This window comes from Carassius gibelio, chromosome B16 (assembly GCF_023724105.1).
Source record: "Carassius gibelio isolate Cgi1373 ecotype wild population from Czech Republic chromosome B16, carGib1.2-hapl.c, whole genome shotgun sequence".
Lineage (NCBI taxonomy): Eukaryota > Metazoa > Chordata > Actinopteri > Cypriniformes > Cyprinidae > Carassius > Carassius gibelio.
In genome coordinates this window covers 24,038,388-24,181,973 of record NC_068411.1, presented here as the reverse complement: position 1 = coordinate 24,181,973, position 143,586 = coordinate 24,038,388, and the positions used below count along the sequence as shown (strand labels likewise).

At 36.2% G+C, this 143,586-nt stretch overlaps 1 protein-coding gene across 9 annotated transcripts; it reads left to right on the top strand.

Moving 5' to 3' along the window:
* The first annotated feature begins 22,715 nt into the window (after window positions 1-22,715).
* adgrb1a (adhesion G protein-coupled receptor B1a) lies at window positions 22,716-108,233 on the top strand. 9 transcript variants are annotated; one of them, XM_052579299.1, is made up of 32 exons: window positions 22,716-23,265; window positions 45,614-46,552; window positions 57,715-57,873; window positions 58,130-58,204; window positions 58,669-58,773; window positions 60,066-60,233; window positions 63,895-64,074; window positions 64,422-64,751; window positions 66,996-67,097; window positions 67,308-67,414; window positions 67,494-67,688; window positions 67,790-67,858; window positions 68,321-68,429; window positions 72,087-72,230; window positions 75,655-75,730; window positions 76,515-76,617; window positions 77,404-77,447; window positions 84,343-84,469; window positions 88,717-88,820; window positions 90,847-90,949; window positions 91,099-91,249; window positions 91,471-91,540; window positions 92,055-92,121; window positions 92,894-92,979; window positions 94,829-94,909; window positions 99,835-100,006; window positions 100,093-100,188; window positions 100,276-100,315; window positions 101,247-101,899; window positions 104,792-104,827; window positions 104,926-105,084; window positions 106,621-108,233. In XM_052579299.1, the coding sequence occupies exons 2-32, from the start codon at window positions 45,835-45,837 to the stop codon at window positions 106,813-106,815; spliced, it is 4,824 nt and encodes a 1,607-aa protein (XP_052435259.1). In that variant the 5' UTR covers window positions 22,716-23,265; window positions 45,614-45,834; the 3' UTR covers window positions 106,816-108,233. The 9 variants fall into 9 exon arrangements, with proteins under 9 accessions (XP_052435259.1, XP_052435258.1, XP_052435257.1 ...); XM_052579298.1 differs by lacking the exon at window positions 94,829-94,909 and adding an exon at window positions 97,041-97,139 and having other exon boundaries at window positions 22,717-23,265; window positions 63,910-64,074; XM_052579297.1 differs by lacking the exon at window positions 94,829-94,909 and adding an exon at window positions 97,041-97,139 and having other exon boundaries at window positions 22,717-23,265.
* The last annotated feature ends 35,353 nt before the right edge of the window (window positions 108,234-143,586 follow it).

Sequence of the window (143,586 nt, the reverse complement as noted above, 5' to 3'; positions counted from 1 at the left end):
GATGTTATGGGTTCATGAATGAAGGTTGAATCATATTTACAACATGAACAAAGTATAAAACCAGCATTTATTTAGTTATTTATTTTTTATTTTTATTTATTTTTTTTTTTTTTTTGTTTAATGAAAACATTATTACATCAAAGCAAATCAAGATTAAAAAAATCTCTTGGATTCGCTAAAACTCAAATTGTGTTTCCTGGTAAAACTGACCAAGCAGGTCATTCACACATATAAAGTTACATACAAAAAACCCACTTGTTTTATTGTTATTGAGTCAAAAAAAATTTTAACGGAAATAGCAGCAAACATATCACACAAGTGACATCTGGTTCACAAATTAAGTAACACTTTTTTTTTATGAATTGGATGAGTCAGTTCTCCAAATCGAACTGAACCATCTGAAACCATCTGAGTCAGCACAGATCTACAAGATACTTAATCAAAATTTATTTTCAGAAGTGTCTGATAGTCACTTCTATAAATAAGCCAATGATCCTATGATTCTGGGGTTTGCCACTTCGTTTTAAACTGCACTCCAGTTGCTCCAACAGTGCACTGAATTGAGAAATGTATATCCTTTGGACATGTCCAACATGTGAAATGCCTACAATCTGCTGACATGAGAACGGTAAACATCCCATATTACTTAAAAATATAAGCTTACAATCAACTATGAATACCCCCTAAACTATTTCATATACCAACGCTATCTTACGACCAATTCGTACGTATTTTACGAGGTGGCTTATTTGTACGAATTTGTACAACTTCACTCGTACGATTTTATACGACCCCAGTGAAGGTTAGGTTTAGGGGCGGGGTTAGGTGTAGGTCATTCGTACAAAATCATACGAATTGTGCAACTCGTAAAATTACGTACGATTTGGCAACAATCGTATGAATTTGTACGAGTGTGGTCGTACGAATTCGTACGAATAAGCCACCTTGTGAAAAATGTACGAATTGCCGTGAGATCGGGTTACATATACTTTTAAAGTTTTAGCAAGGATTTAGCTCAAACACACTCTTATTTGACACCCACCTCAAAGCATTCTTTAGATAAAACTCAGAAAAGCAGAAATCATTGTAGGCAACATCTGCACAGATAAAAACAAAGATAAAGACTAATCTTAATGAGTCCTAGCCATGAGACTCGAGGTGCTTTTGTTACAGTGGCATAACATCTTAAACATAGTTAGGAGAGTTTTAAAGAGGCTTTTACAGTCCAATCACCTCTGGCGACACGTAACGTTCATTTTAACTGCACCCTATGGACAATGGGTTTAAAGTTTCAATAAGCAGCCAGGTCAGACGCTCCCACTGGCTGCTATTACAAACTGTGATTTCCTTCAAAGAATGCTGACACAATTAAGAAGTGGGGGAAGGAATTAGATGACATTAATTAAAAGGACTGAAATGGAATCAGCACCAGTCTATTCTGTGAGCTGCCAACAGTGGTGCGGTGATTTACATGAATTGTGGACTTAAGCGGTTCTGTAAAGAGCTGGCTGAAAGGTTAATGCAGAGGTCCCCGTCTTCCACTCACATCCTGGGGAGAGAAGCATGTCTGCCGCTCGGCAGTCTGGGATATTGTTTCTGAGGGTGAAAGATAATGGATTAGGTCCAGCGAAGGGCCAAGAGGAAATTTTACGGAGAGATGAATGAGGTGACATGAAGCATTTCAGGGTGGCGGTAAAAATATTTTCTGACTCTGCATGAGGTGGAGGAGTTGCTCGCAGATTGTTTTTCTATTTGACTCCACTTTCAAACGACAGGCTTTGTCATGGTTAAGATTTAATAATATTGTTCTTAGTCTCCAACTTCCGTTAGGGGAATGAAAATGAAAACTTAATGAATGCAGCGTGCTTTTTGAGAGCTTTGTCTGAGCTTTTATTCCCTTTGATGCCACACTGAAATTGCTAAACTCACATGCCACACATCGCATGATCATTTCTCACCAAGACATAGATGCATAGAAAACCTCTTACGGGGCACATTTTCTCAAACCTCTTCAGCAGATACGCAGTCAAAACTATAAGAAGATGCTCAGCACATTACTAAAACGCTTTTTACAAAGAAGGCCATCTTTTCCCACTTACGCTATAACAAAATTTGCATTCGAGTCAGCACTCTGGGCACTTTTGCATCGAGTCTTACACGGTTGCGTCTTTAAATTAGGGGTGCTTATATCACTTAAGCACCCCCAGAATATATTTTCGTGCTCCACATACACACTCGCGCTCATCTGGCTACAAACATGTTCATATCAAAACAAGGGCATGGAGAAAGTGGAGACAGATTTGAGTTGGAATTGCAAATGTGAACAGCAGGAGACTGGTGCAATCCAAAAGACTTTATTCATTGGGAACGCCGGCTGGGTATTGGCACTCACACACTCTGTTTGTAATTTGAAGCTTTTCAGCATCAACTACATCCATTCCTCACTCAGTGTGAATGCTCAAAGCGACAATGAAAAGCTAATTTCCTCTGGATGAATTTAAAGTTTGAAATAATGGCCCAGGAGTACTGCATGCTCGGATGTCCACCCTGGATGAGATGGATGTCCCGCTGTCCATCTTCAGTCTCTCTTGTGTACACACTTATCATAAAGTGCTTCACGTTTCACACATCACACGTGACACATCCATCCACACTCCAAGCATTCAAGACACAGATGCAATGCAATGTACTGTACAATTAAACTGAAAGATTGCAGTGGTTGATTTTTGTTCAAACTATAAGATTGAATTATTTTTCTTTTATGTGAAAATAACTGTAAAACTACTATCATGTCTGCATCATTAACTACTTTTCGAATGACCTTTTTTGATAGATTTGATTGTTTTATTCTTGTCCTAGACCAAGAAAATCCATCATATGAAATATTAACTATGATAAACAAAGAGTGAAATAAACACAGGGCATTTCCATTTTTATTGTGTGAAAGTGATTTACGGTATATACATTTTTCAAGCTGTCCCGTAGTTGTGGTGTCATTTCAACATCAACCAAGATTTTTTTTTTTTTCAAAAGTTAATGTTTTTGTTTACCATCAGCAGAATTCCTGAAGAGCAGCTTGAGATGAAATATGAGATGCAAAGTTGGATGAAAATCAAGGTAAATATAAGTTATTGTGCATCAGTTCATATATCAAACTGAGATTTGCTCAAACTTTGTATGCAAAAAAAAAAAACATTGTGTGTATTTATAATACATAAAATGGTAGTTATTTATATAATAGGATTTAAAGATTTTAACCAAATAGGTTTTTTTGTGTTGTTGGTTTTTTTTTTTTTTTTTTGCACTACAACAGTGCATCATCAGTGCTTCAGTATGATACTGTGGGAATTGTCATTACTTTCAGAGAAAAAAAAGATGAAGGAAATGATAGAATCCTTCTCTGGTATATAGCCTGCAATGTTGCACATTGTTAGTGGACAAAGTAAATATACTATTAAGAGTGTGAAAGCTGTGTTTTAGGAAAGTTAACTTTTTTTTTAAAACAACAAGGCCAAAAGTGCTTATATTGAAGAAACAACTAGAAACCTTATTTTCTCCTTTACCAATATCAAAGTGGAAAACAGGGTAGCACACTATTAGCATTCTATGCTAGAGGGCTAATGAGCAAGGGAAAGCATCAATACAACTTTTATCAGCAGAACCGGTATTGAAGTCAAGGGTCCTGCTCTAATGAAACCCAACATTTTTCCCAGAGAGGAGAATAAATCCACTCCAAATGCCACTGGATTCCACATCACTTCAAACATGTTAAAAAACTATGAGTAAAGTCATCGGTCTCATTAGCTTATATGTCTTTGAGCTTTTTCAAGTTTTATCGAGGAAGTTTCTAGGACCCATTTCTCACACTAGATCCTCTCAAGGTTAAGGCTAATTTGTTATAAGGCAGTTGGCGTAGTGATTTAGTTACAACCTTGTAGTCCCATCAGTGCAGGTTCAATTATCAAGCTTATTTATTACTTTCAATAAAACCTTGACACTTGACATTAAGCACAGTTCTACAATTACTCTCTTTAGTTAGAAATCAACAAGCCAGGGCATGTGTTGGTGCTTAAGCTTGTGTAATGAATGTGATCATAATGGACATGCGGCACTTTGGCGGAGAGGTTCTTTACTGCCCGAGTGACCTCTCCCTTAAAGTCCCCCTCTGTTTTAAATGCCACTTGCAAATGCTTTCCAGGCCAACTTAAAAATCCATTTCCCACTTCACTTCCCCATTCAAAGCCCATTTGTCTTGCTGGTATTCCTGTGTTTTGCGTATCGATTTGCTGCTTTGATCTCATGTGGCGAGCTACAGGCTGAAGGGGACCTTCAGAGGAGTGGGCCCTATTCGAAATCTCTCTACCCTGTCATGCATTTTGTAAACTGCCACCATCAAACAGGAAGTAGCCACAACACACATTCATTTTTTAAAGGAACATGTTGAACAATATGCATAGCAAAGTGAATAAAAATGTGTCTATATATTAGTTTTTCATATAAATATTATAAATACATGAATGATACATTGATGTTGTATGATATTACATATGTAAACTTAGTTGTATTACTATATATTATAACACTAGACCACTGTATATGCACTTATAAGATACTACATTACAAACTGAATAAATAGTTTTTGTATAGTGTTTTTATATTGCAGTAGTTATTAGTAGTATTGCTGAAACTGAGCATAGGATTTCCATTTCCCAGCATACTTTGGGATACTGGATTGGCAGAATAAATGAAGAAATAAAGTGTTTTTTAATGCTTTTTACTGTAAGAGAGGAAATGGAGAATCTGGTAATCCCATACAGCCTATATATATAATAACCTATATAATAACTAGTCAAAAGGTATTAATATATATATATATATATATAATAAAAAATAAAAAATAAAATACATCATCCTTATTTATATAGTTATATCACTATTAATTTAGTTAGTTAGTCTTGATCTCTTGTCTATTCCATCCATATTTCTATTTAGCTTAAATGTTGAGTACTGTAAGATTACATTTCTATTATTATTATTAAGAAGTATTATTATTATTATTATTATTATTAATTTATTTAATTATTTATTTTTGCCATATTTGTTAGAGATTTTTAACATTTAAATAACATTTACAGAGTTTCATAAAGAGTTATGTTGGTGGTTCTTCTGAATAACTGAATACGTTTTTTGGGTGCTGAATACTTTCTACTACACAAAGAATTCAAAGACTATAGAGTTATTACTGTTAACTGATAAGTAGCTTGGCAGATTTTAAAGAGCTGATTATGAAACTACTAGCATCCTGACATGCTGACCAATGTATCACACCTCATACTGCGAAGACATACTTTTACAGACGTCTATCATATTCGTACAGAAAATGCTGATGCCTTGACACACGCATCAGGCTCTGTATTCTTGAATCTTTCAGCATATGATCAGATGAGAGAGCTGACAACATCTATATCAGTGCCTCAGCAGGGGCTGGGGAAGGACCGTACAGTGAACACACAGTGAATAAGAGTGTCTGGGCAAAGGGTGACACGTCAACCACGTGAAGAAAGAAAGCACTCTGACAGGTGCCAGGAGCCCAAAGGATCGATATATCTATGCTCAGCTAACAAGCGGTTATATTTAGCCTCCAGACAAGTGTCAAAGCATGGCTGCGTGGGCTCCCACCTGCGGAGAAACTTCAATTTCTGCTTCTCTGTCATCTCCTTCTCACCTAGCAGGAGTGGGGATAGACCTGTCGGGGTGTGGAGTGTTCGGTGCTGAGAAAATCCAGGGAATGACACTTGCGCTTAGTGAAACAGTCACACTCGATTTCATGGTGATTCGATTACAGTGCAAAGACACTGAATATAATAACATTCTTGTTGTTTATGGCGCCTATAAAATTAAACACTATTAAAAATAAACATTCTAAGATGGGGGATTTGCAATATAAGTTTTTTTTTTTTTTTTCAGACCCACTGTCCTGCTAAGTCTATAGTTCCAACTTGCTCCAACACACCTGCCTGCTATTTTAGAGTCATCCTGAAGACCTTCACTGTGGAATAAAATAAAATAAATAAAAATAAATACTTCCCTACCATATTGTATAAGCTTCACAGTATGCCAAAAGAGTAATATCTCATGAAACCATAGTATATGAAAAACTTTTTCAGTGATTGCAGTGAATCTACTCAGTCTGCGATTTCAGATGTTTCATTATAAAGAACCTTTTGTGGAATGGATTGGTTCCATGGATGTTAATGGTTATTTATTCAACCATACACGCAAATACAGATATTCATTTTTATGAGTGATGCAACATTTACCAAATTTCCAGGTTTTCCATTTTTAAACGAAATTTCTCTTAGAAATTCCAGATCCATTATCACAGAGTCAGGTTATTTATTTATTTATTTTATTTATTTTTTTAATGCCTGAAATAAAGTCTGTGATTAGCACATGCTCAATAGCTTGTTAGCCACTTGCTAAAAAGAGGCTGTCAAAGACATTATATATCATCCTCCTGACTAAGGGTGTGTTTCCCAAAAGTTATGTTGTTAACTAACAACTTGTCTAGTTTATTTTTACAGCCTTGTGTTATACATGTGCTCTTTCAACTATTCTTATTCTAACTTGTAGATTAAAAAAAAAAAAAAAAAAACTTTCAGAAATTTAGTGATAGTGATGTTGAAGACTTCATGCGACTGAGGTGTAGTTTATTTACAGACTAATTTCAGCTTTTAACTTCAGGCAATATAGTCTCCAAAATTCATAAGAGTTGAGTTTATTTGTAAAGAATATCATGATGAACAAAACATGTAAGTGTAAGTGTAACTATTTTAGTGTACATGTAATGGCCAATTCACACTGCACAGACAAATGCCAGCAAACACATTTGTCACTCCTGTTGGTGCATGTTGGCATTCGTCGGAGTTAGTTTTCTACCGACTGGACTTAACACGTTCATGTGCTGCTATCTTTTGAGGGCAGTTTGAACATGACAGTTATTTTTCATAAAATCCAATGTCCCACTTGTTTCTTGGTGTTTTTTTTTTTTTGGCATTTTTCTCTGTGATGTGAATTGGTCTTAAGAACATTTGTTGGTGACGAAGCTTATTTCCTGCAGTAATCCAAAAGCAAGTGGAAAAAATCCTATTGGCTTGTTGTCAGGGGAACCAGTGTCTACAAAATTACATCATCCCTGCAGCAATCTATTTGATCCATTATCACTGAAATGTTTTAAAACTATGCAAGGTTGGACACAATATGCACTGGTAACAGTTGCAAGAAGTCAAAAGAGTAGTTGAAAAAAATCAAAGAACAAGGAACCAAATCAAAAACAGGAATAAACACTGCAACAGCATGGCATAATACAAACTAAATGTTCATGGGAAAAACTTAAAAAAAAAATAGTCCTTGGAAATGTTACATTATATAAAGTCATGTGAGATCATGTTTGCGCAATTTCTGTACAGTTGTGAAGCAAAGGGATGGCATATTACACACTTTAGATATTATATTATGTATAAAAAGAGAAACAATGTCATTTTTGGTCAGCTCACGACATGTCACCTCTATTTGTCATTAACAGTCACTAAAAAGTAGTATTTCAAAAAAAAAATGTAATCTTTCCAAATACGGTACGGTATATATATATATCATAACTGACTTACAGTATGATATTGCATTTATACAGTTGTTACATCAAATAACCTGCCTTTCATAGCAATTTTCCCAGAGGTTTTATATTTTTATTTTATTTATTTTTTCACTTTGCTCAACCCTATTATTCTTCTGTTTACACTGTGTGTTTTTTTTTTTGCTGACGTTTCTTACATGAGTACTTTTTCTGAGAGACATAGACTAATTAACTTCTGCTCTGACTATCCAATAATAATAATAATAATAATACTATTTTAAAATTGCCTCACCCCACAGAATCACACACAAACCAAGAAGGCCAAATCTTGCTCCAGCCCCAATCTGCCCATCTCACATACAATGGTGTGTGCATCTGTGCAGGTGTGTGCATTTGCAGAGAACCTTTTGTGTATTGTGCTCATGTATATATCTGTACTGCAGGTTCAGGTGCATTAGCCTGATCGGTACGGTAATCATCCCATTTGCACAAAGAGAAGTGAATAATTACGCCGATATCTCTTATTCTCTCATCAGTGGGGCTGATGCTCAGCCTGCCAGTTCTTTCAAACCATTCTTCTTTATTAGAGAGGGAAAATTCAGCATAATTATCCTGTATTAAGTAGTGAAAGATTTCAGGCTACAAGCAAAGAGGCTTCACTGACACAGTACATTAATTAGGCTGTGTGGATTTTTTTCCTGCTTCTGTTCTGGCAAACCAGGTGCAATGGGTAACAAGAGGCCCGTGCACATAAAACATGGTCAGCAAGTGAGACTATTGTGTGCACAACACAAAATCCATTTATGATAAATCCATATAATTGATACATCCCTCCCTCAGCTGTATTACATGTTAATGATAATGCTGCATCGTATTCAATGCGACAGTCTCCCTGTCTACGGGTGTATGTGAGAGAGGGACAATGTGTGTGTGTGTGTGTGTTTGTATGAAAATAAGCGTATATAATCATTTGGTACTGCTCCAGCTCCTGTGTGCCAGAGGCAGTGCTGGCGTGGTGGTGTGTGACTAACTGGGAGGGGGTTTGGCAAAGGGACGGGGGAAAGTATATGTCATCTGGGCTGTTTTCTGTTTCCTGCTCGGCATGGAATCCGTCCGACCGGAGGTACAGTCTTGAGTTAAAGAAGATGACTTCATGATTCAGCCTAGGCAGTATGTGTTACTATTACTAAGATAATTTAACATTTAAGACATTTTAACATATATACTAAGATCATTTAACATGACCTTAACTTTAAATAGTCTGGTCCCACTATATAGGTTGCCTTAACAAAGATGTACTTGCATTTTAATTAATCATTTGATACAGTGCACTTATTGTTTACGTACATGTTTTTACATTGTAATTATACTGTATGTTTTTTAAATACCTGAATGTAATTACATCTGTAATTAATTTCTGTAATTACATTTATAGTTACACTGTTTGACCCATCCCTTTACACCTGTCCCTAACTTTACCTGTATCCCATCTCAATAGCAGCAGAAGTGTTTTGCGATATTATATGAACACAATAAGTGCATTGTATTTATTTTTGATGCCAGTACCTAGTTGTTAAGGCCACCTAATATAAAGTGGGACCAATAATCTTAACATTGAAATAGAGTATAAACTGTTTTTAGTTTGTTTAACATGGCTATTACCTGTTTAAAGGTGCCTCATTATGTCTCAGCTTCAAAGTTAAATTCATTAATATCCAATAGGCTATCATTATTTATAATCATGCTTCTAAAATGATTGATATAATTTATTTATATTATTTATAATAACCGTGTTAGTCATTTTGTCTGATTTGTCTAATTTAAGGTTGGAGACCTTAACATTTTTTTTTTTTTTTCATTATTTAGTCATCCTCATGTCATCCCAAACCCAGGCTTTGGTTAATCTTTAAACACAAATTAAGATTTTTTTTAATGAAACCCGAGAGGTTTGTGTCCCTTCATTGAGGTCCAACTAACAAAAATTTAGAAGATCCAAAAGGATCATAAAGGGATCGTAAAATAAGTATTGAATAGAATAGATTAAAATTAGGCTTTTATTCACATATAAACACAAATAAACACTCAAAAGACATGAGGGTGAGTAAATGATGACAAAATTGTAATTTCTGGTTGAACATTATATTTGCTTCTTGATTAAATAGCTTTACACAGGCAAATTTAACCATAATATAATTGGCCAATATCACCACAGGGGCTGCAGAAGTGTGTCCTGTGCCAGTGAGATACACAAGATTTTGAGTTCTTCCTTGTAACTGAATCAGTTTAATATGCATCCTTGACCAGATTGTGTGTGTGCATGATTGTCTAGAAACAGCTTATATTTTTTGTCTTTCTTCTGTGAGGAGACTATATGTGAGTTTCTGTGTACACATACAGTATGAGCGCACTAGTGTGAAGGTGTCACCGTGTTGCTGTGCTTCACTGAGAAACAATTGGATTGCCCCGTGAACCTGGCTGTCAGGGTATGGACCACCTCAGCTCTTCCACGGCCTTGATGATAAATAAAAAAGGAGCTTTTTTCACCGAATCAGCATGGCTGTAATTGCATGCGACAGAAATCGATTTCCTGTCACTCCTTGGCTTTATGAAGAGGCTCTGGGAATCCTGTCCAGGTTGGTTGTTTTTTTGTTTTTTTTACATCACAGCTTGTGCCCATAGACCACCATTCGTCCCTATGGGTGGCCTGCTCAGATGCTCTATGCACCTGATCAATCTGGATGGGCCTTTGTAATTATTATCACTAAACAAAGCACAAAACACCTTAAAAAAAGATCTAATCAGTCCCAAGTCACACTCCCACACACACTCACTCATACACACACTTGCAAAGCAAAGTGAACTCAAAGACTGAAATTACACATTGGCAGCCTTAGACATAATGTGTCCAATAAAAACTTGAACAATAGTTATTCAATAATAATTCTGTTAGTTTTTGTTTTCAGAACGCACCATGTCTGCCAATAATTTGTATCCTTTGGACAGATTATAATGTAATAAGTTGCTCAATTAATGCACGCCGTACCTCTCTTGGATCAGAGTGTTGATGAGCACAGCAATTATTAAGACACATTAAAACATTAGTGAATCGACCAAGCAAGGCACTGAGAACAAGTGAACATATCAATATGAAACAAATTTAATTTCGAAACCATATAGCTAGAAGTCAAGAGAAAATCACAGTGTTGTTAGGGTGGTTGGTTAGTCGTTTAGGGTAAGTACTGACCAATAGACTGGTGGATCTCAAATGATGCTCATGGGATAATTTTGATAAATACATTTGTGTGTATACAAAGTCAATTTTTTTTAAAGTTGCAAAACAAAAATTGGCTTTAAATTATAAATATATATATATATATATATATATATATATATATATATATATATATATATATATATATATATAAATATTATTATTATTATTATTATTATTATTATTATTATTATTATTATTATTATTATTATTATTATCATCATCATCATTATTATTATTTAATAAGTAGTAACATTTTAAGGGATAGTTCACCCCAAAATGTAAATTCTGTCATTAATTACTCAACCTCATGTTGATCCAAACTCGTAAATCCTTTTTAAAACCATTCATCTTCGGAACAAAAATAATGAAATTTTTTAATGAAATTTGAGAGCTTTCTGACCCTGCATAGACAGCAACGCAACTACCATGTTAAAGGCCCAGAAAGGTAGTAAGGACATCATTAAAATTTTCCACGTAACATCAGTGGTTCAACCATAATTTCATGAAGCTATGAGAATCATTTTTGTGTGCAAAGAAAACAAAACACCAACATTATTCACCAATTCTTCTATATGGCTACGAATTTATCCTCATTACCCCCTCCCCTTCTTCTTTGTTTATACCACCACATCAATGCTCCTGTCAGTTCTATTTTCCTGTGCCAACCTCTCATGCTGTAACACTATGAAGAAATCATCCTTTTCAATTATATTTTTGGAACATTCTTCTTGGAAGTGTTTGCTGAATCATATAATTAGAGTGCCTGTGATGCAGCAAAAATGGCTTGCTGTGGAATTGCACAGGTAGATGATTTCATTAGTTTGAGGATCATTAGTGGGGGGCTCTGATTGGCATGTCCAAAAAGGGGAGGGGGTTGAGCTGTAGGCGAGGCGTGTCTGATTGGTAGCTTATAAACATGGTCTGCTGAGCTGCCTGATTGGTTTGGTGATGTTCAGGGCCACAAAGCCGAACCTTATGCATATGAATGGGACTCACTGCAGAGGTTTCGATTGGCTATTAGGATTATATGCTGTCTATTTCTCATAACACATCCCTTTGATTCTAGCAGCAAGGGTGCTACTAAAATGATATTGATGCGTTTGTTTTACTTTGTTTTCCGTGTTTTTTTTTTTGTTGTTGTTGTTTTTTTTTAATTCTGCTTCTCCAACTAGCATTACCATGTAAGGAAAAAACATAACTTCTCAATTGCTTCTTCTGCTTTAGTCATACTTCTCAGATCACTGTCTTAATTATTTCTTATCAAATTCCCTATGTGAACTATGTTATGCTTATTTCATAATGCTATACTTAATGTAATGTATGATCACAATTGTATAATTCGTTTTTAACATATTTTGGAAGAAATATCTCATAGGCATCGACAGAACAACCTTTAAGTGCTAAAATGGTCTTCTGAGTCTGTTCATACTAGGTTATCTGTGTTCCAAATCTAAGTCTACACTTTTCTTTTGACGTCACTCCTTTTTGTTTGCCTCCACAAAGACTCTATAAGCATTAATCTTTTATCAGTTTAGAGCATCTTGTGGTGAATTATGCAATGTGCAGTCCAATTCTCCCCAGGCGGCTTCACCTTGCCTGAATGGATGACATCTCAGACTGGCCCTACTTGTCATCTACTGAGAAGCAGAAAGTAGTGTGTGCGTGTGTGTAAGATATTTATCTAGGATCACGGACCACTTCAGTGACATTGAGAAAGCAGCAGTTCTAATCATGCCAAATTCATTTATAAGTATTAACGCTATTTCAGTTCACCTTGATAATATGTGGTCTGTGTTAATTCCACATAAAGCAAATTGTATTACTTATTTTTAAATAAAATGTTACAAATGTACAAAATTAATATCCAAATATTATTTTGCTGAAAATTTGCTAACTTCTTGCACTGTAAAAAATCTAATTAACAAAATATTGGGAGGGCAAATTTTTATTTAAGTTGAATATTTTATTGCTTGGACTTAGTTGAGTTAACATATTATATTAAGTCTACACAAATATATTTGAAAAACTTTGAATTAATTGTTATTTTCAAATCCAGTCAACAATTAGCTATGCTAAATAGATATGCTATGAATTGAATTTATACTTAGACTGTATTTATCAATACTTGTATATTTAAAAAAGGTGTACCCATATTATTTAAAACATATGTATTTATACACAAATGTACAACATTTATAAAAACATTGAATATGTATGAATATGAGGGAATTAAATTACCTCATTAACTGAAGGGAACTTGGTCTTTCTTCTCGTTTAATCCATAAAACACTTAATGTCAAAAGCTGTGTTACTATAATGAATTTTAGGTTTAATTCTGGCATGTTGTATGATATTTTTGTGTTTCCGTAACGTTAAAAGATATGAAGAAATTGCTTGGTCTCTTTCTTTTATAAGCAAATGCTTACTATGACGAAATGTGTAATGTAAACAACAGCAATACGCTTATTTGAAGTTAACATGGGTGTGTTGAATGGGTTTTTGCATCTGCTATTTTTTTGTAACTGTCCCTTTAAGTTAAAAGTCAACATTGAATGTGACTAACATCCAGGCTCTTTTCAATCGGGGTGGATTACACAGCATTTCTAGTCTCGTTAAGGCACTTCGGAGAGGATTTCATCATTCCGAACAAGAATAAAAAACTGAAAAGGCTGTTATCAAATCAGACTGCATCTCAGTCAACTAATGAACACTCGATATCAATGCTCCCTGTGTTGTGCGATGGATAGATATTTTTTTGTGTGCCAAAAATAAAAATGGTTGCAACTTCTGTTTCATCACAGATTTAATTAACTGGTATTACATTTTAAATTATTTAAAAGGCATATTTCATTCCTTGAGATAAATTTTACTTTATTTCTTCATCAGGGTGTGGCCAAAGGTTTCATTGTTAATTTCTCATCATTGCAAGTTTTCAGATGCTAACCAGTCACTTCTTCCAAGGCTCCAAACACTTCCATGTGACCAGACTGCTCCACTGCAACTGCATAGTGTGTGTCTACTTTCAACACGAAGACTTAAGCTAATATGTGTAAAAGTTTAAGAGCGTTTACTACGATTAAAATGTGCTTTACTGTTCTCAGTGGCATTTACGCTAATATTAGACTGTCTCATTCTTATTCTGAGGTCACCGTAGCCACCAGATACAGTATGTTTCCAGATCAGATGGTGAATCAGCACCTAGAGACACCCTCGACAGCCCTGAATGTCAGCGGAGACCATGACAACTAGATTAGCCCCAGAGACAAATCCCGTCCAAAGACTTCGTCACCTTGACAGCCATCAGGACAAGACCACAGGAACCAGACCAGTCCTCTGCACAATCTGACCTGTGTTGCAGCCTGCAATTAAACTGCTGGATTCATCTGGCCAGAGAAGAGCGATGGAGTTTTGGTTCCTTCGACACATGATTTTTCTTTTTAATACTGTAAAGCTGCTTTGACACAATCTGTAGTGTAAAGAGCACATTGGAAATACAGCGACTGTACTTTACTTGACTCAGTTCAGTTGAACTGTAACACCCGCCTGTATGCCCCGCCTTCTGAAACAAATAGATTTTTAGAAGGATCATCGGTCTAAAAAGCGGGGTGTACTCTGATTGGCCAGCTATCCAGTGCGTTGTGATTGGCCGAATACCTCAAGCATGACGTGTGACGGAACTGTTACGCCCCTTATCATATTGTGATGCCCTGTCCAGCCAGAGCGACAAGACATAAACATAAAACCCATTATAAACGTGATATAAATATGATTTCTAGTCATGTTCTCTTTTGGAAGTCCAAACATAGTAGTTTTGCTTTCTCAACGAAACAGCGTCACACACTGCAGTCTTGAGTGAGCGGAGGCCTGCTTGAGTGAGCAGAGGCGGGCAGGCTTGAGAATGGCTTGGCCGGCAGATTTTAAGAAGGAGCGTCCATTGGGCTTGTGGAAACCACATTTGACGACCCCGGCCTGGACTCTGTTTCGTCCACGGTGAAAGCCGATCCAGCGTTCCACAGTGCAAAGTTGATGTATTTCTTCAGCGACCAGCACGGATCTGCAATAGGCATGATGAAGTGGATATCGTCCTCTTTTGGAAGGCCAAACAAAGTATCTCTTTGGATTTGAGACTTTAGTCTTTGCAACTTCACAGATCTTCTTTATGCACCCAGAGCTTGTAACACTCCAAAGATTAAGATTATTGTGATGTTTAATCAGCTGTTTGAACTCTCATGCTGACGGCACCCATTCACTGCAGAGGATACATTGACGTGCAAGTGATGCAATGCAAATTTTAGATTTTCCAAATCTGTTCCAATGAGGGAACAAATTGATCTACATCTTGAATGGCCTGAGGGTGAGTCAATGTTAAGCTAATTTGCATTTTTTGGGTTGAATATGTTTTATTTGAAACAATTATTAAGTATTCATTTATATGTAAAATTAATCATTTTTTAAACAGCGGATATCTTTTGGAGACCTGTTTAAAGTTATTGCTTTGTGTTGTAATCCCATAGATACCTGAACCAACTCATACTGCTCTCTCATTGGACTCACTGGAGAGAGTGGCACAGATACGTCTGTACCTTTAACAGCTGATTTACCCTACCACAGTGTTGTAAGAAACCCTCCTGGAGATGTTTCCACCTGCTGTTATCAGACAACATTGCTTCCTTGTCTTCTTCCTCATCCTGCTGTGCACAACTGCTTGTAACCTCTGACTGTTGTCCTCATCAGGAGTGACTTGAATGCATTTGTTTTCCTCACTCATGAACCCAGTTAACCTGAATCAACAAAAACACAAAGTTTGGGTTTAATATGATTTTTTTTTTTTTTTAATTTTATGAAATAATTATCTTATTTTCAGCAATTAGGTATACTGTAGCATGTATTTGATAACATTGTGACACGTGTGACAACATTGTGAAATATTATTACAATTTCAAACTTTTCTATTTTAATATTTTAAAATGCAATACATTTCTGTAATGGCTGATACTAATAACTCTGTTACTTTACTGATATATTGTTCAAAAGGGCAGCATTTATTTGAAATATAAATATTTTACATGATAAATTGTAATACAAATTATTATAAATATTTACTGTTAACCTTTGATCATTTTAATTTAATAATAATAATAATAATAATAATAATAATAATAATAATAATAATAATAATAATATAGACAGATAAAAGAGTTTTTTCAGATGCCTTCATGGCAACTACTTAATGATCCTTTTTTGGAACTTCACAACATAAACATACATTTTTATTGTACAGTAGCATGAACATTCTTCAAAACATATTTTGTGTTACACAATTTTTATTTTATTTTATTTATATATATATATGAACTATATCTTTATATATATTGATCCATTGATCTTTATTTCACTTTCACTTCATTTCTGTGCTTCTAGACAACAGTCTTCTTAATTTCCCTTGGACTGCTGCATTAAAGCAGGATGAACCTTATACCATCATCACACAATTTCACTCAACTATATCTCAACCCAAATTCACTCAATGAACAGACCAATTTCCATTAAGAGCTTTGAGAACTGAAGACTAGCTTCTCATTAGATAGAACCTCTATAGTCATAAACTAAAAGCACAGGTCACAGTCAAATAACCTTACACAGAGACACACACAAAAAAAAAAATCAAATTTAGAAAAGCATGAAAGGTTCTCTTTTTTTACTGTGTTTTTGTAAGATTGAAGTGGATGTGAAATGTGAGAGGTGCTAAAGCTTGTGTTTTGAAGCTTAAGGATTTGCACAGCAGCAAAATGGCAGTGTCCTGTGAATTAGCTCTGGCTGACTGATCCTGTTTAAGATTTGTTGTTAATTAAAGGTGTGGAAGGGTTCCGTACCAGCCTCTCACTGCATCCATCACTCACCCAACTCCAAGAATAGGAAAGAACAGGGCGAGAAAATCCCTCCTGAAGAGCTAGAGAGACAGAACAGATTTTTTAAAAGAGTCTCCTTGTTCTCACATTTATAGAGTTGTTTTATAGTCAAATGAAACAGCACTACTTTTCTACATAAAAAAGTGAAATCAGTAATTAAATATTTTTAATGTTTCATCTAAATGGCAGTGAGATAAATGGAGACTTATTTAAAGAAATAGTTAAGGCAAAAATAAAAACTGTGTCATTGTTTATGCATGCAATTCTAAACTTGTGTCAAATAGAACACAATAACAGAAGCATATATATATATATATATATATATATATATATATATATATATATATATATATATATATATATATATATATATATATATATATATATATATATATATATATATATATATGCTGCATTCATTTATGCCATATAATTAAAGTGAACTTAGACCGGTGCTGTTGAAAATGACAAAGCTCCCAAAATGACAAAAAGTTTTAATATAAAAAGTCTTAATGACTCATGACTTAATGACAATGACTTCATTAAACCTCATTACGTTTTATTATTTTAATTTTGCAAGTATGCATTAAATTGATCAAGTGTCAGTAAAGACTTTTCCTTTGTTACAAAAAAAAGAAAAAAATCTATTTCAAATAAATGTTGTTCTTTTGAATTCTATATTTATCAAAGAATCCTGAAAAACACAAATATTTTTCCACAAAAAATGTTAACCCACACAAGTGTTTTCAACACTGATAAAAACAAGAAAAGATACATGATTGGAAGTATATTAGAATGATTTCTGAAGGATCATGTGATCATGTGACTGAATATTGGCGTAATGGTTGCTGAAAATTAATCTTTGCCACAGGGATGAATTGCATTTTAAAATATATTAAAAATAGAAAAGTAATTTTAAGCTGTACTAACTTTTTACAATATTACCACCTTCTGAATTTAGTGCCACCATACGGTTGCCGTTTCAAGTCTGCGTGTTCATCTCATCTGGATTATTCTCATATTCAAAGCTATCAGATTGTTTCATGTGGAACTGATTCGTTGAGTCTGTTGAAACTGCAGGATGTCTTTCATGTGAAATATGCTAGCTTTTGAAGTTTTCTTGTGTGTTGGGAATAGTAGATCAGCAAGATTAATAATATCCATCCATAAAAAGGAAGTCCGGTGGGTTTAACCCTGAGAACCATCCATATGCATGGTGTGAAAGTGTTTGTTATTTTCAGCTGTGACAGCATATGGCCCGGCTGTTTGTTTATATCTGTGTGTATATATAAAGGTTTTCCCTGAGAGAGCGAGGATTGTAATGACCTCCAGGCTTTCACAATCACACATGAAATGCTTACTCTGTTTCCACAGCCATGACCTTTCTAGCCTGAGGTCAAACTGTCTGACACTCATCCGAACAAGGAGATTCTCTTCTCTCGCTCTCTTTGGAGGGAAAACAGTCAGAAAGGGATGCTGAAGCAAATAGAGCAGAGCGAGCATTCAGCTGAATGACTAGCACAGCACATTTCAGCACAGGAACAGAGCTACACCCTGCCAAGTTGCATCTGACCCTTCCACAACGTGCTGAACTCAGAAAGAAGATTTTTTCCTCTTTGGAGATTATTTTTCTTTTTTTGTTGCATCAGATCAGGGCTGCAGTTATCATTTCTTGGCCCCGGACAAAACCGTCATCACGGCCCCCACTTAAATCATGCCCTCTAGGTTGAACGAATCAGTTTGTTCAGTCAAATTGCTCAATCACTTTCTGAACCATATAATCCGGTTCAGTGAATCAAGAGACTTGAATCCGTTCTACTGAATTGTTCAGTCCAATTTGTGAACTAAACCAATGATTCAGTGAGTCAGTGATATGATTCTTGAACAAATCAGATCATTCAGTTGAGCTGTTCTATCCCTGTTCATTGAATCAGTAAACCATTTTAACAAATCCGTTCATTCATTTAAACAGTTTAATTATTTTTTAACCAAATCATTAATTCATTGAGTCAGTGGACTAAAATTTTATTACTGAAATAATATTGAACTAATTAGCAAACCAAATCAACTGATTCCTTGAGCAAATGAGCTCAATTCTGATTCTTGAACAGATGTGTCAGTTCAGTTGAGCTGTTCAATCCAATTTACAAACCAAATCAACCAATTCATTAGACAGTGAACTGAACTCTAAATCTACAACAAATCAGTCAGTTAAATGAATTGAATCATTGAATCCCATTTGCGAACCAAGTCAGTAAGCTGAATTCTGATTCTTGAACAAATTCATTTGAACAGTACAATGCAGTCTGTCAACCAAATTGAGTGAGCTGAAATCTAAATCCTGAATTAATCAATCCATTCAAATGGACTTTTCAATCTAATTTGGAAACCAAATATTGGGTCAGTGAGCGGAACTGTGATTTCTGAACAAATCATCACATGCAACTGAATAGTTTAATCCAATTCTTTAATCAAATCAAATGGTTTACTGAATCAGTGAACTGAACTCTGGTTCTTGAACAAATCAGTTAGTTCAATCCAATTTGTGAACTGGATCAGCTGGTTTATTTCAAGTAATGATTCACAAGGATGATTCATAAAAAACTGATTCAATAATCTGACTGTGTTTATAAGTTCAAATACTATTTTAATTAAGCTATTACATGGCTTCAAGACTTTGGTGTACTTAGCACTTTTTTGTGGAACTACATTTTTTTAACTATACTTGTAACTACTTTTCTAACAAGGTGTTTATATGTGTGTTTGTGCATCTGACGGTCCATATACGAGATGTGCATGCAAACACTCACAGGCAGAGGCAGATGGTTGCATTACTCATCTGAGACTCTAAAACTGACACATATTTTCATCCCCCTCTCCTTCTTCCTTTCTCAGCAGAAATGCAGCCCACAGTGCTGTGCGTTCACACGTCCAAACCTCCCCCGTATTCCAGCAAGACGAGATGCTTAGATAAAACAGCGACTGCTGTCCTAAAGCCTCACCATCTTTGCAACAGCAACACCAGTGGAAAAAAACAAACACTTTGGGTATGAGACAAACAAACATGTCAGCAATCCAACAAAGCGACTTTCTTCATAAATAAGGCATGATTAAAACATGTTTTTGATAAATACCAAGCCATGCTGTACATGAAGGTTGTGGCATGAACATTATATACCGATGGCAACAGATAACAGACAGCATTTTGTGTTGCAGTTATTTTGTATTTGTTTATCCCCACGTCTCACTGGAGTTTTTATGCATCCTAATCCGAATCCAAATGATTGAAAAACCTCAGGGTATGGCTGAGGGATTTTTATGCCAACAGATGTGCCTTTAATATCTATAATATGATTTCTAACAGGATGTGAAAATGACAAGTTAGATGGTAATAACACAGATAAGACATATTTCACAACTGATGCCCTTTTTACATTCCTGACTCATGCTGGCCATAGTTATCTCTCTACTAGATAATTGCAACTCGCTCATTTCTTGTTGGTCTGCATCTGTCATTTTGCCCCCTTGAGCACAACTGAAACACTGCCTGCTGCCCGACTTGTATTCAATCTGCAGACATTTTCACACGCTATGCCTTTGTGGCAGGAATAGGACTCAAGACAGCTTTTCTGGCCTCCAGTGCTGCAGCCTCTTGTTGCCTGTGAGCTGTGATTCACTGAACGTTGCTTTTCAATGTGAAAATGACCTCCCAAAAACTATCAACTACCAACTCACTGGCAAAAGGTCTGGGCTATCCTTTCAAAGCATACTGTTGAAAATAACAGCTAAAACTGAATGAATCTCTGCTGAAGCAGCACATGTTGGGCTTTTTGGAAGCTGGGATGCCACCAACAGGATTGTACATCATTCAGAATTGAATTGAGAAAGTTAGATTTCATTTGAATTGAGGATGAAGAATTACATCTTGTATAATTCATATAACATGCAGAATTTCAGTTTGAATTTTAAAAATTGAATTAATTTCTAGATAATTCTAGATAATTTCTAGATGATTATTATAGATAGATAGATAGATAGATAGATAGATAGATAGATAGATAGATAGATAGATAGATAGATAGATAGATAGATAGATAGATAGATAGATAGATACGTGTCATCCAACATTAGATCTATTTACAGGCACAAGAAACCTTGCCAAAAGTGTTTGTTTTTCACAGTACACTTCCATTTTTAGCTCAGACTAAATAAGGAGCCACACAATAACTATCTGAAAGTGTTGACATGATGCAAGGATAGAGGTTTATCACGGAAGCATGACATCAGCAGCACCTTTTACTTTAAGCTATTTGAGGCATCACTCATTCACATGGACATTATTTTTTGGGATTGAAGTTGACATTATAAATGTATGCATTTCAGTATATCTCAGTATATCTCTCTATTACATGAAAAGATCTAGAAACCTTTACTCATGCTCCAGCTCACGGAAACACATTTTTCTTCTCCAGTCTCACATCAGAGGGTTTACCCAGCTGTGATGTCCAGGCCAAGGGCGAAACTGAAATAAATAATAAGAGTTATTTGAACATAAAGGCGACACATTTGTACCTGACATCTGAACACAAGGTGGAAAAGAAGATAGCACACATGGATCTATATCTGAAGGGTAAAGCAGATCAATGAATCCCAAAGGGATATTTGTGGGTGATCCCAAAGGGATTTGGGATTTGTATAGAATTATCCAGTCAAAAATGAAAATTATATCAATATTTAATCATCCTTATGTTATTCCAAAACACTGTGACCTTTCTTTTGTGAAACACAAAAAGAAGATTGCTCTAAACTGATACAACTCTCAGTGTTTTATTGTAGCTATACCACATGAGAAAATATATAGGAAACTTTGTTTCTGCAAGCCATTCTTTTAACATCTTTTCACATCAGAGGGCTTTCCCAGCTGAGATGCTTTAACCCAGGGCAAAACTCAAATAAATAAGAGTTGTTGGAATATGAAGACATGACACGTTAATGTGTTTCTTATGAAAATGTCATGGTTTAGAAATGCACATAATTCATCATTTCTATATTGCATAATTATAGTATTATACATTTTATTTTGAAAAGAGTTCACTCTTTACACTTTCCCATGTTTACATTGCACGGGTTGCCCTGAATGCCAGCTGATCATTTGCATCTTTTGCGCAACAGGAAAGCGGCGTCTGGTGCCATGACGACATGTTTTTGCTTGATATTACTCTTCCCGCTTCTGTCAGATTCCAGTCGGTTCCATGAGGAGCAGCTTTAGCATCAGAAGCCTCCCACTCCCCGCCTTCGAGGTGGAGAACCCAGAGTCCGCAGCTCGAGCGCGCGCGGTGAGCAGGTGGCCGCCCACGAGCCAAAAGCTGGAGAAACCGCGTTTTCCAAGCGCACCTCCGGTGGTTTGGCGCCAAAATATCTCTTGCGAACAAAATTTGCATTGAATTGACGTCGCATGTTGCTCACTATAATTTCATAAATATTCATGAAAGTGCATTTTTGTAATTCTTAAGTGAGGTAGAACCCATTTTCTTTAACACATGTCTCGCATACTCACTCACTAAAACATAATTAAATAAATAAATGTAAAATAAAAAAATACTATATATACATACATACACAAATGCATTCACTTTTTATCCATCTATCTATCTATATATAGATAGATAGATAGATAGATAGATAGATAGATAGATAGATAGATAGATAGATAGATAGATAGATAGATAGATAGATAGATAGATAGATAGATACATATAAATTATAGTAATTATTTTTTAATCGGTTCTGAATGGGTTAAACAACTGCCTCCGTGCGCTCTCTCTGCCTCTCTCCGTCTTTCTCTCCGTGCGCTTGATTTTCACTTTCTCATCGTGTCTCCTTCATTCTGGTGTGACCCACGAAATGCTGTTGCTCCACAAGGGGGGGCTGCTGGATATATGCTTTAGTGCCCAACTGCCTGCCTTCAAACACTGAATCCAGTTAGTGTGGACAGAGCGGGCGAGGAGAGGAAGATTCCCACTGCCTCGACACGCACCGAGAGACCACCCGACCCGAGCCTGGGCTACGCTCACCGCACACCTCACCTCCCTGGAGCCTTCACACACCACTTCTGGACTTTTTATCCGGAAAACAGGACGACCATTACGACTTGCGGACTGGATTAAATAATAAACATTTGGGAAACAGAGTTACATTATCAGAAGTGACAGAACAGAAACACACATTAACAGGATCCGCTGTGAATTTATGGATGCTTGTTGCTTTTTTTCGGTCCTGTGAGCACCTCTCTTCCACTGGAGCACACAGACCTTCTTTTGTGTCATTGTTCAAGCAGATATTGCCTGTTGAAAGAATGAATACACCGAACTTTTTCTGAACAAGTTGGAGGAATAGTCGAAGGCTTTTTATGTGCAAACAAACAGATGGAACATGCCAACATTTTCGAGGTAAACCCTCATTATGATCTATCTAGAATGTGATTAGAGACCCTATGTTTGCCCCATTTCAGCCCCACTTTACATGGTAATTAAATGAAATGCTTTTGCTTACACGTAATAATATATTCAGTAATTTAATCACAGCCTCATATCAATTATACCTTGTCTACAATAATTGAGTGATATCTGCTTTTACTCACGCATTGATTTAGATTAGGGTCATTCTCATTAACTCTTTTAGATCTTTTGTACTCTTTATAAGTGTTACATCAGAGAATGACACGACAAATCTGTGTAGGCTAATTCAGTATGTAGAGGTTTTCTGAACTCGTATTTGCATTTATCTGTGCCTGTCGTTCTCGTCAGACAGCGTTCGCTCTCCAAGGTACCAAACTGCGGTGTTACCCAGCCTAGTGTCCAGTGGACAAAACAGTTTTGGCATAAGAACATGATCTCAGAACAAACATATTTGACAATTTTAGCTTCGCTGGATGCATATAAGCATGTAGTGTCTTTTTTTATATTGGCTATATATTGTGCGCAATAGTTGCTGCTCTGATCTCCCTTGTGGAATGGGAATATACCTTCCCGTCTCGTGTCTCCTATACTTCCCCGGCACAACATCAAAACCTAATATTTGCAAAACTGGTTAAAACATTAACCTGGAACAAAGTTTTTATAGTTTGTATTTTTCTCATAACTTTTTTCTCTTTTTTATTATTCGTGTTTGTCACTTGACAGTGAGATGGGACTCTTGTATTTGGATATATTGATGCGTTTGGAGCATTTCTATAGTATATGACACATATTCCACTTTAAATATTATTACAGAACCTGTCACTTGATATTAAGAGCAAACCACTTGTGATGTAGAGCTAGTGCAGCGTTCAGCAAAAGGTTGAGAGCTCGTGTTTTGTCCGGTTCAGTGACGATGTCTCTCTTTAACAATGTGAATAAAAGGCAAACTCCCACTTCCCTCTTTTTCTCTTTCAACTGCAAAATACTTGATGTGCACGTTCTTATATGCAAAATCACCATCAAATAAATACAAAGAATGGAAGTTAAAGTAAAAAATACACAGATTTTTTTTTAATAAATGATAAAAAGATGCCAGTATAATACTACTAAAATAGCACTTGTCTTGCAGTAAATGCAACATAAAATCATGAACAATGACTCCATTGCTGACTCTCTTTTCGACTCTCTCTCTTTCTTTCTGTGAAACTGTCTTACCATATGCTGCTTGTAAAGTCTAAAGCTAGCTAAATGCGCCATTACACACAGACAGTATGGAAACTTCTCGTTTGGTAATAATAGATGTGGTTTGCTGGTGTTTGGCTGAGAGTTACTGATGGTGAGTGAGTAGAAGTTCCGTGTTTGTACAGTAGGGGGGACTGTGCCAGCGCTCAATTCCCTCCGTGGGAATAGGGAAATGAACGGCGATCACCGAGCAGGAGATGCCTCACTGCGCACTTTCAGACTCGCCCGAGCCTCTGACTGCATCACACGCAACCCCAGCCCGTCTGAAGAGCACAGCCAAGCTCCTCAACAACAGGTTATGATGCTACTCGACCTGGGTGCTCTACTCAAAACCATATAAATACCTGAAAAATATGTATAATATATATTCTATCAGCATCACCACAGCATTAATAATAGGAATGATCAGCTGCATAATAAAAATCAAACAGGTATTATAATAAAGGGTGAAATAATATTCGCTGCCAAAATGTTATCAAATGCCTTTATATGGTAGGCCTATATCCAAGGTCCACGGTTCATTGGCCCAAGTCAAAAGAAGTCACCTCAATGTGCCTGTGATATTCTGGTGCGAAGATATGGATGGTGCACATTGCAATATGGTTGCTAGGGTGTTCTGGTTGGTTGCTAGGGTGTGGTTAGGAAGTTGATAATGTATTATGGAATGGCCTTAGTTAAAAGACCCACCTCTAAGTCTTTATGACACTATGATCTGAAGATATCCCCTCTGATCTCCATTTTTGAATGTAAGTCTGGGATTTTTAGCCTTTTTTTCTGATTCCTGATCACTTTCTTCAATAAGCCATATGATTTGTACAAAAATTATACGATTTCAATAAAAAACATAATCAACGACAACAATAATTAAATAAGCCATATGAGTTGAGCTCTTGATAACATTAATAATTTTTATAATAAAAAAAAAAACCAATAAAATAAGCCTTATGAATTAAGCACTCAATATTGAAGTTTATTAACAAAAGCAATATTTTGGTCCAATGATTTGCCTACAATTTTTTCACGTGTGCTGTGTTTGTGTTGATTTAATAATAAAAAAGATATGATTTGAGCACTCAATAATATTAATAACAGTAAATAATAATATAAGCCATAAGATTTGAGCTCTGAATAGTTGTAATAATAAAACACAACAAGCCATATGATTTGAGTTCTCGATCATTTTAATAACAGAAACAAAAAAAACATGATCTCAATGATATCAATAACTGAAAAAATAAAAAATAAAATATGCCATTTGATTTGAGCTCTCAATAGTATTAATATTTTTTTATTTAAAAAAGTATAAAACCAGCCATGGTTTGAGCATTCAATAATATGAATCATTAAAAAATTGTGAAAAATTACAAAATAAACCATATAATTTGAGATCTCAATAACAGTAATAATAATAAAAAGTAAAGAAAATATTATTTCTAAAATTGAATATTTGTATATTATATATATATATATATATATATATATATATATATATATATATATATATATATATATATATATATATATATATATATATAAATTATATGTATATATAATTAATTAAATTAAAATACATGTTAAATATATTATTATTTTTTTGTATAATCATCACAGAAAACAGGTCATGATTCTGACTGAATCCAGTGAAATATGCATGTAACAATCTTTGTGTTAAATCTAAATGGCACAGTCATATCAGTTCCGCCCGACTGCCTCTTTTAGATACACGCCTGCCGTGAGTCTCCGGGGAGTTTTGAGCTTAAGAGGCAAACGTAGAATGCCGCGCTTGCCCTGTGGTCACAGATATTTGGACGGCTGTGTTTTCTTCATCCGAGGAAAGGAGTAGGGATGATACATTGAGAATAAAAATAGATCACGCAGGAGCAGCCTGACAGCATAGTTCTTAATCATGAGCTTGGGTGAAATTGGGCAAGCTGGCACTATTGGCTTTTTGGAGGGCAGCCATCCATGCCTTTTAACCTAGATGTCCCCCTTTTGTCTTTCTCCTGTACATCCTTATTCTGTCGTTCACTTCCTCTCCTCTTATAGAGTATGCCTTTCTCAACTACCATTCCTCATCAAGCCAACATGCATCAGAAGCCACAGAGCACATTTCATTAAGCACAATCACAGCATGTTTGTGCATGCATAAGTCTGTTTGTGACAGGTTTCTGTTCCCAACATACACAGAAACATTTCACACGCTCTCTGCTTTGGTTTACACAACACCTGATGTACTGAAAATACTGTTTACGTTTTTTTTTTTTTTTTTTTTTTTTTTTTTATGGAGAAACTTGGAAGGGAATTCAATACACAGTTTGACGACAGTCAGTCAACAATGAAACAATGCAATCATTACTGTCTTCTGATCTCTCACTTATTAAGCTTCAATAAATCTTTTTTGGTCACACTTTATTTTAAAATTAACAAAACATTTACTAATACTTTTGTCTTAGAAAACTTCTAATTTGCTGCTTATTAATAGTTAGTAAGGTAGTTGATAAGATAAGGTATTGGGTAGGATTAGAGATGTAGAAAATGGTTGTGCAGAATGTGTGCTTATTTGTACAAATAAACAGCCAAAATGCTAATAATGCGTAGTAAGGTTTTTTTAAGAAGAAGAAGAAACAGCCCTAACTTGAACCAGCTCCGCCCACATGAGCACCACATATGTGCATCCTATGCTATGAGTCTGATCAAAGCTAGATCCCTTAAAATATGTTGCTGAATATTTGGAGCTCCTGTGATGGAGTTGGTTCAGAGAGGGGGACAGGTGTTGAGGGAATGAGGTCGGTATGTTTGCAAGGTGCTAACCAATTAGTGGTGTGATTGTACACAGGAGCCTGTGGCCCCTGGCCATCCTCGTTGAGCACAATGATCAGGGTTGGAACATCACGCATTTACCAATCGCTCTCTAATTAGGGTCTACATCAGAGCCTGTGCTCCTGCCTAATGAATCTTAGACAGAGAGCTGAGAGACAGTGGGACCAGGCTTGGAATGAGGTGAGGTGGACACAGTTCCCAGCATCCCATCGAGGTCCTTGCCATGAAAATGTATTAATGGCTAGCTTTTCAAACGCTGCACAGATGGCTTTGTGACTGTGTGTGTGTTTGTTTCAGTTTGGGTGTGTCGCATGATGCAACTTTTGTCGCTTAAGAGTAAAAGAGTAAATGTGTGTGTACTATGAAAGCACAGTAATTTAGTGTTTATTGCCATTTTGTATTATTATGACAAAATGATCTTTATGAGATTCAGATATGAGCTAGGCTTAAATTGGAAGTGTGTCAAAAAAAAAAAAAACATTTAAAACAGAAATAAATCAACCTCATGGGTCAAAAAATTTGCATGCAGCATGCTAGACATTTATAATGTTACAAAAGATTTCTATTCAAATAAAGGCTGTTCATTGCACTTTCTACTCATAAAACAAACAATCAAATAAATAAAAAAGCATCACAATTTTACTTTTTTATTTAGTCAAGTGTTATTTTTTTTTACTTTTCACAATATTAATAAATTACATTTTTACTGTATTTTAATCAAATAAACAAAGCCCAGTTTTAAATGTCACTTTAAAATACATGTTGCATACTAGAAAAGCAAGCAAGACAGAAACATGTTATTTTGTATCTTATACTGAATATTCTAAACATTAACAGATATTTTAAAAACAAACAAACAAAAAATACACATGATATTGTATGTTGTATGTATGTGGTATGTATATTGTATATTGTATAGTCCAATGTCATTCATGGCAAATTCAAGACATGCACATGCACACACACAAGGACAATAAAACAGTCATTTGATTTTGACTTGAGATCACAATGTGCACATTTCCAATTACTGACGTCACACTCACTCTTGCTTTGTAGAGATAGATATGTGCATTAAAATCACTTTATCATTGTTCTAGTATTTTCACCCTATTTTTTATTGAAATTATATTGTTTTTAAATTAGTATTATTTGTAGTAAGTAAAAAGTTAAGAATAAATATTTGTAATTATTAAAATGTATTTAAATGTATTAAATGTTTAAGGTCATTTTTGTCTTTCTGAATAGAGCATATTGTAGATGGCAGACCTTGTATAATTAAGAAAAAATGGATAGATACAACAAAATCACTCATCCCATCTTCCCAGATCCAACACAATATCCTCTTCTGTGATTTTAGAGAATCTCATCTATCTAGGATGAACAACTCTTGCTACGAAAATCAACCTGCTCATTGACTTGTTCACTGGCCGTCGGCTCACATAAAGGGGCAGAATATGGAACACTGGTGAGACCTTTGTGCCTTGACTGAGTGCAGAGTCAGGGAGGCTGGATGGTGTTTCTCCGTGAAGCAGCGATCTTACAGATCTGAGCCCAAAATAAATCTGTGATTGCTTTAGGGAAGGAAACACCTTGTTTGAGAACACTTTTCTCACACACATACACACATCTCTCCGTGCGTTGTGTATTTTTATTTTTTTTCCCCCTAAATTATGCAGTGAAACTCCAGCAGTGGAAGGATGGCAGATGACACAATGTGTGAGGACACCGGAGCTGTATGGCACCTTTGTCAGCTAATTATAGATGGCAGAGTACGACTAGAGCTTAATGACAGAAAGCTTTTTCTTGGCTATGCACGCATTCATATTTTTAAATGTCAAGTGCACAGAGGCGTTTCATTGTTTCTGTGGCATCCATATGGATGTCACAATCAAACCACCCCTACACACTGTAAATCTTATTTGTCTCCTCTCCTCTCAGCAAAGCATCAAATAAGGCCACTGTTCTTCTAATGTGAAGAAAATGTAGCATGTGTCCTTTCAACACATGCTTAGCAAATAAGCTGTGATAGCTTTCTCACTATTTATGAAGTGAAAATTAGCCTGGCAGACATTTGCAGGACTGCACTCTGAGATTTTTGTTGTCGTTGTTGTTGATCTAATACATAATTGAATTGGATCATCTTCCAATGCCATGTTGTTAAGCATGAGATTGTGAAGTTCCATTCAAATCTTCAGTGGGTTTAAAAGTAAATAGTTCTATAAAAAATATCAAACCAAGTGGTTTTCTCAGGACTTGCTTCTCTTTTCCAAGGTATTTATGCAATTACTTTTAACCAACAGGTTCTAAGGTGATTTGTGGATATATGAAGTCAGTTTTTGAGTTCACATAGTATTCATAATCAGATTTATGTATACAGAATGTATACATAACACTGCAGATATTTTACTCTATAATTTTTTATACTTTATTTTATTTTATTGGACAAAATCAAGTCCCATCCTATTTTTCTTGTTTAGGAAGCTGTTTCACTTGCATATACATAATTATATCACAATAGACGAGAAGACAATTGCAATTTCCATTTCGTGCCAACTTTAAAAAGATAAAATGAGTCAGTTAAACAAAGGTTACAAGAGAGAAAAATACACTACAGAGACAGGGAGAAACCTATGAAACATATCACAGATGGCGAGCGCTCTGCTCCTTTGTGATTTCATTTCAAATATTCGTTTGACCCTTCATATACAGCAACCAAGAACATCTAAAAAAAAATACAATAGAAGGCAAAGCGACTTGCTTTTATCTCTGGCTCACTTTTTATCATTCTTTTTTCCTTTACTCTTCAGTCATTTGTTTTCTGAAAAGACAGAGTGTAATTCATGCTAAAACTGTTTACACAAAGGGAGTCCCTGTCTACAGCAATGTGTGCAAAACTAAATAGCTCAAAATCGTTACATCCTGGAGTGCCTACGCAATTTCGAACAAGAAATCTCTTTTAAAGACTTTTCAGGGCTTTGTGCCACATCAGTTTAAGGCCATTTTGTGTACAAACTTCAATCAAAGGGGTCTGTAATAGCGAATGAATGAACGTAGTCGCTCTTTTTTCCGCCTGTCTATGTTCACTTGTGAGAACAAAGCTCTCTTTGATGTGAAGTGCATGCATAATCCTCAGTATCTGACATTGCATCTCTGTCGCGGTGTAAAGCCCCCTCAAATCTCAGAAGGCCTGCGTCTCCGGAGCAGTGTCGTTAACTCCCCCACTGCGCCGGTGTGTCACTCTCTTCACCGCCGTAGCGCTTGAATAGCTGTCAGCGCTGTGTATTTGCTTATTGTGATATACCCGACTCCATCACTGTAACTGTTTGTTACCTGAAGACATGTTTGTGACTTTGAGTCACTGTGTGTCAGTGTTCTTGAGGGCGCAGTATTTGCATTTTTTTATATATTTTTTTTCTGTTCCGTCGTCGTTCATTTTTCTATTCCGAGTTCATAGTGGCCTTTCAACATATTGCGGCAGACGTCCTTTCTTTCGTTGCTTTTTATGTCTGTGTAGACATAAAAAGCAACAACAACAGATGAACCACAGTGTTCCTCATCTGTGATTCTTTTTACTGGCTACATGCTGTAACTGAATCAGTCTTTTGAACAAAATACATCTGCAAGTAATTAGGCTTGCTTTTTTCTTTGTGTTTATCGTAGAAGTATTTTGTATATTTCCCCTTCGATAAACAAGTGGAGGGATAAGAAAAGCAGAAGAAAGTGAAAACATCTGCTCTCGGAAGCGCAGACTGTCCAATCTGGCCATGTCAGCCTTTCTGTAGACTCTGGTGAAGTAGAGCGTTTATCTGTGGCAGTGAAAACTCTTTCATTCCATCCCATTAATTTCCAAATTCTGCACAAATGTGGTTTTCCTCAGGCGAACAGCAGCTGCATTACTGTTTACTTCGCATTTGATACAGTGTTTGTGAATGTACACGCTCAAATTTAAGGGGCCACGTGTCTTTTCAGAAGTCGACCTTAAATTCATTTAACAAATTTAACACGTTCAAATTCAACGGTGACAACTGCGGACTTTCTGAGAAATTGTAGAAAAGTTGTGAATGTGAGCTTGATCAATCTGATGCAACTAAAAGATTGTGTACTGCAAAATAATGGACATATTTCTATGACCAAAATTACTCTTAAGAATCAATTCTTTTAAGCCAAAATGAACATGATAACAGAAATGTACCCAAATGAATCAGATTAATTTGAGATCAGCATACAATTTAATCGATAGATTGAGAATCTCAATAAATCAATGACAACTTCAGGTTGTGGAATGTGCCGTTTTATAACGTAATATGACTGAACGCTGCCTCCACACAAGAAGATCAACACCTGTTTTTACATCACTGCCTGTTTAGCCCTGCCCACTGATTCACAAATGTAGTGTAAATAACGAGAGAGACAAACGCAGGTCTACGCAGAGATATGACTCTGAAGAAAACAAGACACTGTTCAGTGCCAAGTTGTGGAAAAATTCAAGTCTTTGCATTGCCTTCCTTCTGATCCCAATATAAGGAAAGAGTGGAAGAACTATATTTTTAATAAAGTTTAAGACAGCATCAGTAAGAACTTGGTCTTTTGCTCACTTCATTTTACCAAGGATTCGTTTACAGACAAGATACAATTCGATGCAGGGAGTTCATAAAGATTTCAACTAAAAGATGATGCTATAAATTAGATCAGATGTCGCACCACACAAGTGTGATTAATTATTTATATTACGTGATCACTATTGCTTTTTTTATTCATTTTTAACCTAAATCACATAATCTGTGTATCTGTGAAGGATGTAGACAACTAGTTAGCCAATCATAGAAGCGGGTGTTTACTTCCAAGACTACTACCCAAAATTATGAAGGTTTTTTTTTATTTATTTATTTTTATGTAAAAGTCTTGATAACATTAGAAGTGGACCTCAAAAAACAGCACAGAATAATAGAAAGAGGCAGTTCATGACCCCTTCAACACAAAAACTTGTTCTAGCCAAAGTAAATTATACTTTCCTTTGCAATCATACACCACCCATGATAAAATGCATTTCTTTAATGAAACTGAAAATGTCACATTATGTTATATATACATATTGTGTATCGGTTTGTGATTGCACCATTCTTGAAGAACTCAGATTAATCAGGTTGGCTAAAACGCACCTTTTTTACAGACACTTTTTTTTTTGTGTGGCTTGCTTCTAAAGGGCTTATTCCCCACTTCACTCTGTCTTGCAAATGTCAGTCTGTCCACATTGTCCATACAGATTGTTATAATAGGACTATATATCTTTTCTAATGAGAGAGAACGAGGGAGATTAAACAGGCTGTAATCTCTCTTCGTCTTTCTCTCGCTCTCAGGTCGGGACAGTTTGATGGATGGAGCAGGTCATCTCTCAGGCGCTGACAGTGATAGCCTGTGTCAGCCCTCAAATAGTGACATGGCTCGATTGCTCTCATTCCCTCCCCTTGTCATTCTCCTGCTCTTTTAGTATTATCATTACTGTACTGAGGACAGATTGAGTGGAGTTACCTTAGAAAGAGGTTTGGATTGCTCTGTATGTCTTTGCTGGCATGAAATAGTGTCCCACCGGTACTGTCAATGCGTGTAATCATCCATATCCCCCGGTGGAGTCTGCGTGACTTGGCTTCTCACTCACAACCCTGCTGGGAAAACCAGGTCATACAGCATAAGGTGGTCAAGCTGGTTTTTGGAACATGGCAAATAGTTTTCTTGCTGGTTCAAGATGGTCTACCAGCCTAGCCAGGTCTTCACCAGCTGGTAGTGCAGCTGGTCAACCACCTAAACCAGCTTGAACCATAAACTGACCAGCTAGTAACTAACTGCTCTCTTCCAAACCACTGAAACTACACAAAGCTGGTTGTTCGTTACAAAAAGCAGTAACAGTACAATGATGCTTAAAATTAATAAAACAAAAAGCTAGGTTTTGTTGAACTTGTTTTTACCTAAATGCTGCGTTTTCGTGTGAAATGATGTAAAAGACACAAGACACAAGCAGTCAAACTCATCTTGCCACTGGGGAAGTCGTGGCCTAATGGTTAGAGGGTTGGACTCCCAATCGAAGGGTTGTGGGTTCTAGTCTCGGGCCGGACAGAATTGTGGGTGGGGGTAGTGCATGTACAGTTCTCTCTCCACCTTCAATACCATGGCTTAGGTGCCCTTGAGCAAGGCATCGAACCCCCAACTGCTCCCCGGGCGCCGCAGCATAAATGGCTGCCCACTGCTCCGGGTGTGTGCTCACAGTGTGTGTGTGTGTGTGTGTGTGTGTGTACACTGCTCTGTGTGTGTGCATTTCGGATGGGTTAAATGCAGAGCACAAATTCTGAGTATGGGTCACCATACTTGGCTGAATTTCACTTCACATCACATTGAAAAAGCAGTGCAGCGGAATACAAAATGTCTTCAGTATGAACGGCACTGCAAACTTTTTTTCTTATGTTATTTTGAATGACTTTCTAACATATCTTTGTTTATTTGATCAAATTTCAAATGGCTTTTATGTGTAGATTTTATTGTTTTACCCATATCAAGATTTTGAATCTTTAATCAACAAAATAAAATAAACATTTTAAACTATAATTGTCTTTAAAAAATTTATTTAAAAAGAATAATAATAATAAAAATCATTTCCACAGTCATTTTTATTGCAGTTTTGGTCCTATTAAAGTTTTTAGCGTACTTGGTTAATATGAAATCTCAGTGAAGAGAATCGAAAAAAAGAAAAAAAAAATTATTATAGTTATTATTATATTTTTTATTATTTTGCAAAAATTGACAATTTTATTAAATTGTATGTATTTGGCATAAAACATAAAATGTTAACTTTAACAAGTCAAAGGTCTTGGCCATTTTATTTCTAAATAAAAAATTCCAATTATGGATGCACGATATGGGATTTTGGCCGATATTCGATATGCCGATATTTTCAAAATCATTTTGGCCGATGGTTGCTGCCGATACCGATATATATGAACATTTTCGCCTGATATATTTAAACTTTAATTTTACTGAAGAGAAATCCAAGTATCTCTTCTGTACTGATTCTACCATAAATGTATTATTTTACAAATGTAGACAGACATTCACACCTGAAAAACAGGTCAATTATTTCACTTGGAGAATATCGGTTTGGCTCATCGGCAGAAATATTCATATCGGCCGATACCGATGATGGTCATTTTAAGCTTTTATCGTTTTATCGTGCATCCCTAATTCCAATACATAATTTCATATAAATAGAATTGTCATTTGATGCATGTACAATACATACAATGTTGAACAATGTTCACTGACAGATTAAAGGAGAAAAGATTTAGTTTGGAAATAAACTCTCTTAAAAATGCACAAAGTTGAAGAATCACCAATATATCATGGCACTCAATGATCGTATTAATAAAAAATAAAAAAACATGGCATTGGCTCAGTATTTTTTTTAAGTGAGGTTGAGAATACAAGATCCTTTGTGCTCCATATGGACGAGTGCATGCCTTCAGAGACCTCTCTGTGAAGTGTCTGCACGGAGAGCTAATTGTTAACATTGGGTAATTGTGCCCTGAAGGTCTGTCGTGTTTTATTTAGTTTCGTGATGAGGAACCATGGCAGGCCCCTCAGGCTGCACAGGGCAGAATGGAGACAAATAGCAAAAGAGAGACGGAGAAAGACAACCCAGGGATAATTCCTTAAACTTTTATTGCTTCGATGGCATCGCGATCAACTCAGCAAGCATTTAATGTAATTATCCAGTGAGCTTAATGTTAACACGCTCAACATCTTTTTGTTTGTTTGTAAGACATCTGCGTGCCAGCACCATTGACCCCATGACAGAGCTCACTCCCTGCCTAAGTATCCGCCATTCGCTTCTCGACATCCCTGTTTATGTATTCATTTATTCATGCCTGAGTAGTAAGATGTTAGCTGCCGTTGGCCTGTAGGTAAAGCTTGTAAATTTCCTGCCATTGATTTGTAGTAGATATGGATTTCCTCTCTCTCTCTCAAGTGGTGAGGTGAAATAAGCTTTGTTTGGTGGGCCGGCCTTGAGTAAATCTGCCTGTGACATTTTGATAGCTGAGATGTACTGGAAAAGAAGCAAATATCATTAGAGAGGGGGCTGGATTAAAAGCTGTCACTCAAACGCTCCATTTTCAAACCAAATGAGAGCATCAGGCTCAGAATGGATGCACGGAGAGAAGCTCAGTTATCTGCACAGATAACTTGAAGACAAAGAGAAACAGCGAGGGACGGACTCGTGGGCTAGTCAGTCCGAGAGTCTTTCAGTAAACAGCGAGTCGTAAATATTTCAGCCGTCACGGCAAAGTGTCGACAGCTGTTCCCATCTGCATGTTAATGAAGGCAGAGGCGAGGGTCCCCGGCTCAATGGGTCCCTTCAGCTCCCACACTCTGTCTCACGCACACACACTCCCACAACCAAACTATCTCTCTCTCTCTCTCTCTCTCTCTCTCTCTCTCTCTCTCTCTCTCGAGGTCTGCCACAGCTCGCTATCACTGGATGGGCATTGTACCCCCAGAGCACCCTCAGTCCCACGTATCTACAAACACACTCGTGCGCTTGTTTCCCTAGAGCAGCCGTGAGGTCAGTAGGCTATAGAGACAGAGAGAAAGAGAGAGACAAAGAATGGAATGGATCACAGGTGTGGTTGAGTATGAGGTCAAGTCAAGGTGAGTTAAAGACGCAATATTCCTTATTACACTCAAAAATCTACATTTTTTTTAATTTATTTGAAATGCATTTACAATTTGGATTACACATTCTAACATAAATGTGATGCATATTTGTCAGTCATACTTAAATTAAACAGGTACGATTTCTGTATTAAAAAAAACTGAAAGTGTTTAAAAAAAGGTTTATTTATCATCAATACATTTTATATATATATATATATATATATATATAATATATATACCTCATATATATATATATTAACTAATTAAACATAGCTTTGTCCACAGCTAGCCATTACTGAACTTTGTTTGTAGGCTACATTAACTGTAAAAATGTAATAGTTTTAATCCATTTAACCAATTTACTGAACAGATCTATGCTACATCTAAGCATTTAAATGAATGCATCTTGAAAATATGAGCATCTAAATCAAATTAAATACATAACAAATAGGCTATAATTTCAGAAATCTTACATGTTTCCTAGATGGAATAGGAAATGGAAATTTTGACTTTATTCTAGTTACTGAAATGTGGAAAAATAAATAAATATTTTAATCTCAATACAGTGATTCACTGAACCTCCACTTTTAATGTTCCTCCTTGACCGTAGATGGCAGTAAATTCAATCTTAAAACATGCATTCCTATTTGTTCTCATTTGTTGAATTTTTTTTTTGAAGGAAATCATAATATAATATAATATAATATAATACAGTCATACAATAATACAGTCAATATAATACAGTAATATAAAACAGTCATCCATCTAAGACACAAAAACTGTTCACATATCTTTTTAGTGTGTGTCATAGAACCATGATGCAACACTCCTATGGTTATGGTTGTCCTTAGGAAACTGACACCCCCTTTTGTCTCCCGCCGCAGATGTCCCCTATAGTCATTGGATGAGAACTGTCTCAAGCTAACAGAGTGGGATTGTTAGTTCTGTTATGGAGCTGATGAGAGCCATACTATGCCTGTGTGTGTATAAGAAAAAGCATGCAATGTTTGGCCTCAATGTCACCCGGAGGATAATATGAGGTCATTTAGTTTCTCAGCTGCTGAGGTCAAGACCTCAGTCTTGCGTATCTTATATGCTATCGGAGCTATGTACAATGATACTGACCGAGTGGATGCTTTTAATTTTTAATTAGCTAGAGCACATCTTTTGGGGCTCTTTCCCAAATGACAACCTCAGCCCTTGCGGTCCTCCTCTGAGTCTAAACATTGTCGCATGAGCTATTGAGTAATAGTCTGCTGTAGAGGAAGGAAGGAAAAAATTAGGAATGGAAGGAGATATGTCAAGCAGAAGTAATTATATACAATGAAAAAAAAAGAAAATGAAAGAAAGGAAGGAAATTAATTTAAAAAAGAAAAGAAAACCAAGACAATTTAAAGAAACCAAAAAGGAAGGAAGGAAGGAAGGAAGGATGGATGGATGGATGGACCTTTAGACAGAGATCAATGTATGGATGAAGGATAAATAGATGGATGGATGGATGGATGGATGGATAGAATGACAGACAGAAACATACAGATGGATAGATAAAGAAACGTGAAAGAAGATGATGAAATCTTACCGTTGTGAAATTTGGCTCCTGCAAAAGTGAGTTCAGTCTGACAGCATAAGGCCTCCGGGTACGAATCCTTTATCCCTGCTCTTAAAGCCCAAATATGCTGTCTGGCTCATTTGCAGTGGACGTGATATGGCTTGATTGGATTTGATACTCACTACAATTCCCTTTCATATGTATCTGATTATGTTCAGGCACAAAGCACTCATTATCTGTGGGATTGATTCTGATTGAGGGAAAAGAGGACAGTCTCGACGCCATCTGCAACAGCCCCACTGTGAGATGTGTGAATTATGAGCGATTAGCCATTTCATCTCCTGAACTCTCCCAAACACTCTCTGCACACTGAAATGCACTCACTCACACACACACACACACACACACACACACACACACACACACACACACACACACACACACACACACACACAGAGGCCAGTGTTTGTCCCAGCCACGCTTGATTCATTTTGTCACACTGCTTCTGGAAATAAAGGACCCCTTTTAAGCTAACTGAGCCCCTGATCGTAAATATTTGTGATGAACTACCGCCACAATGAATGTGTTTATCATTAACAGCCCATAAATGTGTTTGTAAAGCCACTTTTGTAAATTTCTTTGTTTGGCACAACTATAATCCGAGTTACAGATGTTGTAAATTCTGCCTCCATAAAACCCAATTAGGGTAGTATTCACTGGCATATCCTTTCCAAGCCCCTGCTTGGGTGTTGTGTACGGGAGGAGATAATTGCTTTCTTTCATGTGCCACTGGGTATCTTCTGGACGGATGGACAAAATGCACCCAGATGTGGAAGCTGGATAAGAGGAGAAATTATTTCTTTAATGAACTGTTGGTTCACATATATAATCAATCGGGGAAGGTAATGAAGGGGCTGAGGCATCAAATCTGTGCATGTTAGCCAGAAATGAAGAAAGCTTAAAATAGATTCATTAGAGACACTAGGTTTCATTCACTGCAACATTTGCACACAAAAATTATTCTAATGCAAAAACACACTAGATTTACAACACACAGTTCAGTTTGTTCTTATCCTCATTTTTGTTTTGATGAATCTGGATTATTCTATATAAGGAAGTCAACAGTTATAGCAATTAGCATAATATAAGCCCAGAACATCTTCATAATATAGTCAAGTCAAGTCTGTTTTTTTTTTTTGTCAATTCTTCTACATGTACTGCACATACATACAGAGAATTGAAAGCGCATTACTCTAAGACCCTTGGTGCATACAGATAAAGTTAACAGTCGAGCATAAAAATAAAAATGTATGTATATCCTTTGGTCTAAATTGTACAGAGCCCCGCACATGGCATGCAGGAAAAGAGTAGGCTAAATCGCGCGCACGATTTACTATTTCATTCCCTCGATTTATAAATTGTCCACACGATTTACTAATTTGTCCCCTCGATTTGCTAAATCGTTTACATGATTTATAAACAAGAGAACGAATTAGTAAATTGTGCAGACGATTTAGCAAATAAAGGGAACAAAATAGTGATCGTGTGCATGTTTTAGTACATCGAGGGAACAAATTAGTAAATCGTGCGCACGATTTATTTATTTTTTCTTGCATGTCATAAGCGGCGCTCCGTAAAATCATACTTTACACAATTGAAGAAATGCAAATGACTAATACTGCACTATAGGCAATAGACTTACTTTTGAACGTAAATAATACAAAATAAAAATAAAAAAAATGATACATTTTGGTTTAACACATTCCATGTTTTTAATGGAAGTTAATCAGGAGGTCTGTTGGCATGATGTGTGGTTTGAGTTGGTTCAGAAGTTTTTATTTATACCTTAAAATCATCCCAAGATATATTGTACTGTCTGAAAAAAAAAAAAAAAAAAAACTGATGTCAGCCTTTGCTTTTATACAAGAACCCACGGGGTTCATATCATACAATTTGAATGGCAACAATTATGAAGGACATTTAAAATAGCACATTGTGTACTTGGTTTAAGAGAAATCCTAAATATTTGATGTCAGCTTCCCAGACTTGGACATGTCCATTTGTTTAGATTTTATCTGTCTCCTTCAGTCTGTTGCACTGTTGTCTCTGATGTGGCTCTTCAGCTTTATTCATTTCTTTAGACAGTTAGACGCCTAATTGAAATTAGCGTCAGGTAAGAGCTAGTCTGTGGCAGAGATGACAGAGAAAACAAACAGTGCCGGAGCAGGAATGCCAGGGGAAAGAGAGCATGCAGACGCAACCTGTTAGATCATCACACAAACAGATGTTCAGTTTTCTCTCTTCCCCCTCAACATTTGTCCTTCTAACACTCTCTCCATCCCCTACCAGTTTGTCCATCTCCTCCTCTTTGTATCTTTAAACCATGATTTCAACCTCTGATCAAACTCTGAGAGATTTATGTCAATCTGAGGAAACAATAGGTTTGGTTTAGGTCAATTAGGTTCATAAACACCTGGAGAAGTGGTCTTTTAGCATTCTCGATCATCTCAGTGGTTCATCTGGCACAGGACCTCTTAGAAGTACAACATTTGAAATCACTAGAAAAATCTTGAAACCACAGAAGCTTTTGAGCCAAACATATGAGCCATAAATGCCATGACTAATCACTCCGGAGCCACAGGAAATGATGTCATGACAACAATGACTGGCTGTTGGCAGTGATACAAACTGTGACAAAGGCAAGAATCTGGGAATATTAAATGCTTTGAATAATATTTTAGCCATTAAGAGCCATTATTAAATAAAATAATCAAAAGAAGGAAGCTAAAAAAGCTATTAATAACTTTTATATACTAGTATGCATTCATAAAGTAGTATTTTGCATCCTTTAGGATATATTAGCAGATACTGTCTCAGAGAAAAATTTTGTCCAAACAATAATGTTATCCAGCCCGATCTTGACCCATTGGTTTAGATTATGAATTAGACATACCTTCCATAAAAATCTGAGATAAATGGATTTTGTGTATGAGATCAATAATTGTGATCTCATACACAACTTACATGTGAAAAGTACAATAAATTTAAATACAATACTGCCACGCAAGAGCTGTAAAATGCTATATTAATGACAATAGCATGCAAAACATTTCCCAGAAAAAATAATAGTGTATCTTTAAGGGTGTGAAGATCTCTTTCAATATCCACTCTCCTAATTTTAGATTTAAAGACCATTTTAGCTTCATTCAGTAAATCTCCCTGGCAAGCTCTGATCCTATAGCTCACAGAAAGCCCGAGACAGCAGAGATAAGTCTGCTCCCACCTCTTTTAACAGCAGGAATACTGCTACCTCCGATCTGTTTACCTAGCTTAAGGTTAACCCAGGAAGCACTGAACGCTGAAATTAAAGCGATAGTTCACACAAAAGTCTATTCCAACGTATGATTCTTTTTTCTTGCATAGAACAAAAAAGGGACATTTTGCAGAATAAGCGGCTCTTTTCCACACAACGAAGACATGATTTACAAAGCCAAGCTTCAAGAATAGTCCATACAACTTAAAATGTGCTTCTAAAGTTGGTGAAGAACAGCACATGTTTTAATGAAAATACAAATTTGTTTGATTTTAGATGTCTGTTTTATTATTATAGAATTATGTTATAATTTATTCACCCTCAAAGCGTATTCCAAATCTGTATGACTGTGTGCGTGTGTGTGTGTGTGTGTGTGTGTGTGCTCTTGTTTTTGTGACATATCAGGACACAACTCTGTATAATGACATGGGTATGACACAGGTATTACAAGGAGAGGGTGACTTATGAGGACATAACCCATGTCCGAATTTTTCAAAACGCTTATAAATCATACAGAATGAGTTTTTTGTGACAGTAAAAATGCACAAAGTTTCCTGTGAGGGTTAGGGTTAGGTGTAGGGTTGGTGAAGGGCGATAAAATATACAGTTTGTACAGTACAAAAACCATTACGCCTATGGGATGTCCCCACTTTTCACAAAAAACAAACGTGTGTGTGTGTGAAACATTTTATTTTATTTTATTTTATTTTACACAGTGAAAGTCGATGGGGTCCAATATTGCTAGAACTACAACGTTCTTCAAAATATCTTCTTTAATGTTTTGCAGAAGAGAGAAAGTCATACAGGTTTGGAACGACATGAGGAGGGTAAATAATAATTTTTGGGTGAACTATCACTGTAGGAGGAGTCAAAAAGCACCTCCATCTGACATTAACTGGTTTCTGATGCAAGATCCCTCCGCATCCTGTACTTTGTCTGATAGGAAAAGCAACGGTTTATAAGTTGATGAAAGAAGGCCTGGCATTTAGCACGGTAAACACATTCATCAACAGAGACAGATAATTATCTCTTTAATTCCACGACCGCGTGAGGCCTAGCGCTTGTTGTCAAAGACACTGGAGCGCAAACAGAGGAGAATGAGGTTGGTCTTGAAAGAGGCAGCAGTGCTTGCCTTCTGTTTGCTCAAATAACCTTGTTCGCTGGGGTGTCATTGTAGCTCTTTAATTTGAGAGGAAGACAAAATAAATAAGGGGCGGAGCGTGGAAAGAGACGCAGATGAACGAGAGCACGCATGAGAAATGACAGCCTGTCTTCTCTCCCTTCTCCTTCTCTCTATCTTTCTCTTCATCCGTCGCTCTCTTTCACATCCTCTTGTCCTCTAAGTCCTGTGTCTTTTTCTCCCCAACCAATGATTTTATACAAACTACCAGGAATACTTTAGGCACCATTTCCAGGGTAATACTATGATTGCATGCTGTCCCTGACAGACAGTGAAGAAGAAAAAAAAGATAATGAAACGACAAGTAGCAAGGTAAAAGCTTAATTGAACAAAGGTGGTCTTCATCTTCCAAGAGGTTTGTGATATCATGATTACGCTCAATGGCTTCTTTTCTGTCTAATGAATGTGAAAAGCAGGCCCCATCATGGCCCCTGTAATCATGATATAATCCTGCTATGAGAAAATACTTGTCTCTCTTTTCCTTCTCTGTTTTTCTTCTCTAAGAAGCCAGTGTATGTGAGCCCTATCTGCTTGAACAATTTTTCCAGCATATTCAGAGTCCGAGGCTGCAAACAGTATGAAGAAACAGTCAGTGTTTCCATAATGCCTTGACATCACGGAACTGATCGAGACACACTTGACACGCACATGTGAGAGTGACAGAATATATATATATATATTTATTTATTTATTTATTTATTTTAGATGATATTTAGAAGAGAAATTCTGTTGTTAATTCATTGAAAGTCAATGGCATCCAGTGTTGTTTTGGAAATCGTTGACTTTAATTATATTATATTAAACTATCCCTTTAAATCTGAAGTAGTCACATTTATCTGTTTAAATGTTACCTGTTACCTGTCGCTAGCCTAGAGCATTATTTTTCATCCAAAATGTATTTCATCAATTTGTTACCTATTCTTTTCTTCCAGAGTGACATAGTGCATAAAAGCAAGGGCTTAATTAACCGAATAGCTGTTTTCAGTGTCACTGATGCTGATCAATACACTAGACATGTCTGTAATGAGCTGACCACTGTGAAACACTCAAAAACCCCATCCAGTGCATGCTGGGATAGCTAAATTTCTTGGGGCAGAATAGAATGGATGAGCAGTCATCCCTGCATCAGTCGAGGTGTTTCTTGAGGTTCAGCCTTGAGAATGTCCCGGTTAACTTCAAGGCTAAGTTAAGACATGGATTAGATGATTACATCCTCAAGCTTCATTCTGGATACCACTGGCATGAAAAGCACTGTTTATTCTGTTTGAAAAACACCAACCTTTTCACTTAAAGACTTATCCTCTGAGCATCCTGAACAGAGTTATCTGGGACCAAGCAGATATGTGCCATCGTGTGTGTGTGTGTGTGTGTGTGTGTGTATGCATGTGTGCAAGGCAAAGTTTGAGGTCATGCTGAGATCAGTTGGAGCTTTTTTTTATATTATCTGAAAGTAAAAAAAAAGAATGAAAAAAAGAAGAGAAAAACGAAACCACCTGTGCAGTCAGCCGAATCCATGTATTCTGGTCTGCTTTTCTCCCCAGGCTGTGCCAATAGGACTCCAGGATTGAGTCTGTAGAGAGAGAGGTTAAGATTTGGGTCAGTTTTGTTGCTTTAGTTAATCTTATTTTTGAACTTATATAAGAAATTACTTGCAATGTAAAGTAATGTGAAGGAAAAAATATCTTTGTGTTGAGTTCTCATGTAGTCTAATATATATATATATATATATATATATATATATATATATATATATATATATATATATATATATATATATATATATATGAAACACTGTTTTATAGATTGACCAGCTTGAATCAGTCTGACAAATGTTTTATTGAATAACATTACATAGGTTTTGTTGTTACCAACAGAGTTCAATGGAACTTACGACCATAGTTAGCTAACAATGTTTTTTGAAAATACACCCCAGGATGACTACTGAATCTGACTCACTTAATGAACAGGAAATTAACATCACTTAAGTGATGTAAAATGTTTATGAAACAGGTTTGAGAGATTTGAACGAATATTAATAATTACTGGGTTTTTATAAGTTTATAAGTATGTTTTAACAACATAAAAGCATTGTTCTATAGGAAACATTGATTCAAGACAGGAACAATGCATGAAGGAAGTTTTACGAGAAGAAAAATATTAAGAATTAATTCAAATAATCCAGTCATAGTTGTGCTCGTCCTGCTTGAGCTGCGAGAACTGAACACAGCTAAATGAACTGATTTGCTAACGGGTATTTTAGCTCACTCAAAATTATTTCAGTTGACTGAAATGATATGCCATTTCAGTTAATGTAAAATGGACAAAAAATAATTAATAAAGCATAACAAAAATTTACTTTAATGACATTGTCATCTAAAGACAAAGTATGACACTGACTCACAAAATCATACTTGCACATTCACAAAACTGCATTCAGTAATGTGGTTGAAATACACACACTCACACACACCTATTGGTTTCATTATTTTTCTAAAGAATGCACTCTCTCATAGACACACACATCGATCTCACCCACACACATTCATAACAGCATTATCCAGCATCTTTGTGGAAACTCCTAATCTCTAACAATACCCTGCTGTACGCCAATAGCGACTGCTGTATTTACTAACAATACCGGGAGAAAGGAGTTGCTGAACAGATTCATTACACATATTAAAGTTGTAATGATTATTATAAATATCACATCACTTCATGTGAATGAAGTGGCCAATTTTTCTTCATCCAACAGTATTTAGAATCTATATGACTCAGTGCACTTTTTTACCCCTGTCTGGGTTTGTCTCATTTCTTAGCACGCCGAATATGAGGAACAAAGCTAATGCCTTTAGATAAGGATGATTAACCTAGAATAAAATCTGCATGGTATGTTCTTGTATGGTTTCTGGCTCTCAGGGTGAGCCTGGTGCCGGGGTGCTCACTTTGTAAAATGACTAATGGCACATGGAAATTTTGCGATTACATCAGAATAGTCTCCAAGATGTCTGTCTACTGCTCTTGCATGTGACCTCACATATTTCTTATCTTTAAGTGCTGTAAAACTGCATGAGTGACTGAATTGTCAGGGAAAAGAATGACAATCAGGCCCGTCTGAGAGATGATCCAGCCGCTTTTAGCCTAATGATTCGCAGAGGACTGGGGCTATTGATCATTTTGGCATGAGGCAAATGCACTGGAAATAATGTATGACAGCAGGTGTTCATATTTTTGTAATTGATTGCCCCATAATTGGACAAATTATTGAGCTCACTGATGAAATACAAGATAGAGGGTGACGTTTTAGCAGAAAGTGACTGTCTGGTTCACAAGAGTTCTTTTTGAATGTGAAGCACAGGTGCGACACTTCTGGATCGATATAGCCCAGAGTGGTAATTTCTAAGTACCAAAGTCAGTCATGTCGGTGTCTAGACACTTTTGAAGTTATCATGTTCACTCTTATCTGGTCAATGGTAAATTGCTGTTGTTTTTCCATCTGGCTTATGCTTTCTTTTTTCTGTCTTCTCTAATCCTACAGATCTCTCTGAGGGCGTCTGGCATCATGGACTGCAAACTCGATCAATGAGCCAGAGTTCCCTCTCATCCTGAGCTGTCAGTTCAGAGGGTTCTGCAAACATCTGAGAATATCATCTTGTCAACAAAACGAGGCTGTTGATCCTACATTAAGAAGAAGAGGTTCCCAGTAAGAGAAACCTTCAGCCTCGCACTTTTCTGCACACCGTTCTGTCATTTACAGCCATGATATCAAAATTCGTACGGAATTGCTCATCGTTGGTCCTGCTTTTCCCTCTTCTTCAATTGCTGAGGCTGGACATGCTCAACGCTGCCCCCTCTGGTCCGGAGTCTGACACCTGCTCCACACTGGTCCAGAGCCGCTTCTTTGGATTCTTCTTCTCGTCCTCGGTATTTCCCAGTATGCCCTGCTCCTGGACCCTGCAGAACCCGGACCCAAGACGCTACACTATCTTCATCAAGGTGACAAAACCAACCAGAGATTGCATTCCTCGACAGCACCGGACCTTTCAGTTTGACTCCTTCTTGGAGACGACACGAACCTTTCTCGGGATGGAGAGCTTTGACGAGGTGGTGAAGCTTTGTGATGCCTCTACCCATGTTGCTTTCCTGGAAGCAGGAAAACAATTCCTGCAGATCCGGAAAGGGCTGCCCAGAGCAGTTGCTGGATCCAGGAATGGCGATGGGGAATTTAAGGTGGAGTTTCTTGTGGTTGGGAAGCGTAACCCCAGCATGGCAGCCTGTCAAATGCTGTGCCAATGGTTGGAGGACTGCCTGACCTACAGTACCTCCAACCGGCCCTGTGGCATCATGCAGACACCATGCCAGTGTTGGGACCAGCCCCCACTCGACAAAGAAACCAGTGGATGCTACCGGGACGGAGTCTACTTGGATAACTGCATCCCGGTTGTGAAAGAAGGAACAGTTGACACGGACACTAGCGGTAAGCTAACACTTTTTGTCTAGTTAACTCAGCATGGTACAATGGTTATAGAATTAAAAATTGTTGTTCACTGTTCCCACTGTGGGTTTGGTAGCTTGTCTTATTTAGTAGCAAATCAACAGAACAATGGAGGCTGAAGAAAAAAAGAGTTCAGAGAGAACTGATGGAGGTAAAAAAAAAAAAAGCTACAAGGTTTTAGGTTTCAGCTGATGTGTCCTAGCTGGGTGACCTTGACATCTTGGCGCCATGTGCGATCCTGTGAGAGTTCAGATAGGGATATTGGATCGGCCCATGGGAGAGTTAATGCGGGCAGACATGCTCTGGGAGTGGCACGGGATAGCGGTGGTGATGCACTTGGAGATTGATTATTAGGAAGGGAATGGGGCCGGTTACTGAGCTCAGAGCTATGATGTGAAACTCAACCCCTAGGAGAGGCTACAGCCATTGGACTGTAAGATCACTCACCCCATTGCAACGTGTGACCTTTCTGTGGACTTTCTATTCCTTCTTTTTTTTTTATGCATTACTTTTTTCTGCTTGTTAAAAAACACAAAGGGGTGATGGATCTCCACAACACACAGTGTCCAAAGCTATCTGTTAAAATAATATGTTAGTTTGTTTTACAGTTGAACCAAGTGATAAGGGGCAGAATATGTTCTTGCCTCCAAAAAGAGCTAAAATTGATGTTATTTTACATTTACATTTAATCATTTAGCAGATACTTTTATCCAAAGCAACTTACAAAAAAAGAACAATAGAAGCAATCAGACCAACGAGAGAACAACAACAATATACAAGTGGGTTTTTTTTTTTACATTTTCACATTTCAACATTTTCACTGGCCTCCCAACAGATTTCTAAAGAATCATGTGACACTGAAGCCTGAAGTAATGGCTAAGGAAAATTCAGTTTTGCCATCACACAAATAAATGGCATTTTAAAATACATTTTATTAGAAAAGACTTATATTTAAACTGTAACAATATTTAACAATATTACTATTTTTTTTACTGTGTTCTTCATGAAGGGAATGCAGCCTAGATGAGCATAAGAAAATTAAATAAATAAATAAATGAAAGAAAAAATACATTTTCTTAATGTAAAGAATTTTTTTTTTAAATAAACCTTATGGGCCCAAAGCTTTTGAATATTAGTGCATGTATTTTCTAGAAATACTTTTTATATTTATCATTAAATTAGGTTTTCAAATTATGCAGTTATAATGTAACTCCATACTTTCATAAATCATACTTTTGAAAAGTATGGCATCCAATGGAAAGCATTACTGATTGGTTTCTAGTTTTCAACAAAACGTTGTAAATTATTCTTCCAAGATCAAAAATTATGTTTGCAAATTCAACAATACATCCTCTATGTTAACCAGCTACTGCATATGATATGTTGCTGATAAAATAAGCACTGTTTACATTTTAGACAGTGTAGAATACAGAAATGAAAACTAACCGTTTAAGTTTGCAAGGCATAAAAACTGAACACAGTCAATTAATATAAAATGTTCAGCAGCCAGTGACCCATCCTTAATGCCAATGCATCACAAAAGTCAAACACACACATAATAAGGTATGCATATACAGAAAAAACGTATATGTGTATGGCCCCTAAGACAAGCAAGGCAGCTAGAATAGATGTACGGAGGGCGTGATAAAGAGAAAACATCTCATGAATTGATCGTAAGCTTGGGAGGCGAGCCAGGAATGTCCATGGCCCATTGGATGGAGTCAGAGCAGAAAGGCAAATGAAAGATGACTTTTGAAAGACAGGCTGTGCATCATTACAATGCTTCTCTACAAGACCTATCGCTCAGTGGATATCCCTAGCTCAGTCGTAATTGCACGCTGTCCATTTTATGTGCAGCCAATTTAGAGATGTGCCTACTCCCACATCCCCCGTAGGTGGAAATAGCCAACCCCCCTCTGATTCCTAAAAGAGAAACTTTAGAGTTAAATAGAGGGACACATGAGGGAGAGAGTGTGCATTCCATCTTAAAATGCTAAAGGCGTATCTATTGTGTGAATGTGACCCATTGCTCAGAGGCTAGGCATCATGGGAGATGATTCGATTCATCTCTCGCAGCTCAGAGCAGTGACAGATTACGGGCTGGATTTGAGAGACAGAATAGAAGGGGAGTTGAGTGAGAAAAAGCAGGGGACAGAATTTCAGGTGTGAGGTGATGACAGTGGAAAATATTGTCCTTATGACTTGCACTTTTTCGTTATTCGGAACAATGTGTCTCAGAGAGCTTTGGTTAAACTAGATGAAAGCACATACTTTTTATTTCTCAGCGAGGTGCTATGAATTGAGAGAAGAGCTGATAATAGCTTGGCTGTGATGTTGCTAAACAAAGGAATTTAAATTGACTGCCCCTATAGTCCTCAGTTCTTCGTCTTTATGCGCAATAACAAGATTTAACTTATCACTGTTTTGTTGTAGTCGTGTCTCTTTTCTGTTTCTCACACACATACAGTCCCTCACGCCAGTGAGCCGATTCATTGTGGATGGCTGAAAATGACTGTGCGGGCGGCACTCTTTCACTCTGTGTGTGGGTGGGTGTGTTATGAGTATGTTTGGCCACCAGAGGCACACACGTTTTTTAGTGTACGGCTTATAAAATTGCTCCCACTGCTCTGGGAAAGATGAGCACAGCGCTTATCTCTGCTGGACGGATGGTCTGTGTCTGTATCTTTTTCTCTCTCTAGCTCTCCTTCTCCTACTGCTGCCAGTGCTAGCTGATGGCCTCTCCATGGCTCTCCAGAGCTCATAAAATATTAATGTTTTAATTAAGCAGTTTTACTGCCTCTATACTTGATAATAAAAAATGCCCCGGGTTGGGTGTGCATTAGGGTTTGTATATGTGTTTTAAGAACATTTGTTAGCCGTGAGACTGTACAAGTCCATTCTAAACATACACAGGGGATGGGGGGGGGGCTACATTTTACAGACATTTGTCTTGCTTTAGGGGTTCATCGCTATTTCATGCACACTTTCAATGAGGGATTTTGAGGGTGTTTGTAGCAAGAGGGTGTACATTGTTGTACAATAGAATATCAGTTTTTCATTGTTTACTTAGCTGTTTCAGTTTTATCATCTCGATTTGTAACTTAACCCGCCAGCGAGGTGTTATGTGGCAATAAAAATGCTGTATACAATAATGAGAATCAGCATTAAGAATAATGGAAATGTAAAAAGTAAAATGTCCAAGCACATTGTTGTAATAGAAATTTGGAGAAAATTTGTAATTATCAAAGAAAACAATAATGACATTTTTTTTAATGAAAAAAAAAATTTGGAAAATGAATGAATCACACAACTACACTGAATAGGGACGAGGTTTTCAAACATTAACAATTATGGAGAAGTATCATGACATTTAAATGACGTTTAAATTGAAATGAAGTTTAAATGACTCGCGTGCAAAATTTAAACTATTAGACAGCCTGAAACCTTTGGCGTGCTTATGAGATAAGATTTCCAATTTGTGAATGAGTCGTTCTTTTAAGTATAATCTTTTAATTGATTTACTTGTTCCGGATTGATTAATTTTTTGAGTTCCATCCAACACAGACTTCAGAAATTATACATTTCTGTTCGATGAAACAATGAAAGCAAAGGGTCTGGAATATTTTGAGGATGAGTAAATTACCCCTTTTTCTTTATACAAAATGTAGTATTTATTAAACCTTATATTATACATATATATGTGTGTGTGTATATATATATATATATATATATATATATATATATATATATATATATATATATATATATACACACACACACACACACACACTGAACAAAATTCTAAACTAAACGTGATTTTTGCCCTAGTTTTCAAGAGCTGCACACAAAAAGCCTGTTTCTCTCAAATATTGTTCACAAATCTGTCTAAATCTGTGTTAGTGAGCATTTCTCCTCTGCCGAGATAATCCATCCACCTCACAGGTGTGGCATTTCAAGATGCTGATTAGACAGCAGGATTATTGCACAGGTGTGCCTTAGGCTGGCTACAACAAAAGGCCACTCTAAAATGGGCAGTTTTATCACACAGCACAATGCCACAGATGTCGCAGAAGTTTTGAAGGAGCGTGCAATTGGCATGCTGACTGCAGGAATGTCCACCAGAGCTGTTGCCTGTGATTTAAATGTTAATTTCTCTACCATAAGCTGTCTCTAAAGACGTTTTAGAGAATTTGTCAGTACATCAAACCGGCCTCACAACCGCAGACCACGTGTAACCACACCAGCCCAGGACCTCGACATCCAGCATCTTCACCTCCAAGATCGTCTGAGACCAGCCACCCAGACAGCTGCTGCAACAATCGGTTTGCATAACCAAATACTTTCTGTACAATCTGTCAGAAACCGTCTCATGGAATCTCATCTGCATGCTCGTCATCGTGGGCTCGAGCTGACTGCAGTTCGTCGTCGTAACCGACTTGAGTGCGAACACATTCGATGGCGTCTGGCACTTTGGAGAGGTGTTCTCTTCACTGATGAATGCCGGTTTTCACTGTACTGGGCAGATGGCAGACAGTGTGTATGGAGTTGTGTGGGTTACCAGTTTGCTGATGTCAACGTTGTGGATCGAGTGGCCAGTGGTGGGGGTGGGGTTATGGTATGGGCAGGCATATGTTAAGGGCAATGAACACAGGTGCATTTTATTGATGGAAATTTTGAATGCACAGAGGTACCATGAGGAGATCCTGAGGCCCATTATTGTGCCATTCATCCACAACCATCATCACTGGTTTTCAGATGGACTGTCTTTTAGTCTTAAGCAAACAATGATTTGTGTCTGGCCCTGGATGAGCTTTAAAAAGTCCTAGGGAGCTGCTTATTAGTGAACACATTCTCCTGCCGATAGACCTGTTGTCTTTGTGCGTGGGTGTATGTGTGTGTCTGTAATGGAGAGTGAAAGACAACAGTGCTGTAAAGAGCTCCCCAACCTATCCGTATGATTACCCCCTCTCACATCTCTGGAGGCACATCTAACCCACAGTCCATACTAAATAGAATCTATAAAAGATAGAAAATCTCTTCTAACATGCTGAGATCGACCCAGTGAAAGCGAGCAGGAGATATTGAGAGAGCAGCGATGAAAGGTTTGATTAGGGGGATTAGGGGTTATTTGTACAATAAAGCCTCATACTTTTGAGAGTAACCACAGATGGGCATGTAGGAATGTCTAATGCACCTAAGGCTCTGCGACATACATGTGCCACCGAAGAGGTTTCCATAGGAACACTGAGACAGTATGAACACTGTCAATTCCCAATCCGAAGGCTGTTTTAATCAAGTTTACTAACCATATAATGCATATGCTAATGCATATTCTCTCTTTCAGTCTTACTCTCTCACTCTCTCGCGTTCTTCCTCAACCTGATATTAAAGTATAACCGCTGTTGCAGTAAAAAAAAAAGGAAAAATGGCTAGTTTAGACTAGTTCAGCACCTGTTATTAAACATGTGGAGCATCCAAAAGTAATTCTGATGTTCGTTTTTATTTATATTCTTTTACTTATGTAAATTAATTGGTATAAAATGACTTTTATGGGCTGTTTATAATAATTATAATAATAAAACACTATTTGCATTTATAAATGCACAGAGAACTAAAAGATGATTTCAGTTTGTACGGCCACAGACCGGTAATGAGCTAGATTTAGTGTAATGGTCAAAAGTTCAATATATAAAAAAATTAATTCATGGCAAGCCATTTATGATGTTTATAAAATTGTTTTAATTTAGTCCTCATGTCAAAAATAGAAAAGCGGCATTCATCAACCAAAGGCACATTGCAATGGGCAATTACAAAGTAGACATCTCTGATTTAGTTTTGTCATTCAGTGTAGTGGTATTCATAATAATTTTGTCAAAAGCCTTTTATGATTTTAGATTGCCACCTTAAATGCCATATACCATAATGGCCTATATTTATTTTATTTGAGATTAAATAATAAACTTTGCATCTCACATACCATAACATCTGGCTATGAATAGTATCATAGTTAAAAGTCTGCCTGTGTTTTTAATAATGGACAGCTGCCAGTTTGGAGAATTAAATTAAACTAGCATGCTGCAATAATAGGGCTTGTTTACTAGATGTACCCACTGAAATTCACAGTGAATCCCTCATAACATTTTTAAGTAAAACAATTTCTCACAATTGACTGCTGTAATGATTATGCTGTTATTCATTATAAGTATTTAATCACCCTCAATACATTGTAAATGTATGTCCTCTCACTAACAAAATTACAATTGCATATGCAGCTTATTTAGTACTAGACAGGGTGCTTTCTTGCTTCTTAGCATTTAAAATTAGATGAACTTAGTTCTTTGTGAAGGTCTTAGAGTTTTGGAGAGTTTGATGCTGTTCTGGTTAGTTTGGCCACAATGTTTGAGAAGAATGATTTTTGGCATTCACTGATCGGGGAGCTGAAAGTGCATGGAAGTCAGGGCAATATGGCGTGTTCTTTTGTATGTTTTTGTGTGTGTGTTCACATGTGCCCCCACGTCCTTTTGGTCTTATGAGCAGATGAAGATTTCTCTGCTGAAGATTGATGTGCAAGAGGAAAATAAAAAAGCCTGTTATTTTTCCACTCATCTGTGGGCCTGTGAAAAGTGGGAGGCCCATCTGATCCTTTTAGTGAAGGTGTTTTTGATTCGAGCTAGATTTTTCCCCTTTTGTTCCTGCTGAGGAGAGGCATCCATCTTCAGAATTGAAACGTCGACTTCTCTGACCCACACCTGCAACCAAAGAACATTCAACCAAACCCTTATTCATATCTCTGTCGTATTTTTGATCTGTTTGTCTACTTGCTCATCGGTAAACAGTGCAGACTCTGAGCTCCCCATATGACACAGGCCGTAATCTTGTAGCGTATGAACTAATAAGAAGTAACTGGTTTTGTCATTGTGTGACCATTGAAAGACAGAACAGAAGTAGTGATCAACAGAACAAAATGTCTAATTGTGTTAGGAACTGACACAAAACAAGTCTTAATCTGCCAACAACCCTTGGTGATAGACAGTTGACAGCTGTTTTTGTGAATATTATACAATTATACTATTAGAAAATAAAATCATTCATAATTGTGTAGACATATAATGACATATGACTCTGAATTATTAGTGTCGTCAACTTCCGCCTGCCTTTTTTGTTAGTGAACAGTTTTGAGAATGAGTGTATGGGGAAACATACAGATTTTTTTGTAACAATTTCCGTCACTGAAATTTATGAAACGTAAATAGACATTGTAAAATGAATGAAAAGACCTCTCTTTGTTTATTTTAACCGTTTCTTCCTAATTTTATTGGTGTTTGTTGCTTTATTGTTTATTTATTTGCACTTATAGCTATTTTACTAGCTTTAACCACTACTATTCATTTGAAGTCAATCATTAATAAATTAATAAAAAGTCAATTATTAATTATTCCTTATCATTTTTTTATTATTGTCTCTGATACCATGAGTAACACTCTCATTACCTCACTGATTTAAAAAAAAGAAAAAAAAAAGCATTTAATAAATAGTAGCAGGATACACTTATGTATCCTATCATAAAAACGTATGCAATGTATAATGTTAAAAATATTGTTCATTCATTTTTAATTAATTATCGAAAACCACTTATCTTGCGGGGATGCTGGAGCTTATAATATTTTAATATAAATAACATTTATTTTATTAGTAAATAACAAGTGTTTATGTCTTGATGTCAATCTCAATTGCTGCCTTTATTTTATTTTATGGTCATACTGTATCTGCATTAAATACCATCTCTAGATACAGTTAATTAAATACACATCAAAACGCTTAATTAAGAGGCAAATACTGAACACCACCTGCTGCCTGAATGTGTCCGATAAAACTGTCAAAATATGATAGAATAACATTATTCCATAGTTTTAAGTCAACTAAAATCTCAAAGGAAAATTGTGCAATTATTAGGAGCTTTTGGTCAATATAATCCCCCACATATTGACAGAAACCATGTTAAAATTCATGGGTTGGAAATGTGTGGTCATTTAATTGAGAGTTGGTTTGCGTGGGCCATTTTGAGCACTGCGGCGCAAGACGGGAAAGATTATGAGAAGCGGCAAGGGTGCAAGCCGAGGTTGTTTCCTGCCCCTGGAGTGAGGTTAATCAATGAGATGTGTAAGCACAGCTGTTCAAATATTTATTCTAGGCGGGATACTGACAGCAGAAACGCACACACACAGAAGAGTGGATTAGACCTGTGAGCTGCAGCCAGCAGAGGGACAGATAGAGACGGACAGAGAGAAAAAGGTGCGAGATGATGGATGGCTCATTTCTTTTTGTTCAAACTCTTCCAGAAATCAATTTCATTCCTACATTAATAAAAACTTTAACTTTTTTAAAAAGAGATCAGACCTAAAAGCCCTAAAAGAGATCAAAAAAATAATAATAACAATATTGTTTTTTATTTTATTTTTTATTGTCTTTTGTTGCCGAAATGGATGCCAATGACCTGTAACATCCTCTGGGTGTCAGCACTTCCCATGTTTCACTTTCCATCACTGACCCACGGTCTGTGTTTTAATGCACGTTAAGCAACCAGAAAAACAATGCATAAAGTCGAATGTAGGGTGTAATTTAGACGAACTGACTGACCTTGGTTTCGTAGGAGATACGCAATGGGCTGTGGCAGGTGATATCATGGTGAGATCATGTATTGATGAATTCAGATCACTGTCACTTGAGCCGTTATTAGACCTTCTGCTCACCACTGAGGGAGAAGTGAAGGTCACTTTGAGGTTTTTCGTAAGCCAAGATGATATTTGCTAATGGGCAGAATGATGTATATCCACACACTCATCCTTTGAAAAGCAGGTGCGTGCTGCAGCTGCAATCTGAAAAACGGGCGAAAAGACAGAATGATAGAGGAAGGGCTGATGAATAGAAAGAAACATCCGAGCAGAGGACGAATATGAGAGTTTAAAGATGATATAGCGTCTGCTGCAAAGAGTCTGGATGTAAGGGAGCAACCACTGTACAAGAGAAGCACACTAAATTATTGAAAGCATAATAAAATGTCCTTGGGGACAGAGAAAGAAAACACTATATTATTCTGCCCCCCCCCCCCCCCTTTCTCCTTCAGCCCGTGATTATTGAGCCAAAAAAAAGGTCATTCTCTACCATCGTTTTTCACAGAGAGAGAAAGTCTTATCTCCAAATGGAGTATTATTTTTTTTCCTGTCAGGACTTTTTTATTATTCTCATTCGCTTTTCTAAAGATAGTTTGCTTTACGAATATTCTCACCCTACTCATCTCACTGTTCATCACTTGCATTTGTTTTAAATAAGGTCGAAGTTATTCAACACAGAAGCTGAGAAGCTTATTTAAGACTGATTTTTACCACTTATGGTCCCCCGTGGAGCAGGGATTGGCTTTGCGTGCTGTTTATGCCACGTGCGATTGGTTGATTGAGCCATCTGACTTGAAGCGTGATTGGTGGATGGGATTAATCAGGGCAGCGCGCTGAGAGCCGTCCCGGTTCATTTTGCATGCGATTGTCTCTTGCTGTGCAAGGAGGACATTTGATTGTATATTCAAAGCCGAGGCATTGAAGACTAGAATCCGTTATGTTTTATCAGGTGAACGTGTCTCGCGCAACATGCGGCAAAGCCAATCTCAGCACTCCAAGTAAACAATTTGCCATTAATCGCTCATCCTGCTCAAACAAATAGATATTGATTTTGCTTTTCAGCACTTGCTTGCCAACAGATTTGTATCAGTGCTGCAGAAAAGGCATAAATTGTTTTTTATATCTGGCCTTTATGTGGCGTAACTATTAACTAGGGCTTTGCATTAGGAACGCTTTGAATGTAAGGGTTCAGTTAAAATTAGGGTCAATGGCATGACACTTATGTTATTTTTTTTCTGGGTTTATTGAAGTATTCAGAAATACGTTAAATATATAATTCATACATATTATTATTACACTTTCAATTTCTGAATTAAAATTGTTTGGTGTTTAAATTAAATTGTGTGTGTGTGTCATCTACTTTTGTATAAAAGTACATGTATACTAAGTTATACACTGTAAGAGAGTTTTTCATAGTAAATAAAATAAACATTTTATGGAGTACAATTTACTTGAAAATGTCATGTTCAATTCAATGTGTTACTTGTAATTTTTTTTATATAAATATTTGTGAAATTTGCTAGCAATTACTAGACACCTTCTAAAAAACTGATACAGTTCAAGGAAATATTTTATTTTTGGTGATACATAGACCACTTAACATTTTTATAGTTAGAAATTAATAATAATAATAATAATAATAATAATAATAATAATAATAATAATAATAATAAATAATAATAAATAATGAGGCAACTGATGTTGGTTTGATCCATTTTTGGAAATGCATTTAAAAAAAATATATGAACCAACACTTGATGCTTCTTTTAACTAGATTTTTCTAGCACTTTATTTTTGTAACTAGATTTTTTTTTTTTTACAGTTTTTTTTAACTTGATTCCCCTTTTTGAAATTTGTTTTAACTATTTTAAGTATTTCATAAAAAAATAAAGTCTATCTTTTTTTCTATTTTAAGTGGTTTGTTGAAATTTCTTATTTTATTATAAATAATATTAGCTACATTAATCGGATCTTTACATTGTCTGCATACACCATCTTCATGTAAAATATTTTGATGCACATTTTAAATATAGGCCGTCTCTGATTCTTTCTCACTTTCATTTCAGTTCTCATTTTCCGTGTAGAGCGGCACTGAGTGTAGAATTACATACCCTCCCCTGTACAATTGATTTGTGAGTAATTAAAAATGTCTGCAGCTGGACATGGTCCAGCTTCATGTTCTATTCATGCAGATTAATACATATTTGTCGGGGCCTCCGGGATCAGACAGGCAGCAATGTCTGCTATTAAACATTCATGAGGGAGCAGAACACAGGGACTCATATCCTACTGGTATTTATGGGTCCATTTCTACATCTTAGTGCCATCATAATGGATTACGAAATCAGAACATTATTGCTTAGCAGGGATGGAAATTTAATTTGTGTCACAAAAAATTATTAATAAATGGCTTTTTCTTGGGAATTATGCTCACATGGACTGTGCTTGTGTCTGTGTATGGGTTTAATACAGGTGGCTGGAGTGGATGGGGCAACTGGGCGGAGTGCAGCAGTGAATGTGGAGGTGGAGTCCAAACGCGCACACGCACCTGTCAATCACCACCTGAGGAGGCATACCTGTGTGAGGGTGTTCTAGAAGAAGGTCGTCCCTGCAACTCTCAGCCGTGCATTGGTAAGTAGCGTTCTAGGCTCATGCACGTTGCACGTGATCGTTCACACATCCACTTCTTCTCTAGCTTTCTCTCTCTGTCAGTATCTGACGTCTCATTTTTTAATTTCTTCACATTTCACTGTAAAAAAATATGTTCTTCCTGTGTGACACAATGATAGAGGAATAATGATAATAAAATGCTAGAGCAATAACGATAATAAAATGCCAGACTGATGATAGAATGAGCGTTTTTGTGTGCTTTTCATTGGACCCATAGGCTACAGGCAGTATTCCTCTAAAGGCAAGGGTTTAAGTCCAGTGAAATACAAAGGAATGCAAGAGGCCATGCTTGGTAAGGGCGTCACTGACCGAGTCAGTTTGAATGTGACTGTAGTGAGTAGAACTTCACTCAGTTTGGATGGAGGCCATGAGTAAATAACCCACTCCATGGTCAAGGCCATCGGCTGCAGATGTTTTCACCTCGACTGTCTGTGTCTCCGTTCCGCATGGTCTGCTTATTTTTCATCCGCCATCCACTGCTCGCTCCATCGTGTCCTCTTTCTGCATACTTTTTTTGGTGTTCAAAGCACACGTTACGAGGTCAGGCAAGCCTAGAAGTGTCCAAATTCTCACAGAGTCTCGCATTCGCATGGAGAGTAGTATCAAACCAAACACAGGTTCACTTCTTCTCAGCTATGTAACCTTAAACTTCACACAAAATCCCAAGCATGGCTGATGCTGGTCTAGATGTTCAGGTCGCACAGCACTGGCCAATCAGAACTCGACTGTAGTTTCTAACCCCACCCCATCCTGCAGGCAGAGGCCGACTTGGCACTCGTAGCCAATCCCTGCGCTCGGTGGACAGCCGTAAACGAGAGGACTCTGATAAGACCCGCAGCGGACAGCAGTCTTCCCAAACAGGTAAGAAGACAGGTGGCATCAGCCTCCTCTGCAGCTTGGGGTCACACACATACACATACTTGCAACCGTTTCACTCACTAGTCCACATACAGGGGAGTAGACTGGATGCGTATGTGGCTATGGCCTTGTTTTTTTATGCTCCTGTCAGTGTGATGTATGTTTTGTTTGTCTTTGTCATGTGTGTTATGGCATGGTTCATGGAGGAACATCAAGATACCCATGAATCATGGACACCATTGCTTACAAGGAAGTTAAAAGCATTTTGAAAGGGTCGTAACCTCTTATTATGAAACAAAGACAAGGCACACCTTGCTTGGGGGTGGTGATGTATGATTTGCATGCTTCAGTATAAAATATTGGAGTAATATGATGTGATCCCTAGTATTTTGTCTTTTCTCTGTGAGCACTGCATGAATTTGTCTTTCATTTTTACAGTTACACCGATATGAGCCTGTCACTTCAAAATAAATACAAAATTTCCACTATTTCATTACAATGTGTTATAAATCAAAAATCACAGTGAATCCATAAATAGACGTCGGGGCTTTATATTTAACTTCTACATGAAAATGAAAAAAAAAAAAAACAGTTTTTCTATGTTACTTCGGAAGCAGCATTAATATGTACACAATTTTATGCAAATTGCTTAACTAAATGGTACAAAAAACAATATGCGTACTAATGGTTTCAGAGATTAAATAAAACACTAATGTATATGCATATTATTAAATATGCTTATGCAAGGTTTTAGTATGAAACCTAAAACATTTATTGCCCCTAATGTTGTCAGAATGAGGTGAAATCCTTCCCTCCTTATCACTTTTCATTTTGACATTAAATATCATTTTATTGGACATTCTTGATTCTTCATTTCGTTCCACTTGATGGTAAAGATAGCCTAACTCTTTCTATTGGACAGCCATGTCAGCCCACATTATCTATTGGACTGTCAAGACAACCACGTGCTTCCTATTGGACATTTAATTTATTTCAATTCCTTCGAGATTAAAGATTCCTTGGCTTCCCAGTTGTTCAGATAGTACCTGTAAAGTCTGATCTACTGGGTAGCCTTGTGAAATCCTCATAGAGATGGCTGACTTACATATCCCAAAAATAAAAACATGAACTTCTATTATAGGTAAATGCTGAGGCTATGGAGTCAGCAACAAAACGGTCTTCCCCTGTTAAATAAAGTTAATCCTGCATGCTAATTAGTTTTGGCGCTTTTCCTACCCTTTCCTCTGCTCCCTACCCTACCCCATCCCATCCCCACTTCCCCCCGTCCCTCTCAGTGGACCCTCCGTCGGGTGGGGAGTGGTCTGCGTGGAGCGTGTGTTCGACCACGTGTGGTGAAGGCTGGCAGAGTCGCACACGCTTATGCGTCTCGGTGCCATACAGCACGCAGTGCAGCGGGCCGCTGCGAGAACAAAGACCCTGCAATAACACTGTTGTGTGTCCAGGTAAGCACAGCCCACCTCAGGCCTCTCCTCACCCCCACTATCTTCCTTATCCACTTCCCATCACCCGTTCCACCTCCATTCAGGTCCATTAGCTTTGCCCACTCACCCTCCAGCTGTGGCCCACCTGAGGCTAACTCTTCCTGACCTTCCATGTACGGCTGCTCCCCTCTCAACCCTGGATTCTGGAGAGCCGTGGTAAGATGTTAATGGGTTTAAGTGAAGCAATGGCAGCAAACTCCCTATAGATCCCACTGCATGTAGGATGGTCTCTCTTTTTCAATCTCTTTTCATTCTACCATATCAGCATCTCAGGGGGCTAGACAAAAGTGTTACCTATATATAAACTCTTGCCAAGCACAATGTTGTATTAATTGCTAATCACGTTATGCATAAAACAGAATGATTTGCTCTTTAACATTCAGAAATTTTACTTTTTGCACACTGAAAGTTCCGTGTAAATTGTAGATTTCTGTTCACACTGACAGCTGTTTTTGGTGTATTGTTGGTAGCTAGTACCAAAGCCTGTTGGAACAAAATTCAGTTCACATGGTGGCTATATTTGTAATGTATATCCTGGCATGCAAGATCTTATCGAATGGGGAAAATCTGAAATCTCAAAAACTGGTTGACTGGTTGATCAAAACATTTCTGGTTGATCAATGCCAATGCATATGCGCAGTCCTAAGCACGACTCTCAGGTCTGGTTTCTGTGGGAAGCGGAGTGTCTAACAATAGCTGCAGTGCAAAATGACTAACAACTCTTATTTCGATGCCGTCACTCCTATTACTAGACCTGCCATATTCCGTGTTGCAGTTTTTCCAATTTATAGCAATAAGAGTGAATCGCCTTGAGTATCATTCAGTCTTTCCAAGAAGGCATTCCTGTCGTAACATTATTTGTAAGCTAGGTAAATGACTCTAGGTTCTGAACATCTGATCACCTATATAAGGTGTTGCAGGTAAAAATAAGATGTTCTTCTGTTTGGACAGGGTATCAGTTTTCTTGCTGCTAATAAAAGAATTGAGAGAAAAATGCTCGTAAAATTGCTGCACTACATCATATCATGAACAAGATTAACATTGATCAATGCATACTACGCAATGTGATCCAATACTTTCAGTCCTATTTGTAGTCTTCCCATTACGTCGCCTCTAATTATACTTTTCTCAACTTTATATCCTATGGAAGCATATGGGTAGCATTATTCAATTTGGGATGTAATATGCAAAATGACAATGCAATATGTAAAATGGCAAAGCATTTCTGTATTTACATTTACATTTTCCAATACATTTGTGCAACGTTTGGTGCAAAATGAAAATGAAAATTAAATTACATAATTTTCATTTGCCATTTACTACACCAGTTTTAAAATGTAAAATGAATATTAATTTTAACGCTTTATAAGTTGCAAAATGAAAATGAAAATGTATTACAGAAATGATTAGATATGTCTAACATGTTAAAGCAAAAACTGTGGCAAAATGATCATTTAAATGCTATTTTTCTTAATTGCATTAACACTCACAGTCAAGACACTTACGATTGCATTTTCATTCGGTGTCCCGCAATGAATGTAGCAAAACTCAATGTGCACATTGAAAATGCATTCCGAGCCGATGACGTGTCCCCGCCCTCGCGCCACGTCAATCATTGTGTGAACAAGGCGGGGCTTACAGAAGGTCAGAGACTCAAGTCTCAAGAAGAGGATTCAATCAAGTGAGACAACATGGACAAGACAGTTGGTCCGTGTATGTTTTGATCATTTCGGTTTATGGCTTCAATATTTCATTCGGACTTGTGGGCGGAGCTGAAACGCTGCTTTCATCTGATTGGTCGAATCGGATCGGTTTTCATCTGACAGCCTTCAGCTGAAATGTCTGAAACTACGCTCACTGTTAATTAGCATAATATTTGAATCAGATATAGCTGGGCACATAATTCGTGCTGCTGAGACCTGCAAATTATTTCTAGGTTGTAGTATTGTATGAATATTGTCCCACTGATAAAAACAGTGCAAATAGTTCTGTCCCTTTGGATAACAGTAAAGTGGAAATAAATATAGTTAAATTTATGAAATAAAATTAAATAGGATTTTTTGGGAAGGTAAGTCTGGCCAGTTATACAAGCAACACGAGTCGGACGAGTCTAAAGATATGAGCTGAATTGGGTGAAACATTAAAGTTCTAGTCTGTGTCAATTACTCTCATAATAAATAATAATAATAATGTTAACTGTATTTTTCGGTATAAGTTGCATCAGTCCAAAAATACGTCATGACGAGGAAAAAAACATATATAAGTCGCACTGGACTATATGTCACATTTATTCAAGACCAAGAGAAAACATTACCGTCTACAGCCGCGAGAGGGCGCTCTGGGGTAGGCTACAGGAGCACTGAGCAGCATAGAGCTAATTTTACTATTTTTATTTAGAAATGTAACTATATTCATTTTTACAATTATTTATTAATGTCACACACACACACATACCTAGTGCCTTATGACTTAAAAGATGAGAGTGGTAAATGTTACAGACATGGAACTGTTCAGTCTATTATTGATTTTAATTTCCACTTCACTGTTATCCAAAGGGACAGAACTATTTGCACTGTATTTATCAGTGGGACAATATTCATACAATACTTCAACCTAGAACTAATTTGCAGGTCTCAGCAGCACGAATTATGTGCCCAGCTACATCTGATTCAAATATTATGCTAATAACAGTGAGCGTAGTTTCAGACATTTCAGTGCTTCACTCGCACTGACTCTTATTTTGCCTGAAAGAATGACAAGACCGAGCTGAAGGCTGTCAGATGAAAACCGATCCGATTCGACCAATCAGATGAAAGCAGCGTTTCAGCTCCGCCCACAAGTCCGAATGAAATATTGAAGCCATAAACCGAAATGATCAAAACATACACGGACCAACTGTCTTGTCCATGTTGTCTCACTTGATTGAATCCTCTTCTTGAGACTTGAGTCTCTGACCTTCTGTAAGCCCCGCCTTGTTCACACAATGATTGACGTGGCGCGAGGGCGGGGACACGTCATCGGCTCGGAATGCATTTTCAATGTGCACATTGAGTTTTGCTACATTCATTGCGGGACACCGAATGAAAATGCAATCGTAAGTGTCTTGACTGTGAGTGTTAATGCAATTAAGAAAAATAGCATTTAAATGATCATTTTGCCACAGTTTTTGCTTTAACATGTTAGACATATCTAATCATTTCTGTAATACATTTTCATTTTCATTTTGCAACTTATAAAGCGTTAAAATTAATATTCATTTTACATTTTAAAACTGGTGTAGTAAATGGCAAATGAAAATTATGTAATTTAATTTTCATTTTCATTTTGCACCAAACGTTGCACAAATGTATTGGAAAATGTAAATGTAAATACAGAAATGCATTGCCATTTTACATATTGCATTGTCATTTTGCATATTACATCCCAAATTGAATAATGCTACCCATATGCTTCCATATATATCATCCCAAAAAGTTGCTTATGCCATCAGGAAATCGCCAACTCCCGTTAAAAATAAATAAATTCAGATCGTTGTCAGTGTGAAGCCCTTTTTAGTTTTACCCTAGTGCGTGTGTGTTTGTGTTGTCGATGTGCGTTTTTCTCTCTATAAATCATACCCTAGCCGCTCTGATTACAGTGCACGGGTCATGGGATGAGTGGACTCCATGGAGCTTGTGTTCTTCAACGTGCGGCCGTGGGTACAGGGACCGCACTCGCTCCTGCAAGCAGCCGCAGTTTGGAGGAAACCCCTGCGATGGTCCAGAGAAACAGACCAAATTCTGCAACATTGCTGTATGCCCAGGTGATCTTTAGGTCTTTAAATACAAACTGTCTCATACAGATTTAATGACTTTCATCTAGCAGCACAGTTAAAGCCTAATTTGAGGCACTGTAGAGAAAGAGATTGAAAAGAACCATTGTGAAGTTCGCAGAAAATGATGGTGATTAAGTGAGGCTTTAATTCACTGTGGATTTGACTAGAGTTTGGCAACCCAAAGCTCCTCTCTTTTTTTCCTGTAATATATCTTTCAATAGTGTCGCCTTGTCTTGCTCCACTTTAAGTTCCTCTCTTTTGTTAACCTAATTTTTCTTTGTATACTCTATCCTCACATTTAAAAATTCTCAGAAACTTTGTCTTTTACCTTGAAGTGGATGGTGTGTGGAATGAGTGGTCCAGCTGGAGTTACTGTTCCTCGTCCTGTTCTAATGGAACAATGCAGCGCACTCGGGAGTGTAACGGGCCCTCGTATGGGGGTATGGAGTGTCAGGGCGAGTGGCGTCAGACAAGAGACTGCTTTCTCCAAGAGTGTCCTGTTGATGGCCAGTGGCAGCTCTGGAGTTCTTGGGCTGGTTGTACCAAGACATGTGGTGGAGGAAGCCAGCAAAGACACAGGGTGTGTTACGGTCCCTTTTTTGGAGGGGAGTCATGCCCAGGGGACAGAGAGGAAGTTAGACGTTGCAATGAGAAGAGATGTCCAGGTGAGACAATCACATATATTGTAACCAAAACTCATTATTTGCTAGGGGTGGCTGATATAACGGTTGCACTTTATTTTACAGTACGTGTACTTAGATGTACTTATAGTGTACTCACAGTGTATTTATCTAAGAACGTTCTGGTAATACAAGGTAACTACATGGGGTAAGGTTAGGTTAAGGGGTAGGTTCAGGGTTAGTCCCTAGTTATTACATAGTTATTGTAATTACTATAATATGTACATAGTATGTACTGTACATGGGGAACAGGACTGTAAAATAAAGTGTTACCGATATAACAGCAGACACAGTAAACTGGTTGAAATTTGAAAACTGGTATACAATTTTGATTACCATCTCTATCACGGCAGTGGTGCATATTTTTATCCTTTTCTTTCATTTTTACATTTTGACACTTTAAATTTTGGAGAAATTTTAAACCAGTATAGCACAGTGATATGTGAAAGAGGTCTCAGTTCTGTACTTGCACTGTTCTGACAGATGGTTTTATTTCTGAGAGACAGTTTAATTAAAACCGTCTGTCAGAACAATGCGCATGTATTTAATTGAGACTTCTTTCACAACTTATTGTGCTGCCTGTCACACAGCATGAGTACGGAGGTATTTTTGCAGTTTATTTCACTCAAACAGTCAAATATACACAAAGTTATGTCAAAATGCCTGTCTTAAGTTAAAACATTAAACCCATGTATTAGGTCTTAAAGTGACAGCAGCCTAATATACCTGCTTCATGTCTTCAGTAGGCATAAGAACCTTTTACTTGTATTAGGGTTGGGTCGATAGATGATTCCATCATCCATTGTCTATGGCTGACAAACATCACGATGTTGATTTGGTAGACATCACCCAACGCTAACTTGTATTAATTAAGCTAGTATTGGTTTTGTTATGGCATTGACATAATAAAAAATATATATACATTTTAATGGCATCTAAAATGTTGGCAGTGTAACAACCTAATTTGCAGCAAAAATAACTATATATTATGATATATACCAGTGGTTCCCAACTTATTTCAACTCGCGGCCCACACAACCAAACATATATGTTTGCGCGGCCCACTGCAAAAAAATTAACTGACCCCTCTATTGTTGGGTTAATAACTTAGTACTCAGAAGATAGATTGATAACTGTATTTATTGAATGAACTAGGGCCATGCGATATGGACAACAACAACAACAACAAAAAAAAATATATATATATATATATTGTGATTTCTTTGATCAGTTTTGCTATTTCGATTTTAATCACAATTTTGACACACACAGATATGCTTTACAGTCATAAATGCATTCAGGATGAATTTGAAACAAATTTACAAAAGAAAACCAATAAGAGCTTTCGCAAAAAGTTGTAACGTCTCTAGATCAGACATACGTAAAAATAATCACTAAAGTAAAGGTGTAACAAAATGTATAGACGCATGCCAAAAAATACATAAATCAATAAATCAATCCCATGTCCAGGGACTTTTTTTTTTGCCATGCATTGTTCATAGAGCTCTTTAATTGTAGCGGTGCCTCGGGTGTTGAAATAGATTTGTTATACATTATACAGCTTCACATGTACTCCGATTGCAGTGTGTATACAGTATGTGTATGCGGTGCAGAAGCAGCAGCAAGAGCGCATTAATGTAGCGTGAAAGCACATCAAAATAATGCACGAGCGCAAATCTCTCTGTTCGCACATAGATTTCCTTTGCTCTGTCACAAAACCAGACGTGCTCTGATCCATTAACACGGGCTCGGAAAGAAGGCGCATCACAGACAGTGTGTGTAGGCATATGCCCTGTCTGTTCTCGCGCTAGGCGTGTTGCATTCTGATTGGATCTGAAATTTACTGCGGGAGACCAGGGCCGCGGAAAATCGTGCTATAAAACGATTTAGAAACCGCACACGCTCAAATCGTGATTTTATGACGATTTCTATTCATCGCACAGCCCTTAAAGGAACTGGCAATGAACAGAAAATAATTTGACGGGAAAACCAGATCCAGGCATAGCTCGGCAGCAGGTAGACAGTCAGCAGAACAAGCAAAACAAAGGTTGAAAACCACTGATATATACCATTATCATAGAATACATTTACTCTTTTGGTTATATCACCTACCCTATTTATAGACTTAACAAGAATAATTATTCTGGACCTTACTTGTTTCTTTGTTCACATTTTGTGGCATTGGTCAGGTTTCTGCATTTTTTTCTTTACTTCTTCGGTTTTATGCAGAGCCGCATGAGATCTGTGATGAGGAGAATTTCTCTAATGTAGTTTGGAAGAAAACTCCTGCAGGGGACACTGCAGCTGTCCGCTGCCCTCCGAATGCTGTAGGTAAGACATGACTCATGCAAACAGGAACACGCCGCAATAACTTCCTAAACAGTCATCGCCCTCTAAGCTATACTGAGACATTTTCAGGACCATGGACAGCACAACAAACTTGGTTTAAATAAGAAAACCAACAAGACAACATGCAGTATACAGTTTTTTAACCAGTCCATGTTCTAAATCTGGTAATGACAACCCATTTCTGTGACGCAGGACTTATTCTTCGTCGATGTTCGTTGGATGATGTAGGCATTGCATACTGGGAGAACCCAACATACATTAAATGCGTCTCTAATGATTACAGAAGTATCCAGACATTGGTAGGTGATGTCCAAACTAAGCTCTAGCTAGGTTAAAAGTGTCTGCAAAGCTAAGGTTGTTATTTTTTACCTACTCCAGACCAGAGATCATCTGTCCAAGGCTCAACGAGGGCTTGTGGGAGATGGGGTGTCTGAAGTCATGACCAAGCTGAGGGTGACATCCAGTGATGGAACAAGCTACAGTGGAGACCTTCTGGCTATCATAGACATACTGAAAAACATGACAGAGATATTTAGGAGGTCCTACTACAGCCCCAGTAATGCAGACATGAGGGTTAGTGAAGCATTATTTGCTTAGTTCTAAATATAAAATAAAATAAAATATTTTGACCCAAAATGCACCTGAATGTTTCTGTCGTGTGGTTTTGTTCACAGAATTTTGTGCAATCAGTGAGTAACTTACTGATGGAGGAAAACAGAGAGAGGTGGGAGGAAGCACAGCTGGTGAGCCTCTCTCTCTCTCTCTCTCTCTCTCTCTCTCTCCATGTCTGTGTGTTTATTCATTCACTCATTCATTCTTCCACTCACTCGTTCATCATTCTCTCATTCCTTCTTTTATTGTTGGCATCATCTAACTCTCTTACATTTAGTAATTATGCAAGTTTCAGCTGGTTTTAAAGGTGATTAATTGACTAATTATCTTCTCTTCGCTGCACATCTTTCTTTCAGCTGTTTGTCTCCTGCTGTTTAGTTAGATCATTAGTTAGTTTACAATTTATGTCTTAACGCAAGCTACAGTTTACAATCTGAAGAAAGGATATCATTAAGCTTGAGCAGCAGCAGCAGTTATTTTTAGAAAAATCTAATATTTATTACAATAACATTTAAATTCCACTTACAGAATTGCATATTGAAAAAAGAACTAACCAAATTTTTAACGTGAAGCTATGTTTTTCTTTCTGGCAGCTTGGGCCCAATGTTAAGGAACTTTTTCGTCTAGTGGAGGACTTTGTGGACGTCATCAGTCTCCGCATGAAGGACTTCCAGGATACTTATGAGGTCACCGACAATCTGGGTCAGTTTTCACTGACATTTAGTTCGGTTTGCACTTCTGCAATAATGTCAGAGGGTGATGGTCATGTACTTAAGTGGTTGAATGTTTGGACAGGCAGCCTAGAGGGTTGAAGATACAAATCTAAAAAAACAACTGGAGAGCATGAAGCAAATTGTACTGAAATGTAATCAACCATCTAATTAATGATGTCCAATAATGTCTGTGAAAAGGTCTTTAAAAGGTACTGATTCAAAATGTGGTGATGTATATGAATCTTCATGGGTGATTACCTATGACCCTTTCCTTTTCCTTTCTTTATCTTTTTCATCTTTTTTGTGTTGTCCTTTTAATTACAACGCCACAAAATCACCTATATGTACTTACATTTACATACACACACACACACACACACACACACATATATATATATATACACATACAAAAAAGATGATAAAGAAAAAGAAAGGAAAAAGAAAGGGTCATAGGTAATCACCCATTGAGATTCATATACATCACCACATTTTGAATGATTAACAATGCCTTTTAAAGAAAAATTTTCACAGACATTATTGGACATCATTAATTAGATGGTTAATTACATTACATAAATATATTACACAAATATATTGTGAAATATTATTTCAATTTTTAATATCGGTTTTCTGTTTCAACATACTTCAAAATACAATTTATTTTCATCAGCCATTACTCCAGTCTTCAGGGTCACATGATCCTTCAGAAATCTTGATATGCTTATATATTATCATTGTTGAACACAGTTGTCCTGCTTAATATATATTTTTTAAACCTGTGATACTTTTTCAGGATTCTTTGATGAATAAAAAGTTAAAAAGAACAGCATTTATTTAAAATAGAAATAACTTCTAACAATATAAATCTGTACTATCACTTTTTATATCAATTTGACACATCCTTGCTGAATAAAAGTATTCACAAAAGAAAGAAAAAAAATTGATTTCTATTTTGAATAAATGCTGATTTTATTTTTATTTTTTTTAACCTTGATAATAAATCAGCATTTTACACTGATTTCTGAAGTATCATGTGACACTGAAGACTGGAGTAATGGATGATTAAAATGAATTTGCTTTCATATACATTAATTAGTATAATAAAACAGAAACTTATTTTAATAATATTTTAATATTATATTTAATATCATAATATTTGCAATACTGTTTCACAAAAATTCAAATATATATATATACAGCCTTGATGAGTATAAGAAAGTTTGCTTAAAAACATCTTACTGATCCAAAACTTTTGAACATTTGAGAGTATATAACATTTTCCTATTCATAAGAAAGCAGTTACAGACAATATCCCTTTGGAAATAATGAGCAATCCCTGAGCTATATGAATCAGATATGCTGCTCATACTGATTTCCAAATATGTATAGATCTAGGCATTTTTACAGCTTTGGATTCACACTCTAAACCACTCACATCTCTCATACACAAAGAATGGACTATGGTTTACTCAGCACCCAGGTTTGCAAAAACAGTGGAAAGATGAACCTTTATGGTCATACGTTGTGGGCCACAGCTGGCAGAGTTTAAAAGGGGGTGTGAGAGGTTCTGTTTACCTCTGAATCACTAAGCTGCCCATGATCTCAGATTCTCCCTCTGTGACAACACCTGTCCTACAGCAATGACCTATTAGTCCCACACAAAGCTTTGAGACGCAGCTGTATATGTAACACCACACTTTCATCAATAGATGGAAAATAATGCACAAGAACTTGAACTTAAGAACATGAATAGTTCTGAATGGAGCTAGTACACCATCTGAAAGCTGAATAATTAAGCTTTTTCCTATTTACATGCACATCAGTAACCTGACAAGGCAAGTAAACTGAGTTTATATGATTTCATTAACACATCAGATTATTTCCCTGTAGTGACATCAACATATAATCATTTGCATATCTGACTCAGAGTATTCGATACATTTGTCAGTTGTGATGTTAAATTAAGCTTGCAACATGCTGAGACACTTACAACTCATATTATTCTCTCATGCAGTTAAAAACGAAGCATTGTAACTGAACCACTTATACTTCTGCTCTATTTGATCATTTTCTGAGTCATGAAAAAGTCTGCTTTTGTGATATCGTTCCTTCTTTCTATAGTGCAAGAGGTTTGCTCGGTCTAGATGTACTTAAATCTGCAGTAAAGATGCGTCCGTGTCACTTATCACACGTGCACTTCAATAAGCAGACAGAAAGTGGCTTATTGCGTTTACATGCCGTGCGAAATCGGAAAGGTCTTTGCACACCGAGTCCGAAATTTTCGCATTGTGTTTTTCTGTTTTTTCATATTCACCATCCTTGCCTATCAAAATGCATGCTACAGATGTGAAAACGCAGAAATTTAACCTGATACAATTTTTTTTTATGATGGACGAAAGTTTCGGAGGTCATATTAAATAATTGTGAGCTCATATTTACTTTTCAACGTGCACAAATTTCAGACAAAAATTTCAGACTCAATGTGCAAAGACCTTAAGAGGCAAAAAACTACCTGTTGTGTCCAGTTTATGCTTACGCCTTTTCTGACCTTACTCCAATAAATGAAAACGGGTTAATGCATTTAGAAGGCAAGTGTGTTTTCGGTTTATAAAGCATAAACAGCTTAAGAATGTGCATGTTGTTGGCTATACCTGTGCTACTAATGAGTGGTTTTGTGGTTCAGGGTCACAAATGTGATGTCAGGGCCATGGCCTAGTGCTTAAAAAAATAATTTTGTGAAATATTACAATTTAAAAGAACTGATTTCTAATTAAATGCATTTTAAAATTCCTGTGATGGCAAAGCTGAATTTCAGCACATGATCCTTCAGAAAAAAATATAAAATACTGTTTTGTTGCTCATTAAGCATTTCTGGTTATTATCAGTGTTAAAAATATATATTTTTGCGGATAATGTGTTAACATTTTCAGTATTTTTTTAATGAATAGAAAGATAAATATATATATATATATATATATATATATATATATATATATATATATATATATATATATATATATATATATATATATATATATATATATATATATATTTATTTATTTTTATTTATTTATTTATTTATTTTTAAATATATTTACTCTGTACTGTCTGTCAAAAAAGTGACACTAGTCAGTTAGTTACTGTATTTAGTTAGTAGAAACATGACGTCTAACATTATGTAGGCTAGGCCCTGTATTTTGAAAACACAAGTTCTGAAGCTGAGATGAATTAGTTGGTTACTTAGTTTGAAAGTCTTGAATCACAGGCTGTGCAAATTTCTGTATAAATCATAAGTCAAACCTTTGGTATGTAAATTGTTTCATTTACAGTGATATGAAAAGTACAAATGGCTTTATAAAAGATTTGCACAGATTTCTTTTTCGAGTTTCATAAATAAAAATGGTTCTTTTGGAAGTTTTGGGAATTCATTCAGTGATTAAAATGCTGTCGTCGTGAAGTGAGAATATGGCTGGCAGCAAAAGGCTGGGATCATAAGAGAATGAAAGCGTTTGAGCTGAGAGAGTTTGTATGGGGGAGTCATCTAACAGCATGACAGTTTCTCTAGTTGAGATGTGATCACTGTGCAGTGAGTCAGGATACTGGTGTTGCCATGGATCTTACAGTTCCCTCTGGATTCTCTCTCCAGTGTTGAGTATTCACAAGCGGCCTGTCGCAGGAAATGCAGATATCACTTTCCCCATGAAGGGGTGGAGGGGGATGGTGGACTGGGCTCGCAACTCAGAGGACAAAGTCAGAGTGGCTAAAAACATCCTGGTCACTGGAAAACCAGGTAAGAGAAAAAAAAGTCTCACACAAATGCATAAATATATGTGGTAGCCATGCTCCAGACACATTGAGCCTTGGTGATCATATGGGAAGTACAGGTTTGAATATGGCATGCATTGTGCACTCACTCATCTAGGACACAATGAAATCTGTTTAAACTTTTTCCACAATTCAAAAAATGTAACAATTTAATAGGTACATTCCATTTTTATGCATGGATTATACTCATCTTTCTCTTCTGTGCCATTTACTCTAGTAAAACAGTGGAAAACTGTATTTGTAACAAATCTCTGTTTGTTTAACAGATTTTATCTCCTTTGCTAGAGAGCAGATTGCTGTAGGCTGCTTAATTCTTGCCATGTCCGACATTACAGGTATTTTAAGACGCCTCTTCCCCCACGACTATGCTAATAGAGGAGCTGCTACTTAATCAGGAGTCTGCAGGAGCCAATCAGGCGCAATTAGGTTTAATTCCCTTTCCCACTGGGAGATCTGTTGCCATGCCACCAGTACTGGATTGACAGGTCGTCAAGCTTTGGACATGCTGAGATGAGCTTTTATATTAAAGATTATTTAGAATGAAGCAAGTGCGAGAGGAATTTAATAGACTGAGTCCAATGAAACACACTGTAACAGAACAAAACACTTCCATTCTTACAAAGGATCTGCTCTTGAAAAGAACACTTTATGATTCTTTCGCCTGCATGATTAGTTCCCAAACAAAACACAACTATTAAAGTTGGCATGAAACTAAAACCCTACTAAAACCTGATTTATTTTCTAAATGCATGGTACAGATCTTATTGTTACATTCAAGAATTCATATGTGAATATGTTTTATCAATAACTTAATCTAAATGCGTAACTGTCATGTTTAAAATAAAAATGATTACAAGCAAAAATTATAAATGATGGTAAAATTATATATACATTTAATTAAATAAATTACATTTCTTACAAGGTCTTTAAATATTAAGCAATAAAAACATGAAATTAACATACTGTAAAAAAATAAAATAAAAAAAGTAAATCATGCACCATTGTTTTCAAGTTCAATGTAAAAAAGAATTCTTGAGAAAATTTACAATTTCAATGCAGCTTGATATATTCAAAATGTAGGTTCTTTAATCGCTCTCTTAACTGTTTTAGACTAGTCAGAACAGCATTTTGGGGACTTATGTTGTTCTAAAATTGATTTTTTTTTTTATGTAGATTCAAATAATTCACATTTCTTTGTGGCTCAAAGTTCCCGTAAACTGGAAAATATTTAGTGTGGACTTCAAAGTCTCAAACTTTATATTTTTTAAGTTAAAAACTCTTGTTTTTAAGCAGTGTACATTCCTATAGTACCTTGTGTTGTCCAGAAATATTGGGTCTCATCTGTTCGCATTATCATGGCTGTGGCATATTAATAGGAGAGGAAAAAGGGTGGGCAAGCAGAAACCCAATTACCCTGAGGGAGCTCAAAACTGTCATGCCCCCAGCCCCCTGTCCCCCTTCATCGGTCTGTGTTCTTGCCCATGGGACCTCAGCTGCAGCCCTGGAGCTGTGGCCTGTGCCCGCCGCCTGGCACCCCCCTACAGACTCTCACTCTTTCTCTCCCTTACAGCGCATGCCAGTCTGCCACAGGTTTTGGCATTATTTAGAGCAGTGTAGCTTGAAGACCAGATGGACTTTGTGTGTGTGTGTGTGTGTGCATTGTTTCAGGTGGTTCTGCTGACAGAAATGCAGTGTGAGTGTGACAGTGGCTGGACCGCTGCCCTTTCCCCTCACTCATGCTTTTTAAACTGTGTTGCTTTCTTCATTAGCACAATAAATATCACCTAGTCATTTCAAACCAATCATGTGTATCTGTTTATACTTGTGTGAGTTATATCTGCAAGTTTAGCTGCATCATATATGCATTACCGTTCAAACGTTTGGGTCAGTAAGATGTTTTTGAAAGAAGTCTTTTGTATGCTCACCAAATCTGCATTTGTTTGATCAAAAATACAGTAAAACAATAATTTTGGTAAATATTATTGCAATTTGCTGTTTTCTACTTGAATATATTTAAAAAATGTAATTTATTCCTGTGATGGCAAAACTAAAATTTCAGAAGCCATTACTCTAGAGTCATATGATCCTTGAGAAATCATTCTAATAAGCTGATTTTCTTGTTTTTATTTATCAATATTGAAAACAGTTGTACTGCTTATTATCTTTGTGGAAACCATAAAAAATGTCTTTACTGTAACTTTGAAACAATTTAATGCATTCTTGTTGAATAAAGGACTTATTTTTATATTTTTGTGTAAACCATGATGCATTTATTTTCTCTAGGATTCTTTAATGAATAGAAAGTACAAAAGAACAGCTTTTTTAATATATATATATATATATATATATATATATATATATATATATATATATATATATATATATATATATATATATATATATATATATATATATATATATATATATATATAATTCTGTAATGTATTCCCTACATTATTAGCACTAAATGCCCCTTCAAGGATAGTAGTACATTTTGATTTTGTGGGGACATTTCTGGTCCCCATGAGGAAACAAGCTGGACCCACATTATATTAAGTGGCCTTAACATTTTAATTAATAATTTAGTACAATGTACTTATTGTGTACATACATGTTTTTACATTGTTCTTATATTTTAAAAAAAAACTACCTGTAATTACATCTGTATTTAATTTCTGTAATTACATTTATAATTACACTGTTGACCCATACTTTACACCTTAACCCACCCTTAAACTTACCCATACCTCCAACCCTCTCCCTAACCTTACCCCTATCCCACCTCAATAGCAGCAAAAGTGTTTTACAACACAATATGAACACAATATTTTTTGATGTAAGTACATAGTAGTTAAGGCCACTTAATATAAAGTGGGACCAACAAGCTTATATTTGAAAATCTAAAATAGCAGAATGTTTTGTGTGAGGGGTAGGTTAAGGGGGTTTGGTAAGGGGGAAGATAATACAGTTTGTGCAATATAAACCCAATACCCCTATGAAATGTCCCCATAAAACATGGAAACCTGTTCATTAAAAAAAGGATAACTCTTGGAACACGCTGTGTATTTGTGTGTGTAATGAAGGTCTGTGCAAGCATATGTTAAGTTATTAGTCATGGTGCCCAACTCATAGGTGAGAAGATGCAGGGTAAAATAGCATCAAACAGGAAGAGAGAAAGCAACCTGCAATCTCACCTCCAGTTATACATGTACTGTATTACAGGGCTCTAAATTAAGGGTTTGATTACACACCAATCAAGTCTGTATCTCAATGACCTCTTATAGCAATTATTTTCCTCATCGCTTTGCTTTATGCTTTTTTATTTAAAAGGAACTGAGGTGATGCTGTATATCTGTTATACAGTATGTGTTTGTGTGTTTGTGTTATAGATGAAGATGACGCCTCAGCATTTGTGACTGGTATCGTACTGTACAGAAACTTGGGCAGTATTCTCTCTCTACAGAGGTGAGACATTGCTTCCATTTTATGTTGACAATTGGTATCCCTCTCCGTTGCTGTTTTCTTGGTTTTAAAGAAAAAAACAACCTTCTATGCTTTTTCGAGCTTAAGTATTATTCAAGCTAAAGAAGTGATAGATTTCATACCATTATTGTCAGATTTTATATTTTATTTATCTCGGCAAACATTTTCAGAGCTATATGTGTATGCCTAACCAAACAGTTAGCACTGAATGATGAACAGAAAAAAAAGTATTTTATGCTCATAAAAGAAAGAAAGTCATAAAGTTTTGAAATGACATGACAGTTAGTAAGTTACATTTACATTTTTGGGTGAACTGGGACTTTTAAAAAGGACACTCTGCAATATCAGAAAGAATTACATAAAAACAAAGACATAAAAAATAGTATCTTTGCTTTGCAATAGTTTTATAGCCTTTCTGAAGTTTCTATAGTTGAAAAATGTCTAAATGAATTGAAATGGCTTTATGGTTCAACAGGTTGGTAATTTTTGTTCTGTCTGTTTTCTGACTTTCTCATTTTTCAATTTTTCTTGGAATATGGCGATTTTGAAACATATCTGGTGACACAAAAATTTCAAAAAAGAATATAATCTATGAGTAAATGACATGGGCATTTATCACAGCACAAAGTGAAGTGTCTCATACTACATTTGTCACATGGGAGCGTGGCAGCTTCTTTGAAGGTCGTGACCTCCTTTCTTCTAACCCCCTTCTGTTTTTTTGCAGACCTCCTCATGTTTTCTTTCATCTCTTTCTGTATTTTCACAGAAACAGCACAGTGTTGAACTCCAAGGTGATCTCTGTGACAATCAAACCCACTCCCAGCTCCCTCTCAACTCCACTAGAGATTGAGTTCTCACACCTTTACAATGTAAGTCAGCCTGCCCTTTAAACCCATACAGTATGTTGCATCAAACGCAATATGTGTACAGTCTTGTTCCAATATTATTCAGACTATGGCTATGTCACTCTGACACATGAATTCACTTTTAATTGTATTCTATTAGAAGAATTCTGCAAGCATGATACTTTTTCTCTGACATACTGTAGGATGACTTTTAATTGTAATTTAATTTTAATTAGTTACTTTTAATTGTATTTTAATAATTAGGGATTTTTATTATTATTATTATTATTATTTTCATTTTTGTTTGCTATTCTTTTTTATTTATTTTTAAATTAATGAATTATTATTATTATTATTCCATTAATTATTTTCAATTAAGTTTGTGTTTATATGTACATCTATTTTGTGTGTGTGTGTGTCTTCAATATAGTGTTGTTTAGTTAGTGTCCTCAATATTGCTGTTATTCCTGTCCTGCTTAATTTTTTTCCCCAACTTAATTGACTATTAGCAAATCCAAGACTTCAACTTTTTTTGGCAAAAAAAAAGAAAAAAGAATAAAGTAAAAAAAATTAAGATTAACATCAGTTATCATTACTACCACACGCAGCATCAAAACCACTTGAAAAAAGTCCGCTTAAAGCCGATGGCTATGATCTTACTTTATTCCAGAACATGAAAATAACAACTTTAAATAAAATAATGTTTTGAAGAAGTCTTTGAAGAATCAACAAAACACATTTGCAAGGCAAAATCACAAGGTGACATCCTTCTCTCCCTCTCTCCCTCTCGCCCTCTTACTCTCTCCACAGGGTACCACAAACCAAACCTGCATTTCCTGGGATGAGAATGACAGGTGAGAAGCCGTTTATTAAATTAAACCTGTTTTTGCTATCTGCTGAGTTTTGCAGGAAATCTTCGGTCACACAGTAGGGTGTACTTTCCAAGGCTTAAGGAGAGCTGTGTTGATAAAGGGTTAGAGACAACATGCTTTAGTATGTTAAATGTATGTTACATAGATGCAAAGTCGGTGACAGGAAATGTTGAATCCTGCTGATAGCTGCCTTGATCTTCACTTGACCCAGCACTGACTCCACTTTGACATGGATGATTTGTACATGCCACATTCCTTCTGTACTGTACACACATCAGAGATTATGGTAAAACCACACTTCCAATTAAAGCAGAGATGATACACACAAAGTAGGCTACAAGAGAAAACAGTTAGAAAGAGCAGAGATAGGGAAAGAGACAAGAAGTTTCTAGCTGCCGACACTCACTCTCTGTAGAAGAACTGAAATATGGTGCAAGGATACTGTTGTATAAGTGTTTTAGCATGTTAAGACAAGGTACTTTGGTGGCTGTAGGCATTTTATTTTTTATATATATTTATGCTTGTTTGTTTGTTTTTTTTATAGACAATTAGTATCAGTTAAAGCCAAATGTGCATTATGAATATTTACGCTGATTGCTGTGATACCAGCTTTGCAAACTGAGATGCAAATAGACCAACTGCTTTCGAGGGGCACCAGTACCGTTGGCACATTTTTAACTAGTTTGGCTGCAGTTTGTCCAAAAATATTGTTAGAAAAGATGATGGTAAATGAATAATACTGTAATTTGAAAACTTTCTTTATTATTTTTGTATTGTCGTCTCGGAAGAACTTTCCAAAAAAGCTAGATTTGATAATCGAATGTATCATGAACCTATTGTGAAACACTTTTTTATTTTTTTGCAGTATTAGTCTAGGGTAGTGATGATTTATAAATATTGTATTGTTAGCCATCACTGGAACCTTTAAAATATATTTATTATGTGTGTATATATATATATATATATATATATATATATATATATATATATATATATATATATTTGTACTGTAATAATATGTTTGTTTTCGCAATTATTGTTTTTATACTGTATTTCTGAACAAACAAATTGATCAACCAATCAATCAATAAAGGAAATTAACAAATGAGAACTTAAAAATCTTAACTGAACCCAAATATTGAACACTGGTGAACGGCAATTTATAGAACTTTTACATTTAAAAGTGTATTAGAATATGTAGATATAAACATGAATTTATATTTAACCTTATTGCAAATTTTTTTTTAGTATTTTATTATTATTATTTTAGTATTCTAAATACATCATTATTGTTAGTATGCATTTCGTATGTGTTTTTGAGCATGTTAGAGAAATACCAGTTACACAGATGTAGAATTAAGCAGATGTTTCGTTATATGTTTCCATTCCTCATAAAAAAAAATAAAAAATAAAAAAAACACAGGCCTCCAATGAGCTGCATTCAGATCTTGGGACGTTTTATTCACTATAAAGTATGAAGGTTCAAATCTATGAGTAAAGTATTAGCACCTGACATTCAAATGGAAATCCATCCTGTCATCTCAATAATCATATCAATCATCTAAATGAATGAATGCTTGGCACAGGCATGATTGATACACTAGTGCATGAAACATAACAGGTAAATCCTGACAGCGTCACTCTAAGTGCTTCAGCTGCGGAATTTAGATCTGTATTATTATGGTCACATTCAAAATATACACCGAAGAGCTGAAATAGGAGGATCATTATGTATTAACATGAGAATAAGCTCAGTCTCATTAGCAAACATGAACAGAAACTTATTTCTTCTTTTTCCTCTGCAAAGAGAGCAAGCAAATTGAGACTGCGTCTCTGAAGCCAGATTATATTGAAAGAGGCAGACAGATGATCAGACAGACTAGCACCAGCATTATGTTGTACTTTAACAAAGAACCGTGGGCCTCCTGGTCATGCTTGTACTTTCACTCCCTACACATCCATCTGTTTGTGCTCTCTTTTGTCTTTTAAAATGGCAAAAGAGTAGTTTGAGCCCATAGCGCTTAATGCAGTGTGGGTGGAACATTTGCATTTAGATGGATACATATAGATACAGTATGTTAAAGATTTAAAGTTTTCTGCCGTTGCCTCAAGGGAGAACCGACTGAGAACAATAGAATGTAAAAATCTTGTTAAAAAATATGAAAAACTCAAGTGCAAAACTCAATGGCGTTGTTACTGGTTATCAGGGCATTGCTTTGCCAGTGCTATAGTGATTCACGTGGTTTTTAGTGCATTGCTGTAGCGTCGTGTGTTTTCTTACTGGTGAAAAGTCACTTTTCTTACAATAAATAAATACTTTTATTTAGCAAGGATCTATTAAACTTATCAAAAGTGACAATAAAGGCTTCAATTGTTTTTATCAATCTTTTTTGAATAAATAATGTTATTATTTTGGCATGTATATTTGTCAAAGAATCCTGGGGGAGGGGGAGGGGGGGGTGATAACAAAAATATGAGTCAGATATCAAATAAAAAGCAACCATTTTTAACATAATTAGAGAAGACAAGAATAATAAGGTTTATTGAACACCAAATCAGCATATTACAATGATTTCTGAAGGACCATGTGACAATGAAGCCTATAGAGTAAATCAGCTTTGCATCACAGGAATAATTTTATTGTTTAACTGTATTTTTGACACTAAAAATGTGTATATTATTTTAGTCCCTATAAGTAGTATATACAGTAAATAAAAAATTATACATACGATTTCTTAGAAAAGTAATAGAACACCAAGCACCACTTATAACGCAGAGAAATGAGAAGAAAGGAAAAGACAAGGAGAATGGTGACAGAGAGGAAGGAGTGAGATAAAGGGAGCGAAAGAGAGAGGCTGAGAGATGGGAAGAGGACAGTGAAATGTAATCTGCCCGCATTGAGCGAAGGGGAGCCGGGACTGCTGTGTGTTCGGTGCGAAATTAAAATCCATCTTGGACAGCTGCTATGATTAATGAGTTCATATTTGGGAGAGAAATTGGAACGTGAGGAGGTGTCCTTGTCACTGACTGTCTTTTAGTTAACAGCTTTAAAGAGTGTGGGCTTTCTGTTGACTCGCACTTCAATCACACCGTAGTGATTCAAGGCTTTTTCTTTTTTTTTTTTTTTTTTTTGCCGGTTTTTACATGATCTTTCACATTTAATGATTTAAAGGTTTATTATTGGCAATTAAAACTAAATCTGTCAATATATATATATTTTTATATATATATATATATATATATATATATATATATATATATATATATATATTTTTTTTTTTTTTTTTTTTTTTTTTTTTTTTTTTTTGAAGGGGGCATAAAACACACAGTTTCACCCAATGTCATCTTTCAGGTCGATTTTTGAAGTGTTAATCCATGTACACTCTAATGGTTAATATTACCCACAATCCATTGCGCTTTGACAAATGATTTGGCTGTGAACTACAAACATGAATAAAAAGCATAAAAAAACTACAAACATGGTGAATGCGCATAACCATGGTTAAGTAGAGATGTTTAGATAAAGGGATTTGAGTTACTAATAACCATCATTTAACCTGCTAAATATTTATTTATTTATTTATTTATTTATTTATTTATTTATTTATTTATTTATTTATTTATTTATGTCATCTGTGTTATAATTTCTGCAACACCAACGAATAAAAATTACAAAAGCACATAACAAAATTTCAACAAATCTAACAAAAAAATTAATTAATCCTGAAAGTATGGTATAAAAATAAAAGATAATAAAAAATGTGGACAGAAGTAGAATAGCATATAAATAATACTAAAATATGATAAAATATTAATTTTTGCCTTTGCCTTTAGCCTTTTACCCTTAAAACTACTATACTATATATATATATATATATATATATATATATATATATATATATATATATATATATATATATATATATAAATACACTTTTTTAATTTATTTTTTACAATCTTGCTTTTACTCATGCATCTGCACTTGGCATGTTCTCTGCAAACATGCACACTACAGCCGGACTGGAATCCCATGATCAAATTACACAGCCGTGCTGCGCTGTCTTTATATTTGTGTGGTCGACACAAAGTCTTAATCGTATCACGCGCAGTGTCTGTGCAGTGGGTGATAATATATTGGGTTACAGGTTTATGTGCTAATGTTAACACAGAGCCCTCCCCTGGGGCTGCAACACACTGTGCTTCCAGTTATACTGTTTGGCCATCAACGCTCTGCAAGCCCCAGTGCATTATGGGTATCCCAGACTGCAGAGCTCTACCGCACAGTGGGTTTGGAATGGTGCCGGTAACCTCTGGTTTGTGTGTGTATGTGTGTGTGTGTGTGAGTATATTGACTTCACATTGCAGCTGCATCAAGAGGATGCTACATGATTGATGGCTCGCTATAAGGATCAGTTGTGCATGGAGTGGGTATGTTTTGATATGACTTTCATATCACTTTCATCGATGTCATTATGAGGTCTTTGTTACAATTATTTGTGTGTTAGATCAGACACAGCCAAATCATGCTGTCAAGAGGGTTTCTCATCAAGATTATGAGTTTCAAATTTGTGTAGGTGGTGGAATGGACTAATTATTGAGTGGCTTTGGGCACCTGCATTAACCGCAACCTCAAGGTTTACTTGTATGTATGATATTCATGCTTTTATTGTCATCTGCTTTGGTGCATGCAAGTTTCATGGGAAACATAAAACAGAATACATTTCTTGCAAAGAATATAAAGATGTGGATTAATGTTCCTTTGGGTCTCGTGAAAAGTCAGCTTTTGACATTATTTTTAGAGTGTGGCTTAGTGTGTGTAATCTATCCATATATTATAATATTCTGTGATATTTTAATATAATTCACAGTTTTCTTTCACAGTCAAATCAATACTGATTCAGAAACTCAGAACATTTTCTATTCATTGAGTAAATGTTAAGACTTTACAATAGGGTCCAATGAGTTAATTATTAAAACTAGCATTAACTAACTGTGAGCAATACAGTATTTATTAACCTTTGTTATAACTGTTCATTGTTAGTTTGTGTTGCTGTAGCTCATGTGCATTAAATAATATTAACACCGCATTTGATTTTAGTAATGTGTATTAGTAAATGTTGAGATTAACTAAGATTGATAAGTTATAAATGAAGATTAGTTAACTAACTATAACAAATGAAACATTTTTGTCATGTATTATATATGTATCTGAATATGTGAGACATCAAATTCATATCTGATATTCACAAGATGGTAAATAGAAAACCTAATACACTTTGCTCTCTTCTGAATGTTTTTTCTTTTTCTTTTTCTTTTTCTTCTCCATGTTGTGCTCCAGGTCTCAATGTCCCAGTGTAATATCCATCCTCTGCTCCATTGCACTTTTCCTCCACATTTTTAAACTTACAAAGTTTTGACAGGTAAAAGAGACTGTTCTTTACTCCACTTGGAAGGCTTGCTGCAGGCTAAACACAGTGTGAAAAGGCTACCCCAAATCGTCATTTGGGAGCTTTCATTTCAAAGTGATTCAGTGTAGTTTGGTGCTATTGTGTGTTTTGGAATGCAAGAAACTAGTAATACTGCTGCAACAACTGCAATAATAATAATAATACATTATTCAACGTTATTAAATTATCCAACATTATTATAATAAAATAAAGCAACGAATGTCATGTCAACAATGGACCCTTTTCACAAGTCTGTGATGACGCGTTTCAACTGTCATCAGCATTTTAAGTCCTCAAGGTTTTTTGTTGTTGTTGTTGTTGTTGTTGTTTCATATTTCGAATTTTTTTTTTTTTTTGCAATTATAACACTATACTTTGTATCATATCAACTTTGCATTAAATAATAATAATTAAAAAAACTACTTAATGCTGCAGCGTATATGCAGAGACCGCAAATTTGACATAGTTCTCTCTTCTGACAGCTGTTATCAGTCTTTCTCAGTGTTTTTCTTTTGATTGAAAGTTGTCAAAAAACTATCATGGGGGTTTTTCTTTTGATATTTGAGCAAATGGAAATGCAACTACGAGTTCTGCTGAGAAACCCGGATATGTGAAAAAACTCGAGATGCTAAGTTTGTGTTGTTGACCAATTAAAAACTTGAGTCATCGCTTCCCTCATTTATTATTCATGCTTTTTGGCGGGGGGTTTTTTTCAGCGTTGAACGTTGAAAATGGTGTTGAGCTGTAATGATAATGTATAGGCCTAATCTGCAGTTAATAATGTCATTTTGTTTGTTCTTTTTCTAAGCTTCAGTAGACTTAAAACACCCACCGAATTTATTTGCCAACATCTTTAACTTGCGAGTGCTAGTCGCATCCTGTCAATGAATGTTTTTAGTTTCATAACTATGCTGGGTTTAAATTAAGGATCTACAAATGTAGCCTACAATGTGAAAATCGAAACCTGGCTAACTTACCCAGGATTGATTACTAACAGGATAACATGTGACCAGTGTGAAACAGGAACGATAACCCAGGGTTATATTTACCCAGGGTTAGAATTTGCAGACATGCATTCTTCTGTGTATGTGTGGCTGGCTGCATATCAATTTATTTAAAAACAACAATTGAATAAATAAAGTATTAAAAAAAATACATGCATTATAAACAAGTTTGAACTTAAATAGTTATACCTTATTTTATTTCAGGACATGATTAGTTTTTACATTTTTGTAAGTGTTTTTACATCAGCTAACCTGGCCATGCAGAAAGCAGAGGTGTGCGCTGCATCACATCGTCCATGCATCTGTCTTTTCTCGCTCTCCGGCTCTCATACGGCGGGCTCAGTGAGCGCTGGATTAGAGAAAAAGCTGTTTTATCGCGCAAGGATTTGATCTCATTCCGCGCTCTTGTCTGTCTCCGCTCCGCAGCTCGTCGTTGCTGGGCTCCTGGTCTGCGCGAGGCTGTAGAGCCGTGCCCGTCGACTCCAGCACAACCAAATGCTTGTGTGACAGACTCTCCACCTTCGCCATTTTAGCACGCCTCAATCCCGATGTGGTAAGTCGAGCCATTTCTATTGTTTCATTTAACGCCGAAGAAAGTCAAAAGACGCGTTTGTGTGACATTGTGATTTAATGTTTCGTTTTGTTTTGTTTTTTTGACATAGGCGTCCTTGTCATTTTGTATCAACAGATCCCTCTCTATCTCTCACTCCCCCCTCTCCTCCTCTCCACTGCATGCCATAGCCATACCGCAGATTTAATGCAAACAATTTAAGACATGTTTTATTCTTTGATGTGTTCTGAGTATGTAGATACGAATATTTGTAACAAAAAGGAACATTTTGGTAGCTTTGTTTAATGCTTCAAGGCAGTGCATGAAACATGCTGGCTTTCATTTTGGATTTGCATACATTAAATGTTTTTACAGAGAAAATGCATGTGATTAATAATATAACAGTTCAAAACAGCTGTCTTAACTGCTTACATTACAATATCTATTATTTGTAAAGAAATGCATTTTGTTTAAAAAAAAAACACCAACATACAAATACCTACAAATATATACATACATATTTATACACACTTTTTTATTATTAGAATTTTTTTATGTCCATAGTGCATTTGTTGGCCTTTCCATGAGTGTAAAGCATATATCTTGATGACACACCATCCATGCATTTGGGCCTTAGAGGGGGTTATCTTTGTGTAAATCTATATGTCTTCCTTTAAAATAGCATCTTTATTTAAAATGGTGGGATTTGGTTTGGTGTAATGCAAGAAAGGACCATGTATTTCTATGGAATTTTCAGTCAGTGTGATTAGTTATTATTAGACTGTAAACTGCCTCTAAAGCAGTTTATTCACCAGTTGCCGTGGAAACAGCATGGGCAGTGGAAGTTCTTAAAGCTATAGAACACCCTATAACACTCTCTTTGTGCATCTTGGCCCAGATATGAGCCAGAGACCCCCCCCCCCAAAAAAAAAAAGAGGAAGAGGAAGCATGACACCCTACTGGCCAAAACAATGGCCATGTCTTATTTAATTTGCTCTGCCGAGATGTTTCAGATTGGCTGCTTCAGGAACAGAAGTCACTACTGTGACTCTGTTTTGATTTGGGAAACCAAGTGAAAAAATGACATCATATCAAAGCAGAGTTAGGATCACAGCATTACATACAGGCTTACATACATACACACAAAGCTGCAAATATGGGGTACAAAAAGTGTACAACAAACATGAATTGCTTTTTGCAGCACATTTTACTGGCTTACTGTGTCTTGTTGCAATGCAATGGAAAAAAAAAGATTTCTTACTTTTAGTTTACAGAAATAAACTAAACCCATAGTTTTCCATTGTATATGTTATTGTTAATATGAAATTCCTGGTTTAACAGGATATTCAAGGAAAAAATGTAGGGTGCTGATACTTCAGTCTTTGAATTAACTGGATTTGAAATGTGGGCTTTACGAGCCATAATTTGTTTAAATTACACCAAAATATCTACTTGGCTATTGTTTAACATTATTTAATTGTACTCTTGGCCTAAGTTATCTCAGTAGAAACTGAAAGTAATTTCAGAGGAGCTACATTTTGATTAAAGATTAAAAAGACATCCCTTTTTTATTTGGAATGATGTGCACTGATTGGTTGTTCACAGTAAAACCAGGAAAATGCATTAAAGTGAATAGGGTTATATTTAGTTCATGCTGATAAAGACTGATTTTACAGTACATTCAAGCAATGTTTTTAGGATAGCCCGTTTAAATTTTACAAATTTTAATCTGTTTCCTCCTTTGTGTATATGTGCGTATGATCTGCATTTCTCCTCGTGGTGATCCAGAGAGCTATAGCTGTATGCTAATCGCTCACCTTATGATGGCTCTGACCTACCTGGTCAGATAGAAGCAGAATAAAGGAGTGTCGCAGTTAGCTCGTTCCATGCCTCATGGGAAGCATATTGTGTGGATTTTATTTGTGTAGCCGTTTGCCAGCAAAAGGGAGGACTGCTCCTCCCCTTGGCTCCACTCCCTGTCTGTCTCTTTCTCGCTCCAGACCCCCACTGCTATGCTGCTAATTATTCCTGCAGCTCCACTTGCCACCTCAAAATGGCCTATCCAATGGCCCCTACGCTTGCAACTAGCGTCCTACAGCTTCAGAATGATAAAGAGCCAGAGAAACACTTGCCTTCCTCTATTTCCCTCCCACATTCTGAGTTTGAATGTACAGTCAGCTGCAGTGCACATGGCAAGAGAAAAAAAGAAATAAAGGGAGATAGTACACTGCAGCTATTTTAATCGCATTCCAGTATTTCTATAGATGTTTCCAGCTTTGAACCAGAGTCTGGTCTACATGGGTCAGATTGTCTTACGCTTTATAAACAGTTTGATATGAGAAAATTGCTGTGGTTTTGCCCCGACTGAATATTTATGAGCTAAAGCTTGTATAAATGCACAGTTACGCTGCAGTTGTACTTGGATGAAGCTCTGAATACATCATTCCCAAATATGGGTCAGTGAAGATGACGAGAGAAAGAAACCGCACACTGTGTTGAGATGTTCCATGTTAGTACATTCTTCAGAGGTAGGCCATCGTCTTGTTGCTTGTCAACTGTAAAAGATTCAGGATTGCCTTTACAAGTCTACCATTTATATTAATTTGCATACAGTTTGGCAAGTTTTAAAATATTAATAAACCAATGTCCTAGTACTGTACTTATTGAATGTATTGTTTAGCCTTTTTAAATAATGATTCATTTTACATTGTACAAGTACATTGTGGCTTAGTTATATTTATTTACTCCTTTCTGTCAGGACCACTATCATCAAAGATGATTGACTATTAGCATATAGTTTAGAATTGTGGTATGGTTCTGTTCTAGGCAAGAGAGCAGTGATAACCCCTAGGGTAAACAGAACAGAACCCACATAAATGCATTGCAGATATCATTACTATTCAGTAACATTTTAGAAAATTAATCTGATTTAAAGGAAAATCAGATGGCTGAATCATGACTGAATGAGAGGTGTTTTCCATAAGTTTTCCATAAAATTACATTACAGTATATTCATCCCAAATGGTTATTAATGTCCATAATAACCTAGGCTGTATCATTGTATTATACATTTTTTTTTTTTCAGAAAAACTTGTCTTTCTGTGGCCTATGTACTGTATATTGCAAATTATTTTTCTGTTTTTTTAAACAGCCTATGCTGCATTGTTCATTCTTGAAGTTAACTTTTTCCCATCTGGTGATTAAATTAACTGTTTTAGATCATTTATATATTATTATTATTTTATTTATTCCAAAACTGACTTCATTGAGACATTCTAAGCCTCCTTTTGCCTACTGTCTTGCAATCAACCGTCCAAAATTGACGGGACTTGATACTTGATAGTTTCCATTTCCAACTTGCCATGGCTCACTGTCTGTGCTGATGGACTAAATAATTCCCTTGGCTCGATAGCGGTTGTTCTGAGTACTAGCTTGTCTTCCACAGCTTAGGCTTAGTCAAGTGTTTGATTGGCCACGAGAAGACAAACTTAGTCTCAGAGGATGCATTTCTTTCTTGATTGTCAGTGGGGACCTCACTGCAGTGCAGATTAATCAGAGGTATTTAATTAACTTGACAAGACAGGCTATAAACTCAACCAATTATCTTTGTGTGTAAGTGTAAGTCTATCTGTTTTTGACTTAAGGTGAGACGTACACACCTATGTGAATATGAAACACCCATGGACATCCTTAACAATGCTGTACCATATTTACAGTGTTAAACAGATAATATTTCTAGACATTTGTTATAGTGGCGTAAAGTCTTAGGCAAGAAATGCAGTTATTGACAAACACACAGGCATTCACTACTTACACCTATGATACAGTTAATGCTGCGTACACCACTGCAGTGGCCGCTGTTTCTCCACCACATCACCATGGCAACCAAGATAATGGTTGCACAAGCCTGCAGATGTGTTTTATTTGAGGCTTTTGGTTCACAATCACTGTATGAGTAATTCACAGCATCAGGCATTTAGCTTTTCTGGTGGTCTATATGTCATTAGAAGCAGTCATAGGTTGTTATACTATAGCTCTCTGCTGTGCCCTCTGGATATCTCAGTCCTCAGTATCAGCTCTTTACCGAGTGACCTTCATCTCACCTTGCTCCTTAGCCGGAGCCACACGGACAGCAGCCCACTCTCCCCAGCTCTCTTCTGCACAGAATCACATGAAGGACAGCAGGTGGCTAGCCTGATGCACAGTTAGCATCTGTGAGCGCTAACTGAGTCTATTTCTTGTGTTGACAGAACATGGATAAAACCCAGCTTCCATCTGTGACTCTGATCGTGGGCTGCGGGGTCTCGTCCCTCACCCTGCTCCTACTCATCATCATCTATGTGTCTGTTTGGAGGTAAGCAAGATCTTCTGCTCATGAAACATAATCTGGCTGTTCACCAGTAAAAGAAACTTACTTGATAGGAAGTAATTGGGGTTTCAGCACCATGGACAGCGACATGTATTTGTGTGAAAAGCTTTGGGATGCTTTGGAGTTTGAGATTCAATTAAATTGTTTGACATGATGTAATTCTAAACAAGTCAGGTCAAGGTTTTCTCTATTGGCTCATTCACAATAGTGGTCATTCTGTCTAGTGTCAGTTTCAGTAATATTTTGTCATAAAAATATTTTATTTATTTATAACTTCCATTTAGCTGGAATGTACTGATTGATCAAAAAATTACAGTAAAAACTTTTACTTTGCTAAAGGGGTCATATTATGCAATTTAAAATTTTCCTTTCACTTTGGAGTGTTACAAGCTGATAGATAAGATCTGTTCATAGATAAGATCCCTGATGCTGCAAAGACTAAAGTCTCAAAACCAAAAATATATTATTAATCAAAGTTAAGACTCTACCACGGCCCCCTAAAACGGCTCATTCAAACATGCCCCCACATGTCTACGTCACTATTTGAAAATATTTGCGTGATGCCGCCCAAATGTTCACTCATAGAAAGAAGGCATGGTTTCAGGTGAAAGAAAAAGCACTTCATTCCGAAAGCCTTCCGAAAGTAGATGCATTTATCTTTACGATTACTTACAACAGAACAGCAATTTTATGGATGACCGTTTCGTGAACTTAGGAGGTAATTCTGACTTTGCTACGATAATTTGGCGCTTCTGAATCAGCTACTTGAAGTATGTTTTGTTATTAGTTTAAGTATTTGCTATTGACAGTTTAATTGCAGATTTTCTCGCATTGTGTGTGTGTACACATGTTTGTGTATGAGAGAAAGAGCGAGAGAGACAGGGTCACAGTGGAGTCAGCTGTCTTAAACCGTCTGTAGCTTGTGTAATGCAAACGTATAAGAGCTCCATCACTGGGTCTGTCACGTGACTTTGTTCCACTTTCGGGCTTGAACTGATGGTAAAACTAAGGACATATTAGCTGTCTTTACATTTATTGATTATGGAAAGGGGTGTTACATTTCTGACAAGTGCTTGCAGTGTTCGGCCAATCACAATGCACTACAATCAAAGCAGACTGCTCTTGTCGGAAGGAGGGACTTTGTAGAAAACAACGCATTTGAGGCAGGACATAGCGGATCTACAATAATGTAAAGTATTTGAAAAATGATTTGTTTTTATTCAACATATTCTGTAAATACACAAAACAATGATTTTTAAAAAAGCATCATATGACCCCTTTAAAAAAATTCAGTTTCAAATAAAATCTTTTGTACTTTATTAAACAGCACAACTGTTTTAAACATTTTAACTTAATGATATGAATATATTTTTGAGCACCAAATAAGCATATCATAATGATTTCTGAAGGATTATGTGACACTGAAGCCTGCAATAATGGCTGCTGAAAATTAAGCTTTCCAACATAGTAATAAATGACATTATATATATAATGTCATGTGTTATATGTGTTATATATATATAACACATATAACACATGACATATATATATAATATATATAATGTGTTATATATATATAACACACACATTAAATTGTAATAATGTCACCCAGTATTCCTGTTTTTACTATTTTTGATCAATTAATGCAACCTTGAGTCCGTATATACAGTACATGAAAAATTTTTCTTGTACTTATTATTGCATTGATAAACCTTTTTTTCACACAAAGTATATGTGAAATAATTGAATGTTTGCAAAAATTTATTTTTTCTTTTTCTTTTCTTTTTTTTTTATTTCACCATGCTATTTCCTCCTTTGCATCTTGTGCTTCAATGATCTTTACAGATGCTTTCACTTAGTCAGTGTCACATCTTGGTCGCCACTTGAAATTATACATCAGTTCAGGTTCCATTTATGTTTCCATCTATTGAAGGCATGGTGGCTGAATTATAGCAAGCAATAAACTTCATTCAGATGTATTGGCTCAGTGTTTCCGTGTGTTTTTCTTCAGGTACATCCGCTCAGAACGCTCTGTCATCCTCATCAACTTTTGTTTGTCCATCATCTCCTCCAATGCACTCATACTTATCGGACAAACTCAGACACGGAACAAGGTATGACCAAAAAAACACAAATAAATTGATAAAACCCGTGATCAACAAAAAAATATTCTTAATCTTCCTCTTTTACCTTTTTGCATTCCATCCTTACCTTGGATGGATGCATTCTCTTTCTTTCTCTCTTACTATTTTCTTGCTCTTAGGTTGTTTGTACTCTTGTGGCTGCATTTCTGCACTTTTTCTTCCTGTCCTCTTTCTGTTGGGTTCTCACGGAGGCATGGCAGTCTTACATGGCTGTGACTGGCCGTCTTAGAAACCGCATCATACGCAAACGTTTCCTCTGTCTTGGTTGGGGTGAGGCTTGTCTTGTATCTTCTAGGCTTGTATCTTCAATTATAATCTGTTTCTTCTGAAAAAAAAAAATGACCCAACTGGGTGGTTGATGTAAAATTTCACTTGGTTTTAGCACCATTGTGTGGTACCAAGTGTTATAGTCTAAAATCTTTGATGATGTTTAACTGAATCTAATCAAAGTACTCAACTACTTTCCAATTATTTCTGTTCCCTTTTTATAGGTTTACCTGCTCTCGTTGTAGCAATTTCTGTTGGATTTACCAAGGCAAAGGGATATGGCACTGTTAACTAGTAAGTGTGATCTAGGGATGCAACAATAAAAAAAAAATTTCAGAACTGATCCGTTCCGATAACAAACATTTTGAGTAGCAGCCAATTCCGATCTGATACACTTATAATACACGAAAATGTTATGGTGATTTATAATGTTTTTGTGCCTTTAGTGGGGCTTAACAACAACACAATAGTATACGCGCTATATCGGATTTGGATCGGTCTGCCAGTATCAGAGCCGATACCGATACTGAGTAGTATCGGATCGATGCATCCCTAGTAGGATCATGATGAAATAGATCAGTCATCTATTTTTGCCTATGTGAAGTAATTCCTATTGCTTTTAATGGCCAGTCGGTTTCTGCATTACATTCTTCAAGTGGAAACTTTAAAGTAAATGTTTAAGCAAATTAATAACAGCCACATTATCTGACAACCCCATCGCTGATTTTTCTTTCCCTCTGGTCTCTCTATCCTTTTTTCCTTCTGTTTTTCTCACTCTCACTCCCTCTTTCTTTGTGTTTTTTGTTAGTTGCTGGCTGTCTCTGGAAGGCGGATTGTTGTACGCATTTGTGGGACCAGCTGCTGCTGTCGTCTTGGTACAATTTCTCTCCGTGTTTGATTTATTCACAGAAATCTTCTGTCCCTCATTTCTAAACTCAATGTTTAATGTTGCTAGCATCACTGCACCCAAACATAGAATTTTATAAATAAACCACCACAATTTCTTATGAATGAGAATGCAGACAGTTCCAGATTACAACCACATAACTCATAATATCCACGTGTTTCAGTAGATCTGTTTAAGCACAGCGTATGCCAAGTGTGGACATAATAGTCATTACACCACTGAAGATTAATTCAACAAGATCTGGATTTAGACTATATTAACATGGATTACAGCGATATCTATTTTATTCAATAACAGATTTCATTTTGTCAGACAATATAATGGTGAATTTACTATACAGTCTCATAAGAAATTTAATTGTAATGCAGTTTTTGTCTGTTTAACCAAAATGATTCTGTACATTTTTTTAAATTGTATATTAATATTACAATTACAAATTACAAGTGTACATTGTCTATTAGTATTTGCTGTAGTGTCAAAAAATTTTATTCAAAATCATAGCTTTTTGGAAATTGACTCCTGAAGTTATTATGACAATTCTAGTGCAGAAGTAGCTTGAATAACAACATTTATATATTTTTATACACAGTACTGTTACATCATTTAAAACGGAACAAAACCAAAGATAAATGAGACGAAATATACATCACATTGGAGACCATAGGACCATTTCTCTATTGTGAGACTGGGCAGGATCTTAATATGTACATGTGTTCACCTTTCTCCTCTCTCTTCACCAGGTTAACATGGTTATCGGGATTCTGGTTTTTAACAAACTGGTGTCTAAAGATGGCATAACTGATATGAAACTCAAGGAGAGGGCCGGGTACGCCTCACAGCATTCATTCATCTCATTGGCAACCAGCTCTTAGAAAGAGATTCATTGGCCAGACCTTTCATAACATCTCTCCCCTCTCCAGAAGAACACGTTTTGTCATGAATGAATTAGAAACACTACAAAAAAATTACTTTCTTAAAATATTCATACTAATATTACCTTAAAGGGTTAGTTTACCCAAAACGTTTAATTCTTAGATATTCTACTCACCCTTGAAGCACCCTAGGTGTATGTGACTTTCTTCTTTCAGAATAATCCAATCAGAGTTGCTCAGAGTTTGTTGTCAACAGTTCAGAAGAAGTGAAATAAAGTGTGCGCATCTGTAATAAAACGTCCCTCACATGGCTCCGGGGGGTGAATAAAGGCCCCCTTTAGTGAATCCAGGCATTTATGTAAGATAAATATCCAGATTTCAAACATAATAAACACTTTTTGTTTTGTTTTGTTCTCTCTCCATGCTACTACATCCACTTGCATGTCTTCCGGTTCCCAGTGGTCAGCAGAAGTGAGAAAAAAGTGTTTACTACTTTTGAAATCTGTATATATTAATATATATATATATATATATATATATATATATATATATAAATATTACAAAAATGCTTGGATTCGCTACAGTGGGCCTTTATTCACACCCCAGAGCTGTGTGAGGGACGTTTTATTAAAGATGCGCAAACTTTATTTTACATATTCTGAACTGTTGACAAAAAACACCTGCTTAAACCCATTTAAAAAGGCTTGGAAGAGCAAGGACAAATTTTAATAAAACTCTGACTGGATTATTCTGAAAGAAGAAAGCCACATACACCTAGGATGCTCCGAGGGTGAGTAGAAGATGGACAAATTTTCATTCTCGGGTGAACTAACCCTTTAACATCCTTAAAAGGTGAAACTAATATGATTGTTTCCAGAGACTATAAGTTCTTCTATACCTTGAGTTTTACAGAAAAATTGGCAATCCAAATTAGCAAGGTTTATGCTTAAAAGTAGAAACAACTACATTTTTCACCAGAAGAGAGGGGAAGAGATCGCAAAGGACTGGTTATTGGTCCCGTCGACAACAAGATGACATTTCTGCTCACTCATTGCATTTTTTTTTCATTTGCGTTGGTGATTTGCCATATGTGGCTTAATCATTTCTCCAGCTTCTCTTGATTTTTAGGTGTTGCTGTGCATCTTGATACAAAGCTGTTTAAATCCATGTGTGCCATGTTTCTGTATGTGAAATGTTTATTTGAGGGGCAGTCACAAAGGAGCCGGCAAAGGAAATCTGACATAGCACATCAGCTTCATGCGTCCGATCGATAGCACTCAGGCTGAGCGAATTTCTTATTTTATTTCCATTGATTTTGACAAGTTTTCAGTCGTGCGAGTTAAATGTCATTGAAGTTGAAGTATGAACTAAGAATTGTTATTATAGACCTCATTATAAGGGTTTCACAATCGTACGCCGTCCATCTCCGTGCCATGTACCATCAATTACACACTGGAATTGTTAATCTTCCAAGATTCACATGCCTTCTTACCAATCAGACTTCAGAGCGGAAACATGGCCTGAGATTTATTACCGAGAAGACGAATATTACTCATGTTATGACTCATGATTGACTGTCTGTGTTTCTTTTTCTGGGCTGTGCTCCACTGCCTACAGGCTGACGCGTGCCCTTACTGGCATCATTTTTGCATCAGATTGTTTTCTTTCCCTTGCCCTTATCTTTCCTTTGTGTTTTTAGATTATTATTATGAATATTTCATTTCAACTATGTTGTGTTTGCCTCTGCTATGATCTCTCTGATCGACTGTGTTTGTTTTTGTGCTCTTTGAAACATTGTATCAGAGTTACCACAGCATCCCCTCGCTCACACTCAGGGCTCTCCTCTCTGCCCCGCCCACCCGACACTGATTGGCTGAGATGCAGGTCCGTCCACCCTCTAATTTAGCCTCTCCCACAATACAGTTTTATATTAGTGCTCAAATTTGCCTGATGCCATCATAATGGGATTTTAGGACTGTCAATTTTCAGTATAATTCTGATGGAAGCATGCTGGTTAGGTTAAATGTGCTTTAGATTACACATTTAGATTTAGAATAGCTTCAGATTAAGTTTTCTGATTCTTGTGTGAATCCATAAATTAGTGTGTGTGTGTGTGTGTTTGGTAGTGTGTGAAAGAATGCTTGCATGTGGATTTCATTGTCTGGACATTTTGGATAGGGTTGGATTAAATTTTTTTTTTTTTTTTTTTTTTTTTTTTTTTTGAAAGTCAGAGTTTCCGTTTGTGTGTAAGTAATAATGGGAAATATTTTTGCAATTCCAAAACTCTTATCTATATGTTTGCTTGAATATTTTCCAGCCGCATTGCGTTCTCTGCGGAAACCGATTAACTCAAGGCTGGCTGCTGTTGTTTGGTGCTGATAGATGGGAAGGGTGAATTAGATTTAGAGGGAGGATTTTTTTATGTATTCTTTTTTCCTTTTTCCTCTCTCCCTCGCCCTTGTTCTTAAACACAGCCTAATCATCATTTACCTAATTAATAAGCCCTGCTGTTAATTCTGCTTAGTGAAGGAGTAGCACTTTGGATAGTCTCTGTTCACCTGTAAATGCTGACATTTTCTTCATTTTTAAGAGTTTTAAAGGGCATTTTGACAAATTGTCGTGGCTCTCATCGAGAATTTGTGCATTGCTTTATTACCTGCGGCAGGACAATTCAAAAGATGAACTGTTTTTCAAAACTGGAGGGTAAAATAAATGAGAAAGTCAATATTTGGTAAAGGATCATAAGCTCTGTCTTTTAAGTCCCTCCAACTCCACGAGGACTAGCATGTAATTCAAAAAATGCTGATTGCTTTTTAATATCACTGGCTCTAGTTGGGGGATATATTGGTCACATTGGCCTTTTGCTTGGAATTGAATTTCTTATGTGGGGTTTAATCTACATGTCTGCCAGAAGCAGATTCAACTTCCTATCCATTTGGGAAGCCATGCCAAATTGATGGCTTTAATTGTTTTTTGCAAGTGGCTATTTTGTGTACAACAGAATTACATACACTATGATAATTCAGCTTTGCCATAACATACATTTTATTTTTAAATATATTAGAAAACAGAAGACAGTAACTTTAGATTGTAATAATATTTTAACCATGTTACCCATTTTACTGTATTTTAACAAAAAAATTGGACTGTTAAACAATGCAGGTTCTCTTATTATTTTTTATTATTCTTTTCTGAAAAGGGAATGCATGTTTTGCACATTTTTCACATTTCAAGCAAATGTTAAAATGCATTCAAGATCCTCTGTAGAAGTATATTTTTAAAATCTCAAATATGGTTGTATGCTGTACTGAACACATGATTGTGTGCTGCAGTTTAATAAAACAAAACAAGCCACACACATATATCTATGCAGAGTTTGATATTGACAGTTATGGCTGTAGATGACTTTAATGTCTCCTAAAATGACCGTGATTTAGTTTGAGTCTATGAATGCACGATCTCTGGCTGTCAACACGCATGAATGTTTGTGGGTATGTTTTTCAGCCAGCTTTCTTCGAGTTCCCATGTCTCTCTCCAGGGCCCAAAGACAGATGCAGAGTGGGACGGATAAACTGCTCGCAGCCTAAATCAAGCAAATTCCATATGGCATACTAATGCAAAAGAAGATTTTGATGTCATTGATATGACAGAATCAAAATCTTATCATGTAGCATTGTACATGGACTGTCAGTGGAAATAAATGATGGTAATCTATACATACATGCACTGCATATAGAGTTTCTTTTTTTTTCTCTCGCTAGCTGTTCGTCCCGCATGATCAATCAGGCCTATTTAGATATGAAACTATCGTGACGGCATCTTTTCTGTTATTCCCGCACTCTTCCCAAAGCCTCGACAGAGATCTGCCCTGAGTGAGAGCGGGAAGGGGATTCTGTGGCCGCTAGTTGTGTGTATCTGCGTGGATATAGATGTATGTGTCTGTGTGTGCGAGACTGTGTGTTTGGTTAAATGTCAGCATACATGTGTATTTCAGTGTGTTGATTTGACTTTGCAGTCAGATGACAGTGCCACTGTACAATATGACGCTCAAATGTGCCAAGTGCGGAGTTATCTCGTCGGCTGACGTTTCCACCACAGCTACCAGTAACGCCATGTTAGTCCCGCTAATTATTTACCAACTCTTTGATGCTCTGCCTTCGGTTCTGTTTTCCTTTCTTTCTGCATATTTCTTACCTCACCATTCTTTGTCTTTTTCTGGTTCTCTCCCCCATTCATTTCCCTCACCCTGCTATTGCTCCTTAGCTGTTGTGTCAAAAGTGATCAGCAGAGACAGAACTTTTATTTTGTCGCAATGCTAAATCATGCAGATGCGATATGGGAGCTCATCTTGAAGCCCTGCTGTGTATGTTTGTGTGAGTGTGCAAGCGTGTTTGAGCAGACAGTTCCTTGCTAGAGATTACCATGGTAACCATAATTTCTAATTTTAGTTACAAGAAATTACTTTTAGTTTTCATCCAAAACAACTTGCAGTGCATTCAGTTTGTGCATTCCCTGGGATTCAAACCTATGGTTTTTGTGTTGCTAGCGTCATGCTCTACAAGTTACTGAGTTAGTGAAAGATCAATATGTAATCTAGGCATAATCTATTACCTATAAATAAGCCATTTTGAGAAATCTGCCATGCAGTTGACAGATGCATTGGCACTTTCAGATATTTTTTTGTACATTTTGAGTAATATTCAGTGTTGCTATTGATAACTAAAACTATTGTGTTTCTGTAATTGAAATAAGGCTTTAAAATATTAATATAAAAATTTGTTGAAAAATGAACATTTAAATTGTTGCTTTGGCAACTACCTGAAATAAGTACTAAAATTACCAAATCTAAAACGAAAGTAAAATAAAATAAAGCAAAATAGAAATATAAATAAAAATAATAATAACAAATAAGCATTTATAGTACATACCAAAATTATTTTTAAAAATTATATAAAAAAAATTAAAGTCTCATTCAAATTATATATAGTGTAATATACTATAGTACTATACAAGTAATAAGAAAAAAGTGCTTATAATATTCAGATAAAACATGCTAATTTCAGCACATTTATACACATCTCAGTTGGTATAATTCAAATGAATTAGATTATATTGCATACTGTATACTGTATGTAGTGTATATCAGAGATATTAAAACTCATTCACTATCACTAGTGAATTTGCTGGTCACTATACTAAAAAAAACATATAGAAACAGTTTTCACTCAGATATGGCTATTTAATAACAAATAAATTATAAAAACTCAAACAGTATTTTCTTGGTGTAAAATGTCCCCCAATTATACTTCTTTTACTTTCAACTTTGAAATATTATAGTTGTTTTTATGGTGTAGCCATAAAATGTTACAGATTTTTTTTTTTTTTTTTTTTTTTTTTTTTTTGCATCTCTGCATTTTTTTTTTTCCTGTTTCTCTTGTGATGACAGTAGTGAACAAGTATTCTGTAGTGACAGTAACTGTACGGTATGTAGCTTGTACTCTGTGGTATTTTAGTGGAAACTATGGTTGCCATGAGACATTTTTGTAAGAGCTATTAATAGCTGCTATGTCAAGAATGGCTTATCTGACTGTGAGACTGCAATGAGCTATATTTATCAGGTCTCTGTCATTAGCCTGTTGCTGGTACTGGCTGGGTTTTTAACTCCACAACGTGAGATAAAAAAGACCAGCCATTTATTAATGTTCGTGAGTATGTGTAGAATGGGGTTGTACGTGGCAGAAGTCGAGAAGCAGTAAGAGAGGTTCAAATCATGCAACCTAAATTACTAATTCATATACATTTATTTATTTTGCTGGTGAATTGCAGCAATTGGTAAGCATCTCATTAGATGAGTAGAGTTAAAGGTCAATAAGGTTTTATTACACTATGTGTTTGAGATATGAGGTTGACTACATTAGCAGTTAGCTGTTTCTTGCGTACAGAATGTCAGATGAAAGCTTTATAGGACTGAGCACTTCATAAAGACTATTAGGTTCACGTCTTTATAGGGTCTGTATATCTGTTTATGAAAGACATCTATTGCAATGTATTTAAAAATTAAATGAATTGTGATTATTTTCCCACAACTTTATAACCACTGCACCCTTTTTTGTTTATATGAGCATCCCTGATGTGTGTGTATGTGTGATTGGCAGATTGTGTGTTTGTTGGTGCATTAAAAATATACAAATTCAGTAGACAGAAGCAGATAAATAATTAAATATTAAAAAAAATAAAAGGCAGAAATAAAATAGTAAGAATAGTGAGACGTAGGACTTGCCAAGCATGCTAACACAATCCATGATCAGGGGAGAGTTCTTCTCTAAAGACTACTGAAATATCTACATTCCTTCATATTTCATCCTCTCATTTGTCTTCCTCTTTTTCATTGCCCATTGCTCCTTTTTTATTGCTTCTTTTGGCTTATTTTTCCTGTTGCACCTATTCAAATATGTTTTGAATTGTGATTGAACCTACATGTTTTGAGCACTGATATATTGATATTATTCAGGGTATAATCAACAAAAAGGGCAACTGTAGCTCATATTGAACACCATATTGATCTGTGTATTCATATATTAATGCTCTTTAGTGCAATACCGCATTCAAATTTGTAAAACACTCCTCAGACTTCCAGGAAATCAATAATATATGTGATAAATATTAATTAGTTTTATAAGAAATTTCTAAATATCAACCAGAGTCACTCCAAAGGAGAGGCATTTCCTTTAATTTTGCCCTCTTTGTCATTTTGAATGGCAGTTGTGATATGTACAGTCACTCAGTGTAATTCTACTCCTGTCCTGTAGGGCGTCGCTCTGGAGCTCGTGCGTTGTACTGCCACTGCTGGCTCTCACTTGGATGTCGGCAGTCCTGGCCATCACCGACCGCCGTTCAGCCTTGTTTCAGATCCTTTTTGCCGTCTTTGACTCCCTCGAGGGCTTCGTTATTGTTATGGTGCATTGCATCCTACGCAGAGAGGTGAGAGAACCTGTCTGATATCTGACTTTTTAATAGATGCAAATTACATACTTAGAGGTTTTTTTTTTTTTTTTACAATGAATTAGGTACAAGAGGCAGTAAAGTGTCGTGTTGTTGACCGTCAAGAGGATGGAAATGGTGACTCTAATGGATCTTTCCAGAACGGCCATGCTCAGCTGATGGTGAATTGCTACTAAATATCTGTATTTCTGTTACACATTAAGCACAAAATTGTGGTTTAAAGCTTTCGTTCTCATTGTTTTCTCCAGACCGACTTTGAAAAGGATGTGGACATAGCTTGTCGATCAGGTGAGTCTCTCAAAACACACGCTCCGGTCACTTAAAGTTGTTGTGACATCCCTCTGAGAGGTTAAGACAAGACTAGTGCCATTTTACAGGCCACACAATGCATTTTCTTCAAGGAGATTCAGAACACGATCTGATAGCTGGCGGAAGCAAAATGCAGATAAATAGACTTGTCTGTTCCCCTGCCATGCCTCAGATCTGCCGGCCTGTCCTAATTAAGTCCCTCACGACATTTCATTATCAGATAGCAGCTTTCTTCTCTGATAACTATCGGAAATGGGATTCTGATTATTTGTCAAGACGAAATATCAAGCTAGCATCTGGAAATAGAGACTTGTGATGTGATATTTTTTGCTTTTTTGAAGTGTGAAGGACTAAAAATTAAGCCTTCAATCAGCCTTCCTTCAGTTAGTTGGTCTAGTTTAATTCTTGGCTGGATTATTGTGCAAAGCATAATGTGACTTTGCTTGCTCCTGTTTAATAATAACATTTTGTACATTAGCCAGTTATTACCTGATAAATCACATAATGTATAATTAGCTTGCTGGATACTCAAAGGACAATCTAAGTAAGAGAGAGATATTTTTATTTTTATTATTTCATTTGTAAAAGATTGATTAAATTTAATTGATTAGACGTGTTGTTCAATGACTAAAATGTAATGTAATGGTTCAAATGCAAACACAAACACAGATTACTACAGAATTTGGAAAAAGTTAAAATTGGATTTGGTCTCTGTTTTTGTTCTGTACCATGTTAGACCATAAACAGTATTATTCTTATGATTCAGCAAAGTTTCATTTAAATCGATTTCTTCATAATTTGAGCTGATACAAGAGCAGCAAAATGTAGCACCGCTTCATCAAATCAGCATGTGTTTTCTCTGCTGTGATCTCTTTTCACTTACTAAGGCTTATTCCCTTCTGATTTCCAGGCACCCTAAAGCGTTCCTCCCAACAAGGTGAGGAGAAGGTAGCTTCAAAGCAGATCACGGTACAGAAAGGCTCCAACTTCAACACCCTTCCTGCCAGCATGGCAAAGGTCCACCTGCAAAACGTTGCTGACTACGCCAGCCACACTCTCACCATGCGCCGCGATAAAGGTGGCATTGCCGGGGTCAGTACAGAGCTACCCGGAGCCAAATCTATTTATATCTGTGATGGTGAGCTCTTCAAGCAACTGGATGGAGCCCCAGGAGACAGCGGCGGTCCCGAAGGAGGAGGAGGTGGGTCAGGCCAGGGTTACGTGCACTTGCCCAACAACAACAACACCCTTAGGCCCGCAAAGGGCGGCAAGGATGACCCAGCCACCAAGTACAACATCAACATCGAGCAGTTACCCCAGACCAGGCTCATCCACCTGGCCAACCCCGCTGGCACTGATCCCGTGCCAGGCTTCGGGTTGAAGAGCCTGCCCACCGACCGAGTCAGCGTTTCCTGCTCAGAGAGGGACCCCCCAGTACAGACAGTGCAGAACATCTCCAGCGAATCCCAGATGACAAACACATGTGAGCAAGGGGACTCTGGGAACTCCGGAATGATGTCTAAGAGTGAGACCGTCTCAACACTGTCTATGAGCTCTTTGGAGGTAAGAAACAATGATATTCATGTGATCAAACAATGCAACCCTCTACACGGCAAGTAATTCACTCGCATATGGGACAAAATTTTGTGCTAGACAACTAAATTATGCATATATCATTAGCCATCGGCTAACAATAATTGAAGTAACTTCTTTTTTTTTTTTTTTTCATTGGCCATTTATTTGAGTTAAAGAACTAAGAACAGTAACTATATCACTGTCCTCACCAATGCATAATAACGTTCTGTTCATAATTTATTTTATCATTTACTGCTGTAAAAGCTCAAGCTCATTGAAGCAGGATCGATTCTCATTGGCTGTCAATGTTTTTATCACTGTTAAATCACTGTGAAAGTGATTCCAATGATATTGTTCCTTTGTATCATAATCATTATATAATTTAATAGTGTAAATTATTCTTTTACATTTAAAATTATTTAAAAAACGAAATATTTTTGCGTTATAGTCTTTGGTGTTAGATTTTTACTCACAAACAAAAATATTCTGAGAATTTGAGAGGTTTTCCTCTTGCCATCTTTAAAGTGCACTTTTCTTACTGATATCAAATGGATGCACAGCATATTCTGACGGACTGTAAACTCCAGTGAATAGGTGTCCGTCCCTCCATTGTTTTGGTGAGAATTTTCTTTTTCTCACATGCACTCACAGAGAGAAAGCGAGGGAATCCTATATATATCATTAATAATCAGTGAGCTCCATGTAAATCATCCTCTTGTTTTTTCTTATTTAAGCAGAAGCCACTCCCATTTCCTTCAGTAGTGGGTGGAGCTAATGTACAACTGGCAATGTCATTGGCTAGCGCTCACATATCGCCATCTCCGTTTTGATTTTAGCAAATCAGTTTGAGCGAATGCAGACAATGTTATTAATATTCATAAGCCCAGCAACTCATCATCATACCTTAGTTCATTTGATATGATTGATAGTACACTTTAACAAATTATTTTTCAAAGTTGTAGATAAAACTGAATCATGGAGAATGTTGTACAAATGCCATTTTAGTTTTTCTACTTTAGAAAAAAGTTTCTTTGTAAATATTTCTCAAATTTGCTATCAATTTGAGTGAAATTTGTTTTTAAAGTAATTTTTCAGTAGTATTACATTGTTAATATTCTTAGCTGTATTTAAAGAAACATTACATGGCACAGTCTGGCGAGTGAACTAAAAAAATTGTGATTCTTTTGCTAAGCTGTTTGTAGAGGGTTGCAAAGTGCTATACATCCTTTTCCATTTCCTCATTGTCGAGAAGCTTGTTTGACTTCATTTTGTCTAAATAATGAAAATGCTCATCACAGTTTGCACTGAAAGATTCACAGCCTAAATGAATCAGAACCCCAGTGACACAGCAGCTTTCTAAATGACTATTCATTAACGTTTAATGGCTATCAGCGCAAATGTGATTGCATCTTACAACTCTGTAGATGCTGGTCTTGCTCTTTTTTTAAATCACCTTGTCTTTTCATCCTCATCACCTTTTTTTTTCTCTCTCTCAGCTTTGATTATTTCTAGTAACTGATGGACACTTTGGTTTCTGGTCCAAAGAAACTTGCTGTAGACCCATCTGCCTACAAGGCTGTGAATTCACATCAATGTTTGTCATATCTGCCACAAGGGAGCGAGTGTCCTAATTTATGTGCGGAGTGAAAAAAGCGTGTTTGTGGCGAGTGTCTGCGTAGAGGACTGTCATTACGTGGCTCAGAGTTACATTTCAACTGACATCAGCCAATGCACATGCACTCGCTTTCAATAAAAACTGCGTCGAAACACTTCATGGAATAAAAAATATGCAGATTCAAAAAGGAAGGAAGGAAAGAAGGCTACATAAATTATGCCTCTTTGCATTTGCAGTTATCCCTCTTAGAAAGGAAAGTCTATGCAAAGGTCAGATTTTGCTCATGCTTTAAAAGGGAGCAGATGACAAGCGTGGATTCCTCCTCACCTCAGGCCAGACATGCACCCAGAATGCATTGTAGGCTCACAGATGTTTAGCAACGCACAGCGCAGGCAGAATGTCAGACTGCCCTCAGACGCTCTCCAACAGGCTAAAGAAAGGCCATTCGGTCACAAGCTGTTTACAGCATGCTCGTGCCAGGAGCTCGGCGGAAACTAGCAGCACAATGCTTTTACAAAATCTGTCCAAAGTGCCCAAAATTTGATTGATTTTTCTCTATTTATTGCATCTGGGCCATTCTCAAACAGTATTGACTTACAAAATATTACAAAATGTAATAAAATAAAATTAGTTTTCCCTATATTCATTATAAAAGGATTTATTAGGATTTATTAAACTGTATTCCTTTATTATCTTAACATTACTACTAATCACAAGACAAAACTTATTTTGTTACTTTCTGTGTTTTCAAAATCAAAATAGCTTAAATTTATACTGATGACAATTCTATGAAATTATTTATAATCTTAATTGCTTTTAAATAAGTTGCTTTAAATGTTAATTTAACATATTTATTTAATATTGAATTATATTTTTTATTAAATTAATATTCAATTGTATTGTGCACTAATGTTCAAACATTTTTTTATTATATTATGTTGATTTTCTTTTTCTCTAAAGTTAATTGTTTTATTGTATTTATTTATTTTGCACTTGAATTAGAAAAACTAAATTAGTATAAATAGTAAATATATAAATAATTTATAACAGAAAAAAGAGGATTGCTCAAGATTAAACTATTATGTAAAGAATTGAATTAGGTCTTTTATATGGAATTTCTTGAAATCTATAAAGTCTTTCTTATGAGTGAAAAGTCTAAAGACATGATTGTCAATATATTTTGGGAATGACCCATTTGCTGTTTTCCCCCTAAGACAACTCTGAAAGGACGCACAATAACATCCCTTTCTCATTTGCCCTTTTAGAGACGAAAATCGCGCTATGCAGAGCTGGACTTTGAGGTCAGTGTAATGTAAATCTTTCCACTAATGACAGCAGTCTTGTGTGGTGCAGTTTCATTCATCTCTGCAAAGGTTTAAATGCGGGTTTTGTCTTGCAGAAGATCATGCATACACGCAAGCGTCACCAGGACATGTTCCAGGACTTAAACAGGAAGCTGCAGCATGCAGAGAAGGACAGAGATTCTCCCCCAGTGGACGGGAAGTCTGGGAAGAGATGGAGCGTGTCGTCAGGAGGAAGCGATAAAACCAATCTTAGTGTATGAACTTATACTCATCACTCTCCCTCCTTTTCTATTCTTCATTAAGAGGATCTCATAAAAAATAGATATTTTGTAAAATCAAAAGAAATTATACACTACCAGTCAAAATTTAAAAAATAACTACGATGCTCACCAAGGCTGCATTTATTTGATCAAAAATACAGTAAAGACAACAATATTGTGAAATATATATAATGCTATTTATTCAGGTGATTACAAACGTTATTTTCAGCAGCCATTACTCCAGTCTTTAGTATCACATGAACCTTCAGAAATCATTCGGTCCCACTTTATATTAGGTGGCCTTAACTACTATGTACTTACATAAAAAAATAAGTACAATGTACTTATTGTGTTCATATTGTATTGTAAAACTCATTTGCTGTTATTGAGGTGGGATAGGGGTAAGGTTAGGGAGAGGGTTGGAGGTATGGGTAAGTTTAAGGGTAGGTTAAGGTGTAAAGAATGGGTCAACAGTGTAAATATAAATGTAATTACATGTCTTTTTTTTTTTAAATATAAGTACAATGTAAAAATATGTATGTACACAATAAGTACATTGTACTACATTATTAATTAAAATGTAAGTACATAGTAGTTTAGGCCACTTAATATAAAGTGGGTCCAATCATTCTAATAAAACATTAAAAGATTGAAAATTATTTTGTAAGTGACATGACATACAGCCAAGTATGTTTACCCATACTCGGAATTTATGCTCTGCATTTAACCCATCCAAAGTGCAAACACACACACACACACACCCGGAACAGTGGGCAGCCATTTATGTTGCAGCACCCAGGGTGCTGTTGGGGGTTCGGTGCCTTGCTCAAGGGCACCTCAGTCATGGTATTGAGGGTGGAGAGAGTATACTTTACTGCCCACCCACATTCCCTGCCATCCCAAGACTTGAACTCACAACCATGGGATTATGGGTTCAAATCTCTAACCTTTAGGCCACAACTTTTCACCAGTAGTGTAAATTATACTATGCATTGAGATATTGGAGTGTGCAAGTTTTTTTTAATTTTCCTGATGAGTTTATAATATAATATAATATCATATAATATAATGAAAATGTCTTTAATTATTATTTATAGTGATCTTGTTAATGCAGGGCAGCATTTAATTAAATTCAGTTCAGTTTTTCTATAGTAATCTTTTTATTAATCTATTTGATAATGTATTAAATTCACAATAACAAAACGTGTTTTTTATCTTGACATTACTAATTACAGGGCATTATGTAGCTTAATTTTATTAATAAATTTTGTATTAGTTTTATTGTATTTTTTTTCCTACTTTTTCTGTTACCAATATCAAAATATAAGTACATTTATATTGACCAAAATACATGAAATTAATTACTTATATTTTTCAATAATGATAATAATTATTATAATATGTCCTAAAAATAATATTCATTTTCGTCTGGCTGGATAGCCTCTTTGGCAGCACTTCGACTGATTTTGCACCGAACAAGAAATTTTACAAAAAAATCTCCCTAAAATATTGTGATTCTTGTTAATGCAGGACAAGCAGCAGACCCCCAGTAAGCGGGCGTGGGAGGGCATAAGGAAGACCCACTCACCACCGTCATGGGTGCGTAAGGAGCTGGAGCCCCTACAGGCCTCTCCTCTAGAAATGCAAGCGGTGGAATGGGAGAAGGCCAGCGCCACCATCCCTCTGATGGGCCAAGAGATCATGGACCTGCAGACGGAGGTCTGAGAGACCCCCAGAGCATTCAGAGAAACAGAACAAACTACTCGCAGGGAAAAGGGACAGAGAGAGGGAGTGAGATTTGAGAGTGTGGACAAACAAAAGTATGCAAGGAGAGAGAAAGCAACATGGCTGTGCAATTTTTATTTGTGTTGTTTTTGTTTTTGTTTTAATCCTGGAATGGCCTTTTCCTTAATGTCAAAGCGAATCATAACACTTTCGAAAAACCAGGTCTGAGCCTGTTGCTGTGTTAATGAGCTGGCGCTACCAAGAACGGCTGAACTGGGCAAGTTGAATGCTGGGAGTGACTGACTGAAGAGAAGGACTGAAATTCAGAGTAAGAGCAGATGAGCCTTAGTGAGTGGCCTTCAATTTCTTACACTTCTGGATACACACACACATACAACACACAAATTAGTGATCATGTCACATTTATGGAAGAGAGAGAAGAAGCTTTCAAACTTCCCGGTAGGAATCAAGTGAGCTACACATCATTCAAAATCAAATTCTTGAATATTATTAGTCGTATTATCATCGTTGTTGATCAGTGTGACACACAACACATGCGTACGTTTGGGGCGCAAGAGGCAACGTGATTGCCCAAAGCCATTTGACTGTTAATCTGTCTCAAACGCTCTTCTGAGCCAGTACAGCCCACTGCTTCGCCACTGTGCTGTCCTGTGCACCGCACCGACCTTGGGATCCTTTGAAAGTCGGTCGAGGCTGAAGCGACTTCAGCATAAGATTCAGCTCGGAAGCAGGTTGGCGGTCCAGCTGGTGGGTTCATGAGAACCAACATGTCTTCATTCGCTTGATGTTTTCATCAGAATCACTGGAGCTGAGAGACCTGAAACAAACTGCTGAGTCTCAGATTGCGTGCAGAATCATGTTTGAAAGAGAAAACGGAGATGAATATGGATATATAAATATATATTATAAATAGTCATATATGAAACTGCAGAGGGGTGTTATTCTCTGGTTAGGTTGTGGTCGCACACAGAGAAAGCACAAGACTCACTCCTCAGAGTCCTGTTGTACAGCATTGTAATTATTTCCAGAAGAGTTCTACTAAATTAATTTTAGCCTATACATATCTTTCTTACTGTGCTTGGGGAATATTGTTAACATTATTATAGTTATCATTGATTCTGATTCCAAGACCCCCAAATCTCATTGGGTTAATGGACTTTATCAGTGTTCTGTAACATCATGTAACAGTGTGTATTTCGGTATCACTGACTGTCACTCCAGATGATACGTACTTGCCTGAATTCTCCACCATCAACCCCTCCTTCTCCTCCTCTCCCTCCTCTCCCTTTCTTTCCACACTCCCTTTTTTAAGTTCACTGGGGTTTCTTTGTTATTGTACAGTTTTCAGAGCACAAAATGAATGTGTCATATTTCTAATAAAAAAAGTATATCTATATAATAAAGGGTTAGATGTCGTATTTATGGCACTGTGAAACTTTTTGACGTCTCATTGGATGCAGAGTCCAGATAGATAGATAGATAGATAGATGAATGGATGGATGGATAAACAGTTGGATGACAGATGGATGGATGGACTGATGGATGGATAGTTGTATGTTGGGTGAATGGATGGATGGATGGATAGTTGTATGCTGGGTGAATGGATGGATGGATAGTTGTATGTTGGATGAATGGATGGATAGTTGTATGTTGGGTGAATGGATGGATGGATGGATAGTTGTATGCTGGGTGAATGGATGGATGGATGGATAGTTGTATGTTGGGTGAATGGATGGATGGATAGTTGTATGCTGGGTGAATGGATGGATGGTTGGATGGATAGTTGTATGCTGGGTGAATGGATGGATGGATGGATAGTTTTATGTTGGGTGAATGGATGGATGGATGGATAGTTTTATGTTGGGTGAATGGATGGATGGATGGATAGTTGTATGTTGGGTGAATGGATGGATGGATGGATGGATAGTTGTATGCTGGGTGAATGGATGGATGGATGGATAGTTGTATGTTGGGTGAATGGATGGATAGTTGTATGTTGGGTGAATGGATGGATGAATGGATGGATAGTTGTATGTTGGGTGAATAGATGGATAGTTGTATGTTGGGTGAATGGATGGATGGATGGATAGTTGTATGCTGGGTGAATGGATGGATGGATGAATAGTTGTGTGTTGGGTGAATGGATGTATGGATAGTTGTATGTTGGGTGAATGGATGGATGAATGGATGGATAGTTGTATGTTGGGTGAATGGATGGATGGATGGATGGATGGATAGTTGTATGTTGGGTGAATGGATGGATGGATGGATAGTTGTATGTTGGGTGAATGGATGGATGAATGGATGGATAGTTGTATGTTGGGTGAATAGATGGATAGTTGTATGTTGGGTGAATGGATGGATGGATGGATAGTTGTATGCTGGGTGAATGGATGGATGGATGAATAGTTGTGTGTTGGGTGAATGGATGTATGGATAGTTGTATGTTGGGTGAATGGATGGATAGTTGTATGTTGGGTGAATGGATGGATGGATGGATAGTTGTATGTTGGGTGAATGGATGGATGGATAGTTGTATGCTGGGTGAATGGATGGATGGATGGATAGTTGTATGTTGGGTGAATGGATGGATGGATGGATAGTTGTATGCTGGGTGAATGGATGGATGGATGGATAGTTGTATGTTGGGTGAATGGATGGATGGATAGTTGTATGTGTTGGGTGAATGGATGGATGGATGGATAGTTGTATGTTGGGTGAATGGATGGATGGATGGATAGTTGTATGCTGGGTGAATGGATGGATGGATGGATAGTTGTATGTTGGGTGAATGGATGGATGGATAGTTGTATGTGTTGGGTGAATGGATGGATGGATGGATAGTTGTATGTTGGGTGAATTGATGGATGGATAGATAGATGGATTGATGGATAAACAGTTGGATGATCTGTTCAAACATATCAATAAAAGTTAATTCAAAACCTTAATACATAGTATATAAATAATACTAAAATAACACCATGCTCTTTGCTCTGCATTTTCATCTGATGAGTCTATAAATCCTCTGATAAAGATTTAACCAATCATAAATGCTTGTGATAATGAATGTGTGTTATTATTCCATTAAAATAATACATTAGGATTGGAGTCACGGGAATGTAGTGGGAGGGAGAATGTGGCCATGCTGCAAATAGAGGACATTAATTCCATGTCACCGCAGAGCGACCCAGTGTCCTGAACCTAATTATGTCAGCATTAGTTACTCAACACTTTTTTAATACATCGCTGCTTGCAATAAACTAGAAAGAATAATATTATAGAAAATAGATCCATGAAATGTGCAATAATAAATCCACTGCTGCTACAATAACAAATAATATTGATGAACCACATTGTAATACACATTGAAATACATTGTAAATGAATAATTAAGCATAAGAAAGAGACAAGAAGAAGAGAAAATATAAGAACTGGAGTATTAGTTGCAGTAATAACGAATATAAAAATATATCACATTGATGTTATGAACATTGGACAGTTTTATTAACATTATTTGAAGTTAAAGGTACGGCCTAAAATTTTATTTGCGAACACTCTCAATTATTTTTTAATGGTTCATGTGTTCTGTATATATGATTTGTGTAAACAAAATGGTAAGACAAACTGGAGACAAACATAAACACAGCTAAGAGGGAAAATAACAGCAGAGGAATATCAAAGTAATAATTAAATGAACATAACCCCACTGGCTGTGTCTCATTGCTGTGTGTTAAATTTTTATAATGGGTTCACTAATGCATGAGGACATCTGTTTTTCAAAGTTTCCCCATATACTGAAGCGCAGAAATCAGAACTGTTTTGACCAATAAACAAGCCCATGGAGCCTGTGTAATGCAGCAGTTACAGTACTGTTAAACACCTTTCATATATTTATGAGGTGTTTGCTATAGGACCTCCGTAACCTGTGTCTGCTAGAAAGATGCGCTGTAGAACACGATATTCTAATTAAACACCTTGAGCTAACGAAGCATGTTAAGATACGAGTGAACGAACAGATGGATGTTTATTTCATAGGGACATAAGAAAGCATGTCCTGCCAAGATAATTATTCATTGACCTTTGATTTGGACAGAACCTTATGGAATGTTTTGATTCCACCGTCTAATTAAACAAGCGGTAGTAAGCTGCACTATATGTAATGAAGCTTCAGGTTGTTTAGTTGGAATTGACTGGTGGATACTTTGATTCGTATTTGGCTGTTGCAAATGCCAGTCATGCTAGTTAATTTGGCAACTTGCATGACTGACATTTTATAACAAACATCCAATAGGCCAACACCATTAAAAACTATGATAACCCATGTATACAAACTAAATGCAAGTCTGGATTCATTTTTAAATAGCATGGAGTGCAGCACTATGTGGAGTCAGATAATAGACTACAGCTTATCACCCATCCGTCTGTCAGTCACTGCTTTCGTGTACTGTACAGTATATTTCTCAAATGCTTTCCATATGTTGCTAAGAGAGAGATTTGCCATTATTTGAAAATACTCTGGTGCTCTGTATAGTATTTTCTGCAACATTGCATTATATGAATAATTGACTTTTTGGACTGGCTTACTGTAAACAGTTCTTTAGTAAGACGAATTATTTAAAATGTGCATCAGTTATATGAGGTCATAAAAGACACTGGCATAAAATATGCATATAAATGTTATATAATAGTTTTAGATGGCAAATAGGACTTGTTAGTGGAATACCTAATGTGTGCAGTCCAACAGATTACATTACTAACTACATTTTTTTTTTTTTTTAGCATTTATATTTTAATCAGTAATGGACTATAATTTGTAAATTTTTAATTCTATCGTTTGCTGTAGTATGTCAGTAGGAAATATCAGTTTGCATCTCCATTTAAGTCATATTATAACATATAAATAGCAAATTACCTTCTTTGAAGCCTTACATGGCATATGTGTGTGTTCCAGGGATGTGCTTTCAGTCGTGCCAGATGAGGCCTAATTAAATATAATCTGGATTCAATTATACGTAAATCACCATTCTCAGTATTCCAGCCATGCAGTTTTGCTCCATATGTGTTTGTTCATAAGGTAAAATTGACAAAATTACTTGGAAAGCACTCACTGCTGTCATTCTCATTAGTTTTCATCTGATGCAGCTCCGTCAATAAATCCATGCAACTTTATATTGTACCTTTCATGCAGTGCAATAACAGCACCAGAAGGGATTTCAAATAAATCAATAAATAACGACAAAAAATAGTAATAATCAACATTTATCATTTTAAATAATTAAATGTATACTACCGTATGTTTGGAGTCAGCAAGATTTTTTAATATAATTAAATAATTGAAAAGTGACAATAAAAAAAATTATGCTGCAAAAAAAAATAAAAAGTTGTGGACTGTGGAGGCAAAATTAATCATGCAACATTTCTAAAATAATTAAAGTAATTAGCTATATGACGTAAGATCTAATACACTTCCCTCAATGCATATGGTTTAACAGCATTAAAAACTACTAAATTAGCTTCCTGCATGGTAAATGATACAATAACAGTCTCAAATGCACTATTTTCAAATTTTCTGTTTATATCCAGCCTTACTGTTGATACTTTTCTAGGGAACACTGCCAATTTATCACATTCAAAGCCTGGGATTATGTCGGGATGACTTCTAAGAGAGGCGTTTAGAAGCCTGTCAGTGGTCCAGAATAGCACCCTTGGGGTGTTCTGGTTCTCAGAGACCAATTTAGTGAAATGAGCGTACCAGCTCGATCTAATTGCATTATTAAAAATAGATAGGTGCAGTCTGAAGGTATCAAAATTGACTTGCAGCTTCATCTTCCTCTATTTATATGCAGCTCTTCAGCAGTTTCTCCTGAAGCTGATATTATAACTCATTCATTTCCGGAGTTTGTAAGTAGGAGAAGCAGTGAGATTGTTTCGGTCAAACACAATGCAAAAAGAGTCTGCTTCAAAGTAATAATAATTAACAAGCCAATGTATACAACTCATCAAAAGTCTCTTATGATCACTAAGGCTGCATTTATTTGATCAAAAATACAGTTTACAGTTTCAAAAAATTCAAATTATGAAATATTGCCATTTTAAAGAACTCCCTGATCTTTTCAGACAGTCTATGCAATCTTTCAGAAATCCTTGTATGCTGATTTGGTCAATTATTATTGGTAATCCATTATTAATAATGGTCTTTGCCATTATCAGTGTTAAATACAGTTCTTGCTGCTTAATATTTTTGTGAAAACCATGATATATAGTTTTCAGGATTCTTCAATAACTGTAAAGTTCAGCATTTATTTAACATAGAAATCTTTTGTAACAAATGTCTTGTATAAACGTCTTTACTGTCATTTTAAGTAATTTTAAGGAATGCATTGAATAAAATTTTTTTTTTAAATCTGAATTACCCAAAACCTTTGAATTGTGATGCATCAAAAATGTTATTTTAGATTGTAATAATATTTCTCAATAGTACTGTTTTCACTCCGTTCTGTCATGCCGTATGAGACCTAATTGAGACATGACGCGACTTCTTTCAAAACATGAACATTTATTAATTATTCAATGTCTATGTCAGTGACTGGTGGTGTAGAATTGACTTTGAAACAACTTTCAGTCAGAAATTGCTAGTAATTTTGCCAAATAATTACAAATAACGGCAAGCAACATTGAATTTGACTTGAAATGTGAAAGTCTAAAATAATACATTAACGTAAAACATACTCCAGTAATTTTGAAAAAATAAGTTTTACAATGTACTATGATCATGTTTTAAAAGGAAATGCATGATGTTCAACCTGTGGAATGCCAGCAATGAATCACACATCCATTTAGAGGTTAGAGAGGATTTTGCATGCTCGTTGATTCTTGTTTGTTTAAGAATCTGCTCCCAACCTTTCTAAACCTTTCCAATGAGAGGAAAAAGAGAGCTTTCTAAAGCAATTTTTTTTAAATTTCACCCTTGGGATTTCTCCCTCTGTCCCACTCAGCGTTTTTGTCTGTGCTTACTGACCTCCCTCCAGCCTCCTGGTTCGCTCCGGTGGTAAATCTGTCTCGAATCCATCTGCTGTGACAACCACAGACAGGCCCTGATTTAAAGCCTGTCAGTCTCACTCTCAGACACTGAGGTCTGCCAGAGACGCCCGGCCACGGCCCATCCAAACTGATCTGTGTCTGCTTCAGTCAGTGATTAATGTTACCCTATTTTTAACACCTTCCTCAGAAAACACACACTCGCATCCATTCATGCACACTCAATGACAGATGGGGATACACAGACTCGCACGCAACTCCACAGACTCATTCATACTTGACACATGACACAAAAGTCCTTAGTGAAAGATTGTGTATTACAAAATGAAAACCACCACAGTAGCAAATAATTTTATACAGTACTAAAGGTTTTATCTACAGGGAGTGTGCATAAACAAAATGAATTACAAGTTACTATACCATCCAAATTTAATTCTTTAAAGGAATAATTTACCAGAAATAAAAGTTTGATGACCTGCATGCCATCCAAGATGTAGATGAGTTTGTTTCTTCTTCAGAACAGATTTGGAGAAATTATTATTACATCACTTGTTCATGAATGCTTTTAAGTGAATGGGTCATGTCTTCATCAGGAGAGACGTGCAGATCAAGCACAGTTTACAAGACAAACAGTTCTTTACAAATTTATTGAAGAGTTTTCATGCGAGAGGACAATTGTAGAAGGACTTTTTCTCTGGGATGCATTATTATGGAATATGGCATAATATTTTGGTGTGTCATGCAGCTTTTCACTTCACAAGACATACATTGATGGACGGAAGATGTGTGTATTACTTGTGGATTATAGTGATGTTTTTATTAGCTGTTTGGACTCTTATTTTGACGGCACCCATTCACTGCAGAGGATCCTTTGGTGAGTTTTTCCAAATCTGTTCCAATGGAGAAACAAACTCATCTACATTTTGGAAGGTCTGGGGGTGAGTGAGTCTTCAACATGAACTGTTCCTTTAAGATTAGTGGCCAAGTATTTATTTGGAAAGGGAGAACAGATGTCTGGAAGAAATAAAAAATAACTAGAGCTATTAAAAAAAAAAAAAAGTGTTAAGACAATGTCTTTCTGTACTGGAATTGTCCACATACTGTAGATTGGCTAGTCTTGGCTCTACACCAGCAAAGGAGAAAAAGAAATGGTCGGTGAAATCATCTTCGGCGTAAACTTCAGCAATAAACATAAATTTCAACATGAAGTCCAATTGAACCAGCAATAACTTCAAATGGATATTGTTGCTTGCATAATTGGAAAAGCTATTAAAATAAATGAACAAGAATACTTAGTTTGCATAGTGTTATTAGTCAAACATCAGTCACCTTTTCAAGATACTGTAGCTGAGACATGAGCATCCAAAATAGAAAATGAAACTTTGTGATTCTAATTTTACATAAGAAAAGAAAGTGTCTTTTTAGTCGTTTAAGGAATGAAAGAGGTGGAAATTATTTTTATTCAGTAATGATAACCTGCCATTGATGTATGTTGTGTACATGTTTTTTTTTTTTTTTTTTTTTTATAAAAAACTAACTAATAACTAACTATCCAACATGATTATCTCTCTATATATATTTATATTGTTGTTTATCCTGCATATATTTCAGGTATTTGTCTTGCCTTACCAGAAGTGTTTGAATTTGAGAGTCTCATGAAAATGCGTATAAAGTAAAATTTTGTGTGTGTATGTGTGTGTGTGTGCGTGTGTGTGTGTGTGTGTGTGTGTGTGTGTGTGTGTGTTTTACATACTGTTTATATGGAGAAACTGAATTTGTCATGCATATGATATGCATTAATACACAGTTTTTGTGTGCATGTTATATGCACTTTGTTGGCATGCATAAGATACACATTTTGACGTACATATAATATGCACCTACCCCAAAACTAACTGGCGCATTGTATGCACGCCAAAGTCCATTTCTGCATACAAATAGTACACCAAATAGAAACAGAAAATCATGCTTCTGAAATGCACATCCATGAGAACGGATTAGTTTGAGAAATTGTTTTGTTTCCGAGTTGTTAGTGTTTACATCTTACAAGCCTTGCCACATGATTCATTCTTTAGCGGCTCACAATATAGACCTATGACCATAACTCTATGAAAATGCAGTGTGCATTTAAACATTTGCAATATATGAAGCACAAGTGGCACTCTCCTTCCAAGCCAACATTCTTGATCAGCTTACACTAACTCCACAAAATCAAAATAAAATGCAGTGCATGAGCAGTCAATTACTAATAATGACGTCTCTACCTTCCCGAGGTGTGCGAATAATGCCGTCACTAAAGCAACAAATGGATGCCTTTGCTAAGGGAGCTCTTCAGAGAGTGCGATCTGCCAGAAAAGCTTTCATGCTAATAAAGGAGAGTGGAGCAGTGGCGTTCGTTCACTCACTGAAGAAATGAGTCACAGGGCTGCGGTCGGACTAGCACAGCTAGGCTCTGGCAGTAATGAGGAGCAGCAGAGCCAGCCTATTCCCCATACATTTTGTTACCGTCAAAGCACAATTTCTACCTGGAAAAGGGGAGCCGATTTAAAAGGGACTTCATAAAGACACAACGATATTCCATTACTGCATCCCCGTTAGTCAACAGAGCGGAGATGTGGCCAATAATCAGCTGCACATGCCTGTGAAAGCCTGTTTACATGGGGAACAAGCGTCATCCTTATTGCTTTTAAAAAACGGACGAGGACATTGTTTCAAAAATATGACGGTTGAAACGTAATCTTTGAGGGTACATTTTTCATCTTTTGTGTTCTGAGTTTTTCATTTCCTGTAAAACACAATATCCTGTCCAAAGGGCAATTATTCAACCGCATGAATGTCTGCCTACTAGCATTCAACACACATACATGTAGAGAAAATTACCATGTGATGTGCCTTAGAAAGGATGTTTCAATCTGGAAATACACACAGATGTAATTAGGTATTCATTTTATATTTATAGTTTCAAACACATCTCAGGGGCTATTTTGAAGAGGACATTTTTACCTGAAGAGTAAGAAGCAGTTTTAGGTGAGTGTCTAATTGAGCTCATTTCATCATAATTACTACTTTTTAGGAACAAGGACACAAAACACCAGTTTTAAAGCTGAAGTGACGGGAAGTAAATTGCATTTGCACGCACTTTATGTATTTAATGCTTAATGGTTTCAGACTGCAATAAATCCTAATGACTGGAATTGAAGTGCAGAGATTACAGATGATAGCTAGTAGCACGATCATTAATTTTAATAAATGCATTATGGAACTTTTGATCTTAACAACTAAGCATTGTAAATTCAGGATGAGGAAGCTGTTGATAATGTTATGACATCTAAAGAAAGGGTCATCATTTCAAAGGTGGGGCATCACCAAACGGTACTGCTAAAAAATTACTGTTTTCAAACAGTTTTCTATTGGTATCAACTCTTGAAATGACTTGTCTCTGGGTATTAAACACAAGGGAATGTATTCTAATATCAAAAAATGGCACACCATTTAATATACAGAAATGACACTTCATCAGATGTATTGTAGAAAGCTTTAACAAATTAGTTTGCATGTATTCCTCTTTTGGGCGTACATAAAATTACTGTCGTCACTATATGCATTAAAAAGATTTATCCTTGCCGAGTCAGATGAAGACATTTGTCAGCTCACAACAGCCATTTTAATTGCATTTTAAATGGCTGAAAGACATGTGAGCAATACACAGAGCAATCTTGCAGAGAAATAACGTAAAGTAATGTTACATTTAATGGCATAAAAAAAAATGCATTTGTTGGCTTGTTGCATCCTTTTACCTCCATACTGCAATTTTTTATAGTGTTCTGTCAGATTCCTTGTACATGCCATCTCACATTGTAAAACAGACTTAAAAGGGCCTTTCAACAAAAATATCAGGCTAAAAGCTGCACTGCCCCTGTATTTAGGATATATTGAGACGGTGTGGAAATGTTTTGTTGTCATGGCTCAATTGTTTTTGTCTGAAAGTCAGTTTTATTCTTAATTCTCTTTTTTGTCTTTCCTTTCACCTTGTTTTCCAGAGAACCATATAAGAGAAGAATCTTGTAAAATTAAAGCTATTTTATTTAGAATTAATAAAATAAGTTAAAGTCATATATAATTTATATTGCATAATAGTATTTTTATGCACTTAAATATAATTATATCATTAATTATTCAACTGTGAAAGTCATATTTTATTTAAATAATTAATTTTATCTTTTAAACAATTAAATATAATTATATCATTAATTATTCACTAAATAGGTCTAACTGATGTATAATTGATATTATATAACTCATTGTTATTTTGTGTAATTAATTATAATATTAAGTTTTAACTTGTTGTAATACAGTTTATTTAGATAAATAATTTTTATGCTAAATCTGACTTTTGGATTACTTTGGCAAGTTATCGTTGTGGAAAATACTATATATATTTCTTCTTCTTCTTCTTCTTTAAAAAACCTGACCTGAAACCTTCATGCAGAGATCATCTGTCATAAATCAGCACTACCTCTGTGCTTTTAAACCTTCCTGCTGGGATCAGACTCCTGAATGATTTTATCTAGATCAAAATAGGCAAAATTTCACATTAACCACTCATTGTATAACCATTATCTTTACAACCTCTCAGACTCAACTCAAAGAATGAAAAACACTTCCCACTAGTTCTTCCCACATTTTACTTGGTGGGCTTAGAATGGTGTTTTGACAGTGGTGCTGAAAGTTAAGTATGTGTTGACACACTGTTCATCGGAGGAAGGTCTCAGGCTGACGCTGAGGGCGAATGACAGTCTGGGGGTGGGATGGATGTTCTTGCGTAAAGCTGGTGTTAGTTAGTGGCGTTGTAGCTAGGTGTTTTCTACAGCTCAGTCATTAAAGCTGTTTAATTGCTGCGGCACCTCCCACTCAACAGATGGCTACAGTTCAGGAAATCACATTATTTAGTAGACTGACGCTGCTCTTGCGTTACGTTATCTCCATTAACTTTTGTGGAGAAAGTTACTAATTACCCAAGAAAGACAAAAAAAAAAAATATATATATATATATATATATATATATATATATATATATATATATATATATACACCAAAGTTTTATAGCTGAGGCAAAAATTATTAATTTACATAATTTGATGTTGTATCCAAAGTCAAAAAGCAGACCTGCTTGGCAACAGAGGCGAACTGCTGGGATCTTAGTAATTCTCAGCTTTACAAAGGTTTGAACCTGCAACCTTTTGCTTGGCAGACAGAATCCTTGAAGGAATAGTTCACATAAAAATGAATTAATTGCAAAGTTTTCAGTGAGTAACAACTTACATTTGATCTATTCAACACCTGAAGTGATCATGATGCTTCAGTTAAGTTTGGACTAGTTTATGGTATGATTTGGAGACCGGATCTTCCTTCACTTTCATTATATAGAAAAAAGAGGTCAGGATGTTCTTCAGAAATCTAAAGAATTTAGCTATTTTTAGATAGAAAAGTAGCATCACATTGCATCACCATATTGAGCCTGATGGATTTAACTGATAATGTATCATAGTTTCTAAATTTGCACACGTCTGAATGTTTCACGCATCTTTGTAAGCTGGGGATAAACAGGTTTATTTTCCCATTATGTCAAAGTGAGTTTGTCTTTAAAATGAATTGCATTGTAATTCAGGTCCTTACTACAGGAGAGTCTCTTTCAGAGCAGGTGATGAGGGATCTCAGACTAGAATGGACTGAATAAATAGAATAATTACATCGACAAAGTGTTGAAGAAACCGTGCAGAGGGAAAATGGCAGGGGAAAAAAGTGTTTCTACCGCTCAATACACAGAGTCTCTCTCACAAACAAAGAGGACACATTACTGCCAGCTAAATTCTGTGTATTGGACACATAGTCAATCTTTGAAATCCCCTTACTTAGAGTAAATCTCATGAATGACCCAACTCCCTTGGGAGTATCCTGCAAAAGAGTATCTTAGGAGTTGGGAGTATCCTGCAAAAGAGTATCTTAGGAGTGTGGAGTATCCTGCAAAAGAGTATCTTAGGAGTTGGGAGTATCCTGCAAAAAGAATGTGTTTTTGGAGCAATGAATCTCACAAAATCTGACAGATTTATTCAGATTTATTCTGATTTATTCTGAATTTTTTTTTCACACACTACAAAGCCTATTCTTTTTCAGGCAATGCACATATTTGGTGACAAAATAATTAAAGTAATAATTAATAAGTCATAAATTATTTATTTTATTTATTTTATTTTATGTATTTCTTATTTTATTCAATCATTAAAATCCCATTATTTAGAGTAAGTCTAATTAAAGGTGCTGTAGGGAACTTTTGTAAAAAAAATATATTTTACATATTTATTAAACCTGTCATTATGTCCTGATAGTAGAATATGAGACAGATAATCTGTGAAAAAATCAAGCTCCTCTGGCTCCTCCCAGTGGTCCTATTGCCATTTGCAGAAACTCCATCGACCCCGGTAAAAAATAACCAATCAGAGCTGCGGTCCGTAACTTTGTTTGTGTTCAAAATCTAGAAAAATCTATATAATAAGCGAGTACACCATGAATCCATTTTCCAAACCGTGTTTTTAGCTTGTCCTGAATCACTAGGGTACACCTATAATAAGTGTTTATATTCTGACTATTTTAGATTGCTTCGGGGGTACCGTGGCGGAGTAACCCAGTACCTTTGTGATTCTTCATAGACATAAACAGAGAGAAGTAGTTCCGGCTATGATGTTCTTCCGCAAGACGCAAGCAGTTCTGTTTATTAACCGCTAGAGCATCAAAAGTTCCCTACCGCAGCTTTAATAACCCAGTTTTTTTTTTTTTTTTTTTTTTTTTTTTTTATAGGTGTATCCTGCACAAATTATGAAATCAAGAAAGTTTATTATTTTTTTTTAATCTTTTTTTCATGTCTGTTGTGTTGACGTGAGTTGGTGTATCTCACAAAACAATATTTCACACCAACAAAAACAACAACGATAAAAAATAAGGTTTACTTATATTTATTTTCCTTATACAATAGGAAGCCTATTTTTCGACCATGACCAATTTGTTTAGGGCTATGTCCATCTGTTTCAGGAAATGCAAATTTTTGCAGTTCAAAATAATAATTGTCATAATATATATTTGTTAAAAACATAAATATGAATAACATTTTATTTAATTTTACTTTATTTTGTTTTCTTTTATTTAGCTCAGTATAATAGTCTAGAGGGAAATCTTTTTTATTCTCTTATTTAGATGCAGTGATAATGTCATTCTGGCCATGGTCTTTTGCCTCTCAGACATCACGTAAGGTCACGGCGTTCAGTGTTAAATGCAAATGGGTCTGTGAGTGCCATTGACCTATCAGCACTACTCAGAGAATAACCTCTACTTGTACGACACTGAGTATTTCGCTGGGACCTGCAGAATGGTGCTAGAAGAAAAGCATCCAATGGGAACACAGTGTCCAGACAATTATATGCAGGAGGCATCTTCATCAATCACAGCTTTCTGGATTGAGTTCTGGTTGAAGCAACAAGTAAGAAGATTATGTCCCAGCATGCACTGTGTGGCTTAAACAGAAAGATACGAGGTCTTCATGTCAGACTGTGAGGTTTATTGTATATGTCTGTAGACGTGAATGCAAGTGAACACAGCAGACAGACATGCAGCGCAATTGATCAGAGCCAGTGGATGACAGGTGAGAGGGATATGCCATAACTGAAGAAGAAAGAAAAATGCACAGAAGAGTTCGATTCTCTGTGAAGAGCTCCAGCCAGACCAATGAAGAGGCGTATTGATCAAGTCTATTGTCTGCAACATCTTAGCAGGATTAATCATTTCTTATTCAGCCCACCTCGAAGAGAGACTTTTCAGTATTGTAGAGCATCATAGGTGTGCTTAACATGCTGTTCAAAAGGAGGGCAGTGAACTATGCCACTTCCTAAAATAGGCCTAACTCTTTTCTTTTTTTTTTATCAATATTGTAAGGCAATATCACTCATATCATTAAAAATAATCCCAGAATGCATTACAAAGAGCTAAAAGAGTAAAACGAAATCCAAGAAAGTAAAAGATCTCATTGAAGCTATAATCATCATTAAAATATCAGTAATAATGAAAAATAATTAATGTTCACAAATTAATCAATGCAATCCCAGAATGCATTACAAAGAACTCTAAAAATAATCCAAGCAGGAAAAAAAAAAAAGACTAATAAAAATATTATATATATATATATATATATATATATATATATATATATATATATATATATATATACACACACACAAAATAATAATATCCTCGTTATGTCCTTTTTAACAGTAATAATAATAATCATAATAATAATAATAAAACAATGACTATTTAATATATGAATAAATTTAAAATAAAAATTATATTATTCATTCATTAATTTAAACCATCATCATCTTCATTATCATTAAAAAATTATAATAATGAAAAATAATGATTATATAAAATATACAATTTATATAAAAATAATAATAAATAACAATTCAAGAATGCATTACAAAGAACTTAAAGAAAAAATAAATACAGGATAGCAGGAAACACAAGAAATCTTGACAAGTAATATTTTGTTCAATGTTTTAAAAATTAATTGATTAAAATAATCTATAGAAATTAAATTTATCTCAAAATGAATTAATTATAATAATACAATTATTATTATTTAGTTATTTAAAAAACAAAAATGAATAATGACAATTCTTCTTCTTCTTTTTCTTAATAATAATAATAATAATAATAATACAACTATTTTTAAATAACATATACATACATACAACTGAAGACATCATTTAAAAAAAATTATACTACATATCATATACATCTTATTTATTTATTTCCTATAATTATTATTGTTTTCCTGAAACAAATTAGACCTAAACTTAGCTTTGTATTGTATTTGTGTGGCATTGATTCGTACACAGCCTTCCCTCACGAGTGAGGTTGTCTTGAAAGGCAGCCGCCCATGTAGGGAGTAGGCAGAGAAACAGCTCACTTGATTTTGAAACAAGTTTTTTTCAGGACTGAAACCAGCATTTCACCATGGCAACCATGATAGTTGAGTCAGAGTCAAATAACTGCCCTCGACTCGTGAGTCTCTCCGGATCATTCTTTATTCTCAGTCATAAGAGCTATTTTGCATTGGTTTAGTTTTCAGTAACCTGTGAGTCACTGGCTATAAGAGAGGCGGCATTCTTTAGCACCCTCAGCATTTTCCTCTTCAGAACATTTCCATATGTGAGAGGTGTTCGCATATGTGCCCCCATCATCATGATGCTCAACATCTGAAATAATGTGGCTGTGAATGCCTCTCAGGCAGGCTCTCCACACAACCCACACGGAGGTCACTCCAGAATTCCTTCCTTATCTTCTGCTTCCCCGCTTTACACCAGGCTCAAACTTACCAGACAGTCCTTCCCTTTGTGTTAACAGGACATTTTACAGTAGACTGTCCTCAAGGGCTGTTAATTCAACAGGCATATCTGTTAAATGTGTTAAATGGATCTGTAGGTAGTTAAGAAGGAATGTATGTTCTTTCTGAAATTCTTGAATAGTAATATACTGATATATGAAAATTATTCTTTCTGCATGTCACATAGAAATGCCCATAGGTGGCAACAAATGACTGACTTTAAGTCATTTACTCATTCGATTCATTCAAAAACGAATCAAGTTCCTTGTCTCAAGTTCAGTCATAAATGAATCATTGAAACATTCACTCAAATGATTTGTTCATACAGGAATGAAACAGATCTTGCTTGGAGAGTCTGAGATTGAGTGTTAATTTAAGAAAAAATGAAAATAATTAATTAAGTTTTGAGGTTATTTTTGTTCATTAAAGACAACTAAGTTCCATAAGGAAGGAGAGTGTTACTGCTGGAGAGGTTTAACAATGGATAAATGTACGCAAAATGTTTACCCCTAGTCATCGTGCCAGTGTTATATTCTGTTTTTGAGTTCCCCTCAAGATGGGAGGCGTGTTTCATGTGCCAATTAAATGAGAATTTAGTTTAAATATAGTGTTTTATAATAAAGGTATTATTTTGGAATTTAGATGCATGCATTAGGAGATAGTTATGTCATTCTGGGCCTGAAAGGACATTATTTTGCAGAAATGTGCAATTTAACTACTGCTGTAGACTTGGGACAACATGAGGATATATAGATAGTGACATAATTGTCATTTCTGAGCAAAGTATTCCCTCAACCGGATATTTACGTATGTCTTCAAAAAATAAAACTTTGATTATGTAATACTCAATAGGCATTCCTTAAACTAATTGTAATTGTTAGCTTTTTTTTCTAAATTTTCAGTCTTCTTGAGAAGTTTTTCCTCTGCTGTTTCACTTTTTGATGCAGGCTGTTGTCGGTTGGCATTTCTGCAGTGCTGCATACGAGGAGGATAGGACATTGTAACCGCCTCAGGCTCTGTCAAATAAATCATGTAGCAATTAAACTGCTCTTCTCTTCCCCAGATACCTGGAGAGAGCAGGCTGGAGTGACTCAGTGCACTTTTAACTTAGGAAACACCCTATTTAAAAAAATAAATAAATAGCAAAATGAAAGTGGGTGCATTAAAGCTCTCAGCACTTAAAACTGAGCAAAGAGAAAACATGAATAATTCAGTGACTCAGAACTGTGTATATTCCACTTTAGTGTGTATTTCTAATTTGACAAAAGAATCGAAGAGAGCACAACATAAACCTATACTTCCTAATCTGAACTATTATTATGTCTTAAAATTTCTCCCACCTACATACTGGAAAACAATATTTGCATCTGTTTTATCCCCTGTTCTTACCAGTGGCATCTCTGGCTCTTTATTTTTGGTGAAACAGTCAGTTGCCAAGCCCAACATGGTTTGAGACAATGTTAATCTAGCTTCTAGTCATTACAAGGACAACAATAACAAAGGTTGTCCGAAGCGCAAATGATCTTGTACAACATTAATAAAAGTATATAAAAAAAATTCTATCAGACAAAATAGTTGAGTAGTGGCCAATATTGTGGCAAACTACAGTCTTCTTAAATGTGTTATCCTACAATTTAATAAATTAAGTGGTGCACTTTAACTACATTAAACAGGGCTTTTTAAAAGCTTAAGATACACATATTATAATATGGAGATTCATATCTGTCAAGGAGACATATTTTTTCTTTAAGCAAACATTAAAAGAAATGAGTATTACTATGCAGAAGGATGAACGCAGTTTCCCATTTAAAAGGCTTTTGTCTAGCACTTCCCAATGCATCCTTCATCCTCATTTACTTTTGTTTAGGATCTGAATGAAGATGAATGTGACGATTGTAGTACTAAAATGCTGCATATTAAGTGGCAAAAGCAGCAGAAGAGAAGAACACACATCGTGACATAATACATTTCATAAGCATTGTATTCAGCATTTAAAATCATGATATAGTAAAATAGCAAAACGCTCAGTGCATCTTCACTTTGAGAGTGGTAGAATCTGTCATACTGCACATCTTTCTATCATATTTGTTGAATTTTGACAAACGAACCAGTGAGAGTGAACAGGAACAGACAGATTGGCTAGGTTTATCAGTCCATTTCTGAGCATATCCACCGGAATGAAAAGCAGTGGCAGAGAGAAAGGTTTGGGTTGAGATAAATCCGTCAATCTCCTCCGTTCTCTCATTTTGGGTTGCAGGAGTTTTTAGGGATTATTTGCCCGTCTCTGCAGTTAAAGTCTCCGATACTATCTGACTCCTTCCCCAAAGTCAATTTGTCGTGAAGCACTCCCAAAGAACGGGATAAAAGATTTATAAAGGCTGTCACAGTATCTAATGGCACTGGTTAACGTGAAACCTTTAGTCTCCTCCCCAGCACAAACCAGAGAAATTCCCTGGAGGGAAGATGCCTTGTGGTCCGTCTGCTGTGTTGTTAACACTATGAACTGAACACAGCGGAAGAGAGCAGTCTCAATCAAAAGGGTCCGATCAAAACTGGCCTGATTGCTTAGATCTACCAAAGCGCTGTAACCTTTTTATTGCCCTTTCTTTCATCCCCCCTCACTGGATTCATTTACAAAGGCTTCAAAGACCCCAAAGGAACAATACAAAGACAAGTATCCCATGCTTTTATTTTCCTTTTTGCAAATGGATCAATGTAAAAAAAATATATATGTATATAAAAAACAAAGCATCTCTCAAGTTAAGAGCAAGTTAGGTGTTATTAGATTCTCTGTCATTACATAAAAATGTGTTCCGGGACCTGACATAACTGCAAGAGCGGGCATTTGATTTGCACGAACTCATCACAGGAATCATCCGTTACAATTATTGAGCAAGACAAAAGCGACTCGGAATTCATCCACTTCATATGAAAACGCACACAAGCAGACCATGCGTATCATAGAGGCTGCCACTGAAAATACACAAGACAATAATGAAAGGCGCAGAGCTGACAGAAACAGAATAAAGTCAACATACACAGAAAATTGGATTTTGCTTTGCTTTATTATAAATGCATTTGGAGATTGAGTGCTGTCATTCATTTTTAATTTTGTATTAACTCTTGTTGCTCACGGAGGCTTCATTAACTGTTTAAGTAAACATTGGGATGTTTTCTGCATGAAGCGGTCTATAGTACTGTGATGATTGCTGTTCTGTCGTCTCGTCTGACGACACCTATTGAATATTAAAGAAATAGTTCACTCAGAATTTTCATTCTTGTCATCATTTACTCATTCTCTTGTCATTTAAAACCTGTATGACTTTCTTTCTTTCTTTCATAGCATAGAAAGAGTGCTTTTTGTGGTTCTTTTGTATCCTTTTTTAAGCTTGAAAGCTTCACTCTCCATTCTTTGTAATTGCATGGAAAGGAGCGACAAATTACATTCTCCAAAATGTCACCTTTTGTGTTCCACTGAAGTAAGGAAGTCATGTAAGTTTGAAGGCTGGCCTTTTACTATGCACTTCTGATTGTTGTCTCTTCTAGTTAGTTCAAGTGTTGTCCTTTCATTTATTGAATACGTGATAAATGTTTCTCAAAAACCTCCCACTTACTAGAGATGGAACTTTAATAACAGAATGAAGGTTCTCAGTAGATATTGAATAAAACTGCTTAATTGAAAGTTATAGTTTTGATACCAGTAAACCTGTTTGCCATGTTTTAGACGCTGACAATGATAAAGGCTCTGTGGAAATTGGCTGCCACATTTTTAGCTCAATAGCACCACCAGTGGTAAGACTGTGTGTTTGGTTTTAGGAAGAGACTCCTCTGCAAGACTCCCACTGTTTTACACTTGGCTAGTAATGACTAATGGATATCCTTATCTATATTCTACACATAAGACTTACTGTATATAAAAACCTAGTAGTTCATTATTTTGTAATTTGTATATGAAAATGTGTTAATAATAAAATTAGGAGATATATCCTAGTTAATTATGCAGTATTCATTTAATATATGATATCATACATTTTCAGATTTAACTAATATAAAACATGAATTTCAGAAATGTTCTTTCATATTTTCTGTGGGGGATTAATAATGTGACAGATAACAGATTCTATGCCAATATACAGTTGAGCTGTACTCTTACATTAATTTAAATTAATTTATAATGTGACAGGGATGCTATCTCAATTATAGAAAGTTTGTGAGGTGACTCTACTGACTTTTATGCACATAAAAACACTAAGTCACTTGTATTCCCTTTATTGGTTTCAGCCTGTCTGCATATGAGCACATATCAGGCCTTAATTGCCCACACTAAAATCTGCATAGCATTGTCTGGTGTAAAATACAGCCTAAAATGGTGTAGTAATTTGGCCAGGGGGAGCAATATAGCTCCTTGTTTCCATGGTACTGATGTAATTTTAATCACCAGACCTCAGTCTATTGTGGCCAAGTGTTCTAGAGGCGTCTCTGCCCTGGAGGAGCCCTTTCCATCATCAGTGACTGAAACCAAACTGCCTCGCCCTGCCAGCAAGTTACGAGCTGAGCAGGTGCGGGTGTAAAGCCTGACTTGTTACTTTCACGGTTATACGGCACCTGTGCAGAGGTTGTTGCCAAGGTCAGTCCATTTTACCATGTAGTTCTGACTCATGTTAACAGATGTTGATTTGAAATGAACCTTGAGAGTGTCTGAATGTATTTTGATTATCTAGGCAAGCGGCATTTGGCGGTCTTTACACAGTATTGGCGTAATTACAGTACTCAGTCATGTGCATGTTTCTAAATGATGCACATTGTATTTTGGAAAATATGCTTATGAGAATCCATTCAGCTCAGCCTATAAAATGGTGTTTATTCTGCATAAGGCAGGTCAGACCCTCGTGATGACTAGCCGTGCTTTGAGATTAAAGTTAATAAACACTAAATTACAACAAACTGGCATTTCTCAGAGAATGTCAGCTTATATTGCATACTGGTTAGTAGGGTATTCAGAACCAGAATGGTGTTTGCTAACTGTTCTAGCATGACTGTTGGACATCTAGACATCCTACAGCACGACCAGTTTATTCCAATTTCCAAACAAATGACTCTTGTGAGCTTGATCTTTTTAGTGAATCAGAAAGAAACACTGCAATACAAAAACAACAGCAAAAAAAAAAAAAAAAAAAATCACAGAACAATGGATTTATTGTCTATTTAAAGTCTATTTATTAATATTTCCTGACAGAAAATTGCTAGAATATTTTGCTTTTGCTAAAACACAACACAATGCAATGTGTAATCTATGATGAGTGTAAAATACATTTGAAAAGTCAATAGAAAATTCTTTCATATTAACACAGTATAATGGGTCCTGTTTTTACAGACTTCCTTAATGTACATTGTGACTAACCCAGTTACATAATGAATGACTCTCATGAGCTCAACCAGTGTAGTCTGATTCCTGAATGAATGACTCTAATGAGTCAATTCATTTTAACGAATCAAACATGGATTAGTCCAAGCGTATTTTTAATTAATGAAATGCAGCTTTCAGCTATGAAAAGTAGATTTCTATTTACTGATGATTGGTTGTTCATAATGTATATTTAAGAATATGTATTACGTGTATTCATTTTGTTTGTTTGTTTTAGTATTTTCTGTCATTGCCATTTATTGGATTGCATGTGTCTTTAACCCCTTTGGAGTCTAAGGGTCTTTTTGGGGCCTGGAGAAGTTTTGTCATGCCCTGACATTTGTGCTTTTTTCAGTTTCTTATAAATATCTAAATGGCTAAAGTCTAATCTCACTGTAATCAGCACAAACTGGGCTATAATAATATGTGAAATGCATGTACACGATTGTATTTTTGAGAAAAAAAAAATATTATGCGTGATTAGTGAAAAACTAAAAATGTTGTAATGAAAGTGTAATTTAAGTTATTTTCGGGGTTGTCAGGAGAAAATGACTCATAACGCGTATCCGCGTTAATCGACTCCAGAGGGTTAAACACACCATGAAATGACATTTGAAGTGTAAAATATTTTAAACCAATTTATTTTTAAAAATTGGCATTTGGCATTTGAATTAAATCATTAAATATAGAAGCCGATATATTACACAAGAAAAATATTATTTTTATTTATTCATTTATTTTTTTTATTTATTTTTTTGTGTGTGTGTGTGTGTGCATCTTCAAGTAAATTTTTACATGATTCTTTCAAAAAAACGACTTTGAATATCAAAGTACAAATTCAGCTTAATTAAGCAAAATTGCCAGAGACAGCAGTCAGAGGTTAAGGTTGTCAATTTCCTTGGTGTGGCTGCAGTTACAACAAATGCCGTGCATTTTACAAGGTCAGACGTCACTGTGTGTGGAATTGCAAAAATACTCACTACGAGGGGCTCTTATGCAAAGCTAGCATGTAATGTCAGTCTAACCTTTCAGCCTTGTCAGTGGATAAATTCCTGGCGAACATCAGTGCTGTGTTTTAGGCTAGGGTGACTCAGAATGCCCTTTGAAATTCTTGCTGGTGATCAGAGAGAGCAAACTGCTGCCCTTTTCTCTCTCCTTTGGAAGGAGGCTGACCAAGAGATTGGCCACTAGTTTCTCTTGAGCTTTTGTGCTCAGTCTGAGCGGCTCTCATTACCACGGCCTCGGGTTCACTTGTAGTCTTTTAGATTCAATTAGCTCCAGAGCCCAGGAAACTGTTGAAGGGCATTTTGATCAAGCGAGGCTTTGAGGGAGCTGGAAAGGTCAGCAAAGAAATCTCTTCCAACATGCACTGAAAAAAAAAATCTCACAGTTAGAGCTGCAAATGGATTTAGTTGCGCAAAACAAAAGTCAAAGTTTATATATGCAATAAATAATAGTCCTATGCATTTGTGTGTTGCCTAAATTTAATCATTTCTAGTTAATTAACTATTTTCAAACTATAATACAGAAGGCACTATTTTTTCATGCTTATGCTTTGTGAAAGCTTATTACTTAGGTTAATTGTGAGTTGCTGTTGTTTCTCCCCATGTGTCTGCTTCCTGTGAGGATGACCTTGGTGGGCAGCAGGTGTCAGCGAGAAGTAAAATAATATGCCTGAAATCACCTGCAGGGGACATAAAATTCCCAATTAAACCTTACAATGCCTGGATGCATGCAGGAAAGTCTGCACGTGCTGAGAATCGAAAGAACTGCCTGAAAAGACAGAACTTTTAACCCTGTTAGTATTAATGTAATAAGGCAGACTGAATGTAAAAAATCACTTCGAAATATGGTTCAAACATTTATTATAACACAAGCAGGGGAACCTATTTGTCACTGCAAAATTCTCCTGATATGATAAGTTTGATATGTGCAATGATTAAAATATATATATTTTTAGGTTATTTGAATAAACATTCATGCTTATTTTATAAACATTATTTTACTAATTGCTGAAATGAACATACATTATGAATAAAAAAAAATTGATTATGAGTTTTTTCCAATGTGCAACACAATAATATAGTTATAAGTGCGCACTAGAGTTATATCGCTTGCTTCTTTAAATGCTAGAGGTTATCTGAAACTATGATTTTTATCATTATTTAGCTGGAAAAAAATTTAAAAGTGATAATGTTCCTTAATATTGTGTCATGTTATCATTATAGATGCTGTGTGGACTCTGCTCAAAGTTATTCAGACGGCCTTTACTTTGTTGCTCCCTACAAATTATCAAGAGATTTAAAGGTTGAGAAGAGCGTTTGTATGTGTCAAGAGAAATTAAATAATGTTAAGTCCTCTTTCCTAGGACATTGGATCTGGTAAAACAGTATCCCTTTATATAGCAATGGCGTCATCCAGACAATGCAAGGACTGTCTGTCCTCAGAAGTCAGGAGTACATGACTTTAGTTTCCTGAAAAGAGTGTATTTTGGAACAATCAAGGAGGATTTAATAATCTGCCTGCCTCTCAAGACGCCTGTGTTGTAAGACTGGGCGACGTGATGATATAACGAATGGATGAAATGAAAACTTTATTGTTTATTTATGGTGCAGCAAAATATATTTTTCATGGCAATTTTTTCATAATTTGAATGACGGCAGTCTTACATGCATTGCACAGGGATGCATGCAGAAACATGAACAATAGCATGGGCATGGGACACATTGCAGTGTGCATGATCACTAAAGCTTTATGTTTGCAAGTGTTTCATGCACTGCAAGTTTAAAACAACAGATTTTAGGCCGCTGAAGCACAAACAACAGAGCTGTTTCTGTGGGAGAGGAGTGCATGAGCCACACATCGGCTGCTAATAGAGCTTGTGAGCAACGATTGCATAAACACTTATATACAAAAGCGTCCAAATGCCCGGCTTTGCATGTATCCTAATAAACACAGTCATTTAGGTCTTAAGGGAACGTAAACAGTTGCAAGAGGAAGTCCATATATAACAGTATATTGGGCCCTATAATATATTGGATCAATACTGGTCCTGTCTGCCATTCATGTTAATCAAACAACAGTATATATATTCTTTCTCCTTTCTCTCGCAACTGTTTACGTTCCCTTAAGACCGAAATGGTGGTGACAAGGATTATAAAAATTATATGGTATCAAAGACTTTTATATCATAAAAACCTTATAAAATAAAAAATAACTATACCGTTAAAACAGTATATAGCATTATCGTTATATAAAATTACACATTTCGTGATACAAGATTTTGATCATATTGCCCACCCCTACTGTGTTTCATGAGAATTATTGAAGAGGTAAATGGATATTGCATCAAGTCAGGAACATCAATGCACAGACACTTTTTCCACAGAAGTACACAGAGTGGGGTGTCGTTCTTTACGCCGGAAATTGTATGAATAATGAATGTTATTTTATTATGTGCTTGACTTGCTGTAGTTCCCAGTCTTGACCAATTCTTACGCTACATGGAAACAGAGGAAAGTGGCACTGAATGCATGACTGGACTCAGTTAAATGACTAAATTTTCCTCTTTAATCCACCTCTAGAAATTACTCTCTTCTAACTCACGTGGAATATTCCCATTCTTTTGGGCTGTGCTGTTACCTAGTGACTATCTTTATTTGTGATCTCTGAAGCCACACCAGGAACATAAATGAGCTACAAATGATATTTCAACTGTGAGGAAGAATCAGTCTAAAGTGTTGAAATCATGAATCAAATTAATGGCACTGCCTTTCATCTGCAAACAAAACGATACAAATGGCTGAATGCATTGCAACATTCATAGATTAATCTTATTCTTGTAACTCTCTGCCTCTTTAAGTTTAGCACAATAACACTGAAGTTGTTTTTCAGAGATCCGAATTATAGGATAAGCATCGTTCTGATGCGAAGTGATGGGAGATTCATCAGTCAGTAAGACAAAAATCGATGATAATCAGATGTGCCTCTACCGTCTAATTTTTCTAAGGCTCAATACTTGACAATTAACTGAATAAATCTAATTGGTGGCATTTAGTGATGAAAATGCTGCAGCATTCATATGTAAATTCGTAAGTGTTTGACATATGTAAATTCATTGGTCCAGACTGAATGCATATGAAATGAGTATGGGAACATTAAACTTAACAGATTCTGCAGATTATGCTCATCTTTAAAAGAGTGCACAAAACTCTTATTTTAGGAAAACAAAAGGAACTCACATTTGAAGAAAACGTGTGAATATTACCATATAGTATGGTATGCCATTTATTTCAAAGGTCATTTTGAATGTACAGAAAACTGGTATTTGTGTGCGGTGTAAATGGCAGAATTTATCTTAAAGGTTAGCATACAATATATTACACTTCTGAAGATGTAGAGATATTTTGAAAAAGGTTAAGTCTAGACCAGAAATAAAATGAAACAAAAACCTTTACTTTTGTTATGAAGATCCGGACTGACCAAAAAATATATTTGCGATATCCAGTGTTTATGCACGTGTATTATAGCGATTGATTGTTGGTAAACCGGTGAAGAATAAGTGACCAAAACTTTCCTCAGTTTATACACATCAAACCACAATTATATGATTAGCATAAAGACAGTCAAATTGTGTAATTGAGTGATTTAGCCTTTAAATAATGCAGCTATTTATTACAAACTATCCACAAGTTTCCTACGCCTCGTGAAGCCTCAGGATTTTTCGAACAACCTAGTACGAGAGCCAGTTCTAGTACACCCCCAAAACAAAACCAAGAGTTTGTGAAAGAGCATAATAGCACCCCTTTAAAATCTTTAGTCTAAGATTGTTGGATGTAAAATTTAACACACAAAGTACTAAGAGAAATGAATGCATAGAAATGAAAATTCTGGGCTGAAACCAAAAATTGGATGTAATTGGCCAAAAACCGGAACTGAAAATGCTTTATTGTTTTATTAAATGATGCTTTAATTGAAAGTGACACACAAAAAAATGGACAGAAAATACATTCATATTAAATAAATATCAATATATTTTTATTCAGCATTATCAGAGCATGTGAGCAGAGCACAGCAGAGAGCAGGTCAGTGAAAGAGAGGGTAACATCATTTTGCAAGTGTTTCCCAGTACAGCTGTACTACACCATGTAACATGTTACATACAGTAGTGCTATTGCAAACAGGAACAAGTTTACTACTTTTCACTTTTCCAGTTAGCAACAGTGGTACATGAGCAGAACACACATTCATAGAGCGGAATATTGAGCAGAGGGTCACAGTGACAGCAGCTAGAGGGAGAATGAAACCTGCTCGCTGAACACTACTGGGCGGTAAAGTGCGTCATATATTTTCTGACATTTTTTTCTTAAATTAAATGCAGGGCGAACAAAATTTTGATGCATCCCTATAAAATACCATTGGCATATACTACTTCCTCCACCTCACAGGAAAATGTACCCACATTATTTTTTACAGTAGCGCCTCCCAGAAACAGGTGGATACATAGTTCTGTATCACTCAGCAACTCTAAAGTCCAAACCTGAGAGGTCCATTTGTATTCCAACAGTGTACACGCTATCCTCTTAAACAGTTGGCTTCATCAAAACAAACCTGTAAATAGAAACGCATTAAATAGCTGCACTCATAACCTAGCGCTGGCCTGGTTCTGCTGTGAAAAGACACTCAGGGGTGTATCTGAGACAGTGGAAACATGCTTCGCTAAAGGTCTCCAGCATTTGTCTTGTCAGAGCGAGCGGTTCTTTGATACTAGAAAAAATGTCCAAGCATCTTTCATGAGGACAGCAGGGTATCTCTCAGAAAAATCTATCCTTCGTCAGTTGGCTGAAGACCTATTGGTATTTTAGATGAGGTATTCATCTGAACACAGAGGGCTGATCACCCACTGATCAGAATTTTTATATCTGACCGGGGTCTTTAAGAAGAGAAAACACGGCTAGACACCCTCAGGCCGCATAGGCAGTTAGGCTCTGAATGGAGAGACAAAGAAAAAACAAAAATCAATCAATTGAAGTCTACAAACACTTGACCATGTATTTTCTCTGACATTTAGCGTGTGATGAGCATTTGTCAAGTTTTAATACATTCTTACAGCGGGTGTAGGTGGTCATGAAGCAGAGTGGAATCCGATACGTTCATGCTTGTTTCACGTATAGCCACACTGGATTGATGAATACCATGTTCAATCAATTCCAATAATTTCTTGACTTGCACTTCTCTTTCACTCTGCATGTTGGTTTGATTTGGTCTGTCGTTACTCCATTAGAATCTCCATGTGTTTTTGACACAGCAGGCTATAGTGGATATTGAATAAAGACAGCTGAAGTCAGAGAGGTTATCATCAATCACCAGCAGTGAAGATTATGTATTAAGAGCACAAGGAACAAATTAATAAATATCCCCTAGTGTACCTTTGAACATTATCGCTTGGACTGATGTTTGAACTGTATATTTGATTTAAAGTTCATGGTAAGACTCACTGACTGTCAATCAATTTAGAAAACGGAATTAGTTGCATAATATGCAAATAAACAAATAACATTATTTGCACACACTACCATTTGGGGTCAGAAGTTTGGGGTCAGTAGGATTTCTACAATATTTTTAGGAAGGATGGATGAAACTGATCAAAAGTGACATTAAAGGTGCCATCTGTCATGTCTGGCAAAAAAAATCAAGTCATACTCCACATTCCATACCAGATGGGGGCAGTATGCCTCAATAAAGTGAATTGGTCTACTCTAGAGTAACAAACGAGAAACGGCATAGTCTCTATGCTCCGCCCCTACCTTCACAACAACCCTACAGCCATAGCCGAAGCCTAAGAGGACGTTTTGCCTCCAGAGGAACGTTGGGTGATGTCAAAGTGATTTTGAAACATGACATCTTCAAGCTACTCCCCTTCACCTTTACCAGTGAATATGTTCATATTCGTTTTGTTCATATTACATATTACATTATTTGAATTAAATTAATTTGACAGACAGCATTCTGTCAACATCATTGGTCAACAGGTTTGCAGGTTTGCTGGTGGTTATGTTGCCCCCATACTGCCTCCCATGGCCGAAACTGGTATTACGACACCTGTCGGGCAGGGGCTAGTAATGCTACTGCTAATTAAGGTTGATATCTCTGCAGCACTATAACTTGATATTTTTTTTAATGACATCATCGCCCTTATTTCTTCTCATTCGTTTGATGTGTGTAGGTTATTTTTTGGATATTTTTACCTCAATTTTTACACATGGCACCTTTAAAGACTGTTACTTTTTTAAAACTACTTGATAAATAAATGTATATTCCTCAAAAATTATTAAAAATTAATAAAATAAAGTATCACAGTTTAATATAAAGCAGCACAACTTTTTTTCTACATAAAAACTGTCACTGCTAATTATGGCTGCACGATACATCGAAATTAGCGAAATATTGCAAAATGGAAATATAGCACATCGCACCAGCGTGCAATATATGAATCATTTTAACAATAGGCTACTTAAATCAAAATGATGCAAAAGGTCAAAGTGTTAGTTCGATGAATATAGGAGAGAATTGCTTGACGTAAAAAAAAAAAGTTAAAACAACTCTGCCGTCTCGTCTTGCCTGACACACACCTGAAGCGCGTGCACAAGCTGCATCTTGCACAGCGTAAATTCTGCCGCACACGTGCACTGCAAAGCGTGCAAACACAGAGTGAGAGACACGTTTAAAAAAGTGACATGACATTTAGCCAAGTATGGTGACCCATACTCAGAATTCATTCTCTGCATTTAACCCATTCAAAGTGCACACACAGAGCACTGACCACACACACACAGTGAACACACACCCAGAGCAGTGGGCAGCCATTTATGCTGTGGCTGCCCGGGGAGCAGTTGGGGGTTCAATGCCTTGCTCAGGGACACCTAAGTCGTGGTATTGCCAGCCCAAGATTCAAACCCACAGCCCTAAGGTTAGGAGTCAAACTCTCTAACCACTGAGCCATGACTTCCCCAGATAATGTGCGAACAACTAGTTGATTTGTCTTTCGCATCTCCTTCTTAAGTTTGAACCGACATATATACAGAGAATAATGTCAATATTATCCGTCTCGACGATTATTCTCGTAAACGTAGTCAGTTATGTTTTAAATGAATCGAAGAAAGAAATCGGATGCGTATCATTATACTGGATCCGTGCAGTCGGATTTAAAGGCACAGCAGCCTATAAAATACGTGCTGCTGAATTGACATTCATTTTAATTGAACAACATAACAGCAATAACAAAGATTCATCGAAATTTTATTAATACAGTGAACACAATGCAATGTTATTTTACACATTTCTTCATCTAAATACTACTGTTTATTTTATCTCTGCGAGTAAATTGTGTAAGTATCGCATATCGCATTTTTTTTTTCAATATCGCACAGCCATACTGCTAATAGAATACATCTAAACAAAGGTCAGACATGCCAAGCTCGCTGATTTGACAGCCATATTCCAAGTCTTGTGAGGAATATGAAAAGCGGTGAGTGAGTCGAATCTGAAAGGCTAATGTAAGACATTTGGTTTGGAAGAATGGATGAATGTACAATAGGTCATGTCAGTTTTGTTTGCGTTGCTAGAACATCATGCAAAACACAAGACAAATTCTGACCTTTGTCTCATTCCAAATACTTATTTGATTGATCATTTGTTCTCTTTCGCATAACTGTTAATTGTTTCCTATATTTTTCTCTTAATAATTACGTCATTTGTATTTAGATTGTTTCTTGTATTTAATTATTGTAAAGGCTCAGTGGGATGTGCACTATAAAAAATGATTTTCTGAAGTTGTAAATAACACAAAAATTATTGGAGTATGTATAACAAGCAAGTATGGTTTCAGTCTACTAAAAATAAATGTTTACTGTAATTTGCTGATTCTTTGTAGTTTAATTGTGACTTTTTCTACTAATTTCTGATTAAAATTGTTTCTACAAAAAAAAAAAAAAAACTTTTTTTTTTTTTTCAGTGCTTCACACTAGAAGAGCTTATAATGTATTTTGCCAGCTCTACCTTACTGCTCAAACTGTTGATTAGCGCTTCAAACAGCCAGGTATTTCTATTATCAGTGCACGGCCCTCACTCTTTCTTAAAACGTTTGCTTCTCCATTCACTGTCTCAGCAACAATATTGATGCTGCAGTTTTTTATGATTGAGTCACTCTTTTGTATCTGATTTGACCTTTTGTTGCTAGGCTTTGTGGTTGCCTGGATACACTCTTTCCCCCGGCAACATATAAATCAGAAGAGATGAGCCATTAACAGATGCAGTAATTTAACTGTCACCCTCTAAAGAGACATGTCCATAAAGTGAGCTTTAGCGGTACATGAAAACAGATTAGATGGGAGATACAGACAGACTCTCCCTGCAGACGCTGTGGATGTGGTTAAAGGTTCTGCAGTGCTCTTGTGTCAAGATGGTGAACTATGCAAAGTGGGAAAGAAGTGGGCTGTTTATGTAATGGCTTTTCACAGTGGAGGAGGTGGAGAACAAAGAGATGGACTAGTCCACGTGTCATGCACCCACATTTAAGACACGCACATCTCTCTAACTCATCCCACTACTCACAAGAGTCTTTATTGATACTTACAGAGCTTGTTGTTTTTTTTTTAGGTTTGGCGCCACAATTGTGGTTTGCTGTTTGGGTATTTTCGAAGCTAAAATGATAGCAAAAGATTTTAAGAGAAACAAAGTGTTGTTGAGGATGCTGTGCTGGAGGAGAATTGCTGGAGTTCTCATTGAGCACTTTACGTTCTTTCTGATGTTTCTCCTAAGAACAATATCTATTGAGGGTCAGAAAGCATCAGATTTCATTAAAGGGATGATTATATGATGTTGCTAATAAGAACATTGTTTTGTGTATTTGGTGTAATGAAATGTGTTTATCTGGTTTAAGTTTTTCTGAAACTTGTCATTTTTTTTACAAAGCTCATCGTTCTGAAAATGTGATAAAACTGTGAACTCAGTGCAAACCCAACTGTATTCAATGACAAAGATTGTATCAGTCAATCAGTATGCACATTTAATAATGTTAAAAAGGTTTAATATTTCTGAATTAGATCATAAACTTATCCATTTTGTTGCAAGTGCAGAGAGAGCCCGCCCACACAAGCTGTTAATTGGCTGTGATATTTTATTGATTCTGTCACATCACGTCTGGTATGGACAGCCAAATTACTTGTCGCTGGAATCTTGTCACGTCACATGTAATTGCATTGTGTTACGGGTTTGGAACGACATGAGGATGAGCAATTAATAGCAGAACTTTTATTTTTGGATGAACTAACCCTTTTAATTGCAAAACGAAATCTAAATGAAGGTCACTGGAAAGATCCGATTGGGCAACATGTGCGTCAGAAGTTAGCTCCGGCCAGAGGCTTTGACCAAGTGTCAATCAATGAGATTAGTGACCCCCTCATCATCCCCGGGGCTCAGGAAAGCAGAGACCTGAGAAACAGCCAGTCTCTTATTGCATTACACTTTCAATTCAACCTAATGAAATCCACTATGCTGTACAATGGGCAGAAATTGCATTTGAGCAAAGGATGACCAGCCTTTAGATCGAGCCCCTCTGCCGCACCCCCGCCTCTTAACTCGCTCACCGTCTCCGCATAGGCACAGCGAGAACATCTGTAAAGATGGAATTTGCTTTAAAGATAATTTTCCTAATTAACCAACACAAGATTTAATTAAAAGCCGGTCTGCTTTAATTACAGTGATTCTTGCTTGCGCACTCTCCATCTCTCCGACTGAACAATGAGCGGCACATAGAGCGTGGAGAGCCAAGGCGTGGAGGGACCACATTTTCTGTGAGGCCGAAGCAATATAACCTGATTGATGGGCTGTGAGTGTCCCTTCAGCATCACCCTGTTTGATGTAGCCGAAGTTTTTGCTCCAGCGTTGCCCCCTTGCCCTGTCCTTTTTTCCCTCTCTCTCTATCTCCGTCTCTGGGGAAGCGCTGACAGTATGTGCATTTTGCCTTTCCCGGAGGTGAATCTGTGTACTGGCTTAAGTTCTGTAGGAGAAATGAGCGTTAATCACATTAAGATACAAAATCTGGATTGATCTTCTTAAAGAAGTGCGGGAAGAGGTGGTGGCATCCCGTCCACAGAATGACTGCAGTGCTGATGTGGTTTTTCTCCATACTTGCTGCATTGGCAGGTCTTCTCACATATAGCCCCAGATCATTGTGTGTGTCAGGGAGCAAGAGCATGGCAGTGACAATAAGAAAAGGCAGATATGAAGTTAATTAAGCTCTTATTCCTCTGAAGACACAAGTGGTCTCAGAGAAGCTTCCTTTATAAATCTGATACACATGTCAGATGGTGAAAGCTTCTCACAGACCCTGAACCTTTGGGATTTGATGAGCTTTTTTGTAGCAGAGTTTGGTTGGTTAACTTTTCTACCTTCGTTGAATTGTTTAAGGGGTTTACCCAAAAAAATTTGCACATTTAAGTCATTTCAAACCTTTATTCTTTTCCATATGGTTATAAAATGAGTGGGAGCAAAATATGAAGAAGAACACGCTCGAGTATTATCTCACATTTGTCCTTTAAGTTTCAGAAGAGAACACTGCTCAGATTTGCGAAGACACCAAAACCTTGTAATTAAAAGTCTTTTCAACTTTTAATATTAAATTACAAAAAATCTTTCAGACTCAGTGATCCGATTACAGCGGTTACAACAGCTTACTGGAGAGGAAAATTATCAAAGACCAAAATTATCAGTAAATAACAACAAATTTGTCATCAAACAAAAAGACTGTATTGCTTCAGAACACTTGGAATGTAGTGCATGAGAATTTTTATGGAGGTTTTACACCCTTTTTTGATGATTCAAAGCTTCAGTCACAATACATTTATATAATAATAATAATTACTACGTGAAACAAAGTTAAAGAATTGACATGTTTTGCAATAGAATAAAGTAATTCAAGTATGGAATAAAGTGAGAGTGAGGAACTGATGACAAACATCATTTTTGGGTGAAGTGTTACTTCACTGAACACTCACCGATCGTTGTTTTACATCGTAGTATCACTGTTGTGTCATGGTCCTTGTTTTTCTTTGCCTCTCTCTATGGACAGAGAAAATCCTTTGTTTACTGGGAAACAGACATTTTCTCTGCTTCCACATCTCCCTTGAGGACTGGCAGAAGGGACAACCAAAAATCAATGGCAATAAAAGAGCTGTGAAAAGAGGCATACAAATTACGGCACTCCATCAACACATAGCAGCTCAAACAGTAACTCACTCACCTCTCTCAGAGGTCTAACTGACTCCTTCAACCAAAAACAATACACACAATCAAGACACCATACAGCACTGAAGAAAAAGAAAAAAAACCCAGCTGGAAACCTCTGGGATGCTGGTTGTGGGGCAAAAAAAAATGGCCCTCACCTATTGTCACAAGATACAAAGACAGAGAATAAACACAAAGTTTGAAAAAAGTATATTTGAAAAAGTATAATTTGCCAAAAATGTTCTCTGCCTCCTGATAATTGAAGCATATAACAGTTTGTGTTCCTCATGAAGGAGTTTTTCAATGACTTGCTGATAATTGAAGCCATTCTCAGCTCATGAATAGCTCTGTGAAGTTTTTATTTTTTGTCATCCTCAAAATAACTCACGGCTGACATTTAAAACATGCATTTAACCGTACAATATCATTGATTTTAAGAAAACTTTTCCCCTGCCCATCTTGATACAAAACTTCCGTTCTGACTAAAAGATACAAAAGACACATTTTCACGCAAAAGTCTCTCAAAATAATTGATTCATTATTCAGAGCCCTTATCCGAGATTTAATGACTGTACACAACAGCACAGGTCATTCTCGATCAAAACAAATCCCTCGGTAAATATTTTGTTAATTTCTGGCAAGTTTCCCCTGCACGCCTTATGTATTTTGATTTATTTACCAGTTTAAAGCCTTTGAGGAGATGAAATATCGATTCTCATCTCTGTATAAAAGCGTTTCAGCAGAGAGTTTAATAAAGAGTTCTTTACACTTAGTGTAGTGTTCAATGACTCCCTCAAGGCCCCACACCCAGCCATTTGCCTCCTAAATCTGGCCTCACTTAACCGGGATGTAGCTACTGTAGTAAAGCTTTTCTCTCAGTGCAATAAAAATGTTCCATATATGTACACACACACACACAAAAACACACACACACACACGCACGCACGCACGCACGCACGCACACACACACACACACACACACACACACACACACACACACACACACATATATATATATATATATATATATATATATATATATATATATATATATATATATATATATATAATAAGAAAAACCAGCAAAATTCTTATTTCCACACTAGTATAAACCATTTGACCTGGTCTCTTTTTAAAAGTATTATTTCTGAAGTCTGCATACCAATAAACTCCAATATTTACCTGTTCCTCCAAACAAGTCAGACTGATGAAAACAACAGAAATGATGGTCTCCGCTTGGTAGGATTATGCTAATTGTCTCCTCCAAACATAACCGCCCCCCTCCCTCGACTCCACACCCTACACTCCCCAGAAATGTGCAGCGCTCCGGGGAAGAGTTGAATGCAGCTGCCACTCCCACTCTCTCCATATGCACACACTCCTGTCAGCTTGCTGGAGAAAGAGAGAGGGAGATTTAATAAGATTTGAGGCTGCAGGCAGACCGCAGTGTTTTTACAAAGGTGAACCGTTTGTTTGAAGATGATACACACGCAGCCCCTAGGGAGTTTGGAAGGCTACATCGTTTGGAAGGCTAAACCTGATTTGATTCAATTGTGGCACGTGAGGAAAAGGTAACATTAAGTATTTTAGCATTCCACCAATCTAAATATTCAGAAACATGTTTTGGAAACAAAATTATGAAGACACCCAATTATTGCTATTCAAATCAACTTTAAATATTCTCACAGAGAATATTCTCTAAGGAAGAACTGCATCTGCAGATGGCACTATTTATTTGCACAGTCTGTGTTTTTTTAGAGCCTGATCCAATAAAACCAATTGTTCAAATCCACTGCGAACATGCCCACAAATCTTCACTGAAATGCTAGTTTTGGACAAATCAGCAGACTAACCCAATCTGGGGTGCTTTTTTAAAAAGGCACTTTTGCACTAAAATACCATGCACAAAAGAATAGACGACTAACATACTGATATAGATTTCAATAAATATGTTCTTGAGTAATATGAGTCTGAAATATGCTGGTCCTTCGGAACTTGTCAAAATTGTTGCTGTAATTACATTAAATTTTTTTAGGGTTGGCTTTATCTGCCGATACATATAGCGATCTGATACCAGCGCAGTTTTCTAAAATCAGTGTAGAATTTCTATACACTCAATGTGTAGGTCAATCATCATGTTACACACAAAAATAAAAAAATATATAACAAACAAATAAATATAATATATAAAATAAATATAACAAACAAACACAAATAATCATAATCTATGACAAAACAAGTGATATATTTATATATGAATAAATATATTCTATAGTAGTCAATATTTGAAGTGGATCAAAACCTTTCATCAAAGTTGTCCTAAAACCAATTTAATACCTGTTCCTATCTTAGGACCACTAAGATTAAAGGGGTCATATGATGCTTTTTTAAAGATTATTATTTTGTGTATTTGGTGATCTTGTTGACGTGCTTTAATGTTAAAAAAACATTATTTTTCAAATACTGAACATTATTGTAGGTCCTCTAAGCCCCGCCTCTCTCAAATGTGTTGTTTTCTATAGCCCCTTTCACACTGCACGTCGGAGCCGCAATATTCCCGTAACATTGCCTGGTCGCCTTCTGTGTG

What these genes read in the sequence shown, in the direction of transcription:
- adgrb1a (XM_052579297.1), top strand. Translation starts at nt 45,835, where the DNA reads ATGATATCAAAATTCGTACGGAATTGCTCATCGTTGGTCCTGCTTTTC. An exon ending in ACAGCAGTCTTCCCAAACAG is followed by an intron (nt 58,774 to 60,065) that starts GTAAGAAGACAG and finishes CGTCCCTCTCAG; the next exon opens with TGGACCCTCCGTCGGGTGGG. An exon ending in AGTTCTCACACCTTTACAAT is followed by an intron (nt 76,618 to 77,403) that starts GTAAGTCAGCCT and finishes CTCTCTCCACAG; the next exon opens with GGTACCACAAACCAAACCTG.